The 121,868-nt window shown below is 43.3% G+C and overlaps 2 protein-coding genes and 1 pseudogene across 7 annotated transcripts; 1 reads left to right on the top strand and 2 right to left on the bottom strand.

Moving 5' to 3' along the window:
* Window positions 1-4,524: 4,524 nt before the first annotated feature.
* UBE2G1 (ubiquitin conjugating enzyme E2 G1) lies at window positions 4,525-111,270 on the bottom strand. Of its 6 annotated transcripts, none has more exons than XR_004430886.1 (8): window positions 110,857-110,976; window positions 79,133-79,250; window positions 75,465-75,609; window positions 47,629-47,731; window positions 33,753-33,850; window positions 25,612-25,790; window positions 18,421-18,544; window positions 4,525-7,811 (listed from the first exon to the last, which is right to left on the bottom strand). XR_004430886.1 is itself a non-coding variant. In XM_033185036.1 (6 exons), exons 1-5 carry the CDS (start codon window positions 110,900-110,902, stop codon window positions 18,458-18,460), a joined length of 513 nt encoding a protein of 170 aa, XP_033040927.1. In that variant the 5' UTR covers window positions 110,903-111,270; the 3' UTR covers window positions 4,525-7,811; window positions 18,421-18,457. The 6 variants fall into 6 exon arrangements, 1 of the variants encoding a protein (XP_033040927.1); XR_004430885.1 differs by having other exon boundaries at window positions 75,465-75,579; XR_004430883.1 differs by lacking the exon at window positions 79,133-79,250 and having other exon boundaries at window positions 75,465-75,579; window positions 110,857-110,971.
* LOC117067892 lies at window positions 39,122-40,463 on the top strand (annotated as a pseudogene).
* Window positions 43,853-45,153, bottom strand: LOC117067893 (COP9 signalosome complex subunit 5-like). Its single transcript, XM_033185035.1, is given in 2 exon segments — window positions 43,853-44,470; window positions 44,473-45,153. Coding segments are annotated over 2 exon segments (1,044 nt in total). The 5' UTR covers window positions 44,990-45,153; the 3' UTR covers window positions 43,853-43,943.
* Window positions 111,271-121,868: the final 10,598 nt, after the last annotated feature.

The raw sequence follows: 121,868 nt of genomic DNA, 5'->3' as shown, positions 1-121,868 counted from the left end.
GGCTTTTAGTTGTTGCTACTTGGGAGGCTGAGGCTGGAGAATCGCTTGAGTCCAGAACTTTGGGATTGCAGTAAGCTGTATCCTGCTGCTGCCACTGCAGCCTGGGTGACAGAGCAAGGCTCTGTATCTAAAAATAAATAAGAAAAAGAAAATAAATTTTAAAAGAAGGATCTGAAAACGGAATAAGAGTGTCAGAAACGAAAGGGAGGATTTTTTTTTTTTTGAGACGGAGTCTCGCTCTGTCGCCCAGGCTGGAGTGCAGTGGCGCGATCTCGGCTCACTGTAAGCTCCGCCTCCCGGGTTCACGCCATTCTCCTGCCTCAGCCTCCGGAGTAGCTGGGACTACAGGCTCCCGCCACCATGCCCGGGTAATTTTTTGTATTTTTAGTAGATACGGGGTTTCACCGTGTTAGCCAAGATGGTCTCGATCTCCTGACCTCATGATCCGCCCACCTCGGCCTCCCAAAGTGCTGGGATTACAAGCGTGAGCCACCGAGCCCGGCCGAAAGGGAGGATTTAAAGTTGGAGAAGCTTTAGGTGCTGTTAAGGATAAGCATTAGTGGGTAGTGAGGTGGAGTGGAGGAGGAAGTTGGAGCTTAGATCATGGAAACATTGAGTCAAGCACTAAATTTTTGAGGAAGAATAGGAATTCTGGCTGACAGGTACCTGGGAGATGAGAGACGGTGTTGAAATGTGTAAGCCTTTTTGTTGTGGCAGGAGACGAAAGGCGTGAAGATGGTATGAGTTAGGGAGGTGCTTAGAGGAACTGCACTGAGCAAGCAACACTGAGACAAAAAGGGTAGGGGAGAACTTTCCAGGCTCCATGGAAGGGCCATCGCTCAAAGCGTCCCTCTCTGTTGAGAATGGTTTATAGGTGTGCCCAATGGTGAGTCTTTGGGGCCTCCAGAGTGGCCAGGCAGGCCAGGCTCCTCTGGATGCAAGCAGCCTCATCTTTTTATTGTGGAGTACCCTGCAAATATTGCCTGGGCCATAACGTAAAAGCGACATGGAAGTTGTTGTAAAGTACTGGCACAGCTGACTCCCGATTTTGCGTGATGACTATCATTACCTCAGCAGCACCAGCCTAGGGTCTGGAATATAGCAGGCGCTCAAGATGTTTGATGAGGTGTTTCCACTGCGTGCTATTCTAGAAGTTAAGAGACCTGAGTTCAAGTCTGGCTCCGCAGCTGACTTGCTGTGTTGATGATGGGCAAGTCCTTGCAAGCCTTATGCTGCATCTCAGATTTTACCTGTTTCCTGAGGAAATGGGACTAGAATCCATGGTTCCTAAAGATTCGGAGAGCCGTGACCCACTTTGAGAATTTGATGAAAACCAGAGACCCTCTCCCTTTGAGTAGCACACATGCAGGAATAAACAAACGTGTGCCCTTTCAGAGTGTGCTTGGACTAGATGTCCATGATCGAAGAAGAACTCGCCTGAAGGGATTGCTCAACTCAGGGGCTTGACTGCCTCTTCATCACAACCTCACGCTAAGGAGCTCTCTACCAGAGGTGAAAGTACCCATCTTAGAAATGACTTAACTGTATCCCTGGGCCCTTGTCTGTTTTGTTTTCTTTTTTTTTTTTTTTTTTTTTTTTTTGGAGACGGAGTCTTGCTCTTTCGTCCGGGCTGGAGTGCAGTGGCCGGATCTCAGCTCACTGCAAGCTCCGCCTCCCGGGTTTTACGCCATTCTCCTGCCTCAGCCTCCGGAGTAGCTGGGACTACAGGCGCCCGCCACCTCGCCCGGCTATTTTTTTTTTTTTTTTTTTTTGTATTTTTAGTAGAGACGGGGTTTCACCGTGTTAGCCAGGATGGTCTCGATCTCCTGACCTCGTGATCCGCCCGTCTCGGCCTCCCAAAGTGCTGGGATTACAGGCTTGAGCCACCGCGCCCGGCTTGTTTTCTTTTTTTGAGATGGAGTCTCGCTCTGTTGCCCAGGCTGGAGTGCAGTGGCGCAATCTCAGCTCACTGCAACCTCCGCCTCCCTGATCCTCACTGCCTCAGCCTCCCGAGTAGCTGGGACTACAGGCACATGCCACCACGCCCAGCTAATTTTTTATTTATAGCAGGGACGGGGTTTCACCATATTGGTCAGGCTGGTCTCGAACTCCTGACCTTGTGATCCACCCACCTCGGCTTCCCAAAGTGCTGGGATTACAGGTGTGAGCCACCATGCCCAGCCACCCCTTGTCTTTTGAGGGGACTCTTACTGGCCTGTAACCCCAGAGTTACAGAGAATGTAGTAAAGCCTGTGAAATAAAGCACTCGTAGTACTCAGTAAACTACAACACCCACCAGGTTTGGATGGAGCTATAACATTAGCTATAACCAGAAGTACAGATGTCTTGAAAAAGCTGAGCACTGGAGCATGGCTCAGTTTAGACCCACTTCGGGTTTTGCAGTCAGATTCAGAGGAACTTAGTGTGGTGTTGCCTCAGGCAAGGTCCATGAAGAACAGGAAAGGAATAAATGCTGTCTGCCTTAGCTTCAAGAGCACAGGGGAACAGACTCGGGAGGCAGTGCGGTATTATGGCAGGGTGAGAAGAGGAGGACACCTCCACTGGTACTCGGATGAACTGGGTCAAGCACCAGTCTCAACACATCCATGCTCTCTCTGACCCTAGAAAAGTCAGTGTTCCTGGGCTCTGGTTTCCTCACCTGTGAAGAAGGGCTAATAGCATCTAGTAGGTCAGGGAGGCGGTGGAACTGAATCCCAGCCATGCAACTTGTGTGCTCTACAGCGATGGCAAATTAACCTGAGCCTGTTTCCTCATGAGAAATGATTACTTTGGAAGCTTCTTCTAAGAATGTGACTAAAACCTTTAGGAAAAACACATAGCACAAGCTTGCCACAAAAGAGAGGCTCAACAAAAAGAAAAACCTGATTTCCAGTGCTCTTATTGGGAATAAATGGAAGTCGCGGTGAACATTGGATACTGCTGAGAAGAGGAAAAAAATCAAGTTTCTTGCCTAGGACTTTCTGTGCTGCTCCTATGTCTTTGGATGTGTTTGGTTGCCTTTTGTGAAAGGCTTTTCCTTCCGTTTATTTACCTATGTGAACAGAATTCAAAATTCTTTCATCATTTCACTAAAGCTCAGTGAGGAATACCAACTCAACAAGCCAAAAAGCCTGATCCTGCCTTGGCAGCCAGATTACACACATCTGAAACTGACCAGAAATACCATGCCCAGCAAATAATGTGATCTGTGAACTGAATCCTGTGAGGGTCGTGGGCCTCCCCAAGGCAGAAAGGGTTGAATTTGATAAGGTTGTTATTAGCCCTATCCCATGAGAGGGAGAGGGAGATCCACATCTTTCCTGGAAGCCCAGTGCCTCACATACACCATCGAAAACCTGTTCATTTGCATTTGAAGCAGCATGCAAATACAACGTTTTGGCTCTATACCTTGAGTAGCTGATTATGTCTAAAACTGATGTAAGTTTGGGGATATTGTCCAGACCCTTCCACAAGTTTATTCTAAATTTATTTGTCGAGAATTTGCACTCTGGAAATAACCCCTAATCTTCCCAAAACTCCTCTTAGGGGAATTCCTTGTTTATAATTTAGCTGAATAAGAGGTGTGACTCCATGTTCATTTCTCCGAGTTTGTAAGGAAGAGGCCTTAATAGTCACTAGCGGCCGGGCGCGGTGGCTCAAGCCTGTAATCCCAGCACTTTGGGAGGCCGAGACGGGCGGATCACGAGGTCAGGAGATCGAGACCATCCTGGCTAATACGGTGAAACCCCGCCTCTACTAAAAAACACAAAAAACTAGCCTGGCGAGGTGGCGGGCGCCTGTAGTCCCAGCTACTCCAGAGGCTGAGGCAGGAGAATGGCGTAAACCCGGGAGGCGGAGCTTGCAGTGAGCTGAGATCCGGCCACTGCACTCCAGCCTGGGCTACAGAGCGAGACTCCGTCTCAAAAAAAAAAAAAAAAGTCACTAGCGATTTATATCAAGGACAAATAAGCTTTCAACACCTAACACTAACTCCGTACGAACTATCTGTAAGGATTCAGGATAAGAAGCTGCATGTTGATATCTTGTATGTCTTGTAAAGAAGGTCCTCTACTCAGTCTTACCTCTTTCGTCAGTAACTTACTAAAGGACCCCTGGGCAAGGGGGCAGATATTGGGGCATTTTCCCATCTGTTTAGAGGACAGTGGTGACTGTGACAGTTCACATTTGAGTCTGGGTTCCTCACCTTCTAGCTTAGCTTTATGGTCAAGCCAGTTGAGGCCAAAGGCAAAATCCCCAATAATGTTCTAATATGTGCTCACTCGAAGGTTCTAAATCACAGTGCACACAGACTCTGAGTTAAAATGGTGCGTGGCCACGTCCTGGAAATCTAAAGAGCATCATTATCAGGTTGGAAGGTAACCTACCATCTCTGGTTCCTTCTTTAAAGTCTGTGAAATACGAGGTTTCCCTGTGGTCCCTTTGGCATCATGTGCTGTTTATACAGAAAGAGTCCCACAATTTGCTTTCGAGACCTGCATCCTAAAACCAAAATAGCTCATGATACAGCCTCTAAGTCGTCATTTATTGATTTATAGAGCACCCATCACATGAATGAGGTGCTTTACAATACAGTCAACATCACAACAGAACTCACATAGTTAAATACAATCAACAAATTACAGAACTAAAAAAACTGAAACGAAGCAACATTATGTCAAATTTCAAAGATGCTGAGAAGTGGCAGTACAAAAAAAAGGTAATTCCACCAACTGGAGACCAGAGGGGCAAAGATACACAGGCACCACAGCCCAGAGCGGGCCAATTTGTAGAGGGTGAGCAAGCACATCAAATCAAATTTCACAACCAAGAATGAAGGCCGTTAAAGATACTGACACCCACGTGATCACAGTACTAGTGGAATAACCTCACACACGTTACCTTAGAATAACAAGAAGTCAACCTCATATGGATTTTAAACTCAAGAGGCCAGAAAGCCACTGAGATCGTCTATCCCATACGAGCACAGACTGAAATCTACATGCCTCTACAAGAACTTGGAATAAATTCAGGAAACAGCCAACAGTTCTACAATCCATAAGATCTAAGGAGATGTTGTTGATGGTTGGCACAAGTTTAGGGGGAAAATATCGTTTTCCTAAAGCAGAGAAGAATCGCCTCACATCGATGGTGAGGCACTGGTGGAACAAAAGCCACCTGGCTCAGTGTCACCTGAGTGTGGGTTTCATATCAAATGTAGAGGCATTTAAATTTACATTATCAGATGAACACTGAGAAAGGCACAGATGACATCTCTGACAGAGGAAGGGAAGTCGTAACATCTAGGTAGGCCTGTTTCAGTGTGTAACAGAGTCAGGGCACTAGATGGAAAAGCACGTGGAGAGAGACGCACTCATTCCTGGCTCTTACTTCCACTCCCGTAGAGCTAGCCCTAAAAAAAACAAACAAACAAACAAAAAAACCACATGGTTTTATCAAAGTAACTGCATTAAAGTGGCACTTAAAGTTCAAAAATAGTTGTCCCTGAGTTACTAGGTCATTTGCTGCTTGCTGAAGAGTCAGATCCCAAGTTTCACCTCAATAGATTGCTGGCAGAATTACAGCAATAGGAGAGCAAAATTCTAACTCCATTTTGCCACAAGCAACCACCATGTGAACAATTTCTGATTTAAGAGTAAAAAGGGAGGGATCCCATCTCTTTAAAAAATATTTTTTTATTAGCCAGGCATGGTAACATACACTTATAGTCCTAGCTACTCAGGAGGCTGAGGCAGGAGGATCACTTGAGCCCAGGAGGTCAAAGCTGCAGTTAGGTATGATCGTTGCCACTGCACTCCAGCCTGGGTGACAGAGAGACCCAGTTTCTAAAAAAAAAAAAAAAAAAAAGAAGAAGTAAAAAGGATTGCATTCCAAGTCCCTTGAGGGTGTACAGTGCTGACATTTTGGGGCAACTATTTTTACAGAGTCTTTGGAAAAAAACCAAGTCACAAAGTTCTTGAAGAAAACTGGTTTCCAATGAATCAATTTCCAGTCACAACACATTTATGGGTTTTTATAAGGTTTGTGGGTTTGTATAATGTTTACGGATTTTTATAATGCTTCAGAGTAGAGAACAGACAGGGGTTTAGAAAAAAATCACTCTCTACTGTGACGACATCCTCAACCATTTTATTTCTGCTTAAAAAAGGACATACAACGTTTGTAGAGGTCTGGGCTCTTGGCAGCAGTTCCTTCACTCTTCTGCCAAAGCATTTCTGCAAACCCCCCAGAGCAGAGATGCACGAATTCTCACTGATTCTCACAATCAAACACCATGTCCCATCTGCTACTGTTTCAAGTTCTATCCCTTATAAGCCAAAGACTACTTCCCACACACAACCTCACAATCAACATAAAGGAGCCTAGGGCCTGCCTTTAACACTGCGCATGTTCATTTTACCAATTGCTTAAGTTGTTTCAGAAAATGGTATGATATGAAATATAAGCTCAAACATTAATCAAATCCAAGTGTACTATTGTTAGTGATGGGATACGTCAAATAGCAAAGTGTTTACCCCTGTAATGCTTTTAGATTCACATAAGAGTCTGGATAGAACCAAATACATATACTGCCATGGCCATGTGATTTTCAAGTATTAAAAGTTCATTTGCATAAGGAATCAACCTGAGATTTTCCTAAACCACTTCTCTGGCATTCAGTATTATAGCCTTCATTCAGTACAATAAAAGCCAACAACTTGACAATTATTGAAAAAAAATTATATTTTGGAAGAACTCACTACATAAGGTGACAGAATTCCAAAATCAAATTACATGAAAATATACATCGCAATTTCTTTGTACAATAGATGAGAAAAATCTGCAGTATAGAAGAATAGAGGCAAAGAAATATGAAGGACTAAGGAGAAGGGTATGAGAGTAAATAGTATTTGTAATAGCAAACCCAGAAGTTAAGGAGAAAGCCTGTAGCTGTGCATGCTTCATTTATCCAACCTTAATACCAGGCAACTGAAGGGGGAAAAGTCAGATTTGCTATCGTTTGGGGGAAATTTTCCGTAAGTTGAATTAAGAACCATCTATTTTTAGTTCTCGGGGGGTAATGACTGGGATCAAGAGCTCACAACAGCCAATAAATGTTATTGCTATATCCAATCCAAGAGGTGGGTGCAACTAGAATACAAAAAGGACAAAGCACCTAGTGATGACTCCTTCGAAGTCATCATTAAAAATCAAGTAATTGCTCATTAAGTATTTCAGTATTGGAACTAAATCATTTGAGAACATTCTGGCAGATAAGAGATAAAAGCAAAGGGGAGTGTGTCAAAACAAAGAAGATACAAAAGTTTAGTAAGTGAAAAGAGTTTAATGAAGCCTCAATGGTTTAAGGGAAATTAAATGGAAACTTTTAATCCTAATTGCTTTTTATCTGACATGCTTAAAGGAATCCTTTTAAACTGATAAGAAACAATGAATAGGAAAGAAAACCTGCTAAAATCTTTTAGAATTTACACGATTCTTATTCTACTACAAGAAAGCATTATTTGGTACAAGGTGTATTTGTGGATGTACATGAACAGTATATATATTATCCGGATCATGTTGTGCTATGTACAGGTCTTTACAATTCTTCCTGAAGGTTAAAACAGTTCATTAGAATTCCAAATGCGTAATCATCTGTAAGTTGGCACTTGTTAGGCTCTTGTCAGCATTGATAACTGGCATGTTTTATTGCAGCCCAGTTCCAGCCAGTGTTTGCCAACTTGTACAACAGAAGTCCAGCAATAGGTGGGTAGAGTGCAGGAAAAACAGTGCCATGTTTCTCAATTGGAGACCTACAACAACAAAAACAACATTATATAGTCAATTTATCAATTACAAAAAAATTAACTGTAAGTAGGTTTTCTCCGTATTAGATTTATTGGGCAACAAATCTTTAATTTCATTCTGAGCTCACTTTGTTTCTGTCTATTATGGTAGCTCACAGCCACGTGGGTCTATTTAATTTTAAATGTAAATTAATTGACATTAAGTACAATTTACAGTGTAGTTCCTCAGTCATGTTAACCACATTTTACATGCTCAACAGTCACATGTGGCTAGTGACTGGCAAGCTGAACAGCACAGCTATGTCTTTATCATCACAGAAAGTTCTAATGGACAGCGCTAATTTAGATTTTTCAGTACTTCAAATGTCTTTCAACTTATATTAAATCTAGAATCCATAAGAGAATATTTAAAAGTCAAGTGATTTGGAAATTTACAAACATTTGAGGATATTCAGAGAAACAACTTAAGATTGCCATACTTCCCAACTTGCTAAATTCTATCCAACTCACTATAGCTCCCTTCAAACCCATTTTCTCCACAAAGCCTGCCACAAATGACCCTCCATCCCAATTACAGTTTCTGTTTTCAATCTGTTGGCCTGGTATCGTCAAATTAGACTGTAAGTCAAGAACACATATACGTAAAAAGCAGGACGATCTCATCAGGTCTTACAAGCCCAGCAGCATGCTAAATGCTTTACAAACTCATTTTCTGAATGCTCACATCACCATTATGAAGGCGTCTCCCCGTCTAAAGGTGAGATAAGTTCACATAGCCAATAAATGGCTTTCCTGTTCAAAAAGTTAGAAAAACACTAGGTTGAAGTTTTTGTTTGTTATTTATTGGAGACAGGGTCCCACTCTGTCCCTCATGCTGGAGTGTAATGGCATGAACACGGCTCACCACAGCCTCCGTGCTCAAGTGATCTTCACACCTCAGCCTCCCAAATAGCTGGGACCACAGGTGCACACCACCATGCCCAGCTAATTTTTAAATTTTTTTGTAGAAACAGGGTCTCACCACGTCACCCAGGCTGGTCTTGAACCACAGGCCCCAGCAAGGCTGCCACCTCAGCCTCCCAAAGCATTGGGATTACAGCCATGTGCTACTGAACCCAGTGGTTAAAGCTTTAAAAGTCTTGTCTGACCTATTAGACTTTTCAGGAGCTTTATTATATTAATATGTGCTTTGAAAGGGGGGTGGGTGGGGGCGCCAAGGACAGCAGAAAAGGAAACACCTATTAGGATTACATCTTTAAGTCAAGTGTTCCAAAGAACTCCGAAACTCTGAATCTATTGCCTTGCACAATTTTGGGCAAAAGAATTCAAACAGAAGATGACTAAGAAATCAAGGGATATAATTTTAAATTCCTCACAGAGCAGCCAAATATACTTAAGAGTTATGGCAAATTTTAACTCACACCAGACATGTTCAAAATTCAGCGTGCCTTCTGAAGCCCAACATGAATTTATCAATCTTTTTTTTTGTTTTCTTTTGAGACAGAGTCTCGCTCTGTCACCCAGGCTGGAGTGCAGTGGCGAGATCTCAGCTCACTGCAAGCTCTGCCTCCCCGGTTCACACCATTCTCCTGCCTCAGCCTCCTAAGTAGCTGGGACTACCGGCGCCCGCCACCATGCACCACCATGCCTGGCTAATATTTTGTATTTTTAGTAGAGATGGGGTTTCATCCTGTTAGCCAGGATGGTCTCGATCTCCTGACCTCGTGATCTGCCCACCTCGGCCTCCCAAAGTGCTGGGATTAGAGGCGTGAGCCACCGCACCCAGCCAAATTTATCAATTTTACAATCACTCAAATGCAACCATAGCAAAAAGCTCTGTTGTGGGGAGAAAGAAAGCTGTTTAGACGACCTCCCTGCAAGATCCTGAGAGGTAGAACGACTGCTAAATGTCTTTCCAAAATACATGTACCCATCAATGTAAATGGCCCTTAGCAAAGCATGAAATGTACTAAATAACAAATATATCACCTTCACCAGATACACATATGCACATACATATTTTTATTAGAAAATCAAAAGACATACACTGAAACTCAAGAGATGGCCAGGCACAGTGGCTCCTGCCTGTAGTCCCAGCGCTTTGGGAGGCCAAGGTGGGAAGACTGTTAGACACCAGGAGTTCAAGACCAGCCTGGGCAACAGGAGACCCTTGTCTCTACAATAAATAATATAATTAGCCAGCCACGGTGGCACATGCCTGTAGTCCCATCTACTCGAGAGGCTGAGGTGGGAGGAGAACTTGAAGCTCGGAGTTCAAGGCTGCAGTGAGACATGAGTGTGCCACTGCACTGAAGCCTGCATGACAGTGAGAGTGAGACCTTGTCTTGAAAAAGGAGCAGAACAGGGCAGGGGAGGATGCCACTGCACTCCAGCCTAGGCAACAGAGCAAGACTCCCATCTTAAAAAACACAGAATCAGGTGACCTAGCCTTTTAATAGCATAGTTCCAGTTTTAGATAGCATTACCCTTTTCAGCAGAGGAAAAAGAAAATCCATCCCTCTTCCCTTTTAATAAAAGTTATACTAAATTCAAAGAGACAGGTCCTCAGTACAGAAAAGGCAGGTTTTGTCATTCTTTTCTCCAGAAAGGTAAATGTGAAAACTGAATTACCAGCACAGCGCTGCAAATAAATGGTGCTGACTTGAAACAGTCATTTACATTTTAAGCATATCCACTTCATAGAATTTATGTTTCAATATTAATTGAAATTATATCAATTGCACCGGTCATTTGCCTCAAATTTTCTCATAATTATGCCTGCTTTTTAACCTAAAAATCTGGAGATGGTTTACCACCAAAGAACTTGAGTGTCTTATTCCATTTATTAATATTTCTAAAACTAGAGTCAAGTATTTAATTTTCCATATGGCTACAAAACCTAATCTTCTAAAAAGATCTAAAAAAATATATAAAACAGACCAATGTGCTCCCAAATAGAAGCCACTGTTTGATGTTAATGACAAAAATAAAAGTAATTCTTCAATCACAGGCAAGTATTTCAATGATCTGAAGTGTTTCAGTGATCTCATAAGTGAAAACAGCCAATACCAATGAAATTTTCCCCATTACCCTTCACAAAAAAATGCTTCCAAAAGTTCCAAATCGCCCTACACAGTCACCCAGTGTACTCTTGACCCGTCACCAATCCACTGACTTCTTCTCCCGCACTGGGGCCGTGCTGCTCCTCCTCTTCTGCCATGAGATTGGTGAGCAGCTCTAACACCAACTTCCTTTCTGAGCTCTCTGTGAGAACTCACTCTCCTAACTCTCCTGCGTGTTACCAAGCCAGTCTGTCTCTTCCTCCTGTCCCCTAAATGTGCAGTCTCCAAGCTGTTGTCCTTGACCCTGGTAAGTACTGCTCTCTCTACACCAAACAGATCTTCATCTCTACTCTGGAGACTTGCAATGTCACCAGCAGCCCTACTTCTAACACACAAAATTGAGTCATGGTCTGCTTCTAATCCCACTGAAGTCTTTTTTTGTTTTTTGGAGACAGAGTCGCCCTCTGTCACTCGGGCTGGAGTGCAGTGGTGCAATCTCCGCCTCCCAGGTTGAATTGATTCTCCTGCCTTAGCCTCCCGAGTAGCTGGGATTACAGTCGCGCACCACCACACCAGCTAATTTTTTTCTATTTTTAGTAGAAAGCGGTTTTGCCATGTTGGTCTCAAACTCCCACCCACCCACCTCGGCCTCCAAAAGTGCTGGGATTACAGGCATGAGCCACTGCCCCTGGCCTCCACTGAAGTTTTTAATGTGGTTTAACCTTACTTTATTTTATGCTTGGTCTACCTGGCTAGACAAACAGCTCTTTACAGGCCAGTATAATGTATCTGTCGCATTCTATGTGTTCCCTCCTTCCCCAAGAGGACAGTGCCTTTGCAAATGTGTAAGAAATTACTATGGATTCATGCCCCACATCTGCAACTTAGGTAAGGCAGGCAGCCTTCTACCTTACTGTGCTGAGTTACACAATACATAGTACTTACTCTGGGTCAGTTCCCTAGGAAACGGATTCTGAGGCAGAGATTTGAGGTTTGTCAGGAGGTGCTCTCAAAAACAAGAGTGAGGGATGCAAGCTTAGACAAAGGGAGAAGATAAACTAATTCAAGGTAGTTGAAACAAAGGCCTCAGTTAATACTATGTTAGAATGACCTTCCCGAGAATTCCCAAACAAGACAAAAGAGCCAGTTGACCAGGCCTCTGTACCAACCCAACTCCACCCACCTAATCCACTAGTCACCAGATGCAGCTCAGCACCAGGGATTCCAGAAGCTTGGGAATGACTGCTTCCCTCATGGCAGTCTGCTGACACCGGGCTCACCCTCTCTCACCTGCTCCCTCTGATGAAGCCAACTGCCATGTTGTGAACTGACTTACAGAGAGGCCTGCAGGAGACACAACGGAGGGAGAATTCTAGCCAACAGGCAGTGAGGAGGAACTCAGTCGTGCTTGGAAGCAGATGCACCCCAGTTGAGTCAACACCTTGACCACAGCCTTGTGAGGGACCTGGAGTCAACCAAGTCACACCCAGATGCCATGGCCATGGAAATCATGAGATAATAAATGTTGTTTCAAGCCACTACGTTTTAGTAATTTGTTAGGTAGCAATAAGAACGAATACAGTCCCTCTAGCCTTAATGCAGAGCAGAGCCCTCCTTTCCAGTGGTATACAGTAGCCATGGTGCTGATCTGTGCCAAGGGGAGGATTTGTTTTCTTTTCCTCTCTATTCTTCCTACCCCACAGCTGAATTAGAACATAAGGTATAAGAAACTAATAATCTCTATATAGGGTGAGGTGTAAACACTAACAAAATGTGAGATAAAGCCTGGGCCAAGCAGCATCCACAGTAATCCATGCATTTTGAGAAAATATGTGTGGCTCATGGACTTGAATGTAGATAAATATGTATTTTCAAATAATCTTAAATTGATTTCATTTTCAGTTCAGCCCAGACAGACTATACATTTTTCAAGTGTTTATATTGAGTTTGCGTTCACATCTATGTCCCATCGCATGACTGAAAACACAAAAAATACTCAGAAAGTGCATGGTGACAAAGCTGTGAGAAAAGCCAGCCTCCAACAAGAGACAGGTGAGGCTGCTGACTATTCAGTCTACAAAGCCGGACTTGGGGAAACAAGTATCTTTATACTTTTTTTTTTTTTTTTGAGACGGAGTCTCACTCTCTTAGCTCACTGCCTCTGCCTACTGCAACCTCCGCCTCCGGGATTCAAGTGATTCTCCTGCCTCAGCCTCCCAAGTAGCTGGGATTGCAGGCAACCGCCACCACGCACCATGTTGGCCAGGCTGGTCTTGCTCCTGACCTCAAGTGATCCACCCATCTTGGCCTCCCAAAGTGCTGGGATTACATGCATGCGCCACCGTGCCCGGCCTAAGGAAACAGGTTTCCATGGTATAAAGCCTAAATACAAAAAAATCGTGAAATGACAATGACATTTAAAAATTAGGTGCACATCTCAATAAAAAGAAGACAAACTCATTTATTTAAGCATTTGATATAGCAGGGTTGCCCAATCCTTTGGCTTCCCTGAACCACACTGGAAGACAAATTGTCTGGGGCCACACAAAATACACTGACACTAATCTTAGCTGACGAACTTAAAAAGGAAAAAAGAAAAAGAAATCTTAATGTTTTAAGAAATTTTACGAATTTGTGCTGGGCTGCATTCAAAGCTGTCCTGGGATACATGTGGCCCACAGGCTGCAGGCTGGACAAGCTAGCGTACTATACTCTGAGTATAACCCATTGTTAGAACACACAAGTGAAGTCACAGATTTTGGTGTGATGTATATTTAATCCAATTTTTAAATGATTACACTTTTAGTTCAACTAACGATTGGTTTAGGTACTTAATGAGGCATTTACTTCCCTAGCAGATTTTAAAAAGATAGTGAAAATAGGAATAATTTTTAGACTGCATGGTATATCTCATAGTAAAGGGGAGCACTTCTGGTTATAATAATAAGATCTAAAAGCACATCTAAATTTTTTCTAGAAACCAGAGACATCAAACATGAAAACAGGATAAATGGTGGATAGACTTTAGCTTTACTTCTGACTTAAACCTTCACATTTGATACATTTAATCACAAAAATAATAAATTAAAATTAAGATAAACAAGCCAACCGTTGAAAAAGACAAGTGCCCATGGCCAGGCACTGTGGCTCACGCCTGTAATCCCAGCACTTTGGGAGGCCGAGGCAGGTGGATCACTAGAAGTCAGGAGTTCAAGACACCAACATGGTGAAACCCATCTCTACTAAAAAATATAAAATAAGCCAGGAGTGGTAGTATACACCTGTAATCCCAGCTACTTGGACATCTGTAATCCCAGCTACTTGGGAATCCGAGGCAGGATAATTGCTTGCACCTGGGAGGTGGAGGTTGCAGTGAGCCGGGATCACGCCGTTGCACTCCAGCCTGGGCAATGAGAGCAAAACTCCATCTCAAAAAAAAAAAAGAAAAAGCCCAAAACAGATCAATACATACTGGTTGATGTGTTGGAAATCTGATTTTATAACATAACAAGCACTGTGTAGCAGTGGTGAAAGCAAGGACCTGTCAATAAATGGTATAGTCAACAGTTATACATCAGGGGAAAAGTGGGGTGAATGTTCAACCTCTACCTCATACCATACACAAAAATCAATTTCAGTGGATTCAACCCAAATATGAAAGGCAAAACAGATTTTTGGGGGTTAAAAAAAGAGCAGGCTTTCTAGCTAAGAAACGAAAAGTAAAATCCATAAAGGAAAAGACTAATAAGTTCACCTGCATTAAAATTAAGAACCTCAGGCCGGGTGCGGTGGTTCATGCCTGTAATCCCAGCACTTTGGGAGGCTGAGGCACGAGAATTGCATGAACCCAGGAGGCAGAGGCTGTAGTGAGCTGAGACTGAACCACTGTGCTCCAGCCTGAGCGACAGAGTGAAACTCTGCCCAAAAAAAAAAAAAAAAAAATATATATATATATATATATGAACCTCAATTTGTCCAAAGGATACCATAAAGAAAATAGAAGAACAAGTATACAAATCAACAAACCAAAAAAGTAGTCTAAAAACCTGAACATGCATTTCGCAGAGAAAACCTCAATGGTCAAACACATGAAACGATATGCAATTTCATTGGTAACTAGGGCAATGCATACTAAGTCCACAATATCCAGATTGAGAGGGTTCAAGCAATTATCTTGCTTCAGCCTCCCAAGTAGCTGGGACTATAGGAGTGTACCGCTATGCCTTGGTAACTTTTGTATTTTTTGGTAGAGACGGGGTTTCAACCACATGGACCAGACTGGTCTTGAACTCCTGATGTCAAGTAATCTGCCCATTGAGATGAGATGAGATCCCAAAATACTGGGATTACAGGCATGAGCCAAGTCAGATTGATAATCTTTCAGATGTCTGATAATCTCAAATGTTATTGAGTATATGAAGCAAAGGGAATCTTTCTTTTTTTTTCTTTTTCTTTTGGGACAGAGTCTTGCTCTGTCACCCAGGCTGGAAGGCAGTGGTGCAATCTTGGCTCACTGCAACCTCTACCTCCTAGGTTCAAGCAATTCTCTAGCAATTCTCTAGCCTTAGCCTCCCGAGTAGCTGGCATTACAGGTGCAAGCCACCGTGCCCAGCTAATTTTGTATTTTTTAGTAATTCGCCATGTTGGCCAGGCTGATCTCGAACCCCTGACCTCAGGTGATCTGTCCACCTCCCAGAGTGCTGGGTTACAGGTGTGAGCCACCGTGCCCAGCCAGGAATCTTTTTTTTTTTGGGGGGGGTGGGGAACGGAGTTTTGCTCTCGTTGCCCAGGCTGGAATGCAGTGGCCCGATCTCACCTCACTGCAACCTCTGCCTCCCAGGTTCAAGCGATTCTCCTGCCTCAGCCTCCTGAGTAACTGGGACAACAAGCGCCTGCCACCGCACCTGGCTAATTTTTTATATTTTTAGAACAGGCAGGGTTTCACCATATTGGCCAGGTTGGTCTTGAACTCCTGACCTTGTGATCCATCTGCTTCAGCCTCCCAAAGTGCTGGGATTACAGGCATGAGCCACTGCACCCGGCCGCAAAGGGAACATTTATCCTTGCCAATGGGACTATGTAAAGAAGGAACACTTTAGAAAATAATTTGGCATTATCTAGTCAAAATGACATACGTGTACCCTTGATTTAACAATTCCACCCCTAAGTATATACCCTAGAGAAACTCTTAACAGTACATGCAAATCAGGAAACAAGGAGAGCCACTCTCTTATCACAGAAAAAGAAAAAACACCCCTACACCAATTCAGAAAATAACTGCAATGACAGTAAGGAGTAGAGCGGTAATTTACCAAATGAAACAGCACACTCGTGAAATATACCTATTTGCAACAACACAGATCAACCTGAAGAATGATGAGCAATAAAAGTAACAGAAGAATACATTCATTATCATTCCACATATAAACAGTTCAAAATCATGAAATACATTGTTTGAAAATGGAAATTTGGTAAAATTATGAAGAAAAGCAATAGTAAACCCAGAATTAGGAATCTGAGAAAGAGAGAGAAGAAAGCAGTGGCGTGTAGGGGACAGAAGATAATGGTAACGTTCGTTTTCTTAAAATAGGTAGATTCAAGATGTATCATGAAGTGTGATTTTTTTGGACCCTGTATTTCAGTTTCTCCCTTAACCCTCACAAATCAATAGGTCTTTTATTGCATAATTTAAATGTCACAAATATGTCTTATGAATCATCTGGCATCTTGTTTCTGTAGCTGGACAACTCTTAGACCTTATTCACAAACCTGCAGAACTATTCCTTTTTCAGAGACACAGATACTAAATAAATATTTTCTGCTATGTTTTTAAACTGTTGCAGCTTGCTGAATCAGAGCAGCTGAATTTGAAACAAGCTCGATGTTGTATCCTTTGGTGCTCTAAGCCTTCAGAAAACTTCTATAGTAACAAACTCTAGAAATGACCCCTGAAAAAATGGTCTTCATTTCAGTTTCCATCATTTCAATATTTAATTTTTTTTTTATTTATTTTATTTTTTATTTTTTTTTGAGATGGAGTCTCGCTCTGCTGCCCAGGCTGGAGTGCAGTGGCCAGATCTCAGCTCACTGCAAGCTCCGCCTCCCGGGTTCCCGCCATTCTCCTGCCTCAGCCTCCCGAGTAGCTGGGACTACAGGCGCCCGCCACCTCGCCCGGCTCGTTTTTTGTATTTTTTAGTAGAGACGGGGTTTCACCATGTTAGCCAGGATGGTCCCGATCTGCTGACCTTGTGATCCGCCCGTCTCGGCCTCCCAAAGTGCTGGGATTACAGGCTTGAGCCACCGCGCCCGGCCTCAATATTTAATTTTTTAAAAGAAGAGACCAAATAACCCACATGTGGGCAATTAATCTATATTATTTCCTCTTCTAAGGTAGATGGGTGCCTTCTACCTTTGACTCCTTTCTAGACCTAACATAAATCTGTAGACAGATGTTATACAATGAAAGGGAAGTTTTTACTACTGGCCCTGTCTGTAAAGACCAAGGAGATAGAAGACCAACTTTTTTTTTGTTTTTCGCTTTTTTTTGAGATAGAGTCTTGCTCTGTTGTCCAGGCTGGAGTGCTATGGCATGATGTTGGCTCACTGCAACCTTCACCTCCCAGATTCAAGTGAGTCTCCTCCCTCAGCCTCCTGAGTAGCTGGGATTACAGGTGCACGCCACCATGTCCAGCTAATTTTTGTATTTTTAGTAGAGGCAGGGTTTCACCATGTTGTCCAGGCTGGTCTCGAACTCCTGACTTCAGGTGTTCCACCCACCTCGACTTCTCAAAGTGCTGGGATTACAGGCGTGAGCCACTGCGCCCGGCCAGAAGACCAACCTTAAAGGAATAGGTAGATGGCTAATAGTCTTGCCTATACCCTACATAATACAGTATATGAAGATATAAGAGGCCGGGAGTGGTGGCTCATGCCTATAATCCCAGCACTTTGGGAGGCCGAGGCGGGCGGATCAGGAGGTCAGGAGATGGAGATCATCCTGGCTAACACTGTGAAAAGTCCATCTTTACTAAAAATACAAAAAATTAGCTAGGCGAGGTAGCAGGTGCTGTAGTCCCAGCTACTGGGGAGGCTGAGGCAGGAGAATGGCGTGAGCCCGGAGGCAGAGCTTGCAGTGAGCCGAGATCGCGCCACTGTACTCCAGCCTGGGCAACAGAGCGAGACTCATCTCAAAAACAAAAAAAGATATAAGAAACATTAGTGCCCAAGTGATCAGGATGCTAAATCAAAAAGTCAAACAAAGAAACTACACTGAAATAAGAACCTTATTATTAGAAACTTTACCATCAGTGAAAAGAAATAGGCCACCAGCATACCAACCATGTGAAAGCAGAATATCTAGTCAAAAACAGTTGATGTCTTAGGAGAAAAGCAAGCAGATTATACAGTAGTTTTAAGAACCAGACTACTGGATAATACCATTAAAAAATGAAGTCAATGAAAAAATGTAATTCAAATACCCAAATCACACAATTTCCAAAAACTAATATGATACTTACAAAAACACAAAAGTATGATATTTAAAATAAACTTACCCTGAAATAAGTGAAGTTACTAGCTGCTAAATAAATGTCACTCAAAAGCAGTCTCTTGGCTTTTTCTTACACAGCGGGCAACTTTTCTTTTAAATTCTCCATTTCTATCTTCCCTCCATTCTTTCTGTAGATTAAAAAAGCAGTATCAAGTGATTTCATGCAAACTCCTCTTTATAATCTTAAATATTTATTTTAATTTTGAATGTAATCCCTTGGTGACTTATCCACTTCAAAAATATTATAAAGCTGATAAGGTAGAAAGCAGTTAGACATACTTTTGCAAGACACTACCAGGATATACAGGCAGAAATCTCCTATGCAAATTCCCTCTACATTAAAAATTATCTTTAAAAAAGAAAAAGGTCACAAAAGAACGTTTACAGTTTTGTATCACACTGAAAAAGAAAGTTAAAATACACAAATAAGACATTCAGGCCAGGTGCCGTGGCTCACGGCTATAATCCCAGCACATTGCGAGGCCGAGGTGGGCGAATCATGAAGTCCGGAGTTTGAGATCAGCCTGACCAATATGCTGAAAGTAAAAGTACAAAAATTAGCCAGGCGTGGTGGCCCATGCCTGTAATCCCAGCTACTCAGGAGGCTGAGGCAGGAAAATCACCTGAACTGGGGAGGCAGAGGTTGCTGTGACCTGAGATGGCACCACTGCATGGCAGCCTGGGCGACAGAGCAAGATTCTGTCTCAAAAAAAAAAAAAGAAAGAAAGAAAGAAAGAAAAAAAAGACATTCAGTTGCTAATCTGAAGGATTACCAACTCTCCCTATTGGAAACTACCAGAATATAAACATAAACGTGTCTGCAACGTAAGGTAGGTAAGTGGGATGCATCATATTGAGATGATACTAAGTACCATTTCTAGTGTAGAGAAAAACAGATGACAGTTATCACTGTCACTGCCTGACATGCAAAAATGGAACAGAACAGTGGGGTAATGAGGGGAGGGGAAGAGAAGGGAAGGAGAGAGAGAGAGCAAGAGAGAGAGGAGTTGGGGGAGAGTGAAAACAAAGGGAAAAGGGTCTATTAAACAGAGGCCTAAAGAAGCTAAAATTTGGAAATGGCGAACCTGAGAAGAGCCTGAATAAAAAGTGGGGCTGAGGCCGTGCATGGTGGCTCACACCTATAATCTCAGCACTTTGGGAGGCCGAGGCAGGACCTCAGGATCACCTGAGATCAGGACTTCAACACCAGCCTGGCCACCATGATGAAACCCATCTCAACTAAAAGTTACAAAAATCAGCTGGACATGGTGGCGCACACCTGGAGTCCCAGCTACTTGGGAAGCTGAGGTGGGAGAATCGCTTGAACCTGAGAGCCAATATCGCACCACTGCACTCCAGCCTGAGCGACACAGCAAGACTCCGTCTCTCAAAAAAAAAGAGGGACTGAAAATAGAGATTAACTGAAAGTCTGTATACTCAACATTTTCCCTCACCTACATCCAAAATGTTAACTTTCCCAAAATAATAATGATAATATATAAATTTTGTATAACTATACTGAAGAATACTATAATTAGAACTGCTAGGCTGGATGCAGTGGCTCAAGCCTGTAATCCCAGCACTTTGGGAGGCAGAGGCAAGTGGATCACCTGAAGTCAGGAGTTCAAGACCAGCCTGGCCAACATGGTGAAACCCCCATCTCTACTAAAAATACAAAAAAATTAGCCAAGCATGGTGGTGCACGCCTATAATCCCTGTTACTCAGGAGGCTGAGGTGGGAGAATCGCTTGAACTCGGGAGGCAGAGGTTGCAGTGAGCCGAGATTGCACCACTGCATTCCAGCCTGGGCGACAGAGTGAGACTCTGTCTCAGAAAAACCAAAAAATAAATAAAAGAACTGCTAGTGTGGGTATTGGTGCCAAAAACAATTACTCCTTCATTTTGGAATTTAAATGACACCTCTTCCTCCAACCCTTACTTTCAGTTTAGTATCTGCTTTGTCTTCCATATAGCCATATAACCATACAGCTTTGAATGACATAAATACCATTTCTTTTTTCCCCAGACTGTCACTTCTTTTTCTTTTTCTTTTTTTTTTTTTTTTTTGAGATAGGGTCTCACTCTGTTGCCTGGGCTGAAGTGTAGTGGTGATCATAGCTCACTGCAGGCTTGAACACCTGAGCTCATGCAATCAAACCCCCCACCTCAGCCTCTGGAGCGTCTAGGACTACATGTGCACATCACCACACCCAGCTAATTTTTGTACTTTTTGTAGACTGGGTTTCACCATGTCGCCCAGGCTGATCTTGAATTCCTGGCCTCAAGTAACTCAACTGCCTCGGCCTCCCAAAGTGCTGGGATTACAGGCATAAGCTACCACGTCCAGCCTCAAAATAATTTAAAAGGAAAATTTCCCAGGGCTGGTAGTCTTTAAAATTAAAGCAAATTTTAATTTGGCAAATTAAAAAGAGTTCACACAACTCTGTGAAATTTCCAAAGACCAACAATAAAGAAAAGAACCTAAAGACAATGGGGGAAAAAAAGAAAAGGGAAAAAAGAACAAGTCACCTAAAAATGGAAAAGAATCAACCTAGCATCAATGTTCACATCAGCAATAATAAATGGTAAAATATAAATTCTACGTAAATTTGATTTTCTCCCTATAATATTAGAAACCAAGCATCAATCAAGTATAAGGGAAGAATAAAAGCACCTTACATCATAAATAGACTAAGGATTTAATTGCCACATACCCTAAGACATTACTCTAGGATGAAGGAGGAAATCAACCAAGAAAAAAAAGAAGAAATGGGATCCATGAAACAAAAGATTCAATTGAGAAGAGCAGTGAAGGGGTAATCTGAGCAAGTCAGCTAAGCAGCAGGCTGAGAAAGTCAATCAAATCTGGGGCCAAAGCGGCCAGATCAGACATAAAGAGATCAAGACCAGCCTGGCCAACATGGTGAAACTCCGTCTCTACTAAAAATACAAAAAATTAGCTGGGCATGATGGCACGTGCCTGGAGTCGCAATTACTCAGGAGGCTGAGGCAGGACGATTGCTTGACCTTGGGAGGTAGAGGTTGCAGTGAGTTGAGATTGTGCCACTGCACTCTAGCCTGGCGACAGAGTGAGACTACATCTTAAAAAAAAAAAAAAAAAAAAAAAAAATGGAGCCAAAGAATAAAGGGATCCAGGAAAGAGGTGGCTACGAACAATGGGGGTTTCCTGGAATATGTACTGCTGATTGAGAGGTCAGAAAAACAATACTATGAAAACATGATCACGGAGGCTGAGGCAGGAGAATGGCGTAAAAACCCGGGAGGCGGAGCTTGCAGTGAGCTGAGATCCGGCCACTGCACTCCAGCCCGGGCGAAAGAGCAAGACTCCGTCTCAAAAAAAAAAAAAAAAGAAAACATGATCAAAGGTGTAGTATGCAAGAAGAAAAAGCAAGTAAGAGCCGTAAACTGGGCCAGGTGCGGTGGCTCACGTCTGTAATCCCAGCATTTTGGGAAGCCGAGGTGGGTGAACCACCTAAGGTCAGAAGTTTGAGACCAGCCTGGCCAACATGGCAAAACCCTGTCTCTACCAAAAATACAAAAATTAGCCAGACGTGGTGGCACACGCCTGTAATCCCAGCTACTCAGGAGGCTGAGGCAAGAGACTCACTTGAACCTGGGAGGTGGAGGTTGCAGTGAGCTGAGATTGTGCCACTGCACTCCAGCCTGAGTAAGAGTGAGACTCTGTCTCAAAAAAAGAATAGTAAACTGTTTATAAGTCATGGTTTTTGGTTTTAATATGAGACAACTAACTAGTTAAATCAGAAGGAAGAATCAGTGGGTTTCAAGAAAAAAAAAGGAATAGATTTTGCACAATTTGTGGTGTTCGGACTAGAACTCATGTTTGCATATTTCAACTTCACATTAAGGCCTATTTCAACACATAGGAAAATGTTTAGCATCAAGAGAATAACTTTACTTTGGCAGTACATTTGGCTTTTTTTTGGATTCAGCTATTTTGAGGGTAAATAAACATTTTTGCATAGTCATGGTCTTGGTTATTGGCTATTAATTTACTCTTCTTTAAGATAAAAGAGCCAGGGCAGGGGCCGGTGGCTCATGCCTGTAATTCCAGCACTTTGGGAGGCCGAGGTGGGCAGATCACGAGGTCAGGAGATCGAGACCATCCTGGGTAACATGGTGAAATCCTGTATCTACTAAAAATACAAAAAATTAGCCGGTGGTAGTGGTGGGCACCTGTAGTCCCAGCTACTCCGGAGGCTGAGGCAGGAGAATGGTGTGAACCTGGGAAGTGGATGTTGCAGTGAGCCGAGATCACACCACTGCACTCCAGCCTGGGCGACAGAGTGAGACTCTGTCACAAAAAAAAAAAAAAAAAAGGGCTGGACGTGGTGGCTCACACCTGTAATCACACCACCTTGGAAGGCTGAGGTGGGTGGATCACTTGAAGTCAGGAGCCCGAGACCAGCCTGGCCAACATGGTGAAACCCCATCTCTACTAAAAACACACAAAAAAATTGCTGGGCGTGGTTCCACACATCTGTAATAACAGCTACTTGGGAGGCTAAGGCAGGAGAATCGCTTTAACACGGAAGGCAGAGGTTGTGGTTGCAGTGAGGTGAGATCACGCCACTGCACTCCAGCCTGGGCGACAGAGCAAGACTCTATTTAAAAAATAAATACATACGTAAAATAAAAAAGGCGGCCGGGCGCGGTGGCTCAAGCCTGTAATCCCAGCACTTTGGGAGGCCGAGACGGGCGGATCACGAGGTCAGGAGATCGAGACCATCCTGGCTAACACGGTGAAACCCCGTCTCTACTAAAAAAAATACAAAAAATTAGCCGGGCAAGATGGCGGGCGCCTGTAGTCCCAGCTACTCGGGAGGCTGAGGCGAGAGAATGGCGTAACCCGGGAGGCGGAGCTTGCAGTGAGCTGAGATCCGGCCACTGCACTCCAGCCTGGGCGACAGAGCGAGACTCCGTCTCAACAAAAAATAAAAAATAAAAAATAAAAAAAATAAAAAAGGCAACTTGTCAGCTCTGATTTTTTTTTTTTTTTTTTTTTTTGAGACAGAGTCTCGCACTGTCACTCTGGCTGGAGTGCAGTGGTGCAATCTCGGCTCACCGCAAATTCCACCTCCCAGGTTCAAGCAATTTTCCGTGCCTCAGCCTCCCAAGTAGCTGGGATTACAGGCGTGTGCCACCACGTCTGGCTAATTTTTTTGTATTTTTAGTAAAGACAGGGATTTCACTATTGCCAGGCTGATTTCAAACTCCTGACCTTGTGATCTGCCCGCCTCAGCCTCCCAAAGGGCTGGGATTACAGGTGTGAGGCACCACGCCCAGCCAACTCTGATCTTATTATTAAAATTGCTGATAGTTAAGCATGAACCAAATAAACATTCATTAGTTCTCTCTCAAAATGATTCCCTAGGATTTCTTTTAATGCAGCTATCACCCCTTCTCCCTTATCATCTCTTACATTGTTTAGACTGATACTTGATTAAATAGAAAGATAGTTTTCGGCAGTTTTTAGTTCAATTCTATTATTAATTTCAGTCATAGCTTTCAAAGGGAGTTATCTATAGTGTCTTAGTCTATATGTAAGATTCCATCCAAGTTATTATTAACCTAAGAAAAAAGGTAAATTTTATGCCCTGGCTTTGGTATATAGTACTAACAAAGGTTCTCAGAATAAGAATGAAAGGCTTTTCAAAGAAGGAGAGAAGGCTAAGGAACTAGGAACGATTCTAGATTAAAACAAACTAATAAAACTTGAATACAAACATAACAGAGGTTCCTAGACTAGCCTCTGGATTTAAAAAGAAAAAAAGCTGCGGGATAGGGGCGTGGCAGCTATAAAGAATACGGGACAATCCAATCCAATGTGAATATAGATTGTATATAGTACCACATCAATGACAGACTTGTACTGTGTAAGTCTGTAAGTAAGTCTGTCATATGGAAAGATAGCATTGTTCTTAGGGAACAGATCCTGAAACATTTTCGGGTGAAGGGTTATGGTATCTATAAACTACTCTCAAACTGTTTAGAAAAAAGTGTTGCAAAATTTCTACAACTGGTGAATCTGGGTGAAAGGTATGGTGGTGTTCATTTAACTAAGACATTTTTTTCTATAGATGTGAAACTTTTGAAAATTGAGAACTTGGGGATAATAACATGACCTTTAGACTAGGCATTAAATTGTCTTAGGTATGACAATCGCTTTTGTTTTTAGAGTCCAGGTCTCGCTCTGTCGCCCAGGCTGGCGTGCAGTGACATGATCTCGGCTCACTGCAACCTCCGCCTCCGGGGTTGAAGTGATTCTCCTGCCTCAGCCTCCCAAATAGCTGGGACTACAGGCGCCTGCTACCACACACGGCTAATTTTTTGTATTTTTAGCAGAGACGGGGTTTCACCGTGTTAGCCAGGATGGTCTCAATCCCCTGACCTCGTGATCCGCCCGCCTCGGCCTCCCAAAGTGCTGGGATTACAGGCGTGAGCCACCGCGCCCGGCCCCGATTCCTTACTCTTTATCTTTTGTGTTAACTACTGTAGGATTTTGCTCTGTGGTTACCAAGAGGCTTACAAAAAATTTTCATAGTTACGACAAGCCATTTTAAGCTGATAAAAATCTGACTGCATTGAAAAACTACACTTCTGCTCTGCCCATCCCCCCCATTCTAAATTGGGTGTCACAGTTTCCATCCTAATAACAACGTACAGTATTCTTGAAAACTGCGGAGAGGAGAATTTAAGTGTTCCCACAACAAAATTAGTAAGTATGTGAGGTAATGCGTATGTGAATTAGCTCAATTAGTCACTCCACAACATATACGTATTTCAAAACAACATGTTGTATACAATAAATATGCACTTTTGGCCAGGCATGGTGGCTCACACATGTCATCGGAACAATTTGGGAGGCCAAGGCTGGAGGACCACTTGGGCCCAGGAGTTTGAGGTTGCAGTGACCTATGATTGTGCCACTGCACTCCAGCCTAGGTGACAGAGAGAGACGCTGTCTCAAAAAAAAAAAAAATAAATATGTAAACAAATATATTTATATTTATTTTGTCAAAAATAAGAACTATGGAAAGAGATACATACACACACACACATGCATGCACACATTCATGCATACTTACATACATACTAACTACAGTTCAAGTTCTATCACAAGGGAAAGTGAAGGGAAGACGTGTGACCGCCTTACCGCAGCATCAACATTAGCAGGTGAGTCTCCATTAGGGTCTGCCAGCATAGAAATGACACTAATCATGATGGTCTCCACTGTGTGGATAGGCAGCCAGCGTTCTTCTGGCTTTTCATAACCATACTTATCTTCCCCAGGCTCATGAAGAATAGAAATGCACACATCACCATTTTTATCAACTGCAAAATTCAAGAAGAGGCTTGTTTCATATATTGCTAATTTGGTTATACACAAAATTATCAATTACAAATGTGACCCTGATTCACACAGTACCTTTATCAAACATGACACATACACAGAAGTTAATGTCCAAAACGGAACGTGTTGACTTTTTTAGGAAGACTATAGTATAGATTTTACCAAATACACAGGATCCATCTGACAAACCCAGTAGGAATGTAAGCTATCTTTTTCATTTATGCAAAACATAAAGCTATCTAGTATGTAGATGGTGCCTAACATTTACATGTCCTAAGTATAATATAATAAATGAATAAATAGCAACTATTGGATGCATTCTTCATTTGCAGAAAGCATATTTTTCCAAATACCAGCAACTGAGTTTCTATGTAATGGCTTCCTAGTTTCCCCACTAACTTACCGACTTAAATTAGTGATAGTCAAAGGCCGAGAGATTTTCCTAAGAAATGTATTTTTACAATCATATAAAGGCAAAATTGTATTTGCTGGGAAAGGAGTATATTCAGATTCACAAAACAAACATGCCATACTGCCAATGAAAAGTCATCAACATATATGACACTCATGAGGCCTCCTTTCCACGAACACATTTAATAAGAAAAACATCCTTATTTTTAGGAGACATGTATTGACCTGTTTAAGTGGTTCGGCAAAAAGTAAAATACTACTTACTGATTTAAAAAAAGATCTTAATCCACTAATTCATTTATACATCATACAAATAATCCCTATTGTGAAATGAATCTTTTTTTTTTTTTTTTTTTTTTTTTTGAGACGGAGTCTCGCTCTGTCACCCCGGCTGGAGTGCAGTGGCCGGATCTCAGCTCACTGCAAGCTCCGCCTCCCGGGTTCACGCCATTCTCCTGCCTCAGCCTCCCGAGTAGCTGGGACTACAGGCGCCCGCCACCTCGCCCGGCTAGTTTTTGGTATTTTTTAGTAGAGATGGGGTTTCACCGTGTTAGCCAGGATGGTCTCGATCTCCTGACCTCGTGATCCACCCGTCTCGGCCTCCCAAAGTGCTGGGATTACAGGCTTGAGCCACCGCGCCCGGCCGTGAAATGAATCTTTTATGGTAACGTTTACCCACTGTAAATTTTTTTAAAAGCATACTTTGAGGAAGAAATTTTAGAAAGGAATTTGAGTAGTGACAGTATTTATGTATATTTTATTCCTAACTTATCCTATATAGTCTAACAACTTTGTGAATAAATAAAATTCTAAATCTTAGTTTTCATTTCATAACATCAGTATTTCTGCTGTTATGAACTCTGGGTAATCAGAATCAAAGTCTGTATATACCAATCAATATCACTGCTCTCTTAATTCAACAAATTCTTATTTTTTGGTGTTGTTTGTTGTTGCTGTTTTGGTTTTTTTTCGAGACAGGGTCTCACTTTGTCACCCAGCTAGCTGGAGTACAGTGGTATGATCACAGCTCTATGCAGCCTTGACTTCCCAGGCTCAAGCGATCCTCCTGCCTCAGGCCCTGAAGTAGCTGGGACAGTGGGTACACGGCATGATGCCTGGGTAACCTGGCTTTTTTTTTTTTTTTTGGTAGAGATGGGGTCTCACTATGTCACCCAGGCTTGTCTGAAACTCCTGGCTCTAGCAATTCTCCCACCGCAGCCTCCCAGGTAGTTGGGACCATAGGCACATGGCACCATTCCTGGCTTTTTTTTTTCTTGGTAAAGATATCGTCTACTATATTGCCCAGGCTGGTCCCACACACTTGGGACACTCCCACATCAGCCTCGCAAAGGGTTGGGATTACAGGAAAGAGCCCCTGCGCCAGCCAACAAATGCCTACTGCATGCCAGGCACACGTGACAGAGAAGTACAGCAGTGAATATATGACAGGAAAGGCCCGCGTCTTCAATGTTTTATGTATGGGTTTTTCTTTTTTTTCTTTTTTTTTTTTGACACGGAGTCTCGCTCTGTCGCCCAGGCTGGAGTGCAGTGGCCGGATCTCAGCTCACTGCAAGCTCCGCCTCCCGGGTTTATGCCATTCTCCTGCCTCAGCCTCCCCAGTAGCTGGGACTACAGGCGCCCGCCAACTCGCCCGGCTAGTTTTTTCTATTTTTTAGTAGAGACGGGGTTTCGCCGTGTTAGCCAGGATGGTCTCGATCTCCTGACCTCGCGATCCGCCCGTCTCGGCCTCCCAAAGTGCTGGGATTACAGGCTTGAGCCACCGCGCCCGGCCTATGTATGGGTTTTTCTATAATTAAGTTTCCTCTTCCCAATCCACCCCTATCTGCTAGTAAAATCTATTAACTAAAATAGAATCAGGGCAAGAGTAACATTGAGGGCCAGGCGTGGTGGCTCAAGCCTGTAATCCCAGCACTTTGGGAGGTCAAGGAGGGTGGATCACCTGCAGTCAGGAGTTTGAGACCAGCCTCGCCAACGTGGAGAAATCCCATCTCTACTAAAAATACAAAATTAGCCAGGCATTGTGGCACACGCCTGTAATCCCAGCTACTCGGGAGGCTGGGGCAGGAGAACTGCTTGAAGCCAGGAGGTGGAGGTTGCCGACATCGTGCCATTGCACTCTAGCCTGGACAATGAGTGAAACTCCATCTCAGAAAAAAAAAAAAAAAAAAAATCGAAACTTGTAACGCTACAAAGTTCAGCATAGAGTATTACTATTTTACAATGTTTTCTGTACTTATTGTGTAATAAGGATTTTTTCCAAATCATTTTTCTTTAAAAATATGCTATTAAGTACGTGCACAGAATTCTAACACCACAATATAAGATCCATTTTCCTTTTTTAAAAAAAATCAAGCTACCGCTAATCTGGGATCTTTACATTTTTAACCTTCTCATGTCATTTTAAACATACAGTTTATTTTAGAATGAGAAGATTTTTTAGGCTTAATACCTATTATCAAACTATATTTTAAAGGATTGTATCAATTTATACTGCCATCAGCAATCTGAGATGTCCATTTCATTGCCTCGTCAAGATGAACATTTTCCTTTATTGATGCTGTTTAAATTTTATACATGACATCTGGTTTAATTCACTTTTCTAAATGCTTTGGGGTGACATCTTTCCATGGATATCACCTGTATGTCTCTCCTCTTCTGTGAAATGTCTGTTCTTATCCTTTAGCCAGTTATAGACTTCATGTTTACTTTTCTCTTGCCAAAACGTTTCTCAGTTTTCCTCGTATAATTTTTGCCTGTTACTTTTTTCTTTCATTTCAGTGTTCACTAGAGATGGAACTAAGCTACCTGGGCCAGGCACAATGGCTTGGCCCACTGTAATGTACGGCTGGCCTGTAATCCCAGCACTTTGGGAGGCTGAGGTGGGCGGACCTCCTGAGGTCAGGAGTTCGAGACCAGCCTGGCCAACATAGTGAACCCATCTCCAAAAACAATACAAGAATTAGCCAGGCTTGGTGGCACACACCTGTAATCCCAGCTACTCAGGAGGCCGAGACAGGTGAATCACTTGAACCTGGGAGGCAGAGGTTGCAATGAGCCACTGCACTCCAGCCTGGGTGACAGAGTGAGACTCTGTCTCCAAAAAAAAAAAAAAACACCCAAACCAGAACAAACAAAACTAAGCTACCTAAACAATGCATACACTTCTAGCTATCTCCTTTTTCTTGAGGTCATGCATCTACAATTCTGAAAAACTGATTTACCCTCATCTTCTCTATTTACTTACTACTTGGGTATTCCTTTATTCTCCTAGAAACTGGCTTCTTCTCCCTAGCAGGATGCTACAGCTGTGTCCACAAGTGGTCTGGATAACATATTTATTCTCCTGGGTACTTTTACCTACCTGAAGTCACCCCTCTGGGCCGAGACAACTAATACTATGACAACACTTTGCTGGATACATTTTCCTCCCCTGGCGTCTGTGGTACTCTTGTTTTCCCCAGGTTCTTGAACCATTGTCTCACTCACTTTCTAGCTTTCATCTTCCTTAATCTGACCTTGGATGTTATCCTAATCCCCAACATTAACTGTACTTTCCCTAGGAAAATTAACCCATTCATTATCATGTTATCTATCATCTTGATACAGTAACTCCCAAGGCCCTTAAGCTCAATGCTGAACCCTAGACTAGCTTTACCTAATTATCTAACTGGATGTAGCAAGTACACCACAAGAAAAACTGAATATATGTAAGGTCAGTCACATAAAACTATTTCCATATAATAATTTTATAACATCTCTATAATTCACCTACTATACAATTTACCTATTTGAAGAAGACAATTTAATGGTTTCTGTCTAGTATGTCTACAAAGTTGTACAATCAATACCACAATCAATTTTAGACTATTTTCACCCTACAATGAAACCCAGTACCAATCAGCCACCATCCCTCAATCCCCCCACTTCCCTCCAGCAGTAAGGAACCACTAACCTACTTTCGGTCTCTATGGATTTGTCTATTCTTGACATTTCATATAAAGAGAATCGTAACCTGTCACCTTTTACAACTGATTTTGTTCACTTAGTATAATGTTTCCAAGGTTCATCTATGCTGTAACATGTATCACTACTTCATTTCTTTCTTTTCTTAAGAAAACAGTATCATGTAATTCATTTCTTTTTATTGCCAAATAATATTCCATTACATGGATCCACATTTTGTTTTTCTATTTATCAATTGATGACATTTGGGCTGTTCCTACTTTTTGGCTGTTATGAATAATAAACGCTGCTATGAACACTCATATTCAAGTTTTTTCTGGACATGTGTGTTCAGTTTTCTTGGTTATTTTCCTAGGAATGGAACTGCAGGGTCATATGGTAACTATGCTTAACCTTTTGAGGAACTGCCACACTCTTTTCCAAACATCCGCACCATTTACCTTCTTGCCAGTAGTGCACTGGAGTTCTAATTTCTCTACTTCCTCATTGACATTTGTTATTATCTTTTTGATTATAGGAATCCTAGTGGGTAAAAAGTGGTATTTCATCATAGTTTTCACTCTATAATTATTTTTACAAATGGCCAGTCAATCCTAAATTCTTACTTCTCCATTACCATCCACCTCTGGCAGTCAAGTCAAAGAAACTAAACTGCCCTTCCTGCGACACTATTCTTAGTTCAAGCTTTTACTGTTTTGTACTCAAATTATTGCTAAAATGCTCTACCTCCCTGCTATCTCTCTGACTTCCCCTTCCAATCTTCTATGAGTATAATCTTTCAAGAAGGAAAATGTAAGAGGAACCTATTACATAGCTTTTATATTTTTTGTCATTTTCTCTTTTTGTCATGACAACCTACTATTATGCACAGCTTTAAAAGTCATTAATTAAACAAGGCCTTACAGCCTCAACAATGAAGTTCAAGCCAAGCATCATCTTCGTTCAAAATTCCATCTAAGGCCGGGCTCGGTGGCTCATGCCTGTAATCCCAGCACTTCGGGAGGCTGAGGCAGGCGGATCACTTGAGGTCAGGAGTTTGAGACCAGCCTGGCCAATATGGTGAAACCCTGTCTCTACTAAAACTACAAAAATTAGCCGGGCGTGGTGGTGGACGCTTGTAATCCCAGCCACTCAGGAGGCTGAGGCAGGAGAATCACTTGAACCCAGGAGGCGGAGGTTGCAGTGAGTCAAGATCGTCCCACTGCACTCCAGCCTGGGTGACGGAGTAACACTCCGTCTCAAAAAAAATGGAAAAAAAAAAAAAAAGAAAAGAAAAAAATAAAAAGTCTCTTCAATCTGAAAACAAAACCCAACACGATGTTATCAGTTGTCCTCTTAAACTACCCAGGTGACTGCCACCTTCTTACCAGAAGGGAAGCCTCCCATGTATTTGCCTACATGTATGTTTCCACTTAATTTTCACAGATAGAAAACATAGGCCTGGCATGGTAGCTCATGCCTGTAATCTCAGTACTTTGGGAGGACAAAGTGGGCAGATCACTTGTGCCCAGGAGTTCAGGACCTGCCTAGCCAACAACATGGTGAAACCCATCTTTACAAAAAAAATACAAAAATTAGTTGGGCGTAATGACGTGTTCTTGTCGTCCCAGCTACTTGGGAGGATCACTTGAGCCCAGGAGGTCAAGGCTGCAGTGAGCTGTGATCATGCCGTTGCACGGCAGCCTGGGTGGCAGAGTGAGACCCTGTCTTAGAAAAAAAGGACGGGAAAGGATGGGAGAAAGGGAAGGGAGGGAGGAAAAGAGGGAGAGAGGGAAGGAAGGAGAAAAGGAGGGGCAGAGTGGGGGAAGGAGAGACGGAGGGAGGGAGGGAGGCAGGCAGGCAAGCTAGCTTAAGGCTCCAAGAGGGTTTGCCTAGAGTTACACAGCTAATCTGTGGTGAAGCCAACATTCAGAATCTGTTATATCTTCTTCGAAACAGGTGCAAAACGACTGCCTATTATAATCAAGTAATGCAAGTGAAGGTAGAAGAAGAAACTGCCGAAAGCCTAGGAAGAGATAAAAGTCAAAGCACAAGAGGCAAGTGTCACCCATTCATGCATGCCCACATCATGCAGGAATACGGTTAATGCATTCTGCCACAAACTGTTAGAGATATTTTCCCCTTCTTACTGGTAGGAAAAATAACTCTCTTTTATGATCACTGCTGCCTTAGATGCAATAAAATATGCTAAGTCCCTTGGCTCCCAGTACTTTTCCACTTGCCAGTTCCAGTCTCTCATAATGCCCATCTGTTTTTCAAGCCTTGGCTTCTATTACATATTCCATATTCTTCCGATAAATCCTTGTTTAACTTCATTCAATCATTCATTCCTGTCTGATTCCAGCTTAAACTAATATATACGTGTTTCTATTCCCTGCACCCAGAAGTCTTGATGATGAGAAGCAAAATGCAAATTAGTATAATAGCCTAAAGAGACAACTCTGATTACATAGTCAAAATAATTAGAAAAGAAATCTCTGCAAGTTCTATCATACAAAACAAAGCCAAAAGTTCAGAGACTGTTTTACAAATATAGCTTATCTAGCCTAACCTCTGGGGATTTTATTTTACTTTATAAAAACAGAGAAATTTTCTTTTTATTTTTTAAATAAGACATAGTTACTGGGGGCTTATACACAGGGGAGAGAGTCCAGCGGCAGCTGGCTAGGCAGGAGAACTGCCGCAATGTGGATTTGAAGTGGTAGCTCTTCTTTAAGTAAAAAAAGTCAATGTCATTGCTACATGCACAGCCATACTAGACGCTTTCCAGGCTTAAAAAACATAATATGTTGTTTCATATGACACTGTCAGTAATCTTACACCTAAGAATATACATAGAAGAGTTGTCCATGGTATAAAAATAATAGGAAAAACTATAAATTACAAAACCAGGTTCCATAATTTCTGTGTTCTTTGTAATATCCAGTGAATCACCTAATACCTTGATAATTATTCGCTTAATTATAGGAGCTCTATTGATGTCACGCTCCGTAACCGTGCCTCTGGTTTAAAATACGAGTCTCAAACCAAACTGAAAACTAAGTAAATAAATAAAAAAATAACTTTTCCCCCATGATCTCTGTTTCTCTTTCTCTCTTTTTTGAGACACAGTCTCACTCTGCTGCCCAGGCTAGAGTGTAGTGGTGTGATCTCAGCTCACTGCAACCTGCGCCTCCCGGGTTCAAGCGATTCTCGTGCCTCAGCCTCCCAAGTAGCTGGGATTACAGGTACGTGCCACCACGCGTGACTAAGTTTTATATTTTGAGTAGAGACGGGGTTTCATCATGTTTGCCAGGCTGGTCTCCAACTCTTGACCTCAAGTGATCCGCCTGCCTGGCCTTCCAAAGTGCTGGGATTACAGGCATGAGCCATTGTGCCTGGTCTCTCCTCCTTTTAAAGGTTTCAGTACACAGCCATGTGCACAATGAACACAGTACAAACATGCCAAAGCAATTTCACTGAGAAACAGATCTTTCTTATTGACCTTCAACACTTCAATGACAGGTCATCACATTTACAAATGTAAAAGTAAAACTAGATAAACTTACCATTTGGGTGCCAGATTTCTGTAATGAATTTCATTTTAGGAGGTCGGAGGGGATAATCTTTTGGGAAAGTAAGATGAGCCTTAAAAACACCACCTTCACTGGAAAAAAGAACAAAAAGAAGTTCTTGCCTATAAGTTCCTGCTTTTAAGTATAGAATTGTTAAAACAAATATAAAACAAGGGGGCTAGCACTAACACCGAAAATGAAGTAAACAAATAATCTGGATTCCCCACAGGCAGTTACTTTCTCAAATAACTAGTTGAATAAACTGTCATCGCTATCACTTTAATTAAACTTTCAAGAGAGCTAGTAAAATGAAATCATCTGCTAAAAAGACATTCAGACCAGATCAGATCAGATCACATTACTGCTATGCTACAAACCCTTCCATCACTTCCCAATGCACTTAAAACAAAATTCAGAAGGTTTAACATCACCAGTTTCTCTACGTTGATTTCAAACTGTCATTCCTCTCTGTTCTAACTAGTCTTTTTTTCTGTTCTTAAACACATCAAACCCTTTCTCATCTCAAAACTTATGCACATTTTCTTTTTCCTTATCTAGGAACAGATATACTGCCTCCATCTATCCATTTATTCATTTGATCATTTAACAAATATTTACTCGGCATTTATGTGTCAAACTCTAGGGGTATAGCAGCGAAAAAAACCTCAAGGAGTTGATATTCTAGTGACTTTCCAGAACAGCACTGTGAAAGAGAACTGCAATATTGGAGATGTTCTGTATTTGTGCTGTCCAATAACGTAGCCACCAGCCACGTGAAATAAGTCCGTGACTGCTACTTCAGACAACGCACCTCAGACCACTCACACTGAATTAGCAATTACTCTCAAGGAATCACCAAAAGAACAATACAGTGACTTGTATACACTAACTAAAACCAAAGAGATCCAGTCAGCCTAAAGGGCAAAAATACTAAATTCCTGTCTTGTGGCCTTGGCACTAAATGTTTCCTCTGTTGGAAATACCTTTCTCCCTTTGTCTTCTGATTATCATTCAGTACTCAGCTTAAACGTTACCTCTAGAAAGATTTTATTTGACTAAAATCTAAACTAGCCACCAGGTCCCCTCTAGTACATTGACCACTTAAAATTTCTTTATTGCAATACCATTTGCACATGTGATTCTTCTATTGTAATGTGTCCAACCATTAGAGTCAAGATTGCGGTTGTTTCAGATCAGTGAGAAATGAAATTCTCAGCTCATTAAATGGTTTCCATTCACTGAACAAACACACATTGATTACTCAGGTACTCTAACCACTGGTCTACATAAAAGGATACAACAGAGAACAAAGCATTAGAGAGCACTGGGGAGCTTATCATTTTAGTGGCAGAAGGAAAATATCTACCAAGAAAAATTATCAGTAGTAAGTGTGGTCATGGAATGATATGAGGAATCTATTGTTAAGTTTTTAAGAGCAGGTATTTCTAAAATTAGGTCACTTGTCTTTAAAGAAAAAGTGGGAGGCCAGACACAGTGGCTCATGCCTGTAATTCTAGCTACTCAAGAGGCTGAGGTGGGAAGGATCCCTTCAGTCCAAGAAGTTGAGGCTTCAGAGAGCTGTGATTGTGCCACTGCAATGCACTCCAGCCTGGGAAACAGAGCTGGGCCCTGTCTCAAAAAAAAAAAAAAAAAAAGAAGACAGGAAAGAAAAAGCGAAAAATTGGGGATGTATTGGTATATACATAGAAAAATGTCCACAAACAGGACATCAGTACATAACAACAGTTAACTAACAATAGTGTAGTGTTACGAGATCTTTTACTCTCTGCTCATTTTAATATAGCTTGAACTGTTCACAAGCAAGTATGAATTTTTATCGCTTTTTCTGATCATAAGACATGGGGGAGGTGAGATTAAGTTTAAAACAAGACACAGATCAGCCAGGTGTGGTGGCTCACGTCTGTAATCCCAGCACTTTGGGAGGCTGAGAGGGGTGGATCACGAGGTCAGGAGATGGAGACCATCCTGGCTAACATGGTGAAACCCTGTCTCTACTAAAAATACAAAAAAATCCAACTAGCTGGGTGTGGTGGCGAGCGCCTATAGTCCCAGCTACTCGGGAGGCTGAGGCAGGAGAATGCCATGAACTCAGGAGGCACAGCTTGCAGTGAGCCCAGATTGCACCACTGCACTCCAGCCTGGGCGACTGAGCAAGACTCCGTCTCAAAAAAAAAAAAAAAAAAAAAGAGAGAGACAGATCATTAACACCAAACATTCCTGAATAATTAGGAAATGTCACAGGACTCACAGTATAAAAAGTCAGTGACCTTGACCATACAACTTTTTAAGTAAAACACAGTAAGAAAAAAAAAAACTGTAAAGGGTTAAAGAACAGGGTAGTAAAGTACTTAAGCATAATAAACAGGACAATTTATACAAAAAGTTTAACAGTTGAAGAAGATAGTAACTAGATGGGGAAACTGTACAAATCAAGGGCTTTAAAAGAGATATTCAGAAAAAACGAAGAAATGAAGTAAGGCCCACCATAGGGCCTTACTTTTTTTTTTTTTTTTTTGAGACGGAGTCTTGCTCTGTCTCCCGGGCTGGAGTGCAGTGGCCGGATCTCAGCTCACTGCAAGCTCCGCCTCCCGGGTTTACGCCATTCTCCTGCCTCAGCCTCCTGAGCAGCTGGGACTACAGGCACCAGCCACCTCGCCCGGCTAGTTTTTTGTATTTTTTAGTAGAGACGGGGTTTCACCGTGTTAGCCAGGATGGTCTCGATCTCCTGACCTCGTGATCCGCCCGTCTCGGCCTCCCAAAGTGCTGGGATTACAGGCTTGAGCCACCGCGCCCGGCCGGGCCTTACTTTTCAAAACTGATGAGGTTGTCTATTGAAGGGAAGAAGCCGGAGGGCTTGAGGGAATAGATACAGACCGGAACAGCTGTTGTGAAGAGGGCATTACACCAACAAGAGTTCAGTCTTTATCTTCTCATCCTGTTGCTCTATGTGAGTTAGTGCCAAAATGGGTCTTAGGATATACTGATTATATTGACTATTTTTTCAAACAGGGCTGCAAAAGCAATTTAATGAGTCACTAGCAAAATTTTTTTGCTAACAAAAATAGAAAACAGAGTTTATCACAAGTAGTTTCAGTTATATAATCTATGTATGTGTTTTATTCACTAATCTATATACACATATGTATGCACTGGGCCATGATGTAAAGTATTTCTAATTACGGGTCTGAAAGCCACAATTACAGAAAATAGCCAAATGTGGTGGCACGCGCCTGTAATCCCAGCTACTTGCGAGGCTGAGGTAGGAGAATTGTTTGAACCTGGGAGGTGGAGGGTGCAGTGAGCCAAGACTGTGCCACTGCACTCCAGCCTGGGTGACAGAGTGAGACTCCGTCTCAATAAAAATAAAAAAAGAGAGTCTATGTAAAAGAACATCAAAAGCACAGCCACAAAGCCCCTGCACTTGATTCTACTGGCAGCTACGTGCCACTTGATTCCTTGACAACATGAAGTCAGCTTTCCCATGTCACTTACTTTGGACTGGTTACATTCACTCAAAAGGTTCACAACAGCTGACTGGAATCTTCATCGTGAAAAACTGATTTAGACCCTCTAAATTGTTTTCAATCTCTAAAATGTCAACCAAATTCAACTAAAAGGGTAGCCCTGAAGATTTAAAGCACACAACTTTCACTCTATCTGAAAATGGCCTTGCCCACTCTAAAGCAACCATGGTGTTTCTGTTTTCTCCTATCTGTGAACCCCTCTTCTTCTATTTTACCTGTGGAAATTCTACCTGTCCCTGCCTTTCTTTTTCTTTCTTTTTTTTTTTGAGATGGAGTCTCGCTCTGTCACCCAGGATAGCACAATCTTGACTCACTGCAACCTCCGCCTCCCGGGTTCAAGCGACTCTCCTGCCTCAGCCTCCCAAGTACCTGGGATTACAGGCACCCGCCACCACGTCTGGCTAATTTTTGCATTTTTAGTAGAGACGGGGTTTCACTATGTTGGCCACGCTAGTCTTAAACTCCTGACCTTGTGAGCCACCGCGCCCAGCCTATCTGCCTTTTTTTTTTTTTTTAATGCTTAACTCAGTAGTACCCAACTTGTGCATGCAAACTTCTACCAAGCAGCCAAATTAGCAAAGAGAAAGCTCAAAACCCACAGAGAACAATAACACTGTCAACTAAACATTAACATGCCACATATTCACTCTTGATATACAAAGATGATTGTGGCCAGGCGCAGTGGCTCACGCCTGTAATCCCAGCACTTTGGGAGGCTGAGGTGGGCAGATCACTTGAGGTCAGGAGTTCAAGAACAGCCTGACCAACACGGTGAAACCCTGCCTCTATTAAAAATGCAAAAATTAGCTGGGCGTGGTGGCAGGTGCCTATAATCCCATCTACTTAGGAGGCTGAAGCAGGAGAATGGCTTGAGCCTGGGAGGCAGCGGTTGCAATGAGCCAAGATAGCGCTACTGCACTCCAGCCTGGGCCACAAAGCAAGACTCCATCTCCAAAAATAATAATAATAATAATAAAATAAAATAAAAATTTTAAAAGGCATCAATGAATTCAAAGTATCTTTCATTACACATTATCTTCATCACAGATACTACAATTACTATCATGATATTAAAAAGAGGTGTGTATGCCGGCCACAGTGGCTCACACCTGTAATCCCAGCACTTTGGGAGGCCGAGTTGGGTGGATCATGAGGTCAGGAGCTCAAGGCCAGCCTGGCCGAGATGGTGAAATCCCATCTCTAGTAAAAAGTACGAAAATTAGCCAGGCACAGTGGCAGGTGCCTGTAATCCCAGCTACTCGGGAAGCTGAGGCAGGAGAATTGCTTGAATCTTGGGGGCGGAGGCGGCAGTGAGCAACAGAGTGAGACTCTGCTTCCAAAAAAAAAAAAAAGGAGACACGTAACCAGCAGTTTCAAATTTGAAAGGGTTGAAAAACCCGGGCCTAGTTCAAGTTTCTTCCATGAGGCCTCCTTTACTGTTTTGGTGTTAGATTATAAAAATCTTACAAGGATCAAGTCCTACCTACCACTCTGCCATATTTATTTTATTTAAATGACGTGCTGCATGCTGCTGTCTGAAATTAGCTCAACATTTCCTGTTAATCTATAGTCCTGTTGTACCTGTCTCTTGTCCGATCATTTTATTTCCCACAGTTCACTATCTACTAGTCTAAGATATTTGGGAGTCTTGTGATCACTGCCTTGGCTGTGCTCTTTGGGCACTGCTTTCCGCCGGGTCCTGGAGTCATCACCCCTTTCGCCTCTCGGTCTCCCGCAGGTGCAATGGAGGAGAAGGATGAGAAAGCATGGCTGCCGCTGGCCCTTCTGTGGCCTCCAGTCGCCTGTCTGTGACTTTTGATGCTGTTATTGATGTTCTTCCTTGGCTTCAGCAGCTATTTTTGCTATAATAATCCTGCTGCCCTTTAGACTCAGGATAAACGGGATATGCAAGTGAACACCATGAAATTCATGCTGCTATATGCCTGGTATTCTTGGCCCAGTGTGGTTTTGTGTTTCTTTGGTGGCTTTTTAAAAGACCAAGTATTTGGAATATGATGGGGCACAATTATTTTTAGCTGTTTCATTTGCATTGGACAGGTTGTTTTTGTTCTGGGTGGAATATTTAATGTTTTTTGGCTGATGGAATTTGAAAGATTTGTGTTTGGGATTGGTGGGGAGTGCTTAGCAGTTGCCCAGAATATATATGCTGTGAGCTGGTTTAAAGACAAAGAATTAAACCTGGTGTTTGGACTCCAACAATTTAGCGTGGCTAGAATTGGAAGTACAGTAAACACGAACTTCATGAGTTGGCTGTATTCTAAGATTGAAGCTTCGTGGGGTTCTGCTGGTCACACAACCCCTGGAGTCACACTTAAGACTGGGGGTAACATGTCTTCTTTCACTAATCTGTGCCTTCCTTGGCTCTTGCTTACTTAGATCCCAGAGCAGGGAGAATCCTTTATAAAGAACAAAAAAAGGCGGGGGGGGGGAGTTTTTTAATTAACTGACGTAAAGGATTTCTCCTTACCCCTGTGGCTCATATTTATCATCTGTGTCTGCTAGTGTGTTGCCATGTTCCCTTTTATTAGACTTGGGAAAGTTTTCTTTACAGAGAAGTTTGGATTTTCTTTCCAGGCAGCAAGTGCCATGAACAGTGTTGTGTATGTCGTATCAGCTCCCACGACCCAGTATTTGGGCTCCCGGTAGATGACACAGGGAAGAACAGCATCTGGGTTCTGTGTGTGGTCGGAGCCACTCTTGTGTCCCACATGATGCTGGCCTTTATGATGGGGAGCCCTTGGGTTGCTATGTGTCTTCTGGGAATCTCCTAGTTATTGCCTGCCGGTGCATTATGGCCAATAGTGGCATCTGTAGTTCCTGAACATCAACTGGGAACTGCATACGGCTTCACGCACTCCATTCAGAATCTTGGGTTGCCCATCATTTCCATCACTGCTGGGATGATCCGGGGTACTCGGGGACATTTGTTTTTTACACGTTTTCTTCATTGCCTGTGTTTCTATGTCACTATTATCTGTGGTCTTACTCTTATTTTGTGAATCATGCCCAGGGTGAGAACCTCAATTACTCCACAAGACAAAGGGGAGAAATAAAATTTGCCCATACTTAATAAGTTTAAATGACTGTGTCATGAGAATGGGCTTTGCGCATCATTGGTTTGAAAATCTCCATTTTAAAAAATTTAGTCATTAGAAAAAATAATGGAATGGCAAGTTATATTTATATCCAAATACAACTATTTCAAAGTGTATCTGTGAGAACTATTTTAGCCTGGGTCTTCTGTACTGTATGTTGCTGAAGAATTCTACAAAAGGCCAATCAACAATGAAAGGTTTAGAAAACTGCTCTGGAACATCCAGGTGAACTTCAGAAAAGAACAGTGAAAAAAGAAAAACACTGGAGCTTCTGTTATCTTCATTAAGTATGTATCTTAGGGATACGATCTTTCCTTTATCTTATAGCAGAAAAAAAATGGCATTGTCATAGGCATTCCCTGTAGTGGTAGGGAATAATGCCAGAAAATATGTGAAGATTTTTATGAAGTCTGTTTCTCTTCACAACCAGTAGCTTGTGCTCTACTCTGGTTATGTGGACTACTCAGCAGTGACCCTTCTGAGTTTATTTCTCTGTTATTGAGGACCCTAATTTCTTAGGGACACAGTATTATAGTACAAACTCTCCATACAGTTTTTCATATAATCTAATTAGTAACTACAAAGTGTCCTTCAAATTATAATTGACATTTACAAAGATAAATAACAAAACCGCAAAAGGGGAAAAAGTAAGATTTTTTTTTTTTGCTATTATAAGCAACAGAACATTGAAAGTTTGAAACATTTCCTAAGCATAGGGTTTTTACCCTAGAAACGAAACTGTTAAGACCAAATTTAAGTAATTGTTCAAAGTCACTCAACTAAGAAGAGTGGTAGAGTTAGAGAGCTAACCAAAGGCAGTCCCCAAAGTCCATGTCCTTGAACACTACATGATAAACAGCAAGGCATTACCACTGATCATTCAATTTCTAAGCAATGCAGGCACTAGGTTCATTCCCTCCAGAATTTCATTACAGAACAGATGGCTTCTGCCTCTACATCTTACATAGGACAGTAAAATAATTCATAACTGGAATAGAATTTTGCAACTGTAAAAGAATGTAATTCTGAGTTTTGGTTAACTGATTCTTCATTTCCTACATCCACCCAAGGTAAGGCAATATTACAAAACACATAATCTTAAGATTCTCCAAAATTTTCATACCATTGCCAGTGCTTAAAAACAAAATAAATAAATAAGGCATACTCCTTGAACAGACCAGCCACTGGTGATGAAAGGAAAAGAGAGATAGAAGATACACAGACATCGTTCATTAATAATTTACAAAATGTTATAATTATACAGTGATATCCAGGTTTCTTAAACTTTCTGGGTTTTTTGTTTGTTTAAGCTAGACCATTAAGACATGGTCTAGCTCTGTTGCCCAAGCTAGAGTGCAGTGGCATGATCTTGGCTCACTGCAGTCTCCTGGGCTCAAGTGATCCTCCCACCTCAGCCTCCTGACTGCAGGCATGCATCACCATGCCTGACTTATTTTGTATTTTTTGTAGAGACAGAATTTCACCATGTAGCCCAAGCTGGTCTCCAACTTCTGAGCTCAAACGTTCCACCCTTGGCCTCCCAAAGTGCAGGGATTATAGACGTGAGCCACTGTGCCCATCCTAAACTTCATTACTGCAAACCTATTGCCACTTCTACCTGAAATTTCAATTTCTGTGGATGTGAGTGGTTATCCATACTGCTTGATAATCAGTCTGAAAATAGTTGGTATACCTTACCAGTTCAGAATGTACATTTCCTAGAAAAACCTTAAAGACTACTGCACTGGAAAGATTCATTAATAAAAATAAACATGTAATGCAATATAAAGATGAGTATGACCGAATTAAGACTTGTGGCAACTACAGGAGTCTCAAAGTAACCCTTGAATGTACCAGTTATCAATCACATAGACTGAAGAGAGTGGAGTGCCCTCTAGTGACTAACTGAGGGCTAATGAGGGCACGGTGAGATAATCACACCAGCTTTTACAGAATTTTGGTTCAGTATTATTTCTATTACCTAATTATAAAGTAGTGAATTAACCACTTAGGTCTGGGTACCATCTGAGCCTATACTAATTTATTTTCAATCCTGTAACACCCCTACCCCCCAGTACAAGCCTCTACTTCCCTTCACAGGCAGTTATTTATACATAAGGTGTATACATTCACTCCCAACAGTGCTCTTCCAACAATTCCAAGATGGCCTCTGCTCTCTCCATTCCACTGAAACAATTACAAGAACATCACTACTTTCTTAGTTTCTGTTAAGACAACCTTTTTTTTTTTTTTTTTTTTTTTTGAAGACAGAGTTTTCCTCTTGTTGCCCAGGCTGGATGGAGTGCAGTGGCACGATCCCAGCTCACCGCCAATGTCTGCCTCCCGGGTTCAAGCGATTCTCCTGCCTCAGCCTCCCGAGTAGCTGGGATTACAGGCACACACCACCATGCCCGGCTAATTTTGCATTTTTAGTAGAGATGGGGTTTCTCCGTGTTGGTCAGGCTGGTCTCCAACTCTTGACCTCAGATGATCCTGCCCGCCTCAGCCTCATACGCCACCACGCCCGGCCAACAACAAATCCATTCTATGAAGTACATGATCCTTGGTAGCATTTTAAAAGGCTTACTTCTAACAAACCTTTCTTCATCCCCCTGTATCTTCCTTTGCCTTTCTCAGGTCCTGCCCTAGGAACATCTCTCTCTCTTTCCTGAGCAAAGGCTACTGATCTCAGGAAGGCACAGTCCAGAAGTGACCGCCAGTATTCTCAGCAGCATATACACACTCCAGAGGAGCTGCCAGAAATACTGCTGTGATTCACATCTCAATTCAACAGCCAACACTTTTAAAAATGTATACCAAAGACCAGAAACGGTTTTGTTTTCTTTTTTGAGATGGAGTCTCGCTCTGTCACCAGGCTCGAGTACAGTGGTGTGATCTTGGCTCACTGCAACCTCCGCCTCCCGGATTCAAGCGATTCTCCTGCCTCAGCCTCCTGAGCAGCTGGGACTACAGGTGTGCGCCACCATGCCCAGCTAATTTTTGCATTTTTAGTAGAGACAGGGTTTCACCATGTTGGCCAGGATGGTCTCGATCTCCTGACCTCGTGATCTGCCCGCCTCGGCCTCCCAAAGTGCTAGGATTATAGGCGTCAGCCCCAGCGCCCGCCCAGAAATGGGTTTTTATTAGTGAAAAGAAAAAGTGTTTGTCTTTGGTGGAGCTGGAGGTACACAACATACAGTCAGTTATGCGAGGCTTTACGACAGGATTATGATCTGAGAAAGGCGTCCTTGGGTGACTCTGTACATCAGAGTGAACATACACAAGCCTACAGGGTATGGCCTACTTACATACCTGGGCTTTAGGATACAGCCTACAGCTCCCAGGCTACAAACCTGTACAGCATTTTACTGTACTGTATACTGTAGGCGATTGTAACCAATGTGTACATCTAATCCTTTTTTTTTTTTTTTTTTTTTTCATTTTAAAGAGTTTTATTACAGGATGTTAATATTAGGACACTTCAGAGCACCTTATACTTCTAATCAGATTTTGGGTAAACGGTTTCAAAGTGTTACTTGAATATTTTTCTCATACTGTCTTTCAGGTAAAGTACTTCTTAGAGACTGTTTAAGAGATGTTAATTGATTAAACAGTTTATCCTTAATAACCTGAGACATCAATCCATGGATAGCTTCTATGGTAGTTTTACAGCTGTCTCTCGTAGCTTTGGCAAGTTTGTCTTCTGATTTTCTGTCATGCGTTTCTAAACCCAACATGAAACTCCCTCGTCCCAGCTGGGCTTCTGACTGCTCTAACTTTTCAGACAAATCAAAGACCTGACCAGTGGTATAGTCTGCATTAGTAAGCAAGCTAGAGGAACTCAACGTATTCACCCAGTATTTATTCCACAACAGCTCGAGCAATTTGCGATCCAAAGAGGATTTAAAATATGAGACTTCTAAGGCATAATATTGTTTGCAGTGTACACCAAAATCTTCTATTTTATTAAGTGGGATAGTCTGGTACTCAGAAGGTCCTTCATCAGGAGGTTTGTAGCCCTTTGGGTATGTCCTAAAGGCGCCAAGATTCACTTTCCTGCAGATATTGTTCTTGTTGGATCAATCACCACTGCTACAAATGGTTCCTGGAACTGCTGATTGAGCATCTGAGTACTAACATCAATCCCAGAAAGCCAGCAGCCATAGCCAGGGTGGCTATGATACCAGCCGATTGCATTTTCAAGGCGGCCAACCTGTTTGGCATTTTCTATGTATGCAGCCATGTATTCATATGCAGCAGCCTGAGCATTTACTCGGGTTTCAGTGCCCTCCACAGGCAAAGCAAAACTGTCCATAATGATCATGGTTTCACCATCCACCTTTCCTAGCATCAGACCCATCACTTCCAAGTTGCCTCCTGATCTGGCATGCATCACCATCTTCAGTAGAGCCAATGCTGAGATTTTGCAGTACTTAAAGTAATGGTGATCCTTAGTCCAGGGCTTCGCCGCCAGGATTTCTTGCTGCTGTTTCTTGTCGTATTTGTAGATTTCATCGATACTCTGAGCTTCCTGCATGTTGTTGGCCAATTCCCAGGTTTTCTGAGCCATACCGCTCCGGACGCCGCCATTGCAGAGAAAGCGGAGAAGCTGTCGTCTCCACAACCAAGACGCAACTTTACCTCGCTAGGTCTCCGGGTGTGGGCCTTGACCCTCCGCACCACGGGAACAAACTCTTACCTAGACTCTCGGGGCAGCCATGACACCTGGAACCCTGTACATCTAATCCTGAGAGGTCAGGGGTTCGAGACCAGCCTGCTCAACATGGTGAAACGGCATCTCTACTAAAAATACAAAAATTAGCCGGGCACGGTGGCAGGTGCCTGTAATCCCAGCTTCTTGGGAGCCTGACGCAGCAGAATCACTTGAACCCAGGGGACAGAGGTTGCAGTGAGCCAAGATCACGCCACTGCACTCCAGACTGAGAGACAAAGCGAGAATCCATCTCAAAAAAAAAAAATTTTTTTTCAATGAGGCCCTTAGAATTGAGCTCCAATCTGGATTCCCAACCAATGCTCCATACAGACATCAGTTTAGGAGAGTTTTTCTTGTTTTCATGTACGTAATACAAGGGTAACTAGATTCTGTCACTGAAATGTTGCTGTGTCTCCCAAGGTGGTGATGTTGAAAAACTACAAGAATAGATCTGAACTTTACCTGGCTCACATCCCAGGTGTGGTAAGTGGGTAAGGATCTGGCTGCATCAAACATCTTTTGGTGAAAAAATTGTTAGGAAATGTGCTTTCAAATAACAGTAAGGTTAGGAGGAAGCACTTCCAGATGGTCTTCAATGGCTACTGTTATCTGCCAAAAACCTTAATCATGTGGGGTAGCCAAATTCAGTTATCTCAGTTTGTAAAACTTACCAATGCAAACTACAATCAGGAAACACATCAGCAAAACTTCGGATTGGCAATCGTTATCACAAACACAAATGTCCACACTATGGTTCAACTCTGTACGTATCAGCCTAGCCTGGCACAGAAATAGCTCCAAATCTTTTCCATTAGCTGTTTTCTGAGGAGGAAAAGAGCTACTAACTTAGGAAACCTAAAAACAACTACTTGACCATCACCAAAAAAAATGTTTGATGCATCCAAATCCTTACCCACTTAGCAGCACTGAGATGAAGGTTAAGTGAGAAAGTATAGTCCAGACCTCAAGAAACTCAGATCTAGATCTGTCCCTGTCACTCAGTTGTATGGCTTTAAGGTCACTTCCTTTTTTTCCCCCAATACCTGAACTGCTGCAAAAAGCATGGAAACTTTTATCAGTCACCAATGTAAGGAAGTCTTGATGCATCTTTGTGTGTGTGTGTGTGTGTGGGATGGAGTCTCGCTCTGTCACCCAGGCTGGAGTGCAATGGTGCTATCTCAGCTCACTGCAACCTCCACTTCCTGGGTTCTAGCAATTCTCCTGCCTCAGCCTCCTGAGTAGCTGAATTACAGGCACGTGCCACTACACCCGGCTAATTTTTTTGTCTTTTTAGTTGGCACAGGGTTTCACCATGTTGGTCGGGCTGGTCTCGAACTCATGACCTCGTGATCTGCCCACCTCAGTCTCCCAAAGTGCTGGGATTACAGGCGTGAGCCACCGCGCCTGGCAGATGCATCTTACAAAACAATACATACTAGTAAATTTAAGTTAATCTGCAAACATTCAGGGCAGAAAATAAGACTGTGATCTTTGCATCTAGAAATGTACTACACGAAATATTTTTAAAATTCTACTTCTCTTCTTCTACTCTTATTTAATACCACTACATTGTTGTCTATCCTTAAGTCATTGGTTTAATAATTAATAGTCAGTTAACAGATTATCATATAGTCTAACAATAACTTCCAACAAACTAGGAGAAAGTGACCATTAGTTTAGTTTAGGATAAGAACACCTAGATTCTAACCAGTATTCGGTGAGGACTCAAGTAGAGAACCACGAAAATAGACCATATTGAAAATTCTCCTTAGCCTTCTTAAAACATTGATGTGTATAACACATTCTCAACTAAAATGTCCAAAAAATATATAATTATCCTGCCTCCTGAATTCAAGTGATTCTCCTGCCTCAGTCTCCTGGATAGCTGGGATTACAGGCGTACCACCATGCCCAGCTGATTTTCATATTTTTAGTAGAGACAGGGTTTCACCATGTTGGCCAGGCTGGCATCAAACTCCTGACCTCTCAGGTGATCCGCCCACCTCAGCCTCCTAAAGTACTGGGATTGCAGGCATGAGCCACCACACCCGGCCTGAAACTATTATTTTTAATAGCAACAGGTCTTAGACATTAGAGATTCAAGGAGAACACAAAAACTCTTCAATGATCCAATTCAGTACAAAGGATATGGAATACAGTCATTTCTCCTGCTCCTTAAAAAATAATTTCATTTCAGTTTGCCAAAATACTTGTGTTTTTGCTTTGTTTTGTTTTGAGATGGAGTCTCACTCTGTCACCCAGGCTGGAGTGCAATGGTGTGGTTTCAGCTTACTGCAACCTCTGTCTCCTGAGTTCAAGTGATTCTCCTGCCTCAGCCTCCTGAGTAGCTGGGACTACAGACGCGTGCCACCACACCCATTCCCAAAGTGCTAGGATTACAGGCGTGAGCCACCGCACCCAGCCTGCCAAAATAGTTTTTAATTCAATGAATTAAAAGAGCTCCATTTTGAAGATGTCAGTTCCATTATACTTACTAAAGTGTATCTGGAGGGCCAATAATAAGGACTTCCCATCGGTAGAGATCATTGTCATCTATTAAACCTGCAGAAAAGCCTTCCACTGGGTTTTTGTTGAGTTCTGTGGAAAAAGCAAAGTTTAATCAATACATTTAAGCACATAATTTTCATCCAATAGATAAATTACAGAACTTGAGCATACATGTTATATATAAGTTTTAAACCATCAAACAGATACACCTTGCCAGGCAAAATGCTACTTGATGGCCAAAATATTTTCATGTCTATACTATAAGAAAGTCCTGGGTAAAGCAAACTCTCCAGAAGATCAACTTCTACTGGTGTCCAGCCAGGCTCTTGTCATTCTGGGTGGCCCTACAGTGGTCTTTTAAGGAAGCTTATTAAAATGCAGATCTCCAGGCAGAGATTCTCGTTCAGAAGGAACCCCAGAAATCAAGTCAAGTTGGCAATTCTTAAGCTGCTGTCTTTAGGGTATGCTTTCAGAGTGTCCGATCATACCTTTTCATTGGAATGTACTGAGCTTAATAACTTTCATTTGTACTAACATTTGTACACCTATTTGACATGCCCCTGTAGTCGTGGGGACCTGCTCCTACAGTGCTCCTGTGTGCCCATCCATCTCTGAGCACAAGGAGAGCAGTGGTCCCATAAGTCTTGTCTGTGTATGTTGACCCTCTGAGAGCCACAGGAGTAGCTTAAGAGTAATAGCTAGAGCATACAGGAATGGCTGTAGCATCATGAGGTTCTTCTCTTCTAAAGAGAGTGCCGTGGCATGGAGAAAGAATGACAGGGTGGGAAACGAGAGGCGAGGAACTAGCGAGGTGGGGGCACACAAGCCAAGACAGGGACCTTAAGGAGCAGGTGAGCAGGGGTGCAGGGCCCAAAATGTTTCCAGAGACACCAGACTTAACAAAGTACTGGCCTACTAATGGTGAGCAGACCATGTGAAAAATTTTTAAGCAGTTTAATGAGGTATAAGTGACATTCAGTGAACTGCACAGACTGAAATTACACAATTTGGCCGGGCACGGTGGCTCACACCTGTAATCCCAGCACTTTGGGAGGCCGAAGCAGGTGGACCACCTGAGGTCGGGAGTTTGAGACCAGCCTGATCAACATGGAGAAACCCTGTCTCTACTAAAAATTCAAAATTAGCCAGGCGTAGTGGCGCATGCCGGTAATCCCAGCTACTCAGGAGGCTGAGGCAGAAGAATTGCTTGAACCTGGGAAGCAGAGGTTGCGGTAAGCTGAGATCGCACCATTGCATTCCAGCCTGGGCAACAAGAGCGAAACTCTGTCTCAAAAAAAAAAAAAAATTAAAAATAAATAAATAAATACAAATTTAAAAATTAGCTGGGCATGGTGGCGTGCGCCTGTAATCCCAGTTACTCAGAAGGCTGAGGCAGGAGAACTGCTTGAACCTGGGAGGCAAATGTTGCATTGAGCCAAGATCACGCCATTTGTTGCACTCCAGCCTGGGTGACAGAGCAAGACTCCATCTCAAAAAAAAAAAAAAAAAAAAAAAAAAACTAATTTAATAAGTACTGATATATGTATAGACCAGAGGAACCAACACAACAATCACAATAGTGAATGCACGTATCAATCACCCACAAAATTATCACGTTTTACCTGCCAGTGGAACTGGGTACTCATTGGCTCAAATTGGAAAGTGGGGACAAAGAACACTCAAGAGTAGACTGGTTTGAAAAGGACTTGGTGGGAGTCTCAACAGGTGTGTAATTCTCGTGTACTACCTGCCATCATTCTCACGCAGCTTTGTCTAAGGATGAAAGACAGTATAATACAACTCGGAGTGCTACCAAGGACTGAACCAATGTGTAGGTAACTGAGGAGATATTAATTTTGGTGGTAATCAGAGATAGTGTTATTTCAACAACTAGGATTTAACAACATGCCAGCAAAATATGAGAAAGTCAATAGAGAAAATTTATTATTTAGGCCGGGCGTGGTGGCTCACACCTGTAATCTCAACACTTTCAGGAGGCCAAGGAGGGTGGATCACTTGAGGTCAGGAGTTCAAGACCAGCCTGGCCAACATGGTGAAACCCTGTCTTTAGTAAAAATACAGAAATTGGCCAGGCATGGAGGTAGACACCTGTAATCCCAGCTACTCAGGAGGCTGAGGCAGGAGGATCACTTGACCTGGGAGGCAGAGGCTGCAGTGAGCCGAGACCATGCCACTGTACTCCAGCCTGGGTGACAAAGCGAGACTCTGTCTCAAAAATAAAAATAAAAAATTTATGTTTAAACATGGAAGTGCTTCTTTTCTTGAAATTTGAGGGGAGATTCGTATAAGTCTAATATTTTTGCATGACAGGCAAACTAGACTTACAAACAGTTAAAATCAGCGCTGTATTTCAATACACAAGAAAGGTATTTTTACTTTAAAGTGGCTAATCTAAAATACTTTTTAAAGATATTGAAAGTGCAAACACATTAAGATGGGAATAGCATTTTCACTGTTACTTTGTTTATGCATGCGTATGTGTACTGAGTGCCAACTATGTTGCAGACATTCTAGTAACACAGAAAGTCACACTTTCCTGTCGACTGAGGGATGGAGTGGAGCACACACAAATGCGCTGTGAGGAGTTGTTTTCTACAAGAGTGATTTCATTTCCAACCTTTTTCTAGATAAACACCATTACATTACTCGGACCATTTTCTGCAACACTGTACGCAAGAGTCTTGTGAAAGATTCTATAATATATCCAGAAATTACCTAGTTGCTGCATTTTCCACCAGAAGTCCAGGGTTTATAAACATAGGTGAGTAAGCTCTGAAATTATTACAAAATTACATGGTCAAAATTACCCTTGGAAATTTCCTTACACTTTCCATAAAGTATATCATTGCTTCTTACTCTTGTCAAAACCCCCAAGTTCTTGAAATCTTTTGCCCATTCTTTCCATGCATCTCTTCTGCAGGCCTAATTGTGTCCTTTGCTTGTTCCATGGAAGTAAACACAAAAGCAATGCTGAAAAATGTCCAACGCCTCACTTTTGTCATGGCTTCTGCTCCCAGCATGACTCTTCCTAGGTCTAGATTCATGAATATTTAACAGGCTTAATCCACTTAAAGCGATAGAACCGTACCATACCTTCATGAACGCTTCCTTCAAGGTCCCTATCAATACTAGCCCCCTCCATGAAGTCTTCCCTAAATAATTTATCAAATAATCTTTTGGCTTCTGCTAAATTCCTATTGATTGTACTTCAGTCTGTCTACATCTCTGGCACTTGACCAACATCGGCTCCTGATCCCCAGAGAAGTAAACAGGCAATTACAATGTGCTCCAACAATAGTACAAGAATTTGAGGGCACACAAAAAAGAAGGGCACATAACATAATCACGAGGAATAAGAAAAGGCTTCTACAAAGAAAAGCAATAAAGGATTTGGGTGAGGAAATTCAAGGTTTAGAATCTGAACCTCTGCTTTAGATAGAGGAGCATGTACAAAAACTTGAAATAGGGCAATCAGTATATGACTGGAACGGCGGGGGGCAGGGGAGCAGCTGAAACTAAACAGAATGTCAAAAGCTGGACAGCAAAGGGCCTTTGTAAGCCCTGCATGCTTGGACTTTATCCAGAGGGCAATGATAAGCCTTTGAAGGGTGGTTCTTTTTTTTCTTTTTCTTTTAAACAATGGGGTGACCTCATGAGATTTACATTTGCAAAAACCAATCTTGTAGTATGTAGAAGATTGTGTAAATAAGGCATGATGAGGACAAAGAAACAAAAAGCAAGCAATTCAAGTAATCCTGAAAAGTGTACCTCAAGTATATAGCCGTCAAAACAATGAAGAAAACAGGGATACTCAGAAGACAGAATCAATCACCCTAACTTGGCGATGTTAAAGAAATAGGGCTTACAGTAGTAAGTCAAAAATGACATGAGCTGGGCGTGGTGGCTCATGCCTGTAATCCCAACACTTTGGGAGGCTGACGTGGGCAGATCGTTTGCGCCCAGGAGTTTGATGCAACATGGCAAAACCTTGTCTCTACCAAGAAAAAAAAAAAGAAAAAAATTAGCCAGGCATGGTGGCATGCACCTACAGACCCAGCTACTCACGGAGGCTGAGGTGGGAGATGAGATCAGGAGGCGGAGGTTGCCATGACCCGAGATGACACCAGAGCACTCCAGCCTGGGCAACAGAGCCAGGTCCTGTCTCAGTTTAAAAAGTAAATATGTATTTTAAAAAAAAAAAAAAAAGGAAAATGACATGTGATAAAAAAGTTGAGCAGAGTTACCACATGACCCAGCAATTCCACTTCTAGGCATATACATAACATCTGTCCACACAGAAAGTTGTACATGAATGTTTGTAGCAGCATTTGTTGTAATAATCAAAAGGCAGAGACTCAAACATCCATCGACAAATGAATAAACTGCAGTATATACACACAATGAAGTATTATTCAGCCACAGAAAGAAATGAAGTACTAATATATGAAGCTCAATAACATCAGGCTAAGTTCAAGAAGCCGGACATATAAGGTCACACATTATACAACTTATTTTATATGATATATCCAGAATAGGCAAATCCAGAGAGACAGAAAGTAGATTACACAATGAGAGAAGGGAGAAATGGGGCATAATTACTTAAGGGGTATAGGTGTGATGAAAAAGTTTTAAAACTAGAGAGAGCTGGTGGTTGGTTGCACAACATTGTGAATACACTAAATACCACTGAGTGGTACACATTAACACCGTTACTGATAATGTGAATTCCCCCCACTTTTTTTTTGACACCAGATTTCTGTGCAAGGGTAGAAATCTGTTCATTCACTGAAATGAGAAACATAGGCAGTGGTACTGGTTTTCCAGGAGAGGGGAAGAAATGGTGATGGGCTTAGTCTTAAATGTCTTTTGTTAGGGACAAAAAACACATTATCTTAAAAATAAATCTAGCCAGGCACAGTGGCTCACACCTGTAATCCCAGCGCTTTGGGGGGCTGAGGCGGGAGGATCATCTGAGGTCAGGAGTTTGAGACCAGCCTGGCCAACATGGTAAAACCCCATCTCCAGTAAAAATACGAAAATTAGCCAGGCATCCGGTAGTCCCAGCTACTCGGGAGGCTGAGGCAGGAGAATGGTGTGAACCCAGGAGGTGAAGCTTGCAGTGAGCTGAGATTGTGCCACTGCAGTCCAGCCTGGGCGACAGAGCGAGACTCCATCTCAAAAAAAGAAGAAAAAAAGAAGCCAAGAAAACATTTTATTAAAGCTAAAGGAGTTGCATTTAAAGGAGAAACTATCCAACAATGATAAACACATACAGCTCAGGGAAGAAGGGGTCTATATTCAGTCCACTGGATTCAATTAAAAAAAAAAACAGGCCACAGTTGCCCTAGGCATAAGCAGTGTCAGCGTGAAGGTAAGATGGAATCCATGCAGGAAACGCTGAGTCGACAAAGAGAAGATGAAGTGGAAAAACCCAAGAGGAAATTTTTTCTAAAAGTTTTACGGTAGATGGAAAAGTGTAGTAGTCACAGGTAAACGAAATTCAAGCAAGTTTTATTTTAATGGAAAAGGCTGAAAGATGTTAAAAGATCCTATCTGTGTTTAAATGTTGATATGGATACCTCACACTATATTCAAATCCAGACAAATTACAGATATAAACAAAGAGGTATAAAACCTAACTAAAAGCAAATACAGAATTGTGTTTTTTCACATCATTTTGAGTGGAGGTGGTCCTCCTATGCAGGACACAAAACTCAACAGTCAAATAATCCTACACAAGATACTTTAAGCGCAGTACAGCAATAACGTCTAAATACAAATGACTGGGAAAGAATATTTGCAACATACGACAGAGCGAGACTCGGCCTTAAAAAAAAAAAAAAAAAAATTTGCAACATAATAGGGAGAAGTTGAAAATCCCTAATACAAATAGAGCTTCTGTAAATCAAAAGGGGAACTAAAACCAAAAAGTGACCATGTTTGACCTTCTACTTATATTCCTAAGGTATTAGGAGTTTCAAGAGTGCCAAAGATGAAGATAACATCTTTTCTGAATGCTATCTAGAGATACAATTAAGAGTTGGAAAGGGCTAGAAGACCTCTCTTTCTCACAAAAGTCATGAATGCTAAAACACAAAAGTTTACAGTTCTAAAGGAGGCAAAACTAACCAACAGTATTACAAATCAGGACAATAGCATTTTCTCTCTGTGTGTGTGTGTCTTTTGGAGCGGGAAGTGAAAGCAGTATCTGGGAAGAGGCATGGAACAGACTTCTGGTGTACTGGTACAGAGGCATGCTGTCCATAATACATATGTACATACATATTATGTATCTGTAACATTCCTGTCAATGTTATACTTCAATTTTTAAAACTAGTAAATCCTGGAGTGTCTGGTCACTGTTAAATGAGAGTTGTGCTTGCATGCTATGAATCTGGAAATCACTGTGGGCCAGAGTGGTCTACAAGCCATGAATAAAAAAGGAAACCCAGGGACAAGGAAATGTCTTGAGAGTAATGATTTCGGTAAGTGTTAAGTAATGGAAAATAATGCATGAGCAGACTTGCTAAGATAGAGTCATTACCAAGAATAAGACTAAAAAGAACAGAAAGAGCATATGAAAAGTAAAAACCCTGTATTTCTGAATCGGAATTGGAAGAATCAATATAAAATGATATTGCTTTCAAATATGTAGTTCTCATATCTGTCCACTGAAAAAGCCTTGAGAAAATGAACAGCCCAGTAGTACCCAGAATGTGATCTCTAAATATGAATTTATCACTAAAACGGACCAGGGTTCTTCAGAGAAATGGCTGACTCCAGGTCTAGAGCAAGAAAGGTTAGGTTCATCTCACACATAGCAGACAAAAAGGAAGCTATCAAGTAATACTATGGTATTGTGAAGGGACTCAAGAGCCAGCTTGAAGAGGCCTCCACTGGTCAAATATGGGACAAATGACTGAAATATGCAAGTTTAAATCCATGAGTTTATAACTGTGAAATCAAAAACAAAAAACTAATTTATCACCACTACAGGATGCTGGTAAATCATTTTGTTATTCTGAAAACCAATTTTAAAAAGCAAAAGAATCAGTAATTAGTGTGATCCTTTTTTATTACACAAATTATATTGCCAAGTAATCAAAACAGTAATTACTATTTGATCAAATGAGGTTTTTCTCTATAAAACTATTCCAGCTAAAAAATGAAAAACAACTGAAACATTGGCCATTATATCATTTAACCCAGGCATTTTAAAAGACAACCAGATATTACACGTCTCCTGAAAAATGAACAAACCCCACATATGAAGTAAAGTCACCTCACAAACCTAACCTGTTTGAGCCCCTAAGTACAATAACTAATTCACAAAGAACAGAAACAGAGAAATATGTTCGCGGACATCCTTGGGACACAATTAGCAAGATCTACTCTAGATATTCTAAAGAACAAGACCTGGAATCTTCAGCAAATATACTGCAAAGAGCACAAAAGACAATGAATTCAAACTTTTTTAAAATTTATGACAATTATGACACAAATGAAAATGTGAAGAGTAACGAGACATTAGACAATATCCAGCAATTGTTGTTTCCTTTTTTGAGTCTGGCAATGGTGTTGTGCTGGGGATTTTCCTACCATTTTTAGAGATACATACTGAAATATTTACAGAAAAATGATCATGCTTAGTATGTACTTCACAGTTATTAGGGAGAGGGCTAAGATGGGTGAAACGAGACTGACCGTGACCTAATCACGCCAGGGGCTGGGGGAGCACACGGAGGCTCATTATGCCTATCTCTATCTGTCAACTTTGGTATTACTGGGCATTTAAAAGTTTCCTCAAAAGATTTTCTTTAATCTAAAAAAAGTTTAATATAGCCTAAAATAATGTTTTCAGTATTGTTGATGATTATGTAAAAATAAACCCTCACTGCACCTCAGCAAAATACAGATTCTCAGAATAACATTCCAAGACCCAACTAGATGTCATTTTGTACTTGACTACTAAAAAAATAAGCTACTTTTGGCCAGGCGCGGTGGCTCACACCTGTAATCCCAGCACTTTGGGAGGCCCAGGCAGGCAGATGACGAGATCAGGAGATCGAGACCATCCTGGCTAACACAGTGAAACCTCGTCTCTACTAAAAATACAAAAAATTTAGCTGGGCATGCTGGCGGGCGCCTGTAGTCCCAGCTACACGGAAGGCTGAGGCAGGAGAATGGCCTGAACCAGAGGCGGGACTTGCAGTAAGCCGAGATCGCGCCACTGCACTCCACCCTAGGCGACAGAGCAAGACTTCATCTCAAAAAGAAAAGAAAATAAGCTACTTTTAACTGTAAGTGTACTTTGCCAAGACCAATTGTTGGCTAAGTCTAACTTCTACAAAGCCAAATACAAAGAGGGGTTTATAGCCTAGTAACGATTTTCCTTTGTGTCTGGGTGACTGTGGTCTCCTGCACCAGGAATATGAGTTCCTGTCAAGTTTATTTATACAACACAGTTGGCTGCAAGGTGTTATGTCTGTAAAGTAACTATTTTTATAGCAGCTTCACTTTGAACTTTGAGATCATAGATAGACCCTTTTATCCAAACAGTACATAATTACTCCTAACTATTGAGATAATTTGTCAAAATAATTTTGACCTTATCATCAGAGGAATAAATTGACACGTTACTGTAAAACATAAAAATGCCACAAACCAAGTCACCAAAAGTAATGGCAAAAGCGTTCCCATCCTTCAACCTTCCATTAATTAATACTGAAAAAAGTCAAGTATAGCAATCATAAAGGTTTATTTCCTCTTTAGATTTTAAGATGCATCAATTTAATCATCTTTTACAAATTTCTGGTAAACTTTAAAAATTTGCTTAAAATTAAAATTTTTTATTTATACCACGACATGGGCTACAGGCTAGCTGATTTCCTAATCAAAACCATTTTTGGCCAGGCACAGTGGCTCATACCTGTAATCTCAGTGCTTTGGGAGGCCAAAGTGGGAGGATCGCTTAAGGCCAGGAGTTCAAAACCAGCCTAGGCAACAGCAACATACAGCGACCCAGTCCTAGCTGCCAGGGAGGCTGAGTCAGGAAGATTGTTTGGGCCCGGGAGTTTGAGGCTGCAGTAAGCTAAGAAGGTGCCACTGCACTCCAGCTTGGAGCAAGACCATGTCTCTTAAATTAAAAAAAAATAAAAAAAAAAATTCAAGGCCAGGCTCAGTGGCCTCTAATCCCAACAGTTTGGGAGGCCGAGGCAGGAGGATCACTTGAACCTAGAAATTTGAGACCGGGCTTGGCAATATAGTGATACCCTGTCCGGGTGTGGTGGCTCACACCTGTAATCCCAGCACTTTGGGAGGCTGAGGCAGGGGGATAACCTGAGGTCAGGAGTTCAAGACAAGCCTGGCCAGCATGGTGAAACCTCATCTCCACTAAAAATAGAAAAATTAGGCAGGTGTGGTAGTAAGTGCCTCTAATCCCAGCTATTCAGGAGGCTAAGGCAGGAGAATTGCTTGAACCTGGGAGGAGGTTGCAAGGAGCTGAGATCGCATCATTGCACTACAGCCTAGGCGACAAGAGTGAGACTTCGTCTCAAAAAACAAAACAAAACAAAACAAACAAACAAAAAAAATTAGCCAGACATGGTGGCACGTGCCTATATAGTCCCAGTTACTCGGGAGGACTGCTTGAGCCTGGGAGGGAGGAAGAAAGAGCAGTGAGCCAAAAAACCACACCAATGCACTCCAGCCTGGGAAATACAGAGTGAGACCCTGTCTCAAAACACAACAAAACAAAAAATATCCAACCCAATTTCTTTTACCGTGCTTCAAAAACATAAGGAAAATGAAACAGACAAGCCAAGCAGATCAGACATGATCTCTTAATAAGAATTTGTCAATATGCTTCCCAAAGGGATTTGCTTGGCAGAATTCTGGACCACACTGCTAAAGTAACACTTACTGACATTCTGCTACCTGCAGTAGTTCACCCTGCTTATCACAGCCTCTTCAATCACAGGTGTAAGGGTTCTTCAATATTAAGTCCTAAGTACGTTGTTGCTTGCGCATAAATTATATGCAATATCATAAGCATACATCTCTGCCAAGATGTGTTGCCGCAGGAGCTCCTCGCAATACTGAAATTATGCCCTAGCGCTAGTTTACAGTGTCACACAAACAGCTTACTTTGATCTCGTCTATTGTATACAAATAAATTTGATAAAGATGATTTCTGGGGACTTCTGAATGTCACTTCACAATGGAAAATTTGGGCACAGCATATGATATTTTGTCAGTATTACTAGCCTGGACAACTTAAACAGATCATTTCTATTTTTTGAGTCTCATTTTCTTTATCAGTAAAGGATGGCAAAGCCCATAGTAACACAGAGAGTTGCAACACAGAGAGGAGACACTGTATATGCAAAAGTCTGACCCATCTTAAGGTACAATAAATGTTAGTTGTCCATTTTCTTCCTTTAAAATCGCTCATTAATTAGGCTACAGGATATAAAAGGAATACATCTATGTTCTTCAGAATCTTGAGAACAAGCCCATGCCTGAAATATTTATTTTGGAAAATACTACCCGGCTTCAAACATCACACCCAACTATGTTTCTAGTAGGACTGCCAGACAAGGCCCCCCGGACCCCAAGGCCACAGGAGGGAGTGGTCTTTCAGAGTGCGGAAGCTGGGCTATAAAGGCCTGAGCCACAATAGCCACAATTCAAGGAGAATGAAGCCAAAACAAAGAATAAGCAGCAAGAAGAGATCCAGGCCGGGCGCGGTGGCTCAAGCCTGTAATCCCAGCACTTTGGGAGGCCGAGACGGGCGGATCACGAGGTCAGGAGATCGAGACCATCCTGGCTAACACGGTGAAACCCCGTCTCTACTAAAAAAAAATACAAAAAATTAGCCGGGCGAGATGGCGGGCGCCTGTAGTCCCAGCTACTCGGGAGGCTGAGGCGAGAGAATGGCGTAAACCCGGGAGGCGGAGCTTGCAGTGAGCTGAGATCCGGCCACTGCACTCCAGCCTGGGCGACAGAGCGAGACTCCGTCTCAAAAAAAAAAAAAAGAAGAGATCCAAACAGATATTTGATTTCTTACACCTGGTACTACTCCTGCCCTTCTATAAACTTAGGTAAAAGTCAGTTTTCCTTTTTTGTCTAAATTTATTTTAGTTGAATTCCTGTCACTTCCAACTAAGAATGTCACCTTCTTCATTTGTAAAGCCCTATTTTTAAGTTTACATCCCAGTTGGTCTCTAATCAGTTTCCCCTCGAACACACCAGTGGTTCTCCCTACATTACACGGGGCAAAAAGTGATTCTCAGGCTGCAGTGAGCCGTAAACATGCCGCTGCTGAATGAAGCAAGCACAGTCATGGGATTCTTCAATTTCCAATTCACTTTAAGTTCATTTCAACCACCGAATAATACATGTAAAAAAACAGAAGGACTTCAGAAAAACAGTCTCAAAGAAATTACAGAAACGTATTTTTAAAAGAAGACTGAAGGCCGGGCGCGGTGGCTCAAGCCTGTAATCCCAGCACTTTGGGAGGCCGAGACGGGCAGATCACGAGGTCAGGAGATCGAGACCATCCTGGCTAACACGGTGAAACCCCGTCTCTACTAAAAAAATACAAAAAACTAGCCGGGCGCGGTGGTGGGCGCCTGTAGTCCCAGCTGCTCGGGAGGCTCAGGCAGGATAATGGCGTAAACCCGGGAGGCGGAGCTTGCAGTGAGCTGAGATCTGGCCACTGCACTCCAGCCCGGACAATAGAGCAAGACTCCGCCTCAAAAAAAAAAAAAAAAAAAAAAAGACTCGAAAGAAAACATTATAGAGCAACAGGAGACCTTATAGGAAAACGAGAAACAGACAAAAAACAACTAAAAAAAAATCATGGTCATAACTTTAAGAAATACTTCTAATGAAAAGATAAATCAATATTTTAAAAGAGTAAAGATAATAAACAAAGTAGATTTACATAAGTTAAACTGGCATTCCTGAAGAGATCAGAATACGGCATAAATCTACAAAGCCTTCTATGATAAGTAAAAATCAGATTGAAAACATATCCCACAACTCAGAAAAAAACTGGTACAAAATAAACAGTAAAACATCTGTCAAATGAGGCACTGAACTTTAGGAAGGGAAAAAACAAGTCCAATATAGGTGGGTGGGTAGAACCCACCAGGTTAGCCTCAGATTTCCCCACAATACTCAATGTAGGTAAGTAACAGTGACGTGAATAAATACAGAATCCTGAAGAAGAATGTGATACAAAGAATGAGAAATGCAGCCAGGCACGGTGGCTCACACCTGTAATTCCAACACTTTGGGAGGCCCAGGAGTTCAAGACCAGCCTGGACAACACAGTGAGACACCACCTCTACAAAAAATACAAAAATTAGCTGGACATGGTGGCAAGCGCCTGTGGTGCCAGCTACTCAGGAGGCTGAGGGGGGCAGATCACTTGAGCCCAGGAGGTCGAGGCTGCAGTGAGCTGTAAGCATGCTGCTACACTCCAGCCTACGTACCTGTCTCAAAGAGAGAGAGAGAGAGAGAGAGAGAGAGAAAGAGAGAAAGCCCAAACAAGAAGTCAAAATAAGATGGCAATACACATTCATAAGTATTGTAAACTTTAAGGATTTTGGTACTTTTTGAAATAAATGCTGGGAAATGAATCAAAATAAAGAATTCTGTCATAGAAAAATGGAGGTGAAAGGGACCAGTGTAGTTACCAACCTCATGTAAATGCATAAATAAAACCAAACCACCATGAATGCTATAAGCTTTTCTATAAATATATATATTTAATAATATATGCTGCGATTGCCAAGGGGCACACACACACGTGTGTGTGTATTATTTTCTTGTTGCCATTGGTCCTATTTTTACATTATCAGGATTTATATATAAATTTATATTATCAGGATTTTACATTATTATTTTCTGTATTATTGTAATTTTACATTATCAGGATTTCTATGTTAAAAAATAATAACAAATTACTAAATATATATATTTATGGTTAGAAAACGAGAAGGAAATGGAGGGAAGGAAAGGCAGAGAGGTATTAAGGAATACATATGTGTTTATTCCCTTATCCTGGACATCAATAAGTCAGTGGGTTCTGTCAAGAGTCTCAAAACTATTTAGAGGTTTTTATCAATTTTCTTCTCTCAACTTTGACTCTTTTAGAAATTAATCTCTTCTCGAGATAAATATCTATCTATAGGCCAATAATTTCTTTAATATTACCTTAGCTGGGTTGTCATTCACATGCAACTTGCAACTTAAAGTATATAAATGGCATACCTATTACAACCCCAGATTTCAGCCTGCGTACATGCCCTGAAAGGTAGATGCAAGGACGTCTAACACTGGGAGGTATCTGTAGGTGGTGGTTGTTATTATTAACTAGTAGAATATTTTCAACTTTCTTTTATATACTTTGATTTTTTAAATTATGAAAAAAGGCCATTTATCTTAAAGTAACATAGGAAAATAAAATAGAAGGCATGAGACACTCCACCTTCTTGCTTTCCAAAGACAACCACTGCTAACAATTTGCTGTGTGTTCTTTCAGATTTGGGCTACACCACCATATACTATACAGAAATGGAATCACCCTTTTCTAACTGATGGCCACTTAGCATAGTCTGAACATTCGATACTTCGTTTCCACCACCACACCTCTTTTTTTTCCCCCTCAAATATAAATAATGCTGCCTAAGTATAAGCTGAGAGGAGTGAAAAAACAAAAAGAAAGGTAAAAAGAAATGATGAGCATTTAAAAGTCTTTTTAAAAATAAATAAAGGCCGGGTGCAGTGGCTCAAGCCTATAATCCCAGCACTTTGGGAGGCCAAGGCGGGTGGATCACAAGGTCAAGAGATCGAGACCATCCTGGCTATCACAGTGAAACCCCGTCTCTACTAAAAATACAAAAAAATTAGCTGGGCGTGGTGGCGGGCGCCTGTAGTCCCAGCTACTCGGGAGGCTGAGGCAGGAGAATGGCGTGAACCCAGGAGGTGGAGCTTGCAGTGAGCCGAGATCACGCCACTGCACTCCAGCCTGGGAGACAACGAGACTCCGTCTCAAAAAATAATAATAATAAAGTAAAATAAATAAGTAAAAAGAAAAAATAATGCTGCCATTGCCAGGCGGTGTAAACCTGTAGCCGCAACTGTTCTGGGGGATGAAGTGGGAGAATCTCTTGAGCCCAGGGGAGTTTGAGGCTGCAGTGAGCTATGATCGTACCACAGCACTCCGGCCTGAACAAAAGAGCAAGATCCCATCTTAAAAAAAAAAAAAATTAATTAATTTAATTTAAAAAGAGTACTTTGCACTCTCCTTGTACATCTGTGGAAGTATATCTAGAATATAAACTATAAACTGAACTCTAAGTCAAAGGAACATATATATCAAACCACAAAATGTTTACTTCAATGTATTATCCCAGAAACATTATAGGTAACTATTTCCCTCCAGTCTTGCTAACACTGGGTATTTTTACCACTGGCTAACACCGGGCATCCTTCTGCTACTGGCAATTTATCTTTGGTGCATTTATATATTTTTATTTCCCCACTCCTTTTTTTTACATTGAGTGATTATCTTTTTTCTTATTATCTGGATGGGCTTTTTAAGCACTGTGGCCTTTTTTCTTTTTTTGGAGACAGAGTTTCACTCTGGAGTGCAGTGGTGTGTTCATGGCTCACTGCAACCTCTGCCTCCAGGGCTCAAGCAATCCTCCCACCTCAGCCTCCTCAGTAGCTGGGACCACAGGCACAAACCACCATGTCTGACTTTTTTTTTTTTGTATTTTTGGTAGAGACAAGGTCTTCCTATGTTGCCCAGGCTGGTCTTGAACTCCTGAGCTCACCTCCCACCCCCTACCCCGCCCACCCAAGTGCTGGGATTACAGGTGAGCCCAGCCAATTTGCACAATGTTTGTTGCTATTACTTAGAGTCTAAGGTATGAAGGCAATATTTACATTTAAACCCCCAATTTTCCGAGGCTATTAGTGTGCCATTCAAATGTGTGTCTATAAAATTTATTATAATTAAAGCAAAAGTCTGAAATGTGAAAAAGAAAATTAGCAACATAATTTTTCCTTTGTATATTTCGACTGGACTAAGTATGATATGAAACTCAAAAGCTAAACAAGTCAGAATGACAGCTTTGTCTACATTTTGAAATACAACAATCTGAATGACAGGTTTCTAACATATGACCAAGTATTAAACTACTTTTAATGCAAGTATAATAAGTAGATTCACATAAAATGCACAAAGTTAAAAACCGGAACAGGTAATACAAATACAAAATGTTCTACTCACAAACACATATTAAGATGGTGTTGATTCCTCATTCCTCTAAGTAGTCTCCACCCACTTCTTGACATAAGAAAGAAAGAATAATGTAAGCAGCAGACCATGCCAGGTCCAATCCAAGATTTCTTCCACAGGGGAACAACAGGTGTGATTATGTCGAAGTGGCTGTGATATACGGACACTAATTCGCTCTCTGCTGTATCTTCCTATCATGCCTTGAACTCCTCCTCAAACCCTTCCCTAAGACGGCATTAGGAGATCATGTTTCTCTAATTCAAATAACTATGTATTTGTATGTGCTTCTTCTCCTTATAATCACATCAGCAAAAGAAGAGAGCCCTGTTGCATGATCAGAAATGTTGTGCATGAAATACAACTTCTACTGAAAGGCATCTTGTACATGATCTTCTCCATATTAAGTAAAAATGGCTTCTAAGAAAATGGGATGTCCTGGGAAAATACAGGTGAACCTAACTAAGAGGCCTAGGAAAGCACATACATTGAAAGAAAAAATTGGAAGTAATGCATTTGTTAAGGCAAGGGAGCCAAAAGTCAAGCCCATGACTCTAAGTATATCCCCTGCATCACACATAAGACTGTTTCTATGCAAGAGAAATACAAATGAAGGCAATGTTGATGACTTAGACATAGCATGGTGTTTTTCTAACCATTACAGTAATACTTTATACAACAAATTCATAACCGCAAGCAGCATGGAATCACTGAGCATTGTGTGGCAACAGCACTGTGCATTTATTATCTCCAAAGTTATGAAGGTGAAAGTGGAGACACAGGAGAATCTGGTGAGCAGCTGAGTTGCAAAGCAAACCCTGAATTGTTTGAGAGGTTTAAGAACAGCACATAAATGCATAAATTAAATATCATTGATAAATAAATTAGCTTCTGCTGATAGCAAGACTGCAACAAACTTCCCCCCAATGAATTGCAGAAAACTATTAATAAAGATAGAAATATTGGAAAGCAAATTTGTAACTGACAAAAACAGACCTTTCTTAAGGAATTCATCTTGTGCTTTTGTAAGATAAGAAAATGTGGCCGGGCGCGGTGGCTCAAGCCTGTAATCCCAGCACTTTGGGAGGCCGAGACGGGTGGATCACGAGGTCAGGAGATCGAGACCATCCTGGCTAACACGGTGAAACCCCGTCTCTACTAAAAATACAAAAAATTAGCCGGGCGAGGTGGCGGGCGCCTGTAGTCCCAGCTACTCGGGAGGCTGAGGCAGGAGAATGGCGTGAACCCGGGAGGCGGAGCTTGCAGTGAGCTGAGATCCGGCCACTGCACTCCAGCCTGGGTGACAGAGCAAGACTCCGTCTCAAAAAAAAAAAAAAAAAAAAAAAAGAAAATGTGTCAGGCTAACATTGCTTTTCTATTTAAAAAACTGAGAGAGATGTTAAGCTAAAGCCTTTGCTGATATACTCTGAACACCCAACAATACTTAAGACCAACCCGTAAAACAAACGCAAGGACTCATCACAACCTATGACATTAAATGTCAATTACTGATGCAGTTTCTGATGCAGGATGATGATGAAGACAAAACTCTTTTAACTAAGGACTTTAAGGAAGAACCTAAGAAGGCATATGAATTCACCAAAATGAAAATGAATTAATCAGATAAGAAACCAGTCCCTTTCAATTTATTGCTGACCTCCAAAGTTTACAGAAAGTCATCTCCCAAAGCAAAAATTATTAGATCTTACTAAGAAGACTGGGTTGAGAGAATAGCTTTGTCGTCCAGGCTGGAATGCAGTGGCACAATCACGGTTCACTAAAGTCTTGACCTGGGCTCAGGCAACCCCCCGAGCCTCCTGAGTAGCTGGGTCTATAAGTATATGTCACCATGCCCAATTAATTTTTTTATTTTTTGTAGAGGCAGGGTTTCACCATGATGCCCAGGCTGGTCTCGAAGCGGGCTCAAGCGATCTGCCCACCTCGGCCTCCCAAAGTGCTGGGATTACAGGTTATGAGTCACCGCACCTGACAGAAACTAGTATTTTTAATGCTTTATATAATGGAAGAAAGGGGTGGAAATTTGTTACATAGATATATTTAGAGCATTTCAGTTGCAACCCTTAATGTAATAATCCAGGCAAGGATGATCAATGGATGCTAAAACCATTCAGTGAAAAGGTCACTGGAGAACAGAATATGATGCCCAAGCATCATCCCCCAGATTACTCACCAGCAAAAAGAGATAATGCATCTTGACAACGGAGAAATCTGGCAATCACCAAATAACTGTTCAAATTTGGAACCATTAACCCAAGAACGTGTATCTTCTTATCTGATGCAAAATGGTATACACAAGCTTCATCTATGACATACTCTTGCCCCTCCCCCAAAATGTTTACACTGAATCAAATCAAGCTTCTTAGACCTGCACTTTCTAATATAATAGCCACTAGTCGCATGTGGCTACTAAGCACCTAAGAAGTGGCTAGTCTTAGTTGAGATGCGCTGCAAATGTAAAATATAAACTGGATTTTTGAAGAATTTGTGAGAAAAAAAGTTATGCTGATTGCATCTTGAAATTTTATTTTAGGTATATTGTTAAATAAATTATTAAAATGAATTTTACCTATCTTTTTACATTTCTAAACGTGGTTACAATTTTAAAAACACGTATTAGGCTCTCATTTGTGGTTCCCGTATTTCTATTAGATAGTACTGCTATAGTTTGCAGGAAATATAGGGGACGTGGAAATAAGCAAAATAATTGCTTTATTTATAAAGTGAGATGGGGTCTCACTATATTGTCCAGGCTGGTCTCCAACTCCTGGGTTCAAGTGATCCTCCCAACTCGGCCTCCCAAAATGCTGGGATCACAAGCACGAGACACCATGTCCAGCCAGTTAAATGATTTATTGAGAAAATAGTTAGAAAAATCCACAATGTTGAATAGGATACTCTACTTAACACCTAGTTTAAAATCGTCAAAAATCCAATCTCAAGAGGATTCTTAAGGCCATCAAAGTATTCTGTATGATACTATAATGGTAGATACACGTCAAATATTTCTCTAAACCCATAGAATGTACAACACCAAAAGTGAACCCTGATATAAACAATGGATTATGGGCAATGACGTATCAATGTAGTTCACCAGTCATAACGAATGTACCATTCTAGTGGAGGGTGTTGATAAAGGGGAGGTGCGCATGTGTGGGGTGTGGGGTATATGGGAAATCTCTACTTTCTGCTCCATTGTGCTATGAACCTAAAACTGCTCTAAAAACATTAAGTATTAAAAAAAAGGCAAAGAATTGTTGGGCAGGGGAGGGATGCAACACATAAACATTGAGCAGATCCAGGATCAGAAAAAAATAGCTATGTTACACATTCTGGAACAACTGGGAAAAGTTTAATAGCTGTAATTAATGTCAAAATGATACTATGATTATGGATGAGAATATTCTTATTCTTAGGAATGGCAAACTAAACTGAGAAGTGAGGTACCATGTCTGCCACTTACTCACACTTAAATGGTTTGACCAAACTGGGGCAAGGAGAAGAGGAAATGAAGTATTTTATTTAGTTTGCGGATTTTTAGTAGGCTAGAAAAGCCTTGTTTTTTCCCCCACTTAAAATAATCAGGCCAGAAGCTGGGTGCAGTGGCTCACACCTGTAATCCCAGCATTTTGGGAGGCCAAAGCGGGTGGATCACTTGAGGTCAGAAGTTCGAGACCAGCCTGGCCAACATGGCGAAACCACCCCATCTCCACTAAAAATACAAAAATTAGCCAGGCATGGTGGCGTGTGCCTATAATCCCAGCTGCTCGGGAGGCTGAGGCAGAGAACCGCTTGAACTCAGGAGGTGGAGGCTGCAGTGAGCCGAGATCACACCACCGCACTCCAGTCTGGGCGACAAAGCAAGATTCCGAGTAAAACAATAAAAAATAATTTTAAAAAAAGTCTTGGCTCAAAAGCCAGATACTCCTAAAATCTTCCTAAGTCAGAAATGCAAATTAACTTTCTTGTCTATGTTACCAGGCACTATTTAAATGTATGTTATAGGGCCAAGCATGGTGCCTCACACCTGTAATCCCAGCATTTTGAGAGGCCAACCCAGGCAGTTGGAGGCCAAGCCAGGCAGATCATCTGAGGTCGGGAGTTCGAGACCAGCCTGGCCAAAATGGTGAAACCCTGTCTCTACTAAAAGTACAAAAATTAGCCAAATGTGGTGGTGTGCGCCTATAGTCCCAGCTACTGGGGAAGCTGAGACATAAGAATGGCTTGAACCTGGGAGGCAGAGGTTGCAGTGGGCCAAGATCACACCACTGCACTCCAGCCCGGGTGACAGAATGAGACTCTGTCTCAAAAATAAACAAACAGGCCGGGCGCGGTGGCTCAAGCCTGTAATCCCAGCATTTTGGAAGGCCGAGACGGGCGGATCACGAGGTCAGGAGATCGAGACCATCCTGGCTAACACGGTGAAACCCCGTCTCTACTAAAAAATACAAAAAAAAAAAAACTAGCCGAGCGAGGTGGTGGGTGCCTGTAGTCCCAGCTACTCGGGAGGCTGAGGCAGGAGAATGGCGGGAACCCGGGAAGCGGAGCTTACAGTGAGCTGAGATCCGGCCACTGCACTCCAGCCTGGGCGACAGAACAAGACTCCGTCTCAAAAAAAAAAAAAAATAAACAAACAAATAAATAAATGGCTTCAAGTCTTTTTTAGGTGTTTGTCTGTTTGCTTGAGACAGGGTCTTGCTCTGTTGCCCAGGCTGGAGTGCAGTGACATGATCCTGGCTTACTGCAACCTCCGCCTCCTGGGCTCAGGTGATCCTCCCCCTTCAGCCTCCTGAATACCTGGGACTACAGGCATGTACAACCATGCACACTAAGTTTTTATATTTTCTGTAGCGATGGGGCCTCACCACGTTGCCCAGGCTGGTCTCAAACTCCTGAGCTCAACTGATTTACACGCCTCAGCCTCCTGATGTGCTGGGATTACAGGCATGAACCACCGCTCCCAGCCCTCAAGTCTTATTACAATACCAATCAGCTGTAACAGGCAAGTATTTTCTAGCTACTGTATTCTTAATCTCATTCCCTCCCAATACTGGACAAAACGGACTACAAATTTAGACCCTAACTAAGTGGTTTCTGGAGCAAAGTGTTTTCACATACATACTCAAGATTCCCTACTCTTGCTACACCGCTAGACTGTTCTCCCAGGCTCCCAGAACTCGGGTAACCCTTAAATAATAACACATATTCAAATCAGTATTCTTCCTAGTGCATCCTGAATAATATGGTTCTGTTTTCTGACTTGGGCTGACTTTTCATGCTCTACTTCAGTGGTTTTAAAACTTCAAACAACTATTTCTTCACCTGCTAGCAGTTACATGGTATTTGTTTTAAAATAACTCTTAAAATTGTACATATCTACATTGCATGTATCACACATATACCCACTATTCTGTATAAGTGAATATATGAAAGAGACATATGCTGGAAAGACCAAAAAGTAAAATAAAGAGAGCTTAAGAGACTTCTAAACAACTGAATCTTTTCCTTAAACACAAAAAAATCCACCCAAAGGAATTTACAAATACAATGTAATCCCTGTATCAAAATCCCAACAACTTTTTTTGCAGAAATAGAAAAACCCATCCTAAAATTCACATCCCAAATAGCCAAAACATGCTTGAAAAAAAGAACAAAGTTGGAGAACTCCCATGTCCTGATTCCAAAGTTTATTACAAAACGACAATAATCAAAACAGTATGGTACTGGCAAACAGACAGACATATAGACCAACGAAACAAAATAAAAGCCTAGAAATAAAACCCTTGCACATACGGCCAACTGATTGTCAACAAGGGTGACCAGACCACTCAATGAGGAAAGAAAATCTTTCAATAAACAATGCTAGGGGCCGGGTGCGGTGGCTCAAGCCTGTAATCCCAGCACTTTAGGAGGCCACGGCGGGGGGATCACAAGGTCAGGAGATTGAAACCATCCTGTCTAACACGGTGAAACCCCGTCTCTACCAACAATACAAAAAAAACAGCCGGGCGAGGTGGCGGGTGCCTGTAGTCCCAGCTACTTTGGAGGCTGAGGCAGGAGAATGGCGTAAACCCAGGAGGCGGAGCTTGCAGTGAGGCGAGATCCGGCCACTGCACTCCAGCCTGGGCGACAGAGCGAGACTCCGTCTCAAAAAAAAAAAAAAAAAACACTAGGGAAACTGGATATCCATAAGCAAAAGAATGAAGGTGGACTCTTTCCTTACATGATATGCAAAAATTAACTCTAAAGGAAATGAAAACTTAAAAGAGCTAAAACTATAAAACTCTCAGGTGAAAAAATAAGAGAACATCTTCATGACACTGGATTTGGCAACAAACTCTTGGACATGACACCAAGAGCAAAGGAGACAAAAGAAAAAATAAACGATTTGCATTGAAATTTAAAACTTTTATTCATCAAAAGCAACCCCCAAAAAATGGGAAAAATATTTGCAAATCACATACCTGATACAGGATTAATATCCAGAATACAAAAAGAACTCATACAACTCAGTAACAACAACAACACCAAAGCAAAAATGGGCAAATGACTTGAACAGGCATTTCTCCAAAGACAAAAGATGGCTGGTCAACAAGCACTATGCAAAGATGCTCCATATCACTAATAACAGAAGAAATTCAACACCACAATGAGACACCACTCCACACCAACTAGAACTGCTGTTACTAAACACACACACAGAAAATGACAAGTGCTGACAAGAATGTAGAGAAACTAGAACCTGTGCATTACTAATGGGAATGTACAAGGATGCAACCATTGTGAAAGGCAGTATGGCATGTCCTCAAAATATTAAACTTAGAATTACCATATGATCCAGCAATTTCACTTCTGGTTATATATGCAAAAGAATTAATGCAGGGGCTCAAACAGATGTTTGCACACCAATGTTCAAAGCAGCATTTTTCACAACAGTCAAAATGTGGAAATAACCCATGTCAGCCAATAGATGAATGGATAAACAAAATGTGTAGTGTATACATACAACGGGATGCTATTCAGCTTTAAAAAGAAATGAAACTATGATACATTCTACAACATGAACGAACTTGAAAATATTATGCTAAGTGAAATAAGCCAGATACAAAAGGATAAATATTGTATGATTCCACTTACATGAAAATACCTTGTGGCCAGGCATGGTGGCTCACACCTGTAATCCCAGCACTTGGGAGGCCAAGGCGGGTGGATCACCTAAGGTCAGAAGTTTGAAACCAGCCAAGCCAACATGCTGAAACCACATCTCTACTAAAATACAAAAATTGGCTGGGCGCGGTGGCTCAAGCTTATAATCCCAGCACTTTGGAAGGCAGAGGCAGGTGGATCACCTCAGGTCAGGAGTTCAAGGCCAGCCTGACCAACATGGCCAAGCCCTGTCTCTACTAAAAATACAAAATTAGCCAGGCATGGTGGCTCATGTCTGTAATCTCAGCTACTCGGGAGGCCGAGGCAGGGAGAATCACTTCAACCCAGGAGGCAGAGGTTGCAGTGAGCCGAGATCACACCATTGCACTCCAGCCTGGGTGACAGAGCAAGACTCTGTCTCAAAAAAAAAAAAAAAAAAATACAAAAACTAGCCAGGCATAGTGGCGGGCACCCCTGATCCGGCTACTTGGGAGGCTAAGGCAGGAGATTCACTTAGAACCAGGAAGAAGAAGTTGTAGTGAGCCAAGATCGCGCCACTGCACTCCAGCCTGAGAAACAGAGTGAGACTCTGTCGCAATTAAAAAAAAAAAAAAGAAAGAAAGAAAGAAAAAGGAAATACCTTGAGAAGTCAAATTCAGAGACAGAAAATAGAATGGGGGTTGCCAGGGGCTGGGGATAAAGAGGGATGAGGAATTACCGGTTTGTGTGTTTGTTTATTAAGACTTAGTTAAATGCAGTAGTGAGAAGGGAGGAAGAGTACAATGGAGGAGTTTAAAAGTCCGATACACAAATCAGAAGTGTTGGACACATCAAATGGAAGCCAAGCATATTCCCACCTCCTTGTGTGGCAGATCCTAAAATACAGATGGACTGTGTCATTACTCTCAATCACCTTCAAGCCTTCGATGCGGCCCACACCCAAAGAAGGCACCATTAATAATCTACCATGTACTTAAGATTCCTCCCAATACAGTACTGAGCAGCCACACCCACAAATAAATCCATGATGAGACATCTACCATCCTTGCCTTATTAATATAAGTGACCTCTGAGAACAAATCTGCCCTCCTCTTCCTTCTGCAGGAACCCTTTCTCCTTTCCTTTCTGTAGAGCTTCTCCTATGAAAGGCCCATTTTGGCCCATGTGCTGCGCAAGTAGGCCGATACGCTCAGTCTCACTGTTAAAGAAACAGATAGTAGAAATAACTCCGAACTTCTTAGTTTTGGAAAGAATATCAAATTCCACCAAGTTGCAAGTCATCATTTTACAGAATGGAAACTTAAGCCTTGACTAGAATGATGGTTAATCTGGTTCTCCCAGCAGAGAACTCATATATTAAGATAAACTAGTCTGGTTCTATCTAAAAATTAAGTAAACAAAATGAGAAATGCTTTTCACAAGTTAATTTTTAAAGTAAATGTACAAGGTGTATATTATTTTATGATGTCTAAAATACCAACATACTGGATTTTTTGCAAAAGCCCTTTACTACCTATGCATACAAAAAAAAGTTCTTCCCTTGGGTGATTTAATAGACCTAGTAAATGTCAGATAACTTAAATATTTTGGCTAACAAGAGATACAATAAAGTCTATGATTCTGATCTGAATTCATTGCCCTATACCCTGACTACTGCAGAGAACGCAATAAAGTAAGAGGATGCTGTCATGCTTGCTTCTTAGCTTCTTTTGCATTCCTCTGTATCTTATTCCATTTACAACAATTTATCTGCATGACATACCAAGAACCCATAAAATAACCCTGAAATTATTTATACATTTATTCAAACTTTTTTTTTTTTTTTTTTTTTTTTGAGACAGAGTCTCGCTCTGTCGCCCAGGGTGGAGTGCAGTGGCCGGATCTCAGCTCACTGCAAGCTCCGCCTCCCAGGTTCCCGCCATTCTCCTGCCTCAGCCTCCCAAGTAGCTGGGACTACAGGCGCCCGCCACCTCGCCCGGCTAGTTTTTTGTATTTTTTAGTAGAGATGGGGTTTCACCGTGTTAGCCAGGATGGTCTCGATCTCCTGACCTCGTGATCCGCCCGTCTCGACCTCCCAAAGTGCTGGGATTACAGGCTTGAGCCACCGCGCCCGGCCTCAAACTTATAAAAGAAACCTAAGCACATAGAAAATTCGAATTCACCTAAAATTTTTTCAAAATTAAATTAGGAAATTATGTGACTACCACTTGATGGGCTTCTGTGCTGCATTAAAAAATGATAATGGCGGCCCGGTGTGGTGGCTCACGCCTATAATCCCAGCACTAACGGAGGGGGAGGCAGGTGGATTGCCTGAGCTCAGGAGTTCGAGACCAGCCTAAGCAACATGGTGAAACCCTGGCTCTACAAAAATACAAAAAATTAGTCAGGCGTGGTGGCCTGTGCCCGTAGTCCCAGCTACTCTGGAGGCTGAGGCAGGAGAACTGCTTGAAGCCGGGAGGCGGAGTTGGGAAAAAAATACACCAAAACCATACATTATTGTATTCAGATGAAATGAGACTGAGGCTGGGCACACCAGCTCACACCTGTAATCCCAGCACTTTGAGAGGCTGAGTTGAGTGGATCGCTTGAACCCAAGAGTTTGAGACCAGTCTGGGACCAGTTCTGAGCCCAGGAGTTCGAATCAAGTGGATCACTTGAGCCTGGGAGTTTAAGACCAGTCTCGGCAACATGGCTAAACCCAGTCTCTACAAAAAACTTTTCAAAAAAAATTAGCCGGGGCCGGGTGCAGTGGCTCACACCTGTAATCCCAGCACTTTGGGAGGCTGAGGTGAGTGGAGCACCTGAGGTCAGGAGTTTGAGACCAGCCTGGCCAACATGGAGAAACAACCCCCCCCATCTCTACTAAAAATACAAAAATTAGCCGGGTGTGGTGGCACGCGCCTGTGGTCTCAGCTACTCAGGGCTCGAACCTGGGAGGCGGAGGTAGCAGTGAGCCGCAATCACACCACTGCACTCTAGCCTGGGTGACAGAGTGAGATTCTGTCTCAAAAAAAAAAATTAGCTGGGCATGGTGGCATGTGCCTGTGGTCTCAATTAACGGGGAGGCTGAGGTAGGAGGATCGCTTGACCCTGGGAGGTAGAGGTTGTAGTGAGCTCAGATGGCACCACTGCACTCTAGCCTGGGCGAATGAGACTCTGTCTCAAAAAAAAAAAAAAAAAAAAAAAAGACTGAGACTCTTCTTTCCACTGTTAATCAACTTCTTAGAAGATACTATTTCCATAATTTAAGGACTTTGATATATTTAAAATGTAAGACATTTTTGTGGTTGATTAAGGATTTCAACCACAACTGAAACCAGGGTTGTCTTCAAAATAATACTGAAGTATCTTTTGTAACCAATTCCTAAACCATCTCTCTCTTCCCAGTATAACTTTTTCTTACTATCCTGACTAGTCCATTGCCATTAGGCTTTTTTAAAGGTATGCTTTTTTTCCCTTAAGATTTATAGTAATGTCAGTAAGGTTCTCTTAGACTAAAACTAAATAAGGACTAAACTATCACCAGTAGCAATTCCTAATGGAATTAAGCCAAATATTGAGCAATTCCCTGACGACAATTCATGACTCACTGGGAGAACACTTAAGTATCATGCTCTGAGTGGAAAGACTAGTTTAGCTAGACTACCCAGAGCAATGAGTTACGTCTCATGAGTCTACAACGTTTTATACCTATGAAGTACATTCATGGAAGTGTCTAACAATTTAACACCTTCTACAGTATGAGGCAACAGGAGACATGAAGACAGCAACAATCGAAAATCTAAATGATGGCAAATTTCTAACACAAGCCAAAGCCCAACTGTTTCTAAATCAACTGTTGCCAAGTTTCTCCCAGGCACTTTTCCATACCCCATTCCAAATTCAAAGCTATCTTCAAATTTTTCACAGTCTTACTTGATTTTAGGAATGGGAAACATTAGTTTAAGTGTCAAGAAAGTAAATGGGAAAGCCTATTTAATTGGATGATTTAAAAAAATAAAATTTTGGCCAGACGCAGTGGCTCATGCCTATAATCCCAGCACTTTGGGAGGCCGAGGTGAGCGGATCACCTGAGGTCAGGAGTTCGAGACCAGCCTGGCCCATGTGGTAAAACATGGTCTCTACTGAAAACACAAAAATTAGCCAGGCGTGGTGGCACAAGCCTGTAATCCCAGCTACTTGGGAGGCTGAGGCAGGAGAATTGCTTGAACCTGGGAGGCAGAGGTTGCAGTGAGCCAAGATGGCACCATTGCATTCCAGCCTGGACAACAAGAGTGAAAATCCATCTCAAAAAAATAAATACCATTCATTCATTCATTCATTTATTTGAGACGGGGTTTCACCATGTTGGCCAGACTGGTTTCAAACTCCTGACCTCAAGAGATCTACCCACCTTGGCCTCTCAGAGTGCTAGGATTACAGGCATGATAAGCCACTGTGCCCTGCCCAAAAAAATAAAATTTCTAAATGCCAAAATAGTCATGAAAAATTAAAAGGCAAATAATTGCTCATATAAACCTTTCACACACACACACACACACACACACACACACACACAAATTCAAAACTGTCAAGGTATTCACCTTTCTTGGGAATTTTTAAAATAATTCTTTTTACCTAGCAGAATCAAACTTTTTTTTAAAGTTCCTGGTGGTATGAAGAACACAATAAAAAGTGGCACTTTGATACAGTTAATAGTGGAAATACAAATTAGCAAAGCCTTTCTAGAAGGCAATCAGTAATAATTATGAAGAACCTCAAAAATATTTATTTTCCTTGACTAAGAAATGAACAGAAATTTATCTGAAGAGAAATAATCAAGGATTATGTATAAATGTTTTCATAAGGAAAATCCACAGAAGCATTAGTTATAATTTAAGTGGTTTACAATTATAATTTGAAAACCCAGAAGTCAAGATGTGGGGCATATGATAGTACCAGCATATGAAAGAATGCTCTGCATCTATTTAAAACACTTTAAAAGAACATTTCAGGACATGGGGAAATATTTACAATTTTTTAAAAGATAAGATACTCTAAATATATCTAACTCTTAAAACACATACACTACACACTTTTGACAACAAAAAGCTTTGGCCGAATCTTGTCTTCTAGTTTAAGGTGTCAGTGTGGGCATGTGTGCTTATCTCCTCTCCCTCCTAAGAAGTTAAATAAATTTTTCTAAAGAAATTTAAAAATAACTTTTTAACTTAAAATATTTATTAAAAAGACCAGGTGGATTGCCCATGGCTCTGGAAGATGAAAACGATGGAAGAACGTGAACTGAGTAAGCAGAGTGGAGGGAGCAGGGAGCAGAATACTCACAGAGGAGCTGCAGCGAAGGAGGAAGGCTAATCTTCTGGGCAGAACCCCAGAGAGGCGCCAGTTCAGTGACCGTCGTACGAGGAAGGTCAGTAGTGAGAAGTGGGACTGAAAACATCTGTCATAGCAAGAAGTCAACAGAGAATGTCTAAAGTTGATAAACCAAAAAATAAACACTATAAATATATTATTTAGAAGCATGGAGTTAAGCCCCCAGGAGATTTGAACCTGAAAGGTTTTAAAAGCAATCGCCTCTGGGGAATTCTTCATTATCCTTCACTGAATGCATTGTTCACTGTTAGGCCTCTAGAATCACTGCTATTTGATTATTTGGGTTTTTTTAAGCTAAGTATATACATATATATATATAATGTTGATTTTTAAGTTTTTATTCTTTTTTTTATTTTACATTGTGTTCACTTTGCTTTCACACACAAACCTCAATTTTACTTCTTGTCCACTACGTCAGAGGCTATATCCTATCTGGCAGTATTTTTCAACCTTAAGTCACACAGTCATGAAATAGATCTAGTGGGACATAACCAGCACCTATTTTTCCTAATGGAAATGAAAAATAAAATACGGATATTGTTGGTGAAGCTTTCATTTCAGCTATAAATGTTTAATAAAATACGTGTGCTGGGGTACTATGGAAAATACCTTCCCTATTGTATCTACTCTCAACCCAGCAGGCAGAAGTAACCCTGGAAAAATGTGAGTCACATCATGTCACTATACCAACGGCTTCCCATTCTCACTCAGAGCAGTGGCCTGTATCATGGCCTATAGGGTCCTTCAGAATTAACCAGCATCTCTCTCCAACCTTCAGCTAACTGCTCTGCCACCTCCCTGCAGCATTCAGGTCAGCCCCCTTTCAGGGCCTTTGTGCTTGCTGTACCTAACCTCTACATGATTCACTCCTTCACCTGAGTTCCTCGGTCCACTGTCACCCTATTTTTAATGAAACCCCACCCCCTTACACACTCCTTATTTTATCCTCTTTGCCTGTTCTATTTTCCACACAGCACTCTACACTTTCTATTAATTCTTCACTCTCCTACCCTGACTACAATGCAAGCTCTATAAGAACAAGGGTTTTCGTTTATTTACTGATATAGCCCCAGGACCTGTGACAGTCTCTGGCAGTAAATATTTGCCAAATAAATGAATTACTTAAAAATATGTATCACTTCAGGAAAAAGCCATGTCACTGGCAGTGAAACACAAAAATCCTTAAGTTTGGAACACAAGAAATTTGGATAACAATTTTGATGGTTGAGGATAAGCTACAATTCAGATGCTAGATCATAAATTCCACCTATCGCAATATTGAGTAAGTTGCTGGCATACTCTAAATGTGCAAGTCTGCTGAAATAACCTTTGTTAACATCAAAAGTAATGTAAAGAATGTTTGTATCTCAGCCATCATTTCAAAAAAAGGAAGAGAAGAAAAAAACTTACGGGAGAACCTGTTCTCTAAACAGCTAAACTATTTAAAATGTAAAAGACAGGCTGGGCGCAGTGGCTCATGTCTGTAATCCCAGCACTTTGGGAGGCCAAGGCGGGCAGATCACCTGATCTCACGAGTTCGAGCCCAGCCCGGCCAACATGGTGAAACCCCATCTCTACTAAAAATACAAAAATTAGCTGGGTGCTGGCCAGGTGTGATGGCTCACACCTGTAATCCCAGCACTTTGGGAGGCTGAGGCAGGCGGATCACGGGGTCAGGAGATCAAGACCATCCTGGCTAACACAGTGAAACCTTGTCTCTAATAAAAATACTAAAAATTAGCCAAGTGTGGTGGCACGCGCCTGTGGTCCCAGCTACTCGGGAAGCAGAGACAGGAGAATCTCTTGAACCCAGGAGGCAGAGGTTGCAGGGAGCTGAGATTGTATCACTGCACTCCAGCCTGGGTGACAGAGACTCTGTCTCAAAAAAAAAAAGTAAAAGACTTACACCTTTTGCATAAATCGCAGTGAAAGTCTCACTTAGTAACCACAAGTTGCACATGTTCACAATTTTCACTATTCCCTTCAGCCCTGAATGAAGACCAGGGGGCTTATCACTGATCACCTTCATTTCTTCAGAATAAAACAAAGAGGCAACTGGCATTCAGGAGAAAATCACATAGCAGGTCTTGAATTGTGGCACATGAATGGCAGATCTGACATGTTATAATTTCCATGAAAATTTTTGTTTTTGGACAGGGTCTCACTCTGTTGCCCAGGCTGGAGTACAATGGCATGATCATGGCTCACTGCAGCCTAGGCTCCTAGGCTCAAGCCATCCACCTGCTTTGTCCTTCTAAAGTGCTGGGATTATGGGCATAAGCCACTATGCCAGGCACATTTCCATTATATTTTTCTAGTATATTTTGTAACTCACTGAATGAAAAAAAAAATCTTCAATAGATTTCCAATGATGGGGAAAAAGTCATTGAACACTTCTCCCTCATAAACAAAAACACATAGCAAAATCAGATTTCTACTGTGTACAAAAGTTTATCCAACTGCAAAAAACAGTATATCTAAGCCTGCAAATAATGGCTTTTCTATATTTCATGCCATTAATAAAACTCAAGACTTGATAAAACCATTTTACTCATCACTTCTTAGAGAGTAAATTTTAATATTAGCCACTGTGTAACTGGTTTTAACCCGTCTGCTCAAAAACAATGTGGTTTTACCTGTTTGTTTGTTTTTGAGAGGGAGTCTCTGTCGCCCAAGCTGGAGTGCAGTGGCACAATCTCAGCTCACTGCAACTTCTGCCTCCCCTGTTCAAACGATTCTCCTGCCTCAGCCTCCCGAGTAGCTAGGATTACAGGCGCCCACCACCACGCCCGGCTAATTTTTGTGCTTTTAGTAGAGATGGGTTTCACCATGTTGGCCAGGCTGGTCTCGAACTCCTGACCTCAAGTGATCCACCTGCCTCAGCATCCCAAAGTGCTAGGATGACAGGTAGTTTTACCTGTTTCACTGTTAAGTAAAAGCTTTTTTAAAAAGAGGGAAATAAATGAGACAAGTTGAAAGCACAACTCACAGACATAAATATATAAAATTGAATGAAATACTGAAGCCACTGGTAAAATGAAAACCACATCACATATAGGAAGTAGTCAACCTGATACTGATGAAAACAAACATGATATCAAACAAAATCTCAAGAAAATTACATGGAGCACAGCAGAAAAGAACAAAGGAAGCATTTAGAAAACTAATGAAATGCGGCCGGGCGCGGTGGCTCAAGCCTGTAATCCCAGCACTTTGGGAGGCCGAGACGGGCGGATCACGAGGTCAGGAGATCGAGACCATCCTGGCTAACATGGTGAAACCCCGTCTCTACTAAAAAATACAAAAAACTAGCCGGCGACGTGGCGGGCGCCTGTAGTCCCAGCTGCTTGGGAGGCTGAGGCAGGAGAATGGCGTAAACCCAGGAGGCGGAGCTTGCAGTGAGCTGAGACCCGGCCACTGCACTCCAGCCTGGGCGGGGCAGAGCGAGACTCCGTGTCAAAAAAAAAAAAAAAAAAAAAAGAAAACTAATGAAATGGAAGACAGGAAATGAAGACAAACTATCGTAAAACTGCTGTTTCTTGAGTAAAGAAAAATAAAAATGAATCATTTTAAAAGGTATATAAGAAAATATTCCTGAATCTGCAGTTTGAATGGCTTACCATTTAACAGGAAAATGTAATACAGAATCACACCAAGACCGAGTTATATCCTGATGAAGTTACTGAACTTCAAGGATAAAGAAAGAATTCTAGTAATACTCAGGCAGAAGTAGGTCACCTACAAAGGGAAAAAAACAGTCAGGCTGGCCCAGACTTTTCTAGAGTAACCCTAGATGCCAGAAGATAATGGAACAGTGTCTGCTGGGTATTAAGGGGAAGGGAAATGTAGCCCAAAAATTCTGTAACCAGCCAAAACATCATTTTGCTTGTGAAAGCCACTAACAGACATTTTTAAACATAAGAGCACTCAACCACTCCTGAAAAAAACTATTTGATAAACACAATAGATTTAAATATATTAAAGCTATAGCTTTATAATACCCACAGAACTACAAACTACCATGTTTATTCTAAGATGTACCTTTTTCACATTTGTCTATCTGAAATCAGCATGCATATTTCAATCAGTGGAATGTCATACTTTCTTTGACAGCATTTAACTGTATTAATGGTATACAAAATAACAAAGCACACAACCACCAATGGTATCTGAGACATAACGAAATACAGTATGTAAGAGAGAAGGGAAAGCAAATAAAGAAAACCATGTAGTTTAAAAGAAGAAAACCAGGCCAGAGGCTGTAGCTCACCCCTGTAATCCCAGCACTTTGGAAGGCCGAGGCGGGCGGATCACTTGAGGTCAGGAGTTCGAGACCAGCCTGACCAACATGATGAAATCCGGTCTCTACTAAAAATACAAAAAATGAGCTGGGCATGGTGGTGGGCGCCTGTAGTCTCAGCTAATCGGGAAGCTGAGGCAGGAGAATCACTTGAACCCAGGAGATGGAGGTTACAGTGAGCCTGAGATCACGCCACTACACTCCAGCCTGGGCAACAGAGCTAGACTCTGCCTCAAAAAAAAAGAAAAGAAAAGAAAGAAAACCAAAAGTAAACTATAGATGACAACAAAACAAATACACTATTATATAAGCAAAGCAAAATATGCAACATTAATGTAAATGATTAAAAGCATCTCAAATTGAGTCAAGACTAACCTTGATCCAACTACAAGGGTCTACAAGAGACAAACCTAAAATAGAGACTTTGATAAGTTAAAAGTAAAAGGTTAGATAAAAGTATACCTAGCAAGTATAAACACCCTTTTAAAACCAGTTGAATTCAAACTGAAAAATTAAAGGAGGCAGAAAAGGGTCATTTCTTATAATGATCAAGATTACAATCTATAAAGACATGTTATATAACTATATACACCAAAATCTTCATAATACATAGTTAGAACAAAACTTTTTTTTTTTTTTTTTTGAGACAGGGTCTTGCTCTGTCGCCCAGGCTGGAGTACAATGGTGTGAGACTCACTGCAACCTCCGCCTCCCGGGTTCAAGGGATTCTCCTGCCTCAGCCTCCAGAGTAGCTGGGATTACAGGCATGCACCACCACACCCAGCTAATTTCTGTATTTTTAGTAGAGGCGACGTTTCACCATTTTGGACGGCTGGGATTACATGTGAGCCACCGCGCCCACCCAGAACAAAACTTTTAAAGAAATATAAGAAAAACCTTTAGGCAGAAGTAAGAATATAAGAGGATTACCATTTCCTGAAAGATCAAATACATAAACGACAAAATGGCTGAACATATGAAAGAATGAGATCAAGTCTCTATGCAACAGTTATAAAAACTGATCATCTATTTAGGCCATTAACACCTCAAAAATTTCAAGAAAGCAGAAATAGCCTATACCACAATGAAGCAATGAAGCTACTCCCCTTAATGCAGTAGACTTGACAGTTATGTACTATCTCTCCTTAAATTACTTCAAGTAATTGAATGCAGTAATGTAAATCAAAATCAATAGCGATTACCTAGAAAATAATAATGATAAAAACTGCCCATATAAAAATCTCTGGTACGACTGGGCCCAGTGGCTCATGCCTGTAATCTCAGCACTTTGGGAGGCTGAGGAGGCAGACTGCTTGAGCTCAGGAGTTCAAGACCAGCCTGGGCAATATGGCAAAACCCTGTCTCTACAAACAATAAAAAAAAGTTAGGGGGGCATCCTGGCGCATGACTATAGTCCTAGCTACTTGAGAGGTTAAGGTGGGAAGATCCCTTGAGCCCAGGAGGTCAAGGCTGCAATCAGCTGTGTTCACGCCACTACACTCTAATCTGTGTAACAGCAGGAGACACTGTCTCAAAAAAAAAGGAAAGAAAGAAAAGGAAAAAGAAGGGTGGGCGCAGTGGCTCACGCCTGTAATCCCAGCACTTTGGGAGGTTGAGACAGGTGGATCACCTGATGTCAGGGGTTCGAAACCAGCCTGGTCAACATGGTGAAATCCTGACTCTACTAAAAATACAAAATTAGCCAGGCGTGGTGGCACATGCCTGTAATCCCAGCTACTCAGGAGGCCTGAGGCAGGAGAGTCGCTTGAACCCGGGAAGTGGAGGTTGCAGTGAGCCAAGATCACACCATTGTACTCCAGCCTGTGCAACAAGAGTGAAACTCCGTCTCAAGAAAAAAAAAAAGAAGGAAAGAAAGAGAAAAAACCTTTGGTACACTAATAAAGTTATACTCAGAGGAAGAGCCACAGCCTAAACACCTTCAACTGATCAAGAATTAAATGAGCATTCAACTCAAGGTTAGAAAAATAGACGTTTAAAAATCAGAAAAAGGGAATTCAAAGTTACTCAAGTAAGAGAACAGAAGCCAGCAGAATTAATTCTAAAACCTAGGAGCGGCCAGGCATGGTGGCTCACGCCTGTAATCCCAGCACTTGGGAGGCCAGGCGGGCGGATCACGAGGTCAGGAGATCAAGACCATCCTGGCTAACACGGTGAAACCCCATCTCTACTATAAATACAAAAAATTAGCCAGGCGTGCTGGCACGTGGCAGTAGTCCCAGCTACTCGGGAGGCTGAGGCAGGAGAATCGCTTGAACCTGGGAGGCGGAGGTTGCAGTGAGCTGAGATCGCGCCACTGAACTCCAGCCTGGGTGACAGAGTGAGACTCCATCTCAAAAAAAAAAAAAACCTAGGCACTATATTTTGATGGCAGGGGAAAAAAAAAACAGACAAACTATTAGCTGGACTAAAACAACAATTATATGAAATGAGGGACTGAAAAGGAAGTAAGATAATAGAGAAGAAATCAAAATAAGCATAAAATACGTTTCCAGTAAATCCTAAGCTGCTAAATTTTAAACATAGATACAATGGATGATTTTCTAGGAAAATATAAATTGTCAAAAGCATCTAATAGAATTAGAAAACACTTCAATAACTTCTGAACATTCGCATAAGTTACACAGTTAGCTCCTCACCCACTCCAAATACCAGTCTCAGACATTTTCATAGTAAGTAAAGGGTAATTTCCATTCTTTTATTAAACTATCCTATGAAACAGAAAATCTTCCCAATTCCTTTCCTGAGCCAACTGTGCATAGACAGCAGAGCATACTCAATAAAAATACTAAATTATGGCCGGGTGCGGTGGCTCATGCCTGTAATCCCAGCACTTTGGGAGGCCGAGGCGGGCGGATCATGAGGTCAGGAGATCAAGACCATCCTGGCTAAAACGGTGAAACCCCGTCTCTACTAAAAATACAAAAAACTAGCCGGGCGAGGTGGTGGGCGCCTGTAGTCCCAGCTACTAGGGAGGCTGAGGCAGGAGAATGGCATGAACCCGGGAGGCGGAGCTTGCAGTGAGCCGAGATCGTGCCACTGCACTCCAGCCTGGGCGACAGAGCGAGACTCTGTCTCAAAAAAAAAAAAAAAAAAAAAAAATCTAAATTATAATAGCAAACTCTGTATTGTATTTATCTCAGACACTGGTCTAACTAGGCAGTACGCGTGCTTCAACTCATTTACTCTCAAACCAATTCGATGGTCTGGAGAGTCAAAATATTTAACTCCTGGCCTCAGCCTCCCAAAGTGCTAGGATTACAGGTGTGAGTCACCGCACCCAGCTGAGAGCTTTTTTCATATGGAGTTTCACTCTTGTTGCCCAGGCTGGAGTGCAGTGGCATGCTCTCAGCTCACTGCAACCTCCAACTCCCGGGTTCAAGTTATTCTCCTGCCTCAGCCTCCCAAGTAGCTGGGATTACAGGCACCTAAAACCACGGCTGGCTAATTTTTTGTATTTAGTAGAGACGGGGTTTCAGCATGTTGGCCAGGCTGGTCTTGAACTCCTGACCTCAGACGATCCACCTGCCTTGGCCTCCCAAAGTGCTGGGATTGCAGGCATGAGCCATCACACCTGGCCCAAGCTCTTAACACATTCTTAACTCTTTTGGGCAGATCACCTGAGGTTGGGAGTTTGAGACCAGCCTGACCAACATGGAGAAACCACACCTCTATTAAAAATACAAAAGTAGGCAGGCGTGGTGGCGCATGCCTGTAATCCCAGCTACTTGGGAGGCTGAGGCAGCAGAATCACTTGAACCCGGGAGGTGGAGGTTGCGGTGAGCCGAGATCATGCCATTGCGCTCCAGCCTGGGCAACAAGAGCAAAACTGTGTCTCAAAAAAAGAAAAAGCCAAAGCCAAATTTTCTTAAAATAACAATACAATTTATTCCTTCTCTCATTTCCTTTTTCTTTTCTTTTCTTTCTTTTAATGGAGTCTCACTTCCCTCCGCCTGGGGTTGCACAGGCTGGAGTGCAGTGGTGCAGTCATATAGCTCACTGCAGCCTTGGGCTCAAGCTATCCTCTCACCTCAGCTTCCTGATTACCTGGGAACACAGGTGCATGTGGCTATTTTTTTTTTTTTTTTAAGTGTTTGTACAAACAGAGTCTCCCCTATGTTGCCCAGGCTGGTCTCAAATTCCTGGCTCAAGTGATCTCATACTTTGGCCTCCCAAAACGTTGGGGTAACAGGCATGAGCCACCATGCCCAACCTAATAAAACTTCTTTATATCCCCTCTTTCATTCTTCCATCCTCCATCTTGCCCTAAACTGATACTGAGGTTCTGATGTTCTTAGAGAACATATCTACTGAATTTTCAAAATAAGAATATACTTAAATCCAGTGAGAGTTTGAGTAGATTTTCCAAGTACCTCTTGTTTCCAACTCTCCTTCTAATGTTCCCACTTTATCTGCACTAACTTTACAACTGGTCCTAAAACTACAATTACCATATATATGAATACGTGATTTCTTTTTTTTTTTTTTTTTTTTTTTGAGACGGAGTCTCGCTCTGTCGCCCAGGCTGGAGTGCAGTGGCCGGATCTCAGCTCACTGCAAGCTCCGCCTCCCGGGTTTATGCCATTCTCTCGCCTCAGCCTCGGGTTTATGCCATTCTCTCGCCTCAGCCTCCCGAGTGATTTCTTTACTACTTCTGTTCTAACCAAAATGAAAACAAATCCCCTTTTCCATCAGACAATGTTACAACTTTACTAAAGGAACTTTTATTCACATGATACGGTTTGGCTGTGTTCCTGCCCAAAATCTCATCTTGAAATGTAATCCTAAATGTAATCCCCACATGTTGAGGGAGGGACCTCATGTGTGATTAGATCATGGGGACGTTCACCCATGCTAGTCTCGTGATAGTGAGTTCTCGCGAGATCTGATGATTTTATAAAGGGGCTTTTCGCCGCTTCCCATTGCACGTCTCTCTCCTGCCGCCATGTTGAGCACAGATGTTTGCTTCCCTTTCTGCCATGATTTTAAGGTTCCTGAGGCCTCCCCAGCCATGCAGAACTGTGAGTGAATTAAACCTCTTTCCTTTATAAATTATCCAGTCTCGGGCAATTCTTTATAGTAGCATGAGAACGAACTAATATCCTACATACTATTTATTTTTTTTTTTTTCTTAAATAGAGATGGGGTCTCACAATGTTCACCAGGCTGGTCTTGAACTCCTGGTCTCAAGTGACCCCCCCATTTCAGCCTTCCACACCCGGCCCCTTTATTCACATATTTAAAAAAAAAAAAAAAAAACCTTCAATACCGTAACATGAACATAACAAAATTACAATGTTTCTGATTAGAACTACCAAATCTTGTCTTTCCAGGGTGAGTTTCAAGTTGATATTCTGTGTGACTAGCACCTTTGGTGCCCAGTGTCTTTACAAAAAAAAAAAAGATGGCATAACTAGAAATTACTGACTGAGCCATCTGACTCAAATGAAAAGCCAGTATTTTCAGAGTATTAGTCACACACTGAAAGAAGCTGGTCATGTAAATCACATTGTAACTTTATAAATATTACAAACCTAACAATTTCAGTGAACACTTACTGAGTACTATGTTCTGTAATCATCCCTTTATAAGTATTAAACTTAATACTCACAAAAGTAATGAGATAAGTATGAAAATGTTCCCCATTTTACCCAGACGTATCTTCTAACCTGAATCTCTGCTGATGTATTTACTTCTCTACCTTCTCTCATGTTACTCTGGATCAACTGCCCTTGCTCCTAATAAGGCTTCCAAACTGACCAGTAATTAGATCTCATCTCATTCTCCCCACTCAGATGTCCTCAAAGACACTGCTCCAGAAATTCCTACCCTCTCCTGTGTCATCAGTTCTTCTCTCTACTAAATTCAATCCCATCAGCATCACGCATGCTACTAGCAGTTCTCCAACCTTTACACACACACACGCAGATGCACACACACACACAAATGAAGCCCACAAGCCCTCCAGTTACTGCACCATTTCTCAACACTCCTTTACAGTACAACTTGAAGAGTTGTCGGGGGGAGGGGGGAGGGATTGCATTGGGAGTTATACCTGATATAAATGATGAATTGATGGGTGCTGACGAGTTGATGGGTGCAGCACACCAACATGGCACAAGTATACATATGTAACAAACCTGCACGTTATGCACATGTACCCTAGAACTTAAAGTATAATTAAAAAAAAAAAAGAAAAAGGTAAAAAAAAAAAAAAAAGAGTTGTCTTCATTCCTTATCTCCACTTGCTCTCCTTCCATTCTCTCAGGCTCATACCAATCCATCCAGGGCAACTGCCTTTCTCAAAGTACCATTCACCTCTAGTGGTCACTCATCCGTCCTTATCTTACCCAAACTCTTTTTTGACACAGCTGATCTCTCTTCCCTTGAAGCTATCTTCACTTGGCTTACAGGCCACGGCATTCTGGTTTACCTCCTCTCACACCTCACTGATGCCACTCACACTCCTTCACTAGCTTCTGGTTATTTATCTGGCTTCTCAATGCCAGTGTGTCCCAAGACTTAGTCCTCAATCCTCTTCACCTATCTACCTTTACTCCCTTATTGAGCCCATCCAACTTCATGGTTTATATGCAATCCATATGCTAACAATTTCCCACTTTATATCTCTAAGCCAAACCTCCTCACTGAATTCCAGATCAAATACAGTAAGCTATGTGACTTCTCTACTTCCATGTCTAAGAGGCGAATCAAAAGTAGCAAATTCAAAACTGAGCCGCTGGTAATCTCTCCTCCTTGTCCTGCAGTCTTTCTTTTCTATTTCAGTTAATGTCAACTCCATCCTTTCATGTGTTGAGGCCAAAAACCCTGAAATCATCCTTGACACGCTCTCTCACACATTCTACCCTCCAAATATTGTGTTCTAAGCCAGGCGCAGAAGCTCATACCTGTAATCCCAGCATTTTAGGAGGCCAGGCTGGGCAACAAAGTGAGACCCCATTTCTACAAAAAATATTAAAAATTAGTCAGGCACAGTGGTGCATGCCTATAGTCCCAGCTACTGGGGAAGCTGAGGCTTGAGCCCAGGGGTTCGAAGCTGCAGTGAGCCATGATTGGGCCACTAAACTCCTGCTGGGCAACAAACCAAGATCCTGTCTCAAAGAAAAGGAAAAGAATTCTATTCCACCAGCAAATTCCAACAGCTCTATTTAGGAAATATACCCAAGAATCAAACCACTTTGTCCTCAGCTCCAGTACAGGTCCAAGCTAGTATCATGTCTCATCTGACTCTCCGTGCAGTCTATATTCTCAGCATAGCAAGCCAAGAATGATCTCATTAAAATGTAAATCAGGTCATATCACTCCAGTGCTGAAAAACCTCACGGCTACCTCACTCTGAGTAAAAGCCTAAATCCTTACCTGTAAAAAACCACACAGCCTCCCCTCCACACCCTTTGCTGCTACTCTGACACTGCCAGGCCTCTCTCCTGCCACAGCGCCCCTGTACCGTTCCCCACTTGGCCTGGAAAGCTCTTCAAGACCTCAGAGCTCCACCCTCAACTTTTCATTCCCTTTTCCCGCTTTCTTTTCTCTCCAGGGCAATTATTATTTTCTCTCCAGGGCACTACCTAATACACCACATTTTTAACCTAATTATCTAGTTTATCATCTGTCTTCCCACACTAACTGCAAAACTTTGTACCAGCAAAACTTTCATGTCCTGTTCTTTAATGTACTGCTATGTTTACAAAAGTAGGCACTCAAATATTTGTGAAATGTAGAATTAAATTTGAAGATTATGTGTGATCTGTCAGCACTTTAAATTGAAAGTGCCAATGTAAGGTAATTTTTACATGATCTTATGGCTTAAAGGCTCTAAAATTTTATATTAATAACAAGTCCAGGCCAGGCGCAGTGGCTCATGCCTGTAATCCCAGCACTTTGGGAGGCCGAGGTGGGTGGGTCACCTGAGGTGTAGTCCCAGCTACATGGGAGGCTGAGGCAGAAGAATTGCTTGAACCCAGGAGGCGGAGGTTGCAGTGAGTCAAGATCACGCCACTGGACTCCAGCCTGGATGAAGAGTGAGACTCCATCTCAAAAAAACATTTTTTATGTGCAAGTGCTCTTTTCATATATACGAAGGTTGGTTTGGGTGGCATTTCACTATACTCTTCTTCAAACCTTTTTTCAAAAGGAGTGGAAAAATTTACACAGGTACATTTCTCCTCAGTTGCAACAGATATAAACTCTGGAGACTAAAGCTCTAGGGGTGTTTCTGGAAAAAAGCAATGACTATTTGCCAAAAGACAAAAACAGGCAAATACAATGGTACTCCAACAGGTTTCTAAAACAGCACTAAGTCCTTCATTTATTGAAGGAGGAGCCAAGGTTATTCTCAATCGTAAAGCAAGTTCATAGGAAGAATAAATAGTATACTAAGAAAGAAAGCAATCAAGTTTAAGTACTTAGAGCTATTAACACTGAGTGTTACACAAAGTGTGTACCACAAAGAAACTACAATCAAGAAGCCCAGTTTGGCGCGGTGGCTCGCACCTGTAATCCCAGCACTTTGGGAGGCCGAGGCAGGTGCATCATGAGGTCAGGACACTGAGACCATCCTGACTAATATGGTGAAACCCCGTCTCTACTAAAACTATAAAAAATTAGCCGGGCATGGTGATGGGTGCCTGTAGTGCCAGCTACTCGGGAGGCTGAGGTAGGAAAATCGCTTGAATCCGGGAGGCGGAGGTTGCAGTGAGCCGAGATCATACCACTGCACTCCAGCCCGGCAACAAGAGTGAAACTCCGTATGAAAAAAGCTCTCAGTCAGGTGCGGTGACTCACACCTGTAATCCTAGCACTTTGGAAGGCTGAGGCCAGGAGTTTGAGACCAACCTGGGCAACATAGTGAGAAACCCCCATCTCTACAAAAAGCAAAAATAAAAATTAGCTGGGTGTAGTGGTACACCATGTGATGGTAGAGTCCTAGCTACCTGGGAGGCTGAGGCAGGAGGATCACTTGAGCCCAGGGGTTTGAGGCTGCAGTGGGCTATGACTGTGCCACCTCATTGCAGCCTGGGCTACGGAGTGAGTCTCTGTCTCTAAATATATAAAAAATAAAAGGGATGAGAGTTAAGGTATTAAAAAATAAGTATTTTACCTGCCTTCAGAAATTTCCCACAATTCAAAATTCAAAAATGTTTATGTGGCTAAGAAACAAAGAATCAAACTTCAAATTACAAACATAATTACTGAAATTTTTTTTTTTTTTTTTTTTTTTTTTTTTGAGACGGAGTCTCGCTCTGTCGCCCAGGCTGGAGTGCAGTGGCTGGATCTCAGCTCACTGCAAGCTCCGCCTCCCGGGTTTACGCCATTCTCCTGCCTCAGCCTCCCGAGTAGCTGGGACTACAGGCGCCCGCCTCGTCACCCGGCTAGTTTTTTGTATTCTTTAGTAGAGACGGGGTTTCACCGTATTAGCCAGGATGGTCTCGATCTCCTGACCTTGTGATCCGGCCGTCTCGGCCTCCCAAAGTGCTGGGATTACAGGCTTGAGCCACCGCGCCCGGCCAATTACTGAAAATTTTAAATGAGCTTTGCAAATACATTAATTCAGAATTAAAAGTCTGATATGATGTCACATTAAAGCAAGAAGCCCAGAAGGGACAGACAGAGTGACAGCACCAAATGGGTGGCCAGAAATACAAGGAAGTCCAAGCCCCTCATGAGCGACTTAGTGTTCATGACTTTTTTCCAACTTTTATTTTAGATTCAGGGAGTTATTACTTTTTTTGAGTGAAAAGGGTGTCAAAAAGTCTTCTCTGCAATTTTTAGCCAAAGGTAATATAATAAAGAATCAAATAATATTTCCTACACAAGCCTGGAGCAGATTCTAATGGCCTGAAAAGTACAAATGGTGCTCAATTTGAATTTTAAACAATATTGTTCCACTTTCATTCTATAAAGAAAATGAAAATATAATTTACTCTGAAAGGCACTTTTAAAAATTCAATTCCTGGCTTATTTCCAATAACTTACAAATATTCCCCATATATCACTTTCATTGATCCCTTTAAAACTTTAAAAATCCCACATACAGTAAATAAACCTTCAGTAACACTATAAAAACAATTACTATTACTTCTAGCAACTACTTATCAAGGCTAGTAAACAGCTGCTGAATTGACCATTGAACTTTCTTTAGTCATAGTAACAAGAGATATCTGGTACTCCACTGCCTTTACTCAAAAAATGTTTACAGACTTAAGACTTGTTTACTCTTCTGATAGTCACCTACTACACAATTCTCATCTTACATGAGAAGGTCTCTTGTTGATCTTCAGAGCATGAAATCAGAGACAGCTTTAGTATGTAGATCCACAAGTAAAAATAGAACAGATTCCAGGGACTCAAAATGAGAAGGCAGAGGAAGAACAACTCTTATTTGAGAAAACAACCTAAAGTTCTATTCAAAATCATAAAATGGATGATTATATTTCATATAATTTGGATACCAAGCGTTGAATAATTCAAGATTGCACTTTTAGAATTCATTTTACCTTGTGATTACTAATAGGATTCTAGCATCTGCTACTGATATTTCAACAATATACGATTCAGAATTGCTAAACAATTTCCTCTTTATAAAAATGACTAACCTTAAAATACAATCTGATTTTCAACCAGTAATCTGAAGACCGATTTTAACACTCATACTTTCCGCCTTCTGAAAGCCTTTTACACTAATTAAACATTAAATGTTAGTACTAATCAACAATAACCATGAATACCTCAGAGTAAAAGCCTAAATCCTTACCTGTAAAAACCACAGCCTCCCCTCCCCTTCACTGCTCCTTATCCAGACTTATACCGAAATAATCCTAAATATGTATTGGACAGCTAATACACTTCGCTCATATGGTCCTTCACAGTAGATGAGTTTCTGCAGTCTCATCCATACAGCTTACATTTTCTTTCTTTTTCTTTTTCTTTTTTTTTTTTTTTTGAGACAGTCTCGTGCTGTTGCCCAGGCTGGAATACAGTGGCGCAATCTCGGCTCAGCACAACGTCCGCCTCCTGGATTCAAGTGATTCTTTCTGCCTCAGCCTCCCGAATGGCTGGGACTACAGGTATGCACCACCACACCCAGCTAATTTTTGTATTTTTGTATTTTTTTTTTTTGAGACGGAGTTTCGCTGTGTCGCCCAGGCTGGAGTGCAGTGGCGCGATCTCGGCTCACTGCAAGCTCCGCCTCCCGGGTTCCCGCCATTCTCCCGCCTCAGCCTCCGAGTAGCTGGGACTACAGGCGCCCGCCACCTCGCCCGGCTAGTTTTTTGTATTTTTAGTAGAGACGGGGTTTCACCGTGTTAGCCAGGATGGTCTCCATCTCCTGACCTCGTGATCCACCCGCCTCGGCCTCCCAAAGTGCTGGGATTACAGGCTTGAGCCACCGCGCCCGGCTAATTTTTGTATTTTTAGTAGAGACGGGGTTTCACTATGTTGGCCAGGCTGGTCTCGAACTCCTGACCTGGTGATCCGCCTGCCTTGGCCTCCCGAAGTGCTGGGATGACAGGCGTGAGCCACTGCGCCCGGCTCCAGCTTACATTTTCAATAGAAGTCAGTGAGAATGGTGTGACCCTATATATGTTTTTCTTTAAGGATGGTTTAGAAATGGAAAAACGTTAACAAATTTGGCAATTACTTTGGATCACCTGCCATCATAACTGGCTGCTGCTTGTCATTCACACAACACCAGGACTTAAGACAAATGGAACTGATGTCATCTTGAACTCTTCATTTATTTTGACTGCAATTTCTTTGGAATGGAGGCATTGTTTTTAAGAAAAACATGTCATGTAGTTGTCTAAAAATAAAACATTTAACTGGCCCAGCGCGGTGGCTCACACCCCAGCACTTTGGGAGGCCAAGGCGGGCAGACCGTAAGGTCAGGAGATTGAGATCATCCTGGCTAACACAGTGAAACCCCATCTCTACTAAAAATACAAAAAATCAGCCGGGCGTGGTGGTGGGCACCTGTAGTCCCAGCTACTCGGGAGGCTGAGGCAGGAGAATGGCGTGAACCCAGGAGGTGGAGCTTACGGTGAGCCGAGGTCATGCCACTGCACTCTAGCCTGGGCAACAGAGCGAGGCTCCATCTCAAAAAAAAAAAAACAAAAAATGTTTAACCTCAAATTAAATAAATAAATAAAAGGACACTGTAATATAACATCTTCACCATACCCAAAATGAGTTTCAAAGGCCTGTTACTTATAGCATACCTCCAAAGTGGGAGAGGGGGCCCTCACCATCTTGCTCAGGCTGGTCTCACAACTCCTGGAATCAAGCAATCCTCCTGCCTCGGCCTCCCAAAATGCTGGGATTACAGAAGTTAAATCACTGCACCCAGCCCTTAAAACTTTTTCGGAATATTCTTTCTTACATACAAATGAGCAAATTTCTATCTCACATATTATGGCTAATGTAATTAACTTAGAACATTGTCGGCCAGGCACGGTGACTCACGCCTGTAATCTCAGCACTTTGGGAGGCCGATGAGGATGGATCACCTGAGGTCAGGAGTTCAGGACCAGCATGGGCAACATGGTGAAACCTTGTCTCTAACAAAAATACAAAAATTAGCCAGTCATGGCGGTGCGCCTGTAATCCCAGCTATTCGGGAGACTAAGGTAGGAGAATTGCTTGAACCTGGGAGGTGGAGGCTGCAGTAAAGCTGACAAGTGTGTCACTGCACTCCAGCCTGGGCAACAGAGCAAGACCCTGTCTCAAAACAAACAAACAAAAGAACAGTGTCAGGGCAGTTAAAACAAGTATCACCTTGAACATTTCAAAATAAATAATAAAGAATTCAGAGAATGTCTGGCTCTGAACAGTGTCATTCTCCAAATTAAACTAATTGTAAAAATGTGCACCCAGCAACTTGGACGTAATTATTTAGATTGTAAGGTATCTATTTAAATCACTCTTAGATAATACAGCTACATCATTTTCCTGATAATGATGTCTTTGCCATTCCTACAGAGAAAATGTTTGAATCTAGCTCATTTAAAAATAGTATGAGGCTGGGCGTGGTGGCTCACGTCTGTAATCCCAGCACTTTGGGAGGCTGGATCACCTGAGGTCAGCAGTTCGAGACCAGCATAGCCAACATGGCAAAACCCCGTCTCTATTAAAAACACAAAAAGTAGCCGGGTGTGGTGGCGTGCACTTGTAATCCCAGCTACTCAGGAGGCTGAAACAGGAGAACCGCCTCTGCCCAGGAGGCAGAGGTTGCAGTGAGCCTGGCCGACAGAGGGAGACTATCTCATGGGGAGTGGGGGGTGGGGGAAAGAGTTAAAAATAAGAGAAACTGAATGCAAGGTATATAAGAACTCTTTGTACTGTTCTCACAATTCTTCTGTATATCTGAAACTCTTCTTAAAAAGTTTATTTAAAAACAAAAAGCCTACCACAGTCATATTGCTTCCCCAACAGCCATAGCATATGACGTAGATGCCGAAGAGGGTAGCAGGCAACACAATACCCTCATCTGTGCCACTGCTGCACCTGCAAGAGTTAAATATAAACCAAACTGGATAACAACAATTTTGTTGTTTCCATTAGGCAAATGCTAAGGGCAGAAGAAGAGCAAAGATGGCATCCTAGGGCAGAGATGCAGAAATAACCAGAGAAGACAGCGAAAATACAGTCTTTTCCTGGGGGAACGATCACACCATAAATGTTCACAGCAGTCTGAAAATAAGAAATTATTCCGAGCTTTGTCAGTGACAAGTAAAAAAAAGAAAAAAGAATGAACAGAAAAAAGAAATTATCACAGCCTAAAGTACTAATGAGGATAATATAAACCTTACGCACTGCTAAATACAAAAAAAAAATAGGGAAATACAATCCTCTCTTTACCTAGGGTGAAAGAATATAAAGGAAGACCTCAGAATAACACTCCTCTCTATATATAAACCTTAAATAAGCAATTTAGTTTTAGAATCCTAAAGCACAAAAGATAACAAACAGACTCAAAATACCAGATGCGGCCATTACCAAGTTATTAGTTCCCCCTTCTAAAAGTTACAAAGACTTCAGAATTTAACAGACAGTGTGCAGTGGTATAAAATGCAGTGGTCTTGGCTGGGTGAAGTGGCTCACACCTGTAATCCCAGCACTTTGAAAGGGCGAGGCAGGTGAGGTGAGGAGTTAAAGACCAGCCTGGCCAACATGGCAAAAACTCCGTCTTTTAAATATATTTGACTCACCCTCAAAAACAGTGACAAGGCCGGGCACGGTGGCTCAAGCCTGTAATCCCAGCACTTTGGGAGGCCGAGACGGGCAGATCACGAGGTCAGGAGATAGAGACCATCCTGGCTAACACGGTGAAACCCCGTCTCTACTAAAAATACAAAAACTAGCCGGGCGAGGTGGCGGGCGCCTGTAGTCACAGCTACTAGGGAGGCTGAGGCAGAAGAATGGCGTAAACCCAGGAGGCGGAGCTTGCAGTGAGCTGAGATCCGGCCACTGCACTCCAGTCCGGGCGACAGAGCGAGACTCCGCCTCAAAAAAAAAAAAAGTGACAAAATCAAAGGATCGTATGACCCCACAGGCTTCCCAGGGCCTAAGTAGAAAAGGGATGATCATATCAACATTAATTTTTATATTCATTCTCTGTGTAGATCTAACTTAAATATTGTTTTTCTAAGACAGGGTCTTGCTCTGTCAACCAGGCTGGAGGGCAGTGATACGCTCACGGCAGCCTCCAACTCCTGGGCTCAAGCCATCCTCCTGCCTGAGAATCCCCAAGTGCTGGTATTACAGGCATGAGCCACTGCACCCAGCCTAAACTTTGTTAAAGGACAAGTTCAGAGATTAATGAAGTCTAGCTGTCTTGGTTCTGCTATTGCAAATAAGTGAAACTTAGTTTTCTCTTTTGGAAAATATGGACAGTCAGCTGAGTAGGATATTTAAGACCACTACAGCAGAGGACCAGACAGGAACTTCAGAGACATGGGAGGAAAAGCCAAAAAGAAAACAATGTTAATTTTTGTAGTAATTTTAAAAATTACACAGAAAAGCTACAATCGTAATAGAGTTGTTCATTAAAGAAAATACTTTGGGGGCGGGCGTGGTGGCTGTATTATAGATAATACAGCTATATCATTTTCCTGATAATGATGTTTTTGCCATTCCTACCAAGAAAATGTTTGAATCCCGCTCATTTAAAAATAGTATGAGGCCGGGTGCAGTGGCTCACGCCTGTAATCCCAGCACTTTGGGAGGCCGAGGTGGGCAGACTGCCTGAGCTCGGGAGTTCGAGACCAGCCTGGGAAACACGGTGAAACCCCATCTCTACTAAAATACAAAAATTAGCTAGGCATGGTGGCGCACGCCTGTAGTCCCAGCTACCCAGGAGGTTGAGGCAGAACTGCTTGAACCTGGGAGGCGGAGGTTGTGGGGAGCCAAGATCGTGCCACTGCACTCCAGCCTGGGTGACAGAGTGAGACTCCATCTCAAAAAAAAAAAAAAAAAAAAAAAAACTTTGACAGAAAAATAAGGACCTTGATGAGACACTGAAGGTGTTTCAACAAGTGTCACTTGCTTAAATTAAGGAAATGGAAAAGAAAAAAAAATGTAAGAAGGGGAAGAATGCCTATAGAAGAAGTATCTATATTGTATTATCAACTAATATAAACTAGTGTCAATCAACAAAACTCCATCTCAATATATATATATTAAATTTTATACCCCAGCGTCTTTTGTTATTTTTTTTAGATGGAGTCTCATTCTGTCACCAGGCTGGAGTGCAGTGGTGATCTTGGCTCACTGCAACCTCCGACTCCCAGGTTCAAGCGATTCTCCTGCCTCAGCCTCCTGAGTAGCTGGGATTACAGGCATGTGCCACCACACCTGCCCAGCTAATTTTTGTATTTTTAGTACAGATGGGGTTTCACCATGTTGGCCAGGATGGTCTCGATCTCCTGACCTCGTTATCCGTCCACTTCGGCCTCCCAAAGTGCTGGGATTACAGGCGTGAGCCACCATGCCCGGCTCGATTTTTTTTTTTTTTTGAGACGGAGTCTCACTCTGTCGCCCAGGCTGGAGTGCAGCGGCACAATCTTGGCTCACTGCAGCCTTCACCTGCTGGGTTCAAGAAATTCTCCTGCCTCAGCCTCCAAGTAGCTGGGACTACAGGTGCGTGCCAGCATATCCAGCTAATTTTTTGTATTTTTAGCAGAGACAGGGTTTCACCATGCTGGCCAGGCTGGTCTCGGAACTCCTGACCTCGTGATCCGCCCACCTCGGCCTCTCAAAGTGCTGGGATTACAGGCGTGAGCCACCGCACCCAGCCTTTTCTGTGTGTGTGTGAGACAGAGTCTCACTCAGTCACCCAGACTGGAGTGTGTGGCGCGATCTCAGCTCACTGCAACCTCTGCCTCCTGGGTTCAAGAGATTCTCCTGCCTGGCCTCCCAAAGTGCTGGGATTACAGGTGTGAGTCACCGCACCTGGCCTACCCCAGCATTTTTAAGGTCTTCCACAAACGTCAACCTTTTCCAGATACTTTTCCCACTAGTTCAGTTTATCATATACTCCAACTATACAACTTCTTTCAGCATAAACTTTGTCTTGCTTGTTCTTTTCCATCAGCCTTAAATATTTTCCTCTTTCTGCGTGTCAAATTTGACAGATCTTTTAAAGGTCAAGCAGAAGTGTCATGAACTCCTCCTCCAAGCCCTCCAGGAACCAGACTGGTAGAAGCCAGCTTCTCTTGACTTTTTCTATAATGACAACCCTAAAGCAGCTGTATTATGGAACTTTTATTTTTCTACAGAATACGAGTTCCTGAAACGCCCAAACAGCATCCCGACAGCACACAAAACAGGCATCAAACTTGCTGATTTAAGAGACGGCATTAGATCTGCATAAATGAGCTTCACTCCACAGATCAAAGAACCCTCTGAAATTACATACCAAATTATGTATGTGTGCTTTTCTCAGGAGGCCTTTTAACTCTTACCAGATTCTCAAAGGAAACTAAGAACTCCCAAAATATTAAAAAAAAAAAAAAAAAACCACTCTGGGAAGGAAAGGGCTTAAGTTTTATCAGCAAATAAAACTTTCTGCTAGCCAGCTCCATCAGCATTTAAGAGGGTTAGACTGGAGAAATTACCAATTTCTTTATTTACTTCAAATATTTGGCTGGGGCAAAGATTTGACACAATGGTTCATGTGCCTAATCCCAGGACTTTGAGAGGCCAAGGTGGGAGGATTGCTTGAACCCAGTACTTCAAGACCAGCCTGGGCAACATGGCAAAACCCCATCTCTACCAAAAAAAAATTTTTTTTAATTTGCTGAGCATGGTGGTGCGTGCCTGTGGTCCCAGCTATTCAGGCAGATAAGGTGGGAGGATCACTTGGTTCTGGGAGATTGAGGCTGCAGTGGGCCATCATCACATCCTTGCACTCCAGCCTGGGTGACAGAGCAAGACTTTATCAGAAGGAAAAATTAGCCAGGTGCGGCGGGGCAGGCGTATAGTCCCAGCTATAGGGAGGGAGGTAGGGGGTTGCTTGAGCCCAGGAAGTGGAGGCTGCAGTGGGCCTTGATAGTGCCACTGCGCTCTAGTCTGGACAACACAGCAAGACCCTGTCTCAAAACAAAACAAAGATTTGCTGTGATTTGCCTCACAAGCAGCTGGGACTACAGGCATGTGCAACCACAACCGGCTAATTTTTGTATTTTTAGTAGAAACGGGGTTTTACCATGCTGGCCATGGCTTGTCTCAAACGCCTGACCTCAGGTGATCCACCTGCTTCGGTCTCCCAAAGTGCTGGGATTACAGGCATGAATCACTATGCCAGGCCTGCCAGACTATTTTCTTAGAGATTCATTTACTGGCTGGGAGCAATCGGCTCAAGCCTATAATCCTAGCACTTTGGGAGGCCAAGGTGGGTGTTATCACCTGAGGTCATAAGTTTGAGACTAGCCATGGCCAGCATGGTGAAACTCCATCTCTACTAAAAATAGAAAAATTAGCCGGTTGTGGTGGCGCACGCCTGTAGTCCCAGGTACTTCTGAAGCTGAGGCGGGAGAATCACTTGAACCTAGGAGGGGGAGGTTGCAGTGGGCCGAGATCGCGCCACTGTGCTCCAGCCTGGGCAACAAGAGTTTAAAAAAAAAAAAAAAAAAATTAATTTACTACTGGCTGCTCTGCCTATGGAGTAGTCATTCTTTTTTTTTTTTTCTGAGACGGAATTTCTTGTTCCCCAGGCTGGCATGGTGTCGGCTCACTGCAACCTCCCTCTCGCGGGTGCAAGTGATTCTCCTGCCTCAGCCTCCTGAGTAGCTGGAATTACAGGCATGCACCACCATGCCCGGCTAATTTTGTATTTTTAGTAGAGAGGGGGTTTCTCCAAGTTGGTCAGGCTGGTCAGGCAAGAGCCACCACACCCAGCAGAGTAGCCATTCTTTATTCCTTTACTTTCTTAATAAACTTGTTTCACTTAAAAAAATAAAATAAGGCCGGGCGCGGTGGCTCAAGCCTGTAATCCCAGCACTTTGGGAGGCCGAGGCGGGCGGATCACAAGGTCAGGAGATCGAGACCATCCTGGCTAACACGGTGAAACCCCGTCTCTACTAAAAAATACAAAAAACTAGCCGGGCGAGGTGGCGGGCGCCTGTAGTCCCAGCTACTCGGGAGGCTGAGGCAGGAGAATGGCGTGAACCCGGGAGGCGGAGCTTGCAGTGAGCTGAGATCCGGCCACTGCACTCCAGCTTGGGCGACAGAGCGAGACTCCGTCTCAAAAAAATAAATAAATAAATAAATAAATAAATAAAATAAAATAAAATAAAAAAGGCCGGGCATGGTGGCTCATGCCTGTAAACCCAGCACTTTGGGAGGCTGAGGTGGGCGGATCACCTGAGGTCGGGAGTTCAAGACCAGCCTGACCAACATGGAGAAACCCCGTCTCTACTAAAAATACAAAATTAGGCAGGCGTGGTGGCACACATCTGTAACCCCAGCTACTTGGGAGGCTGAGGGAGGAGAATCGCTTGAACCCAGGAGGCGGAGGTTGCAATGAGCCGAGATCATGCCACTGCACTCCAGCATGGACAAAAAGAGTGAAATTCCATCTCGAGAGAAAAAAAAGGATACAACCTAACGCTATTAAGAGAACTGAAATGTTGATTCTGCTGTATACAAACATAGTATTTTTCCAATGAAGCCTTACCTCATCTCCCTGTACTCCCCCCATAATTAAACACTTCTTCTTCAATGCCACTTTCTGTTCCTTGTACATATACATATATGTACTGCATTAAAACTTTGCGGCCAGGCGCAGTAGCTCACGCCTGTAATCTCAGCACTTTGGAAGGCCGAGGTGGGCAGATGGCCTGAGGTCAGGCGTTCAAGACCAGCCTGAACAACATGTTTAAACCCCTTCTCTACTAAAAAATACAAAAAATTAGCTGTGCATCGTGGCACACGCCTGTAATCCCAGCTACTCGGGAGGCTGAGGCGGGAGAATCGCTTGAACCCAGGAGGTGAAGGTTGCAGTGAGCCGAGATGGCGCCACTGCACTTCAGCCTGGGCAACAAGAGTGAAACTCTGTCTCAAAAAACAGTTAAATAAATAAATAAATAAAAATAAAAATCTTTTTTTACATAGTGCTACTCAATGTAGCACCTCAAGGTTGGGATATCACATGAATTACCTTTGTGTTCCCATAGCATCTCAATACAATGGCATATAAGGGCTCAATAAATAAACTTTTATGCTGATGCTTTATTCCATTTTCCAAGCAACCACACAAGTTTAAATGAAGACTGCTATTTAAAATTAAGATGGTAGCTGTGCGTGGCAGCTCACGCCTGTAATCCCAGCACTTTGGGAGGCCAAGCCAAGAGGATCGCTTGAGCCCAGGAGTTCAAGAGCAGCCTGAGCAACACAGCAAGACTTTGATCTCAAAAATAAATTAAGTAATAAATAATAAAAAAATTAAGATAGAATTTCTGTCTTAAACTACAGGTTTCTCTACTTCAACTTCCTGTTCCTTGAACATGTTAATAGAGCAACCATGTAGTTGTGTTTGTAACTACAAATATTAAGTTCTTTGTTTGCAAAAGGATGGATAATAATACATGGTTACAGGTGACTTTTTAAAAAACTTTTTATTCTGAAATACAGTCCCATAGGACAAGGGGGAAATGTACAGAAAGGTTTCCTGTAACCTTTACCCTGTTTCTCCCAAATGTTAACATCCTGTATAAGTCTCTAGCACAATATCAAACCCAAGAAATTGACAGTGGTACAATCCATATACTTTATAGTCCCCCCACCAGTCTGAAAATATTAAATGGAAAATAACAGAAATAAACAATTCCTAAGTTTTAAATTTTGTGTTGTTCTGAGTAGCATGATGACATCTCACACTATCCCTCCTGGCTATGACTTAGCAGTGCTTGGGTTCAAGTAACCCTTGTTTTACTTAATAATGGCCCCAAAGTGCAAGAGTAGTGATGCTGGCATATTGTTATCATTGCTCTGTTTTATTATCGTTGTTGTTAATCTTACCATGACTAACATAAATTAAACCCGATCACAGGTATGTGATCATAGGATACCTGTCATAGGAAAAAGCACAAGGTTCAGGACTATCTGTAGTTTCAGGCATCCACTGGAGGTCTTGGGAAGTATCTCATGCAGGTAAGGGAGGATTATTGTATTCAGATGTCATCACTCGTGTGTGTGTGTGTGTGTGTGTGTGTGTGTGTGTAGCTCTCTGCAATTTTATCACATTTACAGATGTGTGTAATCACTATCAAGATACAAAACTCTTCATCACTACAAAGATCCCTCATGTTGCTGTATACCACATATCTCTCATGTACCTAAATCCCTGAACACCATTGTCCATCACTATAATTTTGTCATTTCAAGAATTTTATACAAAGGTGCCAAGACCACCTAATAGAGAAGGACAACCTAGTCTCTTAACAAATGGTGGTGGGAAAAGTTGTGGATATCCACAAGCAAAATAGTGAAGTTGAACGTTTATCTTGCACTTTACATAAAAATGAACTTGGCCAGGTGCAGTGGCTCACACCTGTAATCCCAGAACTTTGGGAGGCCAAGGTGGGCAGATCACAAGGTCAGGAGTTCGAGGCCATCCTGGCCAACGTGGTGAAAGTCCGTCTCTACTAAAAATACAAAAATTATTTTTTTATTGTTGTATTTACAAAAAAAAATGTAGCTTGTAGTCCCAGCTCCTCAGGAGGCTGAGGCAGAACGATTGAACCTGGGAGGCGGAGGCTGCAGTGAGCCAAGATCTCGCCACTGCACTCCAGCCTGGGCAACAGAGCGAGACTCTGCCTCAAAAAAAAAAAAAAGACCTAAATATAAAACCTAAAACTGTAACTCCCAGAAGAAAACATAAGAGAAGAGCTTCATAACACTGCACTCAGCAATGATTTCTTGGATAACACCAAAAGCACAGGCAACAATAGCAAATAGACAAACTAGACTACACCAAACTTAAAATTGTCGTGCATCACGGGATACGATCGACAGAGTGAAAAGGCAACCTACCAAATGGGAGTAAATAATTGCAGATCATGTATCTATTGGGGTTAATACCCAAAAAGAACCCCTACCACTCTGCAACGAAAAAGCCAAATAACCTGACTGTTTCAATAGCAAGACTTTAAATAGACCTTTCTCCAAAAATGACAAACAAATGGCCAAAAGCACGTAAAAAGACGCACAACTTTGTAGCCATCAGAGGAATGCAAATCAAAACCACAATGAGGGCCAGGTGTGGTGGCTCACACCTGTAACCCCAGCACTCTGGGACTCAGAGGCAGGCAGATGGCTTCAACTCTGGAGTTCGAAACCAGCCTGGGTAACATGGTTGAAATTCCATCTCTACAAAACAAAATACAAAAATTAGCCTGGTGTGGTGGCATGTGCCTATAGTCCCAGCTACTCGGAGTCTGAAGTGGGAGGACTGCTGGAGCCCAGGAGTTCGAGGCTGCAGTGAGCTGAGATCACAGCACTGCACTCCAGCCTGGGCAACAGAGTGAGACCCTGTTTCACGAAAACCAAAACACAAAACAAAAACCACACAATGAGATTTCATCTTACACCTATTTGGATGACTTTTATCAAAAAAAAAAAAAAAAAAAGTGTTGGCAAAGATGTGGAAAAATTGGAACCTTCCTTTTACTACTGATGGGATTGTAAAATGGTGCAAGGCCTATGAAAAAGTTTGGAAATTCCTCAAAAAATTAAAGATAGAACTACCCAAAGTAGGTTCATCATTTGTAACATTCTGCTGTGTGATGCTGACAATGAGGGAAGATATGCTTGAGTGGGGGGCAGGAGGTATTTGGGAAATCTCTGTACCTTCTACTCAATCTCACTGAGAACCTGAAGTTGTTCTAAAGAATAGTCTAGGCCGGGTGCGGTGGCTCACGCCTGTAATCCCAGCACTTTGGAAGGCCAAGGCAGGTGGATCACGAGGTCAAGAGATCGAGACCATCCTGGACAACATGGCGAAACCCCAACTCTACTAAAACTACAAAAAAAAAAAAAAAAAAGAAAGAAAAAGAAAAAAAATTAGCTGGGTGTGGCGGTGCGTGCCTGTAGTCCCAACTACTCGGGAGGCTGAGGAAGGAGAATCGCTTGAACCCGAAAGGCAGAGGTTGCAGTGAGCCAGATCCACCACTGCACTCCAGCCTGAAGGCCGAGTAAAACCCCATCTCAAAAAAAAAAAAAAAGAATAGTCTATAGGTTGGACACGGTGGCTCACGCCTGTAATCCAAGCACTTTGGGAGGCTGAGGCAGGTGGATCACCTGAGGTCAGGGGTTCGAGACCAGCTTGGCCAACATGGTGAAACCCCTTTCTACTAAAAATACAAAAATTAGATGGGCGTGGTGGCAGGTGCCTGTAATCCCAGCTACTTGGGAGGCTGAGGCAGGAGAATCACTTGAACCCAGGACACAGAGACTGCAGTGAGCCAAGATCCCGCCACTGCACTCTAGCCTGGGCAACAAGAGCGGAACTCCATCTCAAAAAAAAACAAACAAAAAAAATAGGCTGGATGCGGTGGCTCATGCCTGTGATCCCAGCACTTTGGGAGGCTGAGGCAGGTGGATCACCTGAGGTCAGGAGTTCAAGACCAGCCTGACCAAAATGGAGAAACCCTGTCTCTACTAAAAACACAAAATTAGCCAGGTGTGGTGCATGCCTGTAATCCCAGCTACTCGGGAGGCTGCAGTGGGAGAATCGCTTGAACCCGGGAGGCAAGAGGTTGCGGTGAGCCATGATTGCGCCACTACACTTCAGCCTGGGCAACAAGAGCAAAACTCCGTATCAAAAAAAAAAAAGAAAAGAGGAAAAAGAACTCTTTGCCTAGCGTTACTCTGTCTTAACATAGAAACCCTAGAAAATATATACCTTACATAAGAATATGATAATGTAATTAAAATGCATGTACATTCAAAAGCAAATGAAAACAGTGTCTCCTGACATAAAGAACGTTTTTTAAAAATTCCAATTTGATAAACTTACTTAAAAGCAATCTTGCTTTACAAGATTAAAGCAAACAACAAACAGCTGCCAGGTAAAAATTTAAGTTCTTTGTTTATATCTTTAACATATCCCTAGCCAATAGAAGAGTAGATAAGAAAAGCTAAAGGAAAAAAAGCAAAGACAGAGCAGTAGCAGTTTTTCTAAATCACCGGACATGGGTATAAAGGTTAAATAAAAGGTAAAATAAAATATTTTCCCTTATAAAAATTAACTTGTTGCAAATCTAGAACATAACTTCATAAAAAGAGGTATACATCTCTACAGCAACAGCAGCACATTAGAGTATTTCTTCTAGAAGTTTCTCTGAGGGCCAGAATCTATCAGTGGAACAGCACTGATAAAAACTTCTGATTAGACCGGGCGCGGTGGCTCACACCTGTAATCCCAACACTTTGGGAGGCTAAGGAGGGCAGAGGAGATTGAGACCATCCTGGCCAACATGGTGAAACTCCGTCTCTACTAAAAATACAAAAATAATCCAGGGGTGGTGGCGTGCGCCTGTAGTCCCAGCTACTCAGAAGGCTGAGGCAGTAGAATCACTTGAACCCAGGAGGCAGAGGCTGCAGTAAGCCAAGATCTCGCCACTACACTCCAGCCTGGGAGACAGAACGAGACTCCATCTCAAAAACAAACAAACAAAAAAAAAAACTTCTGATTAACTCAAATTAGCCCAATACTATCTTGCACTAAGGGGAAAAAGTTTACAATGTTCTATTGTAACATTTAAATATCTTATTTCCTGGAACTACATTTTATTCTTTATCATTTATCTGTTTATAATAATCATGTTCATTACCAGAATTCGGAGAATGTTTGCTTTTTGTGATTTGTACTTTTCTGTACCTGAAATGCTGTTAACCATATAAACCTGCACTGTGTTTACCTTGCCAGAGTGTTTCCATAAGCCCACACTTCCTTCTCTGAAGAGTTATTTCCTACAAACCAATGAAAGGTAACATTAGACGTACCCTTAGAAGTCATCTAAATTCTAACAAAAATTTAAATCTAAAAAAAATTTCAATAATTAAGAAATGCCAAATTATTTATCCTAAATCAAACTGATCTCATTAAAAGAGTGCTTAATTAATACTTTACTTGCTTAAAGCAAAAGAATGCCCACACTACAGTTTACCATAATTTGGCATACCCTCCCACCAACAAAAAAATTGTACTGAAGTACCCAAAGCCGAAAGAGGCAAGGATTGAAACTCATCTTGACAGTGCAATCAGACATTCTTCACCTGAGAAAAGGAAGTCAAAAGGCAACAATCGGGGACAGGGCGCAGTGGCGCAGGCCTGTCATCCCAGCACTTTGGGAGGCCGAGGCGGGCGGATCACAAGGTCAGGAGATCGAAACCACCCTGGCTAACATGGTGAAACCCCGTCTCTACTAAAAATGCAAAAAATTAGCCGGGCACGGTGGTGGGCACCTGTAGTCCCAGCTACTGGGGAGTCTGAGGCAGGAGAATGGCGTGAACCCAGGAGGCGGAGCTTGCAGTGAGCCAAGATTACGTCACTACACTCCAGTCTGAGAGACACAGGGAGACTCCCTCTCAAAAAAAAGAAAAAAAAAGGTAACAATGATAGTCACTGGATTAATGATCAGTGCACCTAATTTGACAACTATATGTGAAAGTATCACACAATATAATGTGTATTAACAAACTATATAATAAAACTGGCCTGGCACAGTGGTTCACACCTGTAATCGCAGCACTTTGGGAGGTTGAGGCGGGTGGATCACCTGAGATTGGGAGTTCAAGACCAGCCTCACCAACATGGAAAAACCCTGTCTCCACTAAAAATACAAAACTGACCAGGCATGGTGGCACACGCCTGTCATCCCAGTTAATTGGGAGGCTGAGGAAGGAGAATCGCTTGAACTTGGCGAGGCAGCGGTTGTGGTGAGCCTAGTTCATGCCATTGCACTCCAGCCTGGGCAACAAGAGTGAAGCTCCGTCTCAAAAAAAATACCCATATGCAATAGAGGGGCCGGGTGCAGTGTCTCACACCTGTAATCCCACCACTTTGTAAGGCCAAGGTAGGCAGATCACCTCAGGTCAGGAGTTCAAGATCCGCCTGGCCACCATGGTGAAACCCTGTCTCTACTAAAAATACAAAAATTAGCCAGGCGTGGTGGTGGACACCTGTAATCTCAGCTACTCGGGAGGCTAAGGCAGGAGAATCACTTGAACCCAGGAGGCGGAGGTTGCAGTGAACCAAGATCACACCACTGCACTCCAGACTGGGCGACGGAAAAAGACTCTGTGTTGGGAGAAAAAAAAAGAAAAAAAAAGCAATAGAGGCCAGGCGTGGTGGCTCACGCCAGTAATCCCAGTACTTTGGGAGGTCAAGGCAGGCAGATCACTTGAGGTGAGGAGTTCAAGACCAGCCTGGCCAACATGGTAAAACCCCATCTCTCCTAAAAATACAAAAATTAGCTGGGCATGGTGGCGGGCACCTGTAAGCCTAGCTACTATGGAGGCTGAGGCAAGATAATCCCTTGAATCCAAGAGGCAGAGATTGCAGTGAGCTGAGATTATACCACTGCACTCCAGCCTGGGTGACAGAGTGAGACTCCATCTCAAAAAAATAAAAATAAAATAAATATATAAAGTACTCAGCACAGTGCCTGGTATATGTTAGTCCTCAGTAAATGTTGGCCTATATAAACACACATACAAGAACTTCCCTGAAAAGACACATTTGTCAGCCAGGCGTGATGGCTCATGCCTGTAATTCCAGCACTTTCATGGGACGAGGCAGGTGGATCACCTGAAGTCAGGAGTTCAAGACCAGCCTGGCCAACATGGCAAAAACCCCATCTCTACTAAAAATACAAAAAATTAGCTGGGCATCGTGGCACACACCTGTAATCCCAGCTACTTGGGAGGCTGAGGCACAAGAATCGCTTGAACCCAGGAAGCGGAGGTTGCAGTTAGCCGAGATTGTGCCACTGCACTCTAGCCTGAGCGACAGAGCAAGACTGTGCCAAAAAAAAGAAAAAAAAAAAGGCCGGGCGCGGTGGCTCAAGCCTGTAATCCCAGCACTTTGGGAGGCTGAGACGGGCGGATCACGAGGTCAGGAGATCGAGACCTGGCTAACACAGTGAAACCCCATCTCTACTAAAAAATACAGAAAACCAGCCGGGCGAGGTGGCGGGCGCCTGTAGTCCCAGCTACTCGGGAGGCTGAGGCAGGAGAATGGTGTAAACCCGGGAGGCGGAGCTTGCAGTGAGCTGAGATCCGGCCACTGCACTCCAGCCTGGGCGACAGAGCGAGACTCTGTCTCAAAAAAGAAAAAAAGACAGTTGTCAGTGATGTGTTACTTCCATGAAAAGAACTTGTGGTCAGGGTGAAAAGACTATGCTTTTTTGTACTCTTTGCATTTTTAACCAATGCTTATAATACCTTTTCAAAAGACAAAATGTTTTAAAAGTATCTCTTGTGCTGAGGGATTTCTTAATGTTTAACATAAGGCACTGCAAAACTTGAATTGCCACCGCTGAATTTGCAAAGGAGTAAGTCATAGTCTAATAATATCCACAAGAAATACACAACCTATCTGATTTCATGAATATGTTAGGTGTCTTTATCTGCTTAACAATTAGCCATAATGGTCTTTTCTGAAACATTTTAACTCAGTAATCTTCAACCTGGGATGATTTTGTCCCTCAGGAGACATTTGGCAATAGAGACATTTATGGTTGTCACAACTAAGGGAGGATGCTACTGGCATCTAGTGGGTGAAGGCCACGTATGCTGCTCAACATTCTGTAACACACAGAACAGGCCCGACAACGAGACTCAACCCAAAATGTCAGTGGCGCCAAGACTGAGGAACTCCACAACCCAAGGAACCACTGTGTTCAATTCTCAAAGTAACCAGGTTCTTCATTAGGTTATCAACAAAATATACCCCATATATTCTCCCAAGTAATTAACTTAAATCCTTAAGGACTGACAGACTAGAGGTTCAATAAATGTAGCCACTGCTGGCTATCGTTAAGTTTTTGGAGATTTCATACAAAAATTAGCCTGGCGTGGTAGTACACACCTGTAATCTCAGTTACTGGGGGCAGGTGGGGGTGGGGAGGAGCAGGGAATGGGGCAGGAGACTCGCTTGAACCTGGGAGGTGGAGGTTGCAGTGAACCGAGATTATGTCACTGCACTCCAACCTGCGTGAAAGGTGGTGGTGGCTCACACCTGTAATCCTAGCACTTTGGGAGGCCGAGGTGGGTGAATCACCTGAAGTGAGGAGTTTGAGACCAGCCTGGCCAACATGGTGAAACCCCGTCTCTACTAAAAATACAAAACTTGGCCAGGCATGGTGGCAGGTGCCTGTAATCCCAGCAACTCGGAGGCTGAGGCAGGAGAATCACTTGAACGTGGAGGCAGAAGTTGTCCTGAGCCAAGATCTCGCCACTGCACTCCAGTTTGGGCAACAAAGTAAAAACTCTGTCTCAAAAATAAAATAAAACAAGGCTTTTATTTCACACTCTGTGTAGTTATCAAATCTTTCCAATAAATTTTATATGTTTACATTTCAGTTAAAATTCATTTGCCTTGCCCTACTACTCTGTATATTTTGAGCATGTTAATTAACATGCTTCAAATTTTTCAAAACATATTAAAAACAATCCCATTGTTTCTCATCAAGAAGGCAGGAAAACTTAAATCTGCAGCTAAGTAACTTTACAATGAGGCCTGAAAAAATACAAATTAAATTGCTGTCTCCTCTATCTTAAAGTGTATTTTAGTATGCCCCATCAGAAAGTCAATCATTAATAAAGAGCTTTGGGATGTTTTATTAATATTTGCTATATACATTGTCAAAAAAAAGAGGGCAGAACAGAACCAAGTGACCATCAAAATCTAGAGCTGGTTCAAAAACGGATAGGAAATCGTTTTGACATATTGCTGCTGCTGACACTATTATGTCTTATTTTACTTTCTTAGTAATGCATAACTTCTTCTACACCTTTTAAATGTTTATCTTTTCCATTATGTAAGAATTCAATGTTTTAATACCTAGTACTTCAATGTTGTTTAACAATTCACCACATAAAACTTATTCTGATTAAAGAATTATTAGGGAAATCTTAATTCCCTCCTCCAAACAAAAAAGTATACAGAAAAGGTGTTTATAAATGTCAAGATGCAGACGGGCGCGGTGCTCACGCCTGTAATCCCAACACTTTGGGAGGCCCAGGCGGGCGATCACCAGGTCAGGAGTTGGAGATCAGCCTGGCCAGCATGGTAAAATCCCGCCTCTATCAAAAATACAAAAAATTAGCCGGACGTGGTGGTGCGTGCCTGTAATCCCAGCTACTGGGGAGGCTGAGGCAGGAGAATCACTTGAACCCAGGAGGCGGAGGTTGCAGTGAGCAGAGATGACGCAACTGCACTCCAGCCTGGATGATAGAGCAAGACTCTGCCTCAAAATAAAAAAAAAATAAAGATGAAATAAAGTTCTTCTTTTTTTTTTTTTTTTGAGACAGAGTCTCGCTCTGTCGCCCAGGCTGGAGTGCAGTGGCACGATCTCGGCTCACTGCAAGCTCCGCCTCCCGGGTTCCCGCCATTCTCCTGCCTCAGCCTCCCCAGTAGCTGGGACTACAGGAGCCCGCCACCTCGCCCGGCTAATTTTTTGTATTTTTAGTAGAGACGAGGTTTCACTGTGTTAGCCAGGATGATCTCAATCTCCTGACCTCGTGATCCGCCCGCCTCGGCCTCCCAAAGTGCTGTGATTACAGGCATGAGCCACCGCGTCCGGCCCTTCTTTTTTTTGAAGAGTCTCGCTCTGTTGCCCAGGCTGGAATGCAATGGCGCGATCTCAACTCACTGCAGAGATGCCTCCCGGGTTCAAGCAATTCTCCTGCCTCAGCCTCCCCAGTAGCTGGGATTACATGCGCCCTCCACCACGCCCGAATAATTTTTTGTATTTTTAGTAGTGACAGGTGTTTCGCCACATTGGCTAGGCTGGCCTTGAACTCCTGTCTTCAGGTGATCCGCCCGCCTCAGCTTCCCGAAGTGCTGGGATTACAAGCGTGAGCCACCGCGCCCGGCCTCAGTGCTTTTCTAGTACATAATTTTGATGAGTATCCTGTAGTATCATTAGAACTTCTCCATTCACTGGAAGCGAATTCCCCCGAGCATCTAGAACTTTAATACTTGTCCAAACCTGCTTGCTCATGGTCTAATAATAAACCCAATTATACTATCTATAAGAACCCCTGACAACCTTTTCCTTAAGAAGCTATAAAGGTGATTTAACGAACACCTCAAACTCTTAGTAAATGTATTTCACAGACAGATTTCATCACTCCAGTCTTTGGCTTCTACTGAGGGCTGGAGGCTACTGGTTGTAGAGTGGGTAGGGGGAAGATCGCTTGAACTGAGAATGACACACGCCGGGCGTTGTACAGCAGGGGTAACTGCTGGTTCATTTCTCTTTAAATCTGGCAGCACGTGGGGCTGCATTGTGAAGCCACCAACCCGCCTCCCCCCTTCCACTCCGCACACGGACGTCTCCAGTGCGCATGCTCTGCGCGCACAGTCCTAGCAGAGTAGGAGCCAACCCCCTAAAAAGTCAACCTGGAAGCCGCAAACGGCCGGAGGCCGGGACAATGGGGGAGGGGGGCCGCAGGCTCCTCGGAGAGGCCGACCCGGCCGCCGCCCCGGGCCAGAGTCTGCGGGCGCAGCTCCGGGGTTTGCGGGCCTGCGCAGGAGCCGGAATCGCGGCGAGCACAAAGCCGGGAGCCGGCCAGCGAGCGGCTCTCCCCGCTGCCCGCTCCTACCCTCCCCAAGCCGGGCGGCGCAGCCGGAGCCCGTGCCAGGCGGAGGCAGGCGAGGCGGCGTTCCGCACCCCGCCAGGGTCTCCGGCACCCGCGCGCCCGCGTGGAGGCCGCCGAGGCCGGCGCTTTTGTTGTCGGCCCCAACTCCGCGGACCCAGCGCCGCCCGGGGAGAAGTTTTGTGCGCCTCACCTATCCCGCCAGGGCAGGTCCCTTCCGCCCGCCCTCGTCCCCCACGGCTCAGATACCGAGCCTGGGACTCGCCGCCACGCTGGGCCCGGACGCTCCAGCCGGCCCCGAAGGTCTTGCGACCCCGGCAGCACCTGAGCCCGGGACCCGCCCCTCCAAGCTGGCTGCCCCGGCCTGGGGATCCGCACACAGCCCCTCCCCCGCAACGTCCTACAGAACGGTGGGGGAGGGGGCCGCCTCCTCTCCGATCCCCCGGGCGCCAGGCCCCGTCCCCGGGCCGGAGCTGGGTCGCGTCCCCGCCCCCAATGCCCTCCGAGAGCCAGGCGAGAACGGCTGGGCCCAGCCGGGACCGGAGCCTCGAGGTACCCACCCTCGCAGGCCCGGACCCCTTCGGCCGTGCGGCCGCTGGCCCGGGAGGAGGAGAAGAGGGACCGGGCAGCGGCTGTCTGCGATCGCGGCCGGGCCCGGCGCCCCGCCGCCCGCCTGCTCACCTGCCAGCTGTCTTCGCAGTAGCAGTGCCGACTGCAGCTCCGTCATCCTCCCCGCCGAGGGCCCGGGCTGGCGCCGGGGCTTCCGAAGGGCTGGGGACAGGCTCTGGGGGCGGCTGGAGCGGGGTGTGCCGAGGAACCGGGGCCCCGCGACCGGAGCGCCGGAGCCGAGGGAGGCCGGGCTGAGGCGGCGGGAGCGGCGCCTTGCTGCCGGTGCGAGTCCGCTCGCTTCAGCTCTTTTCACAGCGACTCACGCCCGGAAGGGGAGGGTGCCCGGGCTGCCGCGGCGCGCACTGGGACTTCGCTCGCCCGCTTCCCTCCTTCAACCAGCCCGTCGGCCCCACCGGTGCCTTCCCCCGCCACTGCCTCACTGCGCGCAGGGCCACTCGGCGCAGGCGCGCTGAGACTGCCGACTTGGGAAGCGTCCCGCCCGCTAGCCCGACCCCTCGGCCTCCCGCCCCGCCCCCGGCGGCGGAACCCCGCCCCCTGAGCGCAGCTGTCCCTGTCGCCGCCATTTTGGGAAGGTCGACGCCCGGTTGCCAGCCCAAGTCTCCGCTGGTAGACGCCCCGCGGACGCCATGACAAAGAGGTCGCGGAGGGTCAAATACAGCATCTGGATTGAAGCAGTGGATATGGGAGCGAAGGGGCCAAAAGAAGTGGTAGATGTCTTGTCGTTGGCGAGCACCCAAAAGCCATCTAACACTGCCACATGGTGTGCGAATTAGGAATTGTTAGAAAGCCGAAGTTAGTACTGGTGTGCCCCATTTTTAACTAAACACCAAAATAGAGGCAATATATGCTGATAATTCTCTTTACATGAAGAGTGCACAAAAAGATTTTTTTTTTTAGACCGAATCTCGCTTTGTCGCCCAGGCTGCAGTACAGTGGCGCGATCTCGGCTCACTGCAACCTCCGCCTCCCGGGTTCAAGTGATTCTTCTGCCTCCGCCTCCTGAGTAGCTGGAATTAGAGGCGCCCGCCACCACGCCCGGCAAATTTTTCGTATTTTTAGTAGAGACGGGGTTTCACCATGTTGGCCAGGCTGGGCTCAAACTCCTGGCCTCAAGTGATCCATCCGCCTCAGCCTCCCAAAAGTGCTGGGATTATAGGCATGAGCCACCGCGACCGGCCCTATTATTATTGAGCCCCGCTACCGGCCCTGTTATTATTATTATTTATGGATGGCAATGCTCTCTGTCGCCCAGGCTGGAATGCAGTGATCATAGCTCACTGCAGCTTGGAACTCTTGGGCTTAAGGGATCCTCCCATCTGAGTCTCCTTAGTATCTGGGATTACAGGTACACACCACCATGCCCTGCTATTTTTTTATTTGCTTTATAGAGATGGGGGGTTTCAGCGGGGCGGGGTGGCTCACGCCTGTAATCCCAGCACTTTGAGAGGCCGAGGCGGGTAGATCACCTGAGGTCACGAGTTCGAGATCAGCCTGGCCAACATGGTGAAACCCCATCTCTACTAAAAATATAAAAATTAAGGCCGGGCGCGGTGGCTCAAGCCTGTAATCCCAGCACTTTGGGAGGCCGAGACGGGCGGATCACGAGGTCAGGAGATCAAGACCATCCTGGCTAACACGGTGAAACCCCGTCTACTAAAAAATACAAAAAACTAGCCAGGCAAGATGGCGGGCGCCTGTAGTCCCAGCTACTCGGGAGGCTGAGGCAGGAGAACGGCGTGAACCCGGGAGACGGAGCTTGCAGTGAGCTGAGGTCGGGCCACTGCACTCCAGCCTGGGTCACAGAGCGAGTCTCCGTCTCAAAAAACAAACAAACAAACAAAAAAAATATATAAAAATTAGCCCAGCCTGGTGGCAGGCGCCTATACTCCCAGCTACCTGGGAGGCTGAGACAGGAGAATTGCTTGAACCCGGAGGCAGAGGTTGCAGTGAGCCAAGGTGGTGCCACTGCACTCCAGCCTGGTGGACAGAGACTCCAATTCAAAAAATAAAAAAAAAAGAGAGAGAGAGACAGGGGTCTCTCTGTGTTGCGCAGGCTAGTTTCAAACTCCTGAGCTCAAGCAGTCCTTCCAACTCAGCCTCCCCAAGTGTTAGGATTACAAATGTGAACCACTGCCTCCCTATCAAATAGACCAAAGGGACAATTTTGATGTTTCACTTTAACAAATCAAGGAGATTTCCTTCTATTCCTGCCTTCTGTCGCCCAGGCTGGAGTGCAGGCTCACTGCAACCTCCGCCTCCTGGGTTCCCTGGTTAAAGCAATTCTCCTGCCTCAGACTCCTGAGTAGCTGGGACTACAGGTGCAGGCCTCAAGGCTAGGCTAATTTTCTTTCGTATTTTAATAGAGATGGGGTTTACCATGTTGCCCAGTTTTACTCTGTTTCAAAATGAAACAAAAAAAAAACAAAACACACTTTTTTTGGAGATAGAGTCTTGCTCTGTTGCCCAGGCTGGTCTCGAACTCCTGAGCTCAGGCAATCCGCTTTCCTCGGCCTCCCAAAGTGCTAGGATTATAAGCGAGAGCCACTGCGCCTGGCCTATTCCTAGTTTCTTAAGATTTATTTTTTGTAATAATCTCCAAATCTGGTGAAAGATGAAGGTTGGATAAAGGTTTGGAAATTAAACCTAATCCTCAAACAGTGGGAGGCCCCTGAAAAGTTTTAACTAGGAGTAGAAAAATAGCAGACTTGCATTTTGAATGTTTTGCTGTGGCTGCAGAGAATAGATGAGGGAGGGAAGGTCAAGACCAGTGCCCTGCAGGCTGTGGTGGCTCATGGCTGTAATCCCAATTCTTTGGGAACTCCATGCAGGAGGATCACTTGAGGCCAGGGGTTGGAGACCAGCCTGGGCGACAGAGCAAGACCCTATCTACAAAAAAGTGTGTTTTGTTTTGTTTTGAAACAGTCTCCCTTTGTCACCCAGGCTGGAGTACAGTGGCACGATCTCAGCTCACTGCAACCTCTGCCTCCCGGGTTCAAGTGATTCTCATGCCTCAGCCTCCTGAGTGGCAGGGATTACAGGCCTGTGCCACCAGGCCTGGCAAATTTTTGTATTTTTAGTAGAGACAGGGTTTCACCATCTTGGCCAGGCTGGTCTTAAACTCCTGGGCTCAAGTGATCCACCCGCCTCAGCCTCCTAAAGTAGTGGAATTATAGGCAAGAGACACTGTGCCCAGCCCAAAATATTTTTTTTTTAAATAAAAAATTTAAAAGACCAATGGCCTGGAGACCCTTATGGAGACTGTGGTAGTAAATAAGGCTTGGATTAAGGAGTGTCCATAAAAATATTTAGGCCTTGGTGGCCAGGCGAGGTGGCTCACGTCTGTAATCCCAGCACTTTGGGAGGCCAAGGCAGGTGGATCACGAGGTCGGGAGTTCAAGACCAGCCTGGCCAAAATAATGAAACCCCGTCTCTACTAAAAATACAAAAATTATCTGGGCGTGGTGGCCACCTAATAGTAGTCCCAGCTGCTTGGGAGACTGAGGCAGAAGAATCACTTGAACCCAGAAGACAGAGGTTGCAGTGAGCCGAGATTGCACCACTGTACTCTAGCCTGGGAGACAGAGTGAGACTCCATCTCAAAAAAAAAAAAAAAAGCAAAATTAGCCGGGTGTGGTGGTGCAGGCCTGTAATTCCAGCTACTTGGGAGGTTGAGGCAGGAGAATCGCTTGAACCTGGGAAGGGGAGGTTGCTGTGAGCTGAGACCGTGCCTCTGCACTCCAGCCTGGGCAACAAGAGTGAAATTCCGTCTCAAAAAAAAAAAAAAAAAAAAGAATATATAGACCTTGGTGATCTATTGGATATAGGAAAGAGCGGGGACCACCATGGGTGCCTGGGTGCCATTGGTATGACAGACCAAGTCCGGGGAGTGGGTCTCACTTCGTTGGTTAGGCTGGTCTCAAACTCCTGGCCTCAAGTGATCCTCCTGCCTTGGCCTCCCAGTGTGCTCGGATTACACGCGTGAGTCACTGCACCTGGGCCCTATCGCCTTTGAGGTTAATGACATCCAGCTGCAGCACTTGCCACTCCCCTTTGGTCCTGTGACCTGCAAACCCATTCATCATGGACTTTTCCTCCTGCCTCAGAGTCCTTCTGTTTATTCTACTCCAGCCCTCCACCTTGGTGACCTAATTACCCACGTGAATGACCCATCCAGTACCCCTCCCTGTCATCCACTTAACTTCTCTCCTTCCCTTCCCACCAGCTGGCCTCTCCATGTTCCCGTGGGACAGTCTTGCCACCCAAAATTCCACCACACCCCAATACTTGGTTTCAAGTCATGCACCCTGACCACCATTCCTTATCTTTTCAGCTTACTTGCTTTAGTGTTCACACCACGCAACTCTTCCACCTCAACAAGACCCCGTTCTGTGTAGCACTTTTTTTTTCTTTTTAAAACAGAGTCTCGCTTTGTCGCCCAGGCTGGAGCGCAGTGGCGTGATCTCTGCTCACTGCAACCTCCGCCTCCCAGGTTCAAGGGATTCTCCTGCCTCAGCCTCCCGAGTAGCTGGGATTATAGGCACGTGCCACCACGCCTGGCTAATTTTTTTTTTGTATTATTGGTAGAGATGGAGTTTCACCGTGTTAGCCAGGGTGGTCTCAACCTCCTGATCTCATGATCCGCCCACCTCGGCCCCCCAAAGTGCTGGGATTAGAGGCGTGAGTCACCACGTCCGGCCCTGTGTACCACTTTTTTACTATCCACCATTTCCTTCCTGTTCTCTCTTCCTTCTCTTCTGAGCTTAGAGAATAGTCCATTACTACAACCCTTCTCTCCATACACCCTCAAGAAACTTAGCTGTTTGTCTCCCTCTCTCTTCATTTTAGTGCCTGACTGATCCTCAAGCCTGATTGAACCCCTGCACACCCAACTGTCTAACTGTATTGCTTTATTTAACAAACACTTACTGAGCAACTACTGTGAGCTAGACACAATCCTAGGACTTGAGGTCTAGGTGTAAACTACACTAACCAGGTTCCTACCCTCATGACACTAACATCTAATGGGACAGAACAGTCAAAAAGTAAACAACAGCCAGGCGCGGTGGCTCACGCCTATGATCCCAGCACTTTGGAAGGCTGAGGAGGGTGGATCACCTGAGGTCAGGAGTTTGAGACCAACCTGGCCAACATGGAGAAACCGTGTCTCTATTAAAAATATAAAAATTAGCCCAGCATGGTGGCAAATGCCTTTAATTCCAGCTACTTGGGAGGCTAAGGCACTAGAATCACTTGAACTCGGGAGGTGGAGGTTGCAGTGAGCTGAGATCAGAATGAGACTCCATCTTAAAAAAAAAAAAAAAAGTAGACAACTATTAAGGACTACATTTGTCTGGGCCTGGTAGCTCATGACTGTAGTCTCAACATTTAGGGAGGTTGAGGCAGGCAGATCTCTTGAGCCCAGGAGTTCGAGACCAACCTGAGCAACAAGGTAAAGCCCCATCTCTACAAAAAATTTAAAAACTGGCTGGGCACGGTGGCTTACGCCTGTAATCCCAGCACTTCGGGAGGCCAAGGCGGGTGGATCACCTTAGATCAGGAGTTCGAGACCAACCTGGCCAGCATGGTGAAACCCCGTCTCTACTAAAAATACAAAAATTAGCCAGGCGTTGTGGTAGGCACCTGTAATCCCAGCTACTCGGGAGTCTGAGGCAGGAGAATCGCTTGAACCCAGGAGGTGGAGACTGCAGTGAGCCAAGATGGCACCATTGCACTCCAGCCTGGGGAACAAGAGCAAGACTTCATCTAAAATAATTAAAAAATAAAGGCCGGGCGCGGTGGCTCACGCCTGTAATTCCAGCACTTCGGGAGGCCGAGGCGGGCAGATCACGAGGTCAGGAGATCGAGACCATCCTGGCTAACACGGTGAAACCCCATCTCTACTAAAAATACAAAAAATTAGCCGGGCGTGGTGGCGGGCGCCTGTAGTCCCAGCTACTAGGAGGCTGAGGCAGGAGAATGGCGTAAACCCGGCAGGCGGAGCTTGCAGTGAGCCAAGATCGCGCCACTGCACTCCAGCCTGGGCGACACAGCGAGACTGTCTCAAAAAATAATAATAATAATAATAATAATAATAATAAATAAATAATTAGCCAGCTACTCAGGAGGCTTGAGGTGAGAAGATCCCTTGAGTCCAGGAAGTTGAGACTGCAATGAGCCATGATCACACCCCTGCACTGCAGCCTGGACAACAGAGCAAGACCCTGTTTCCAAAATAAATGAATAAATAAAAATAAAATAATCAGCATTGGATTATGATAAGTGATAAGATGGAAATGAATAAGGTGAGTGAAAAACTGAGGAATAAGGTCTGTTCTAGATAAGACAGGGAAGGCCTTTGAAAATATTTTAATTGGGATGAGATTACAAACAGGACATGCCATTTGATGAATCTGGGGAAGGGCATTTCATGCAGAGGAGATGGCTACCGCTAAAGCCCGCTGGTAGGAAAGATTCTCAATTGAGAATTACCAGCTGCTACAAAGACTAGAAAGGGTGGGGTGGGATGCAGTGGCTCAAGCCTCTTATTCCAGCACTTTGGGAAGCTGAGGCAGGAGGATTTCTTCAGCCTAGGGGTTTGAGGCCAGCCCACCCTCTCCCCCGCAACCCACAAGTCCTAGCCATCTCATTTTTTTAAATAATAAAAAATAAAAAATTTAAAAAAATAATAAAGAGGCCAGAAAGGAGGTCAGCATGGGTGGGGCACCTCCATTAGAGTCTAACGAAAAAGCAGCTATAAGTGGAGGTTGGAGAGGCAGGCAGGTTTCATCCCAGAGGACCCTGTTGACCACAGTGAAGAGTTCAGAATTTCGTTTAGTTGCAATAAATAAAAGCCTTGGGAGGAGAGTGATCTGGATTACTTTTTTTTTTTTTCTTTGAGACACAGTTTGGCTCTGGTCGCCCAGGCTGGAGTGCAATGACGTGATCTTGGCTCACTGCAAACTCCACCTCCTGGATTCAAGTGATTCTCCTGCCTCAGCTTCAGAGTAGCTGGGACTACAGGTGTGCAACACTGCACCCTGCTAATTTTTATATTTTTAGTAGAGACGGGGTTTCACCATGCTGGCTAGGCTGATGTCAAACTCCTGACCTCAGGTGATCCACCTACCTCAGCCTCCCAAAGTGCTGGGATTATAGATGTGAGCCCCTGTGCCCCACCAGATTTACTTTTTTTTTTTTTTTTTAAGATGGAGTCTTGCTGTGTCACCAGGCTGGAGTACACTAGCACTGACTGCAACCTCCAACTCCCAGGTTCAAGTGATTCTCCTGCCTCAGCCTCCCAAGCAGCTGGGATTACAGGCGCACACCACCACGCCCAGCTAATTTTTGTGTTTTTGGAAGAGACGGGGTTTCACCACGTTGGCCAGGAAGGTCTCGATCTCCTGACCTTGTGATCTGCCTGCCTCGGCCTCCCAAAGTTCTGGGATTACAGGCATGAGCCACCATGCCCGGCCACCAGATTTATATTTTTTAAAGCTCATTTTATTATTTATTGAAAAGAGGGCTGGGTGTAGTGGCTCACACCTATAGTCTCAGCACTTTGGGAGGCTGTAGTGGGAGGATTGCTTGAGCCCCGGAGTTCAAGACCAGCCTGGGCAACATGGTGAGACCCGTCTCTAAAAAAAATGTAAAAGAAAAAGAGAGGAAAAAAATAAAAGAGAAAAGATTGCTAGAAGACGAGTTAGAAGTCTGTCACAGAAGATGAGGCAAAGTTCCTGATGGTTTGAACCAGAATAGGGGCAAGGATGATAAAATTTGTCAGCAGAATGGAATGAGAAAGGATTTGAAATACAGTTTTGAATTTAAATGGAAAGGTCTTGCTAATAAATGTGGGTGGTGGGGAAAGGGAAGAATCAAGGATGATTCCTGGGTTTATGACTTCTGGAATAACTGGTTTGATTTCAAAATGGGGAAGAGAATAGGGTTTGGAGTGATATCAAGTCATCTATTTTGGATGAGTTATGTTTTGTCTCTTTATTAGACATCCAATCAGAGGTGTCAAATTAGCATATGCTAATAAGACAAGCTCAGCGAAGAAACCAAAGTTACAGACATAAATTTGTAGAGGTCAGTGTTAGGTTTCCTGGGGAGAATGTGTAATGATATTTAAAAACAAAACAAACAGGCAGCCTGGGCAACATAGTAACAGTGAGACTCTCTCTCTACAAAAAAAAATGAAAACAATTTACCCAGGCATGGTGGTGCATGCCTGTAGTCCTAGCTACTCAGGAGACTAAGGCAGGAGGACCACTTGAGCCCAGCCCAGGAGTTAAAGGCTACAGTGAGCTATGATGGCACCACCGTACTCCAGCCTGAGTGACATAGTAAGAGTCTGTCTGTAAAAAAATAAAAATAAAAAAATAGGCTGGGTGCTGTGGCTCACACCTGCAATCCCAGCACTTTGGGAGGCTGAGGCAGGTGGATCACCTGAGGTCAGGAATTCGAGAGAGGCCTGGCAAGCATGGCGAAACCCCGTCTCTACTAAAAATACAAAATTAGCCAGGTGTGGTGGCAGGCACCTGTACTCCCAGCTGCTCAGGAGGCTGAGGCAAGAGTATCACTTGAACCTGGGAGGTGGAGGTTGCAGTGAGCCAAGATCGCACCATTGTACTCCAGCCTGGGAGACAGAGTGAGACTCCATCTCAAAAAAAATAAAAATAATAAAAAATAGGCCAGGCGCTGTGGCTCATGCCTGTAATCCTAACTTTGGGAGGCTGAGGCAGGTGGATCACTTGAGGTCAGGAGTTCGAGACCGGCCTGGCCAACATGGTGAAACCCCATCTCTACTAAAAATACAAAAATTAGCCAGGCGTGTTGGTGCGTGTCTGTAATTCCAGCTACTCAGGAAGCTGAGGCAGGGGAATTGCTTGAACCCGGGAGGCGGAGCTTGCAGTGAGACGAGTTCGTGCCACTGCACTCCAGCCTGGGGGACAGAGTGAGACTCTGTCTCCAATAAATAAATAAATATGGATAAAAAGGCCTAAAAATTAGCGCTAAAGTACCTCAAGATTTAGAGGTCAGATGGAGAAGGAGCCAGCCGTGGAGGTTGAGAAATAAAAGACAAAAGAGAGAAAGTTGGTGTGGTTTTGCAAAAGCCAAGACGGGAAAATGTTCCCAGAAGGAAAGAAGGATCAACAACTCCGTGTTGCTGAGAAGTAGAGAAAGATGAAGGCTGAGAGGTGTGCTCTGAATTCTGAAACCGGGAAGTTGCTGTTGACCCCCCTGGAGGATGTTGATGGAGCGGTACTGAGGGCCGTCAGAGCAGCGTGGGCTGAAGGTTGAGTACAGGGCAAGGAGGTAGAAGTCTCAATGCTGAGAGCTTATTTGAGGTTTGTGGTCATGAACTGAAAGTGCAACCTGTAGGTCCAGTTGAGGTTTTTCTTATTTTTTTTTTTTTTTTCCAGTAATGTTCAGCTGCTCAGGTGCAGTTATGACTGGTAGTTGGGTTCATTCAGGCTTGAGGATCAGCCAGGCAAGTAAAATGCAGAGAGAGGGAGACAAACAGCCCGGTTTGTTGAGGGTGTATGCAGAGAAGGGATGTAGTAATGGACTATTCTCTAAGCTCGGAAGAGAGGGAAGAGAAAACAGGAGGGAAATGATGGATAGTGAAAAAGTGGCACACAGAACGGGGTCCTGTTGAGGTGGAAGAGTTGCGTGGTGTGAACACTAAAGCAAGTAAGCTGGAAGGATAAGAAATGGTGGTCAGGGTGGGTGACTGGAAACTGATAATCAGGGGGTGGTGTGGTTTTGGGTGACAAGACTGTCTCATGGGAACATAGAAAGGCCAGCTGGTGGGAAGGGGAGGAGAGGAAGTCACGTGGTGACAGGTAGGGGTACTGGATGGGTCATTCACGTGGGTAATTAGCTCCCCAAGGAGGAGGGCCGGAGTAGAAGGAAGAGAAGGGCTGTGAGGCAGGAACCAAAGTTCGTGATGAGTGGGTCTGCAGGTCACAGCACCAAAGGGGAGTAACAAGTGCTGCAGCTGGATGGCAGTAACCTCAGATGAGCTAGGGGCTGGCCAGGCACGGTGGCTCACACTTGTAATCCCCAAAATTTGGGAGGCCAAGAATGGGCAGATCACTTGAGGTCAGAAGTTTGACCAGCCTGGCCAACATGGTGAAACCCCTTCTCTACTAAAAATACAAAAATTAGCTGGGCATGGTGGCGCACCTGTCATTCCAGCTACTCGGGAGGCTGAGGCAGGAGAATTACTTGAAACCAGGAGGCAGAAGTTGTGGTGAGCTGAAATTGCGCCAGCCTGGGCAACAGAGTGAGACTCTGCCTCAAAAATAAATAAATAAATAAATACATACATACATAATAAACCAGTTCTCAAACTCCTGGCCTCAAGCCATCTTTTCCAGCTTGGCCTCCCAGAGCGTTAGGATTATTACACTTGTGAGCCACTGCACCTGGGACCTCGCTTTTTTGTTTGTTTCTGTTTTTTGAGATGGAGTCTTGCTCTGTCATCCACACTAGAGCGCAGTGGCACGATCTCGGCTCACTGCAACCTCCACCTCCCGAGTTCAAGCAATTCTCCTGCCTCAGCCTCCCAAATATCTGGGATTACAGACGTGTGCCACCACGCCCAGCTAATTTTTGTATTTTAGTAAAGACAGGGTTTCACCATGTTGCCCAGGCTGCTCTCAAACTCCTGACCTCAGGTGATCTGCCCGCCTCGGCCTCCCAAAGTGCTGGGATTACAGGCGTGAGCCACCACGCCTGGCCTTTATTTTTATTTATTTATTTATTATTTATTTATTTTTTTTTTTTTTTTATTTTTTTTTGAGACGGAGTCTCGCTCTGTCGCCCAGGCTGGAGTGCAGTGGCCGGATCTCAGCTCACTGCAAGCTCCGCCTCCCGGGTTTACGCCATTCTCCTGCCTCAGCCTCCCGAGTAGCTGGGACTACAGGCGCCCGCCACCTCTCCTGGCTAATATTTTGTATTTTTTAGTAGAGACGGGGTTTCACCAGGTTAGCCAGGATGGTCTCGATCTCCTGACCTCGTGATCCGCCTGTCTCGGCCTCCCAAAGTGCTGGGATTAC

The sequence above is a fragment of the Trachypithecus francoisi genome, unplaced genomic scaffold (assembly GCF_009764315.1).
Source record: "Trachypithecus francoisi isolate TF-2019V2 unplaced genomic scaffold, Tfra_2.0 Lachesis_group20, whole genome shotgun sequence".
NCBI lineage: Eukaryota > Metazoa > Chordata > Mammalia > Primates > Cercopithecidae > Trachypithecus > Trachypithecus francoisi.
This window is presented reverse-complemented; position numbering and strand designations above follow the sequence as displayed.

Bases quoted from the DNA above. Each gene is read 5' to 3' on its own strand.
- UBE2G1 (XM_033185036.1), bottom strand. From the start codon at position 110,902: ATGACGGAGCTGCAGTCGGCACTGCTACTGCGAAGACAGCTGGCAG. The intron at 47,732-110,856 runs GTGAGCAGGCGG...CTTTTTCCACAG, and splicing joins ACTGCGAAGACAGCTGGCAG to AACTCAACAAAAACCCAGTG. The intron at 33,851-47,628 runs GTAAGTATAATG...TCTTTTTTCCAG, and splicing joins GGCCCTCCAGATACACTTTA to TGAAGGTGGTGTTTTTAAGG.